A 118,572-nucleotide genomic window follows, 5' to 3' on the forward strand; every position below is an offset into this window, starting at 1 on the left:
AAAAAAAACAGGCCTTAATAAATCTAGTGTTTGTGCAGAAAATAACTTCCCTCTTATTCAAGTTGTACCCTGGCTGATTCCAGAACTGGTCCGTGCTTGTGCTAAATGCACTGAGAGCTAATAAAAACTGCCTTGGATTAGAAATAGGACTCTTTATTCAGCATTCCAAATGGAAACACTGAGATGACTGAACAGTCCATTAAGCATTTCAATTTTATTCAGAAGCATTGCTGCCCTTGCATGCATTTATGAACTGGCAAACCCCTCCATCCCAGGATCCTGTGGTAGTGTTTTCATTGCTGTTTCGCCCTTACCAGCAAAAACGATCTCTTCAATACAAATATGCACAATGTATGGTGGAAATGGAAGTGTCACCACCTGGGGTGTGCTCAGCTGGATCATGGCCTGCTCCCCACCACGCTGGGGTACCTGATGGATTCCACGCTGGTGGTAGAGAGTCAAGGGAGTTTTCTTGAATTTAGTCTAGAACTAGACTTTCATTTTGGATAAATGCAGGGTTTAGCACTATTTTTTCATTTTCTTTTGTTTATTGTAGCATTGCCTCTGCCCGCAGACACTGAACACCCCTCCAGACAATCTCAACACTTCATGGGAAATTTTCCAAGCAACCAAAGTATCCCATTTCTCCTCTCATTTATAGTGGGGTGCATGAGGGAGGCTTCAAAGCAGCATCTGAAGTGATACATGTAGAAACACGGCAGAAGTGACTGGAAAACAATTTCTCACAATTTGTAACTGCTTGTAAACGAAGTTCTGAATGTATACAGTTTAGAGTAGAAATCTTTGTCTCAACCGACAGCTCCGTCTCAAGTGACAGAAGCACTGTTTGTACTTCCCCCACGGCAAAAAGCAACAGAAACGGTGCTTTATCCCCAGGGAATTTTATCAGTCAGAATGGGTTTGTATAAATGCAAATTAAGGCTCTTCTCCCACCCAGCACTGTCAAACAGCTCGGATTTTCAGCTGTACAGCGACTCCTAACTCTGACCCACACCGTGCAGTGACCCAGCTCGCCCTGTTCAAGCAGAAGTCTGAACAAGTTTTCAATAAAGGTCTCCTCCAGCCAGCATCTCTGTCAGTCTCTTAGATAAACACTGCACTGACATCCTGAAGAAAACCCCAAATGTTCATTGTCAATACAAAGAGATATTCATGTGCCAATGTGCCAAGCCCAAATCAGGTGGGCAGTGGGTGTGCAGCCTGATTTCAGTGGAACCTGGACAGTGTAAAACCACTCTCTAAACTCCTGACATCTCCCATCTGTTCTGAGAGGCAGCTGCCTTTTCCCCTCTCTCAAGGATAGCTGTGCTGTAAATACCATTTCTTGCACTTTGCATAGGCAAAACCCCCCATCACTACAATATTCCACAATTACCACAACGATATATGTCGGTGTTTGAACACCGTGAGTTCACTTCGCAGCAAACCCCAAAGCACTCAGCTGCTCCGCTCTGCTCTGCGAACTCCTGCCATGATTTTAAAAATCACTCGGGGCTCGGTCAGATCTTCCCAACACGGCACTCGGCTCATTATCATCCTACTTCTTAAACATTCCCTCCCTCCCAGCCCCGCCCTCCGCTATCTTCCCACACGGGACACACCTTGGAACTCCCGAGCTAGAAAAGCAGAGTAAACAATCATCCCGTGGTGCCCGAGCTCGCAGGGAACCGCGTGTGCAGCGCTGCGGGGCTCACAGCGCTTGTTTGGGACACATCTGCTGAGAAGGATGAATGAGTTGGTGCATTTCCTCAAAAACTCCACGTCCCATTAATCAGCACCTGAGAGGAACGGCCGGTCTGGCGATAATCCTGATACCCACTCCTCTCAGCTCCTCCAGGAACATATTCCAGAGAACCCCGGAGTTATCCCAGCAAGATCACAGGAATGCTCTGCTCGGATACCTTTGGTGCTGATCTGGCTTAACACAGAGTTCAGCTTTTCATTCTGAAGCAGCATCTGCCATCAGAAGGGTTGGGAGGTTGTAACACATTTCAGGCATGTAGTCTAATCTGTGAAGGTCTGATGTACAAAATTAGCTCATGATTTTAACCACTTCAGAGCACCAAAGTCAGAAGACTGTTTTTTTCCATTCATAACTAAAATAATTAGTGCAGTCCTTGGTAAAGCAAATTTGCCTAATAAACAAATTACCTTTCAGTGTTCATTTTTCTCAGGACAAACCTCAATATGCAGAGTTTACCTCTGAGTTCCACAGCAGCAGGAGGAGGTATAAGACAGGAATTGTTCCCTATCTCATTCATCATCTTATTATCAATGACATTTACATTTTTCAGTGGAGGACATGTTAAATGCTTTGGCCTTTTGCAGGACCTGCCCAGCTAATTTTTGCACAGTTTGTTTGAGCACATAGGTATGTGAGGTTCGTGTGGTGATAAGAAATGAATGTTACACTGAATGATCAAGGAAGGAAAGAATTCTACTTTGGGCGAGAAGAGGTGAAGCCAGGACACAGTGACAGAACCCAGGATGGAGAAATTAAATTGTTTCTGCTGGGTCACCCTGGGCTCTGGTCCCTGCAGGACATGGGCACACTGGGACCAAACTCCTTTGGCTGTTCTGCTGGAGAATTCCACGCCCCACAGAGACTCTAGGAAATTATATCTGATACTGATGTGAAGGGATCTAAAGATTCTGGCAGAGGGCACATACAGAGTAATTTACCAATCAGAACAGCCCAAACGGTGTCTCCTGACATCATTTCATTCCTTCCCTTGGGATGGTACGGACTGATTGTTCCTCTTCACACTGCAGTGGCACGAGAAAGGGAATAAGGCAGGACAGCGCTGTTACAGGTAGCTCAGCCCCTCTGAAGGGAGTGCCAGTAAAGCCAGCTGAGGTTTTACATCTGCCCTGCAGGAGGTTTCTCTAGTGCTGATTGCCTGACCTGCTGCACTGCTCAGGATCCAATTTCAGACCCACAGAACATCCACCAAGCAGCCATCAGTGCTGACTGAAAAAAGACACTCACTCTGACCACGGCAGCCTCAACTTCACGGGGATTTTGCTAAAGTTGCAAGAGATGCATGTGGAAAACAAATAATGGTATGAACACTTGTAAGGACTCTGTTCCACTGATAGTGAGCAGCAAAAGGATAAATAATACCATGAGTATGTTTTACAAATACAAATGATGAGACAATGTAGAGTTAACAAAATCTCAGTCAGCTATCTCTCTTAAAACATGTTGCAAACACTTGAATTTCTTCTTTTCCCAGCTCTGCATTCTCTGAAGAATATTATAATTTATTGTCTCAAGCCATATTTGGTATTTAGTGCCTCAAGAAGCTTGTGAAAAAAGATCTGTTTGTTACATGAAAATGAAAACATGTTGTGGTTTCACCTCAATTTCTTTCCTTCTCCCCCACTTCTAAAGAGAAGAGACAATTTTAAGAAGCAAGAAAAGTAAACAACCCAGATATAAAAAATATACAAACACAAATACAAACAAAAACAACTCATAAGTTAGGAAAAAAATGGAACTTGTGCCTGGGGTAAAGCATGTAAAAAGTGATGATTTATTCAAGGGCAGAATTTTGGCATTTTCTTTAGCTTCAAGTAAATAAATAAGACAAAGAAAAGTCTTTTCATCTGATTGTTTTACAGTGCCTGGGGCTATGTACGTTGGACACTGTTTGCAACTGTTTTCATTTAGGGATGAGTGAAGTGGTTCAATTAAAACATGAGCAGCTCTGAACCTTTGCTATGAATAAATCAGAATATTTCTGGGAAGGTTCAAGGAAGTCCAGTTAATTGTCATTATTTACCTCTTTGTAGTCATGTGTTGTGACACTGTCTGGATTCAGAAGTGCCACCATGTAGTCCAGCCCTATTATATTATGCTTAATTCCGCTGATCAAAACAGCAGCACGGGGCCAGCAGCACGGAAATTTGGGGGAATTAACCCAAATAAAAGATGAAGTTTTGAGTGCCACCCATTACTAAATTCCCACAGCCACTACTGCACCCTTTACTTCTTTGGGAAAAAATGAGCCGTGGCAGCCTCCAAGGAGAGGAGCCCTGGAGCACTAAAGCCAGAGGCTGGGTCTGCACCAGGGCCTCTGCAGAGGTGAGAAGAGGTGCACCAGAAGGGTTTGGAGGGAGAAGCAGAGCAGTGAGCAGCCCTGGGCTGGTGAGAGCTGGTTCCTCTGGCAGGAGCTCTGCTGGGCTCCTCTGGCAGGAGCTCTGGAGTTCTACTTCCATGTGTGGGTTCCCTTATCCCTGACAAATTCAAGACCGTGCTCTGTTCTCCTGCCAGACCTAAGCGGTAGCTAACTTCTGAGGATGCTCTAAATGCTCCATTTACTCTTTCTGTGCAAGCAGCTGTTGAAGAGCTCCAGATAATGAAACTGAAGGCAAGCAGGTACAGTACTGTCATGGAAAGATGATCTCTTCCATGCGAGGCTGGGCATTAGAGAGGAAATGGAAACTGATTGCAGCAACTAAAACTTCATACAGACAATGACAGTGAATCCTGATTTGGCTTTTGATAATTTTGATCCCTCAGTTTTGCAAATGTACAGATGACACAAGTGCATTGTCATGCAGAGATAAAGATATTATTTAAAAAAAAAATGCATACATGTTAGCTCACAGGAATGTTTACAATTTGGGATGTGTGGTCTGTTTCAGTTTCTGAGCACTAGACAGTAACTATTTCAGGCTCAGGCTTCTTCCACTTACTATATTTAGAATTTAGCAGCCACTTTTGTACTGAATCACATCTTTCTTCCTTCATGCTTCTCCTGATTATACCCAGTTCTGAACCTGAAGTTTATCACAATATTTTCCCCAAGTTGCTGTCTGTATTGTGAATCCCCACTGAAGTCCCTTGCAGTTCTGTTAAGGATCTCTGATAAATGTTCATTCCCCAGCTGACTGAACATTACACGAGGATTCCTGGCTCTGAGAGGGGCAGCTACAATGTGAGTTGAAACACCCATTCATTCATTCATTCCCTCCTTCCCAGCAGCATTCCTTGGCCTGGAGCCAGATGCCATTTGACGTCACGCCTCTAACCAGGAACATAATGTGCTGGCACCGGGACAAAAGCTCTACTATGGAAAAAAACAGCAACAAGTAGAAACTTATCAGGGTGGCTGGGAAGGGGGAGTTTAGAGAACGAGGCTGAGGGCAAATCAGCAGAAAATTCAATGAACTATGTCAGGTCCAATATTTTGCTTTTGCTTTTCTGCACAGCACCTTCTTAGGTTACTACTCCAAAGCACCAATAATATTAACACAGACACCACGCAGCAAAAAGTTGTCCTAAAATACTTGATACTTTCCATTCTACTCTTTGCAGCCCTTGTTGATGTACTCCAAAAGGTCTGTTCTTTCTTGCTTTTTTACTTCAAATTATTTCAAACACAATAATCCAAAGATTTCTTTTCTGGTCTGCAATAGATTTGTATTTTTACAAAAATCTATGTTCTGTTTATTTGAGTTAAATATTAAACAGGTCTTTAAGTAGAGACTTTGCAGTGTTAGTACACAAAACTCAGAAGGTGCTTTAAGGACAAGAAAAAAATAAAAACTCTTGTAAGTCACTTCATAACCATAATTAAGGTCTGGGTAAAAAACAAAGACCAGCATACTTCCAAACTAACTACTAAGCACAGAAATAAAATAATAATAAATATAAAAAAGACTAGGAAATATTTGAATAGCAACAACTGCAATGGGTGCTGCTGATATGAATTTGGAATGCCAGACTGAAAACCACCAGAGTTCCATCACTGACACCCAGAGGCGTCGCATTGCAGCTATTGACTTGTAGATGTTTATAGGAGAAATTTCCTGAACTGTCCATGAGTCTTAGGATAGTCTACCGTGGAATTAATTTTGGAAACAAATGCATGCGTCAGTAACTTAAAACATGATTCTCAGTAAAATCTTCTGAAGATGTCAATCACCTTCCTGATTGTTGGAGTTCTTGGGCTCTTCACAGAAAACGCTGTGTTTCAATTACTCTGGAATTTAAGGCTGTTCAGCAAACGCCACCAGACAGCTCTCTGAATTTCAGTGCATCTTCAAGGGCTCTGTTCCTGCTCACTTCAGGCAGGAAGGACAGTGTGGGAAATGAGCTACGCACTTCCTTCCTCAGTGAGAGGCTAAACTAGAATCACGAATATCTCATGTCCATTCCAAGCCAGTATCAGCAATTCCTTCTGGCCCAGGTCATCAGACCCACAGCATCAGTAAGTGCAGTGTCCAAATCCCTTTGCAGCTGAATATACCCAGTCATCAGGCACTTACAAAGTGGAAGAAGTTCACAAATATTGTGTTGCATCGAAATCTGGAACTACTTAAGCTGAAATGAGACCAATCTGGACAATAGCATCCCCACTCTGCATGGAAAAAATGCCCTGCCCAAGCGCACATATCTGTTCCATGGAGAGTTTCAACGGGGGTGCCAGTGTCTAATAAACCTCTCATCCCTTGGTTAGCTCATTATCCAAGTACCTGCTAATCAGCAGGAGCAATACAAGCATGGTTAATAACGACAGCTGATAAAACTGAGCACTGCTGAAATACCACGGGACAGTGTCTACAGTGAACGGCAAGCTACACCTACCCACGCTACACATGGATTAATGCAAGTGAATTCTTGTCGAGTCACATTATCACTGAAAGGTTATCCTGGCTTCAGAAACATTAGTTTGAGTTAAAACCCTGAGATGGAGAGAATATTACCTATCAATTTGACATTACTTCATAATGACTAAAGTAAAAATTTTAGTTTTCTAATCTCATAACATTTAAACTATAATTGTAACATTATTTTTTCCATTCCCTTTGTAAGTTGTCCTTATTGACTGCTCTCAGTTTGAGCAATAAAGAATATTTTCAAAGTAGCCACAGATTTATCTCTTAATTTGTAATGGATACTCTGCTAGCTTCACATCTCACTGAGCCTTTTCTCTTTGACCAAAGCTTCACTACTGAGCATTTGCCACTCTTTGGTTAACAGCAACTGCCCTCGGGCTCATATATCCATCCTTCTCCCACGCCTGGCTTTGCATTGATAAAAGCTGCTTCACGAGAGCAAAAGAAAAAAAAAATCATATACATATATAAAAAATTGACAATTATTCAATTCAACATTTTCCATACTTTTAAGCCCTAATGCAAAATTTTGATCTCACCTCAGCTGGATTTTGCTTGCCAACAGCTTGGATTTCCTCTAATCCCTAAAAAACTGCTGTATTGCAAAAACAATTGGTCGGATGCCTCTTGTGAAATCATTAATTCTTCAAGTTCTATGATATTTTGAATAACTTATTTAATGGATTTCCCCTTGTTCATTATTTACTTGGGATCAATGGCTTATGTGCAGAATGTGCACACCTAAACACAAACAAGCCCCAACTGTCTTATTGCCCCAACACACAATTTTGGTTTTGGGTGTGCATAGCCCCACCTACTCCAAGCAAGGACACGGTGCCAGAATTCCAGGCCACGAGGTGGATCACGCATCCCAGGGCTCTGCTCAGCTGGGCAGCACGTGCAGGACGAGCAGGGCAGGAACACTTCCCAGACAGGACAGACACCAAGACACACACTGGGACTGCACAAAGGCTAAAAGCCGCTGGATGGAACCACTGCTCGAACCACTTGAGGCTGGTCAGGAATAAATATCTGAGAAATATCCTGAAATATTAAAATCTGGCTGCGTTCCAAACTGGAACAAACTATAGATCCTCCAGAACTTTTCCAAGAGGAGAACACGAGCACATAACCCTCGTAACTGAGACACAGGAGGGGAGGCACGAGGCAAAGCTGGGACTGCCAGCGCTGACCACTGCACCTCCCCACCTTCACATTCTCTTCCTCTGGCCACAGATTCCATCTAAGGCTCAGATGTTTTTTTGTAAGAAGTACACATCTACAAGTGTTTTCAAAAAACAGCATTTTTAGACAAAGGATGCTTTGCTAAAACATTCCCAACCAATGTTCAATCCCTGCTCCTCCAAGCTCAGCTACATATTTCTATTTCAGATAAGGAAACTAAGCTTGAAGCCCAGACTATTGTGATTCACTCAAGGGTTGCATGGTGGAATGAATTTCAGAGTGCTGCTTCACTGAAAAACTGCAATTTGCTGTGAAGACACCGCCTTTTCCTGCACTCCAAACTACGCTCTGGCAGCAGAGATTTTTCACTTCATAAAACAAGATGTTCTAATTGAAAGCATTGAAAATGCTTTGCTGTAGCAGAAATGAAGTCCCTTGTTCCATCTTAAAAGTTCCTTGTGGGAAAAACGACAACAACAACGACAAAGCTAAAATGACCCTGAAACTAACTGTAAAATAGTATAGAAATTATCCTGCTGGGAACAGATCCTCTGTGGATAAAAGTAGTTTCTGTTTTTTTAAGGACCTTAGTCCTTAAAATACATATTAGTTTTGGTTGCCATGCACACCTGCTCCCTGAGAGGTCACTGTGACCCATTCATATTGATCTACATGCAGATAGGAGTAAAATGTTGATATTTTGTAAGTGTTCCGTGTTTTCACAGACAATATTTTTCCTAGGAACCAGAATAAATTGGTTTAGTTAAATTTTCTCCTATTTTATCAGCTACAAAAGAGAGATTCATTCCTGCTGGGAGGGTTTTCTTTATAAAGAAAAACTTGTGAATCAATTCTTTATCACGAGCACTCAGAGAGGATTCATATGTGGTGTGCCTGATGCCACAGACAAAGTAACTGATTTTTGAAGACACTAAAGAGGCATGATCGTTCTTGGAGCTTCCTTTGGAACAGAGCACCTCCGAAAGGCAGTGGTGACGGGTCACTAAAGAACACAAGCCCTTGCGTTCAATAAACAAGGTGTTAATAGGCTGAAGGAGAAATTACAGGTGAAATACAACCATTTCCACTTCCATTCAGCGATAAGGCAGCTTGATGTCGGGGCTAGAACACCTGATTCAGGTGGGAAGGAGGAGGGACAGAGCAGGTAACTCATCTCAGTCATCAGACAGTGCACACTGCAAACTGGGGGTTGGTTTGGGGTTTTCTCAGTACTTTAAAATATTAACAAAGACCTGAATACTCTGTTTCTGTTTCACACATTTCAGAAGGCATTTTCCAGGCTTTGCAGAATCAGATAACTGTTGTTGAATAATGACACAGTTGTTCTCTAATTTATACTGACCATTGTTTCACCTACCTGGCAGGTCAGAGAGAGCAGCAGCAGCGCTCCACCACCACAATTATGGATTGTGCAATTTTGTTGTCATTTGAGACAACAGCGGATAGATCCAAGGGGATTTCAGAAGAGCCAATGTGGGTTAAAGCATTCCCACCCCAGCCCCACCACCCTGCCCATTCTCCACCCCAACGCCTCCTCCTGCACACGCACAACTTCTCCCTTCTGTTTATTTTTCGTTTTAAACACTCTACACAGAAATTGACTTTGGCTGCTTTTCCTGAACTCTGAAGTGTTTGAGCAGATAAAATTCAGATAACCCATTAGAAGAAAGTTTCCGAGGTCCCTCTTCTCCTGGCAGGTGGTCACAAAGGCCAGCCATGCACTGAGGTTTCTTTGCCCTGCAGTGGGAGTTTTCTGTCTCATTTACTCTTCAAAATGGGCCAGATTTGAAATTTTTACTCTATCTCACTTAGGAAAAATGTTTCAGCTGACAGATGCTTGTTTATATACAGTGCTGGGGAAATACAACGTGTAAATTTCCCTGCTGCCATCCCAAATGTGGTGGTAATTTCCCAAGCAGCTTTATTGAGCTCCCTGGACTCAGCAAAAAGGAGCTGATCTGAGCTCCGCCTCCTTTATGGGAAAGAAATAAAGAGTGATAAAACTCTCACACTGTAAAAGTACTAAGATGTGCCTCCAGAAATAACTGCTCTTTAGAGGACAATATAAAAACAGTCACATTTGTTTCAAGGAAACTTTTATTTTCCTATCACTATTTTTTCCACTTAAAACCTTACCTGAAATGAGAAGGCTTTGTTCTCCTTCTAGACAAAAAGGAATTCAGGCTGTTCTTTCCACACAAGGTATTTGTTGTAACTACAGTCTTACTTATGGCTGGCGTGGATTTTGTCACAAATATAATATAGTACTAGTAGTAGTAGCAGCAGCAGTAGTAGTAGTAGTAGTAATAATAATAATAATAACAACAACAACTATTGTTATTATTGTTACTTCTACTACCACCACCACTACTACAAATAACATTTTAGATCCAAGTTTACCTGGATCACTGAAATTGTAGAATTAGCTGGGGTATGGAATCTTGAGTGGTAGTACTTAAGGTTTATGGTACTGATATTAATCTTCTGTTCTCTTCCTGCCCCAGCATCAATGTGTTCTGCTATTCTAGAAATATTGTTTATGTGCCATGTGCTTCACTGTACTAGAGACCTAATCAGGATTAAAACCAATCCAGAAGAAAAGTCTTTTTTTTTGTGCGTGTGTGGTGTGGTTTTTTGTTGGTGGTGGTGTTGTTTTTTGCAGGGTTTTGTTTTGTTTTTTTTTTTTAAGTAGCTGTGTTCCCAGCTCCATTCCCAAGTGCAGCTGCATAAACACTGGGGCTGGCAGAGCTGCAGGGCTGGGATACCACAGAAACCAGCAGCAGGTGGCAGAGAAGGTGAGGCTCGGTAGGTGTTGCTGCCACACACTTGCCTTAGATGCCCAGCTTCAAGTACAGTCAGCAAATCATAAACAGAACTCACTTTGCTCCCAGCTAAGGGCAGCAAGGAGCTCAGGGCAGACTGCAAAGCCCTGCAGGAATCCCAGGTAAGTCTGCAGCTGGCTTGCTTGCCCTGACTGCACTCACAGTGACACCAAGGACACAACGGCCTCCGTAGGAGACCAGTGCTGGATCAGCCACTTACATTCGAGCTAACGCTCCCTTGCATCTGTAAAACCATCAGCCACAACTTTGAATGAAATGCAGACATTCCCTTGAACATTTGTATCTTCAGTGTGTGGGGAAAAGTATTTCTGTCCGCCAGACTACAGATGTGCAGGCTGGAGCACTCACCGTTCCGCAGCCCTGGGAAGCAGAGGTGAAGGCGATTCCAGACTCAAGGATGCTGCATCTGCTGCAAGGAAAAAGGATCATGTAAGGAAAGGGTTGCTGAAAACACTCTCATTAATCTAAAACACTGCATAAAGCATAAAACAGTGACTGAAAGCCTGGGGATAAATTACCTTACAATCATAAACACACGCACATCTCTCCTGACGCTAGACAGTACATCACACCTTGTCCCTTTTCAACTGCATTTGGTAAACTTTATTTAGAAAACAAAACAATCTGACAAGATTTTAACACAGCCCTCCTAAAGCCTAATGCTGTGAAATGAAAGACAGCCCTGCAAGTGTAATTTTACTCTATTATCACATTAGCCATAAAAAAAGAGTCTTCCTAATCGTTGCTACTTCACTTAAAAATCCTGTGCACGAGTAAAATGCAGGCTGTGATCACCACGAGCAGTAAGGACTGGAGTGCCATCCAACGGTGAGATAGTCATTAACAGCTCTGATTAAAGATTTCTGCCTCCACCAGCCCCTGTCACAGCAGGATGTGAAACACCCTGCAAACCCATGGAGGCCCTAAAACATCTGAACCAGCAGAAGGTGCCCAGGCACATACACACACACAGAGTTATTCTTACTGTCCTTTAACAGAGGCAGTAAGCAGAGGTTTTGATATCTTAGTCTGGTTTACAGCATTCAGGTTATCCCATCCCATCCCATCCCATCCCATCCCATCCCATCCCATCCCATCCCATCCCATCCCAGGACTTCTGTTTCCCAAAAGCTAAAGCCTGACAGAGCAGTGAGCCCTGAGGAGTCACATTTCCTGCCACTATACAGAGCAGTTAGTGTATTTGTGTATCTGCAATTTTGTCCATCAAGTTGCTTTGAGCTGTGGAGGATGAAGAGAGGATATGAAATGTAGGATTGAGTTTGTCTTTTTTATGAAGTAGAAATAAATAACACGATCCAACCCTTTCCCCTGGATTCTCATTGTCACTTTGAGGGCCAGGCTCTAGTGGACAATTTGAAAGCTAAAACCTCTGAACCGGACTATACTGGGATGAAAAAACAACGTGCCATAAATTGCACAGCTTGGAATTATTTGGGGAAGAGATGCTTTCCTCTGGGCAAAATGCAAGAAGGGTTGTGTCCTGAGACCACAGAACATTTTCATTTACCTAATCCTCCATTATTATATGGATCTAAGTCACAAGTAAAACTTTTAATCGCTTCTATGTTTTCTTTTTCCCGCAATGCTTTGCAGATTTTGCAACTTTTAGTATTTTGTAAGGTAGATCATAAATTTCATAAAGGCTGTTAGGAAATTTTTTGCTACTCTGCATTTGTGTGGAGGCACAATTTGAGGATTAAATGTCTGTTAAAGGGTGAACACGTTTATAGGGCAGAGAAGTCTGATCCAAGTGGTCCTTTTCAGCCCATATTGTTGGCTGGAATATATTTCAGACCTTTAACTCTACTGGGACAGGCACCCAAAAGCGTGGAGCCAGTTGAGTCCAATTCAGCACTGGGGTAATCAGCTATTGTCCCCTCTGGCTTGAGCTGAAGTTATAAATCCAGAGATTAATTCACCCTTTTTCCATTGCAAGCCAGGACTGGAAATGCCATGAAAACAGATCTCCCTGTAACAATTACAATCCAGACATTCCTATTACCTTTCCTATTTTATCCAAATCATCACTAAATTGTATTGCAAGGTTCTTTTTTTTTAAAATTTGTACTGCTTCCTACTAAGAAGGAAATCGTTCAGAAGCCACCAAAGAAACCTCACAAAGCAACCCAAACTACACCAGAGCAAATTTTCCCTGCAGAAGTATTTTAGACTGAAATATTCTGCCAGTGGAAGAGTACACCTTCACAATGCTAAATGGAGAGAAATAGTGCAAAAACTCGCACGAAGAGCCCTGCCCTTCCGCACCTGCCCCCGGCGCTGCCGAAGGAGCACGAGGGGCGAGCAGGGTTTGGTCTGGGCGCTCCTTCGCTCCTCGCAGCACTCCCGATGGAGGAGTGACACCAAGCGGCTCCTGCCAAGGCTGCGGCAGCGCCTGCTCGGCGGGGATCTGCTGCTGCTGCAGGGCATCTGCTGCAAGGGATCTGCTGCTGCTGCTGCAAGGGTGCAAGGGATCCGCTGTGCAGGGATCTGCTGCTGTGCAGGGATCTGCTGCTGTGCAGGGATCTGCTGCTGCGGGCACTGCCCACTGCTGCAGGGGATCTGCTGGCCGGAGCTCCTCCGGGGACAGCAAAGCGGCTGCGGTGTGGGGAGAGGGTCCCCGGCCCTCACACACCTGAGGGCCCCCAGCTCTCGGACACCTGAGGGCCCCCAGTCCTCTCCCTTACACACCTGAGGGACTCCAGTCGTCGCACACCTGAGGGACCCCGGCTCTCGGACACCTGAGAGAACCCCCATCCCTCACACACCTGAGGGACCCCAGCTCTCGGACACCTGAGAGAACCCCCATCCCTCACACACCTGAGGGACCCCGGTTGTCGCACACCTGAGGGACTCCCCCAGACCCCACACTCCTGAGGGACCCCCGACCCTCACGCACCTGAGGGATCCCCTCAGCCCTCACACACCTGAAGGACCCCTCAGCCCTCACACACCTGAGGGACCCCCGACCCTCACACACTTGAGGGATCCCCTCAGCCCTCACGCACCTGAGGCACCCCTCAGCCCTCACACACCTGAGGGACCTTCGACCCTCACACACCTGAGGGACCCCCGACCTTCACACACCTGAGGGACCCTCAGCCCTCACGCACCTGAGGGACCCCTCAGCCCTCACACACCTGAGGCACCCCTCAGCCCTCACACACCTGAGGGACCCCTCAGCCCTCACACACCTGAGGGACCCCTCAGCCCTCACGCACCTGAGGCACCCCTCAGCCCTCACACACCTGAGGTACCACGGGTGTGACACGGCTCTCTGACCTGCTGACTCCCTGGCGATGAGTCCCAGTCCGACCACTGATGTCGCATCTTCTTGTCCTCGCTCTCATGTCTGCTCACCTGCCCCTGGCAGGTCTGTCCCAGCCGAATCCCACTGCCCGGCTCCTGTCCCCGCTGCCGTGTGGCACTGCCAGCCTGTCCCCGCTGCCGTGTGGCACTGCCAGGCTGTCCCGGCTGTCCCCGCTGCCGTGTGGCACTGCCAGCCCGTCCCGGCTGTCCCCGCTGCCGTGTGGCACTGCCAGCCCGTCCCGGCTGTCCCCGCTGCCGTGTGGCACTGCCAGCCCGTCCTGGCTGTCCCCGCTGCCGTGTGGCACTGCCAGCCCGTCCCGGCTGTCCCCGCTGCCGTGTGGCACTGCCAGCCTGTCCCGGCTGTCCCCGCTGCCGTGTGGCACTGCCAGCCTGTCCCCGCTGCCGTGTGGCACTGCCAGCCCGTCCTGGCTGTCCCCGCTGCCGTGTGGCACTGCCAGCCTGTCCCCGCTGCCGTGTGGCACTGCCAGGCTGTCCCGGCTGTCCCCGCTGCCGTGTGGCACTGCCAGGCCGTCCCGGCTGTCCCCGCTGCCGTGTGGCACTGCCAGCCTGTCCCGGCTGTCCCCGCTGCCGTGTGGCACTGCCAGCCTGTCCCCGCTGCCGTGTGGCACTGCCAGGCTGTCCCGGCTGTCCCCGCTGCCGTGTGGCACTGCCAGCCTGTCCCCGCTGCCGTGTGGCACTGCCAGCCCGTCCCGGCTGTCCCCGCTGCCGTGTGGCACTGCCAGGCTGTCCCGCTCCCCATGCGGACTCTGAGGAGACACCGGCCCCTCACAGCTGCTGCCGTTCCCACGCTGATCAGGCGACAAAGGCTCCAGCAATCCAGGCCACCCCGTGAACATCCCAGTTTCCTCTCTAGGACTGGGGACCTGAAGGCTGTGGGCACAAGGTGCCAAAGAGATAAAACCTTTATGCGGGAGCACATCCACAAAGCTGGGGAAGGGCCTGGAGTGTCCTGTGAGGGGTGGCTGAGGGAGCTAGGAAGGGGTTGAGCCTGGAGAAATGGAGGCTCAGGGGGAATTCCTGGCTCTGCACAAGTCCCTGACAGGAGGGGACAGCCGGGGGGATCGGGCCCTGCTCCCAGGGAACAGGGACAGGAGCAGAGGGAACGGCCTCAGCCTGGGCCAGGGGAGGCTCAGCTTGGACAGCAGCAGGAATTTCCTCATGGAAAGGGCACTCAGGGATTGGAACTGCCCAGGGAGGGTTGAAGTGCCCATTCCTGGAGTGTCCGAGGAATATCTGGAGGTGGCACTCAGAGCTCTGGGCTTGGACAGGGTGGGCACTGGGCGCAGCTTGGACTCGATGGGCTTGGAGGGATCTTCCAACCCAAATGATTCAGTGATTCTATGATTTGAGATAAATTGGTATCTGCATATTGCAAGTTTTCTAACCCTGAATATTATCACATAAAAGGAAAGCCAGAATTCCGTGGCACATGCATCAGTTTGCTGCGCCTTGCCAAAATGAGAGTTACAATGTGTGTCACTGCTGCAAATTGCTTCTTACTTCTTTTATATCCTTTATATAGAGGTAAAAGCAAATATTTATAAAGCAGTCAAGCCACTCAAAAATTTCCAGTCATTTAGTGAAATCATTTATTGAACCAGATCGACACATTTTAAATGTCACTTCTCACACGTATTGCCACTGTGGTGGATAGAGATTTATGAAGAAATGTAAGATACACTGATTTTCTAGGTTACTCTGTGAAATCTTCAGCTGAGTATCAGTTTGTTTGGGATATCTCTGTCTGTATGGATGGAATATCTGGATTTCAAATCCAGGAGTAAAGACGGGGGCTCTGTGAGATGTGTAAGCTACAACTCCATCTGGAAATGAACAGCCTTATGAAAAAGCTGAGGCAGACTGACAGGTTTACCTCCTGGGGCAGGACTACAGCACCTGGGCAGTAATGGCCATTTCGGAGTAGGAATGCAAGCGCCGAGAACAGATGATCCCACACCACCCGCAGCGTGTCGATTTCCTTAGATCAAAAGCTATGGGGCAACTGACTCAAGTCAATTTCATTCTGCAGAGTGTGCAGGAGCGAAAACCCTCTCCATTTCATTCTGCAGAGCGTGTAGGACCTAAAACCCTCTCCATTTCATTCTGCAGAGCGTGTAGGAGCGAAAACCCTCTCCATTTCATTCTGCAGAGTGTGCAGGAGAGAAAACCCTCTCCATTTCATTCTGCAGAGCGTGTAGGAGCGAAAACCCTCTCCATTTCATTCTGCAGAGCGTGTAGGACCTAAAACCCTCTCCATTTCATTCTGCAGAGCGTGTAGGAGCGAAAACCCTCTCCACTTCTTTCTGCAGAGCGTGTAGGAGCGAAAACCCTCTCCATCTTCTGACTGCAGCAAGAGAGAATGTCTTGCTAAGCGAGCTAAGCGAGCACACGGACTGGCACCCAAGCTGTCCGCACCCCGGGATCTGGCACTGCCATCCCTCCGCCGGTCCCCTCGGTGACCTTTCTCTGCACCCAACGGCCGCGGGAGAACGCAAGGACCGCGGACCCTCCTGCCGCCCACGAACACATGACCCGAGCCGCTCCTGCGGCCCGGAGAGGCACGATGGCTCCGCTCCGCCGTGTCCTCGCTGCCGCCGCCGCCCTGCGGCCCCTCCGCCGGGCCGGGGCCACCGTACCCGGGGCCGGGCCGGGGGCGCGGGGATCGCGGGGACGCTCGGAGCCGGCAGCGGGGCTGCGGGCACGGCACTCCGCCCCCGGCCCGGCCCCGGCAGCCCCCGGCCCGCGGGGCGGGCGCGGCCCCGCTCCCACCGCCCCGGACGTCGCGTCGGCGGGGCGGGTGCGCAGTTCCGGCGGCAGCGGGAGGGCGGGGGCCGGGCACAGCCGCCGCGGCCTCGGCAGCAGCTGCAGCCGGAGCGGCGCGGGGGGCCAGGCCCCCGCCATGGAGATCGAGAAGGAGTTCCAGCGGCTCGACCAGGCCTCCAGCTGGGCCGACATCTACCAGGTGAGGGGCAGTGCCCGGCCGGCTCTGCCCCGGCGCCGGGCGGGGAGCGCTCCCTCCGCTCCCTCCTCTCCCTCCGGCTCCCCGCGATGCCGCCGGTGCTGCCCCGGCCCCGAGGGCCAGCCCTGCCCTGCCCTGCCCTGCCCGGGCACCGCTCCCCGCCTCAGGGGGCACAGGAGCCCCCGGGCTGGCCGGGCTGCGCCCCGGGCACGGCGGAGCGGGGCAGCCCGGCTCGGCGCTGCCCGCCCGGAGCGGCTGCCGGCCGCATCCTCAGCGCTCCGCTGGGGCTGCTCCAGCCGCCCCTCCCGAACCGAGGGCAGCGAATCCGTCGGGTTTGGCTTTGGGTTAGAACAGAAAAGCAGCGGAGGGGGAATCAAACGCATTTATCTTTTCAGTCGCCTTAATCGTAGGACAGAGCCTGGAAGAGCGTGTTAGCAATACCTGTGCAGCTAGCTGGTACTGGGTTTTTATTGTGTCCTTTACTGCGTTTAGATCTTTTTGTGATATTTAAAACAACCCTGTCACAAATGTGAATGCTCGCAATAGTATTTGCCTTCTGGATCCAGCTTCACATACAAGCCGCAGAAGTTAGTGCTTTTATCTTTAGAAGTTCTTTACACCTGTATCTAAAATGAAGTTTAAGAGAAGCTGAAATACATGAATGACTGGGTGGATGTGTTCAGTCGGATCAGGCAGCATTGCTGTAACATCCATTTGAATGTTTAAGCTGGTATATTGCATAAATGAATGACTTGAAGTTCGTGTTTGCAGCATAGACGTTGAGCTTCGCTTCTTTCAGCGTGAATTTCTCTGGCAATAGACCACTGAGAGAAGGAGTTGTATAAAAGTGAAATAAATGGACTTCAGTTTCAGCATCGCAGCAGGCAGGTTTTAACAGTAATGGCTTGTAGGGTGAACATCTTCAGTTGTCTGACATTTAGAGAATAAGCGTGAAATGTTGGCCCTGCTTTTCAGAAGGTCCATTTCCTACATTTCCCTTCCCTGCCGAGTGTCAGTGCTTGCTGACTGTATCAGTTGAAAGTCATGTGGATATATGACGTTATGTTTTTGCTGAACTGTTCTGGATGATTTGGTGTGTTACAGGCTTAGTGCTCAGGAAATGATTTTGAGTAATAGAGCTTTGTGATTCGAGTGGTACATTTCTACAGGTACAATTTAATTACAGGAGTGAAATAGCTAAGTAGAATGAGGGAATGGCCCATTTTCAATGAGGGATCAGATTCAGTGATATTTTTGTCCTGCTCTCTTTGAATGATATGACTCAGTGGCGTGCTCAAACTGTGGCACAGCATGAGCTTTGATTGAGGACTAAAATTCAATTTAAAAAAGGACTAAAGTGATTCTTTGATTTGCATCCAACTATTGACAAGCACAGGGGGTGGGTTTTTTACTTGGGTTTTTTTTTGTTTTTTTTTGTTTTTTTTTTTCCCTGATTGATTAGTAAATATGTGCATCTATGTCGTGAAATTCAGTTTCTCAAGTGCATCCTGCTTTTAAATAAGCTCTTGGAAATGGCATCTTGGCAGGTCATGTACGTCTGGAAGCACAACATACTTCTCCATAATCTGATGTCTGAAATGTGACATTAACAAAGCAGTTTTCCTACAACGCTGGTTTTTGCTTGAAGAATGCAGTAAGTAGAACAATGGCTGTGATTGGTGCAGAAAAACGTCTTGCCCCAGGGTAATTGTACCACAGGCTTCTGGAACCTCAGTGTTAGGTTGTAACTGCTGAAATCCAGAAATGTTCGCCAGTGTTCCAGGTGAAGCAAACTGCAGCTTGCTCCTGTTCCTTGTCTCAGTCTTATCTCGAGATACAGCCCAGCATCTCCAGGAGGAATTAGCAGCAGACAGGGAGGTATGGCTAAGGGAGATTGTCTGGGTGCCGCATGACTTGGAAGGGTTAAAATTGTCCATCCTTTTTTTTTTATGGACAAGCGGAAGCTGTGTTCGGCTATGATAGTACAGTTGTGAAAGAATAGAATTTAGATTACCTTTTTTTTTTTTTTTCTTTTTTTCAGCAGAAGTAATCACAGGATGGGGACAAAAACATTTCAAAATGAAGACCTTGTTTAGGTGATTTTGTGGCAATCATGTCTTGGGCACTGCACAGTAGTGGAACCATTCTCTGTACAGCTGGGCAGAACAGGGTGAGCAGTGATGGAGTGCTTCGTGTTTTGCTAGCCTGGGTTTTTTTAGAATGTTTGTTTGCTTTTTAATACCTATTTCTATCCCTTACTCTCCTCTAGATTTATTTGCTACAAGAACTATGAGACATGAGATCCTGTGGAGGTTGTTCAGGGACCCAAGTGGGAAAAAGAATTGCTCAGATTCTGGCTGTTGCTTGTATTTTAGTGAAACATAAGCATAAGAAAGGCACATTCAATTTAAAATCCTCTTCCATGAAACAGTAAGTTAGAGGAATGTGAGCTTTACCATGTGCTAACTGTGGTAAAGGTGTGCAACAGAAAACAAATGCTTAAGGGTAAGTGAATGATATGCACCCTGCAGAAATATCATTAGAAGGATCTGTTGGAATGAGAAGCATTCACTCTGGAGATGTCACAACAAAAAAAACCATACCCCAAAGCTAAGGAAAGCACGGTTTAGGCTTTTAGAGCAGGGAAGAAAATAGATATTTGTCCAGAATATCAAAGCAACACTGGATTTTCATTTGCTCACAATGAGTGCGATATCAGATTTTCATAGTAATTTTACACGCAGAAGCCTTTCAGAACATCAGGAGATATTTTGGTTTCTAACTTCTTACACAGGGTGATAGAACAAGATATTATCTTAAAAATACAACCCTCAAATACAGGTAGAGTTACTTTTTGTGTTTATATAAACCAGATACGTTGACTTTATGTTGGCCAATGATACTAACTTTGATGAGCTTATCAGGAGCAGTAAAAATATCTCTGAATTATTTACTGATGTACCAATCAACTGAGGATTCCATTCACTATGGATGGAGGCAGAGCTGACGTTTGGGGACAGCTCATGCAGAGTTTTCCATGTGAAGGTAGCAAAATGAAACTAAAATGTGCACTCTTTTCTCGTTTTTATAGTTAGTGGAATATATAATAAGAAAGAACTGGATATAGTTTATATTTTCCAGCATGTTTGTGAGGTGAGTATCCTGAAAACAGAACTACCTGTCTCTGGAAAGCTGAAGTGTAGTTAGAGCTAGGTTTGAGGCCTGTAAATAACTGTTCACAGTTTCGTTATTAATTTTTGAGGGTCTTTTAACCAAATATTAATGTGAATGTTATTTTTCTAAACCTCTCTAAAGTGAACTAATATACTACAAATGATGAAAATTAGTGAAGTTCATTCAGATTATGGGAGGAAGATAGAAAGGTATCGTGGGCATTTCAGATATCCCTCTGTCAAGAAGGAAAAGGCATGAGAAGTTTTTTAGGTACTCACTGTCTCTGGAAAAATATTTGTAGAATATGTAAATGGATTTTGATGCTGAAAGTAAACTGTGAAATGGTTGACCCTGGAGACTTGTAGCAGCGTGGTTGTGTTGTGTATTTAAAGCCAGTGGACAGGAAGCTCTACAAGTGTTGTTGGTTTATAAGCTGCAGCAAGAGTACAGGCTGCAGTCTGAAAGCGTGTGGGCTTACTCCTTTGCTCGGGTGCTAAGCAGCAGATAAATTGTGGCACGAACACGACTTCTCACAAATGCATCTTTGTGCTTTATTCTGCCAGCTCTAGCTGCAGGTCTCTGCATGCAGCGCCTTGCCACTGCTTAATTCGTGCTCTGTTGATTCGTCGAGGCTCAGCTAATTGGCTCTGGCTGTGGAAAGCTGGTTTAGAGCTGCAGGAGTCTCTCTGTTCCTTCAATGAGCTGAGGATGTTCCGTGTTTTCCTGTGCTGTACGCAGAGTTTGCCTGCACGTGTGCAGGGTCAGTGATGGAGAAGCGAAGTGTCTGTGGCTCACACAGTCAGGATCCTCCCTGAAAACCAGAGCTGCTGCTCAGCCGCAGGTCAGGGCCCTTCTGTGCCCTGGCGTGGCTCAGGGCACTCTGCTCCCCGGGTTAGGTTTTACTGCTGGCTTTTTCAGAGCAGCACCACTTGTGTCTGCTGCTGTCACATCTGAGGTTGGGTAAGTCCCGCTATATAAAGCTACTCAGCCACTTACTCTTGCTTTTACTACAGAGTTCAAAATCTAGATGCTTGAACCCAGCGTTCTTGCTGGAAGCAGAGCATGGACAAATGGAGCCTGTCATGGTTATCATTTGCTAAAAATTTAGAAATACAGTGTGCACACAGTGCTCACCTGCTTCTGAGCATTTTTGGCAGGGTTTTATGGTGTTAGTGTGTTCTCCCTCATGGTCCTGTTGCATCCTCTGTGTGCTGGAAGCACGGATGTATGGAAGGAAACTGTTAAGGAGAAAGCAGTGCTGGCCACAGGCCAAATGATGGTAAATTCAAATAGAAATAGCCCTTGTAAGCAGAGAATAAAATGTGGTAGTGGTAGACCAAATATTTTTCAAACTAAAATAACTTTCTAAATATGCTGGCTAGGTTTGAAATAACAGTTCATCCTATAGTTAACTAAACATTAAAATTAAATGTTTTCTGTAATACTTGCTTTGCAAATGGACTTTTTCCGATGGTTCTCTTTAGTTGAGACTTTAAGATGTGGCTTACATTGAAATATCACTGCTACTTTCTTGTAAACAGGAGAATTACCAGGTTTGAGATCAGTGTCGCTTGCATGACCTAAGTATCTGTTTGGGTTGTGAATTTAGCCTCATTAAATACCTGAGGATACTCAGTGGCTCCTTACTTAGTGATTGCTTCTCTGCAGCATTCACAACGAACACAGACTTGATCTAATCTCTGAGCTTGGATGTTTGCAGCTCTTTCCATTGAGGTTTTCTGGGGTTTTTTTAGTCATTGGTCAACTTGTTTCATGTTGATTTGCAGAAGAGGTGTTTTTTTTTCTCTCTGGTGCCAGGAGACATGCCCTTGCTGGTTTGACTGGGAGAGGCACTTTGATAGAGCATCCAAATGCCTTTGTGTGTTCACTTTGTAGATGGTGTAGTACAAATGCCAATTCATTTTCTACCAAACCTTGTGAATTCAGATGTGCTTTTTCTCTCACCCACGCAGAATACAGCTAAGATTCAACAGCTTGCCTGTCATATTATACCAAGAAAAACTGGTAGAAGTGATTCTTGGAAATGCATGTGATTCTGCTAATAGTGATAGCTGATCTACTTTCAAATTGGCTCGTCTTTTCTGCATGTAAGAAAGCAGGTTCATAGAACAGTAGTGAAAAATTTGTATCCTGGTTGGGAAGGAAAATCAGCTAGTATAATAGGAACTTTCAGAAATGTTTTTAATTCTGTTTTTTCTTACTTTTAATTCTGTACACTTTCCTTGTGTACGGTTGTCTCAGCTTTTGGTTCTTGTGGATACTTTAGGAACATGTAGTTTAAGGGGACAAAAGTCACTTTCAGCGCTGAGGGTGAAGAGATCAGTGGTGAAGATTACCTGTTTCACTAATGATGAAGAGATCGTTTAATCAGATTTGCATTGTTCTGTGCGGTCTTTTTCCCCTCCTTAGAAGGTTAAAACAGTTTCTACATCAATCGAGATAGAAAATAAAGCAACAATACAGCAGGTTTTGCATTCTGCCAGTTTAGGCAATTACAGAATGACCTCTGTGGAGAGCAGGGGTGAGTGTGGAGCTGGGCAGAGCTCGCTGCAGGCAGAGAAACCCCTCCCCTCTGGGCTGAAAGCTCTCCTTCATGTACTAAAATAATCACTAAAATAATTGCAGTTCAAAATGCTACTACATAGTATTATTCTGAACTTAAAGCAGCTGTTGTATTTGTGATCTGTCAGGTGCTTTTGCTTGTATCTGAAGTTCCCAGAATGTTATGCTGCTTCTGTCAAGTACTTGATTCGTCGAGTACTTGATGCTGAGAGCCATCCTACAAAAGACACTCTGTTTCTCAGATTCTTCATATTCATATGGAACAAGTGTTCTACACATGAAGAGGAATGTTCTCATAACCTTCTTCCCTTGTGCACAGTTCAATGAGAGTTGCTTGTTTATACCATTCCTGGTCCCACAGTAACAGGTTACAGTAACATAAACAGCGTGACCTTTTAATGCGATGGCAGGAAGTAAAATGTGAAATCTATTTTAAAAATGCATCTTTGACTAAGGAAGAGTATACTTCCTTTTTCTGACAGGAAAAATAACCCATGCTCGTTCAGAAGATCTCAATTCCATTTTACTGAGTGGGGCCTGTGTTTCCCACTGTCTTCTGTACCGTCATTGCAGCTGCTTGAAGTAGGACTAAGCCTCTGCCATCCTCATGCGGGATTGAATCTCCTTTGTTAACATTTGCACAGCCATCAGTGACTAAAGATGGGGCTACAGGAAAAACACAACTCTGACACAAGCAAGAGGTTTTAGTAAGAGGAACTTCTTTTGGAAAGAAGGAAAGGGTGGGTCATTGGAGCAAGAACTGGAAAAACACTACATGGCTTATTAAACAGCTAAAATACATATTGACACATTTGACAGAATTTCCGAATATTTCCAGAAATGGAAGAGCTGTGGGGAATTTTTCCCAGTAAAGGAGTGGGGGTGGACAGCTACCCAACTCTGGAAAATGTTTTTGTTTTCTTCCTTAAGGGTTTAATTAAATTGGAAATCAATACTGTCACTTCTTTCTTAAACTTCTGCCAAAGGAGAATTTTCGCAGTAAATCGCAGCTGCTACCTGGAACTTCACGGGGTCTGTGGGATGTCATGAACAAGAATCATGTTTCAGCCTGTGTGTTTTTTCATTCCCAGTATTGAAGCCTTCTCAGAACTGGCCTCAAGTGTTTCATGAGCAGAGCAGATCTGCCCTCGTGCTGTTCCAAAGCTCCTGCAGGGAATGTGTGCAGGACAGCGTGTTGGGAACCAGCAAACCCCTCCTGGTCCCTGCAGGTTCCAGCGTGAGCCGGGCTGGCATTGGCAGAGCACTAAGGACACAGGGCTGGGTTTGGTGTGAGCTCTGGGACAGTGCTGCTTGGCCCTGAGCAGCCTTACCTGCCTGGCTCGTTAATGATTTCCCTTTGGAAGCAGCTGCCTCCTGTTCTGCAGCGATCCTGATAGCTGGCACACCTCCTGGGAGATAAAGCAGCGGGATGTGGCAGCCTGGCTCGTGCTGGCAGCAGCAGGGCACGGCAGGCGCTGGCTTGGGGCAGCGTTGCCCTGGGGAGAGGGAAGGTACAGAGCCCTTGGTGCTCATCCCTTCCCTGGAGAGGGGTTCAGGAAAAACAGGGGCTGCTTTCAGGGGCCCCCAGCTTCTGGAGCTTCTGTGCCCTGTGTCCATCTGACTGGTGCTCAGTAGAGGCGAAAGATGGGAACAGCAGGTTGCAAAATGTGAAATCTTTAGAGCTGCGAAGTTCCTGGATTTATTAGCCCACGTGAGAGCATTAGTGGAGAGGTCTGATCTTAGCAGTCTTTTTAGAGTCTGTCAGGAAGCAGATAGAGCAGAAAGGTTTCATGAAACTACTGACTTACATCTTATTTGTCATTGATTTCGTGTTTATAATTTGTGTAAAGCTGACCATCAGGAGCCTCCGCTGGGAGCCAAGCCCATCAGACAAGGCTTTGCTTGGTCACCCACACAATCCAGTGTACAGGACACTCCTCTGTGACTGACTGGCTGACAGCAGGAGATTCCTCGTGGTGTGCTGCTCTGCCTGCTGAGTTCTCAACCGCATGGATTTGGGGTGGTAAAACTGTTATGTGCTTATTATCTTCGAAGAGTAGCTAAATAAGTTAATATTGCTACCAACTTAGGAGCAGGCACTCAAATATTTATTGCTTTCATGTAATAACATCTACATCTTTTGGGTTTTCTTGTACCAAAGTCTTTGCTAACAATGTGTTCTGCATATTAAACTCTCTCTCTACAGGCAAAATTGTGTCTTGAAATACCTAGAGAAGAATATTACGATCCAAAAAGGCTTTGCCCTCAGCAGTGTTGATGTTAAAGGAGGCAGCTGTGTGTGATTCTGATAGCTGATAACCTTTATTTGTGGATCAGTGCTTTGGTGTAGCTGTCTTCTGAGGGGTGGGGAAGGGAAAGGGATGTGATAGATGTGAAGGGTTTATTTAAAGATGTTTACTGCATTTTTTAGCATTCTTTTCTTCTGTAAGTGTTCCAGATCTGTTCTGCAGCTGCAAATGAGGATTTGAGGTAGACATCAAGTGATAAAGCGTGTTCAGTCACAACTGATAACTGGCTTTGGCTGGCAGGAAGTGGAACACGATGAGCAAGAGTCTGGTGGAGCCTGGGGTGTGGTGGGTTCAGCGCAGCACTGTCTGGGCTGGCAAGGAGTGCTGGAAGTAATGGGAGTCATGTGTTTCCAGAGAGGATACTGCCACTACCAGAGGTGGGAGTTGTGAGGGTTGCTTGGCTTTGCTAAATCAGCTGGTTAAGTTCGCAGAATTAATTATTTTAAACTAGCAGGATGAGTAGATGCATGAAGTGGCAAAGCTGTTTATCTCATCTGATTCACACAACTGACTCTCACTGCTGTTTCTGTTTCATTAGCGTGGGGAGCATTCACAGTCCTTTGAAGGCCTGGCTTGTCAAGTTTTGCAGTCTTTTTCATGTGCTGGAGTGCAGTGCTAATGTGTCCTGCATTAGGATGTCTGTGAGCACTTACCTTGATTACGTGATGTCCCTGCTTAACACTGACATTTGTTTTTATAAACTCTCAGTTCCTTTCAGATGAGATGTCCTGTACAGCTGGGCATGAAAGCTCTCTGTCCCTGTAGTGACACTTAAAACATCCTCTAAGACCACAGGATTGGTTCTGGCAGTGTCTTGAAGCATTGCTTTGTAGCTTGCAGAACCAAAAATACTGAATACATTTTAGCTTGTGAGGTCTGGCTGGTTTGGGGTTGTGGGAGGGGGCATGTTGTCTTCATGCCAGTTCCCAGGCTTGTTGGCCATAGGTGGATTTTCTTACACGTTTTCATCTCTGCTGTAAGTATTTAAGGGTTAAGTTTCCCTTTCCTAAAAGCACATTGGTTTTTCCTTTCTGACCCTTAGAGCAGCTTACTACTCTGGAAGTAGTTGCATAAACATTGTGCTTTGATGTGCAACTTCTGTTAAGCCTTGGTGCAGACCAGAGGTGTCCAGCATCCTGCCCCAGAGCTGGGGGTGCTGCACAGTCCCTGCTGTCCCCACCACCCTGCCTGTGCAGGACACACCAAAACTTACCCCAAACTGTGTTTGGGCCGTGGACTGGGTGCTGAGCAGCTCAGGTTCAGAGTGCTGTAAGGTTTAATATTAACCTAGCTTAGTTGGATTGCTTTCCTAAACACGAATTAGACAGTCATGTGGAAAACCAGGAGTATCCTAATTCTGCTTTATCTAACATCTGTTTTCAGCAGTACTGTTTGTTCTCAGCAGGTTTTTGTGTGCATTGCAGTAGCTTGGCAACCTGTAGGTTGCACCATTCAGTGAATTCAGTATGCTTTTAATCATCACTACAATTTTTCCTTTCCAAATTTGAATATTCTAAGTGCAGTGTAGTGGGCATCTGTGATTATAACTGCAACCTCCACATTAAACAGATCCCAACTGAAACAAGCTGTTCGTGCAGATTTGGAATCCAGCAAGTTCCTTCAATTGCTATCCAAAAGTCTTTCTTAAGTAAAGATACTTAAAACTTCTTTCTGGAAATGGTAGTGAAGCAGTTACAGCTATGTCGAGTTCCCAGAGAGGGATTTGGGCAGTGTGCTGAGAACCAAAGCTACTGAAAGCAGGGCTGGTTGCTGCTTCTGCTGCAGGAGCAAAGCTCGAGTTTGACCTTTCCCTGCATGCAGAGGCATGAACCTGCATTGTGCAATCCTGCTAATTGTACATTCTCTTTAAACTCTTGGAATCTTGTTAGGTTAGAAATGATAAAAAGCTTTTAGTAGCAGTGTAATGAGCAGCCTTTGGCAGAATGAATCCGTAGTTACATTGCCTGTCTACTTACTAATGGCCAACACAGTGAAACATTCTTTTGCCATAGATTAGAACTTGCTGGAGTTTGGTCTTGTACCCTTAATTGTAGGGAACAAACAGAATGCAGGGGGAGACCCACTTACATTTGGAGCAGGTACCTGTGTAACAGATGGTTCATAATTTTGAATGCGTGGGGTTCCTTGATACTAAATAAATTCAGTTTTCCCCCTCATACATCTGACTTAAAGCCTGCATCTCAAGAAAGGCAGTAAAGCAACACATGGTAGAAGCATCTTCAAGGAAATGAAATTTGACACTGAATAAGATGTAGATGATATTTTTTTTTTAATAGGTAAAGCAGAGTTCACAATTTCCTATATAACAATTCCTCCACTCCCTTCCTCTACTTACAGCCTTACAGCTTGGAGAATTTTGATGGAATTAGTAGAAAGTTGGAAATATGGCTGTTGCTTGTCCCATCGTATTCTACATAGAAGAATAACACTGACATGGTCTGAGCATGTGCCCCACTGTAGTCATGGTGTCTTAGCTTTTAGATTCACTTCGGGGTACCCAGTGTGAGTGAAATTATTTTTGCAGAAGGACACCCCTCAGCCATGAGGGAAGAGAAATTTGCTTTCAATTCTGACTTTGCTTGCTCGGTGTTTCAAAGTAATGAACAGTTTACTTGTGTTAGACCTGGGACCTTTCTTTGTCATCTGAAGCAGCTGAACCTTGTCTTTCAAGGCTCTTCTGAATGCTCCAGGTAGAGGGGAGATGGCCATTACCTTGTCAAATGAGAACGTTTGTCTTTATAAATGAAACATTTCAGAAAGAGCAGTGGGAAGCCTCTAAAGTCTGAATATTCTGTTGCATCTGGTGCGGTAACAGCATCGTGCTGTGAAGGCTAATTTAGTAGGTTTTGGAGAGGGAAAAAATCTTTGGGGCTCTTATAATAGGCAAACTAATTAGAGGTTACAGTGAACACAGCTGTTTCTGGCCAAGCTGACTAAGCTAGGAATTCAGATTACTATTTTTAGCCTTCTTACACGGTCTCTAGTTTTCAATGATACCCATGTTATTCTTTCTAAAAATTATATTGTTGTGTATTTATCACCCTGATAAATTTTTAGTTCATTAGAAAGCATTTTTAGTTCAACCAGTCCACTACTTATTAAATCGAACAAAGTGTTTGCAGTTCTGTGAGATACTGTGAAGATGGCTTCAAAATCACATTCTGAATTAGTTTATTTTTTCTACTAAGCTTTGTTTGGAACTTTCTGCAAAGATTACTGGATGAGAAAAAGTATTCCTCAAAATCTGAGTGTACTGAATAGACCTACTTCATGCATAAATTTGTTGCTTTAAAAGAAATAAAACAGTCTAATTTAAACGTAGCATATGGCAAGCTGGATCTAAAGCCACTTTGACTGTCTGTACTTTTTAAATGCGTATATAACTCGTTTGACTCCAGATAAGTATTAAAGAAAAACCATTGTAATTCGTATTTTCTTCTGTGAACACCATTAGCTTGCTTACTCTCTCCTATAAATTATAGTAGATAAGATCTGAGTTGAGTTTTAGTCAGTGTTGGGGTAGAAAATGAGGCTTGCAAATTTGTTCTGTTTTCACAAAATCCTGTTTCTGTGATGGTAAGAGACTCTCAAACCAACTCAAATCAAGAAAATAAAAATGAGGCAGACTCCAGAAGTTCTGATTCCTAGGTGAGAATCCTTTTGTTTCTGGCTTTGTGTCATCACGGCAAATATGCCATTGAGAGTCAATCTAGAAGTGCTTTTGTATTTGTGAGAAGTTTCTCACCAGAAATGCAAGAGGAGTGCAGGATTCCCAGGCTCTGAACCGTGCTCCCTTCCAGAGCCAGCTCTTCTTTCCACAGTGCTCTTGATGGGCTAGGGGAGCTCATGTAAAGCTTTCTTCCTTTGCCTCCAGGAACCAGGGAAGAAAAAGCGTTCCTACAAGAGCCTGAAAAAGCTGCCCAGGGAACTGGCCTCCCTTCCGAAAGGAGAGCTCCAGAGTTGTCCCAGCACAGCTGCTGGTCGCAGCAAAGGGCTGGATTCCTGAAATGGCAGTGAGAAACTCTGACTCCTAAGTTAGAAACTGAGGAGTTGGAGCATCCCAGCTGAGAGCTAATCCACTTGGAGAGCACAAGCAGCGTCCCTTCCAGCAAGCAAGAGGGTTCTGCTGCCTGTGCTTGCTGGGGCTGTCCTGGGGCACCGCTCCTCAGGGAGAGCACAAGTGGCTGTCTGGAAGAGAGAGTGCAGATCAGAATCCCTGCTCTAGCACAAGGTCTCCTTCTCATTGAAACCCTTTAATGTCTCAGCAGTCCAAGAAGACAGAGATGTTTATTTTGGAATGGAATGACAACAACAAACTTGACATTGGGGTATTCAAAGGACAATAGCAGTGATGTGAAAAAATGTGTGGTATTTTGCTTTGTAAACCCTAGGAGTATATTTTTGTAGCTCTGAGTCTCTGATGAGCAAAGGATTGTATGTGTGTGCACGTTCTCACAACCAGCCTGTGTTTTCCCTTTGCAGCAAATGCTGACGGTGTGTGAACAGCATAACAAAAAGGAATTGATGATAAGTCTTGGAGTGTACAGTCTCCTGCTTCCCCTATTACTCACTGCATTGCCTGTGGTTTTGGGAGGTGTTGTAAGCTGCCGAGTCAAGTTGTTGAATTTGTAAAGAGCTTGATAAGTAAATATGGGAAGTGTGGAGTTCTTTGAGAACTCAGATTTTCTGTTTTCAGGCGCATGAAGTTCTGTAAGGCCTCTCTGACAGTGGTGAAGTTTTCTGCTCTCACATTGTCTCTGTGTAGACAACTCTTGATTCCACCTAGTTCGTAATACGTATTTTGAGCACCCACCAGAATTTCTGAAGTCAGATTATTTCCTGTTTTCAAGGAGTAATGTAAATTTCTTTGGTCTTCATCACTGGTCTTCATAAGTCTGAGAAGCACTGTCCTGTTTGCTAAATCCAGGGTTAAAAATCCTTGTGATCGTATTCAGGGAATCACGTGCCTTCCAGGAAATTGTCCTGGTGCTAAAATGTGTGGTATAAAATCAAACTGAAAAAAACCCAAAATCACCACTAGAAGACCATTTTAAAAACTTCTCTTTTTCTGACCTTTTAGGATTGCCTTGAGAATTAGAACTATAGAATTATAGTTCTGATAGTTCCCGAAGCTTAGCAAACAATTTATCTCTACTGGATAAGCAAAAGTGATGGATTTAGGAGAGATGATGAGTTTGTAGTAGCTGGAAGTTTTCGCCACACCACAGGTGCTGCTCAGGTCTCGTGTATTTGTACCTTGTCCCTGAGGGCGTCACAGCCTTACTCCTGGCTAAACTCCCTGGTGCTTCATGGCTGCTCCCTAATTAGTTCCAATTAGGGACGAAAGGGAAAGCTAATGAGTCGGTGAGGTTGTGTTCCCAGGAAGGTGTGGTTGGTGTTTTGGGAGTGCTTTGGAAACACTTGTCCTTTTCCTTCAGCTCCTTTCCCAGAAGAGGCCCGGGGTGCAGCAGTGCTGGCGACCTGTGCAGGGAACCTGGTGTGTGTGGGGATCAGCTCTGTGCTGTGCTCCCATGGCTGGGGATCAGCTCTGTGCTGTGCTCCCCTTTGCTGGGGATCAGCTCTGGGCTGTGCTCCCATGGCTGGGGATCAGCTCTGTGCTGTGCTCCCATGGCTGGGGATCAGCTCTGGGCTGTGCTCCCCTTTGCTGGGGATCGGCTCTGTGCTGTGCTCCCATGGCTGGGGATCAGCTCTGGGCTGTGCTCCCATGGCTGGGGATCAGCTCTGTGCTGTGCTCCCATGGCTGGGGATCAGCTCTGGGCTGTGCTCCCATGGCTGGGGATCAGCTCTGGGCTGTGCTCCCCTTTGCTGGGGATCAGCTCTGGGCTGTGCTCCCCTTTGCTGGGGATCAGCTCTGGGCTGTGCTCCCATGGCTGGGGATCAGCTCTGTGCTGTGCTCCCCTTTGCTGGGGATCAGCTCTGGGCTGTGCTCCCCTTTGCTGGGGATCAGCTCTGGGCTGTGCTCCCCTTTGCTGGGGATCAGCTCTGGGCTGTGCTCCCCTTTGCTGGGGATCAGCTCTGGGCTGTGCTCCCATGGCTCTTTCCATCTCGCTGCAGGAAGGTGGCTGTGAGCTCCTTGGGCCGTGGTGTGGGAATGCACCGTGTGCTGGAGCACTGCTGCTCTCAGGCTGAATTCCCTTTTCTCTGCACCTGCTGGTCATGGTGTGTGCTGGGCAAGCGGCTTTCACGTCCGGTACCTTGTGTTGGAAATGATCTCGACAAGGTTAAGATCACTTGGGAGTTGCAAACTGCCCTTTTTTCTGTGGCAGTTCTGGTATTTTAGCGAATTCTGCATGTCGCAGATGAGCAGATGTGACTGTAGATGGGCAATACTGGACTTGGCTAGTTATCTGCTATTGTGACCAGTAATTTTAAGATAACCAGCTGGTAACCTAGATGTGTTAAACTCATGTAATCCCCAAAAGGATTAAAAATAATGCTGTGGTAGTTCTGCAACTGTGTGAGTTTAAAGCGCCGATGAGACAACCACACGAATGTCGGCATTTCTTTTTTGACAAATAAATCGAGCATTTGCAATCTTATTTTCTTTCTTCAAAACATTTGTCCTGAGCGAAATGACTGCAGTGTTTGTCTGTTAAGCAGCTAAAGTGCTGTGCTGTTTGTTTGGCTTTTAGTCAACACACTTTCCAGGAAAAGGTGAAAGGACACAAACACCACAGACGAGTTTCGGTCGTAGCTCAGTGCATGTGAAGTGCACATCTTAATGTAAAGTGAAGGCTCTTTTTAAAAATCTTCATTGAGGCTTAGTAGGAAGAGTGGAACTCAGATACTTAGGGCTGGTTGCTTTCAAACTCACTTGTGGTATTACTCATGGAGCCCACAGAGCTTGTTCTGTGTCGGTGTGCTCCTGCTCAGTGCAGTGGTGCTGGCACAGTTCATTAGATGAGCGTGTTCATGATCTTCCCAACTGATTTAGGGGGCCTTCAATTGTGACAGTAGATCCAGTACTAAACAAGGGCCTGGAATCTCTTCAGGCAGAAGGTGATAATGTCCTCTTTGCTGGTACAATCCCTAGTTCTGCAGTGGCCTTTCAGGTTCCTCCTCAGCTGTAGGTAAGGCCAGATACTCTGCAAATTCGTGTTCTTTCAGTGGGCAGTGTGCCAGCATGCCCAGATGAATGGAAGAGCAGGATGTGTTCAGAGCCAAGAGTCCTGGAGCAGATGCATACACTGGGACCAAAAATGGGAGGAAAGGAAAAGGAATCTGTAAAGATCCGTTCAGCTTTTAGCTGGTAAGACCTCGAATGTGTTACCTGGTGAGGAAGCAGGACTTACATTTGATTATCTTATTAATCGAATTTGTTCATTTATTTTAAGATTACATGGTGGTAATGGATTACGAAAGATTTGGGGGAATGGTGATAATGGATTATGCAAGATTTGGGGGGGATAGTACAGTCTTGCCTTCTTAACATTAACTGGGGTTATCTGAAAGAGAGTAGAGGACTCGAAGTGAGTGTAGGTAAAAATTCCATGGTAAACTATTCCATGGTTCCTGTTTCACAAAGCCAGAGATCCCCTTGAGAAACTGTAAACTATCTGCAGTGGGGGGCATTTGTTGTCCTTTTGTTTCCAGCTTGAAACATACCCTTTGCAGCTTGCCTACATTCTAGAAAATGCCTTGGTTATGCAGCACATGGAAAGGTGTGAGAACTGTTTCTCATCCCTCCCTTACGTTCATGTCTGTTTTTTTCTCCTCTGAAGCCTCCAAAACCTTGAGGTTTGTTTGTGGGGCTTTTTTGGTGGTGGTAGCTCTGGAAAAGCTATAATGCTCTTAGACAGCTTCTGAGAGGTCAGATTGAAAGCATTAGGTAACTAGGAAAGCAGGACTGTTTATAACTACAGTTGTCAGTCTGTGAAGCCTGGAATACCCTACAGGCCGGCAATGATACATTTTTAAACTCACACAAAACCCATACTGCAAACAAATTAAGGTCTGGATTTGCTATGCAGACTAAATTCCTTTAGGAGTTATGTGGATATCTGGTCTGTGGGATACACCAGTCTATTTGAGATGAGGTTAAACCAAAACTCTTTATGTAGAGACCCCTAATGTTTGGGCAAATTAAGATCTGGATCTCATCTTGGTGGTTATTTTTTGTACAGGAGAAGAGCAGCTAAGTTAGAACCTCTTGACACTTTAATGAGAGTGTGGTTTATTTCCTGGCACTGGCTTTGTTTGATGATACAGATAGCAAAGCTTTGCTTTTGCACAACAGCTGTCAAGAAAAAGCCATTTTGCATTCTCAGATGTCTCTATCTTTCCAATAATGTCCAAGATGCACTTCTGGAGCAGATTGAGTATCTGGGAGGAAAAATAGAGATGGATGTGAAGAAGAAGAAGGGAACTTGAGTTGTTTTCTTACGCCGACGCTCCATTCAGTTGTTTCCTGTTTTGGCAGTAGTACATGGCTACAAAACAGCAGAAGTAGAGTGTTCCTGCCAGCAGCTCTGAACTTCTCCTGTTATGGGTCATAAATTTCAAGGACAAACTATATTTTGAACTTACTGAAATTTGAGAAGTCTCATGTAATGCTTTAACCTGATAGTAAAGTTTAGCTCTTTGATTTCCCTGTCTCTGCTGCAACATTCAAAAGAGCCAGAACTGAAGAATCAGTTTTGACCCGTTGCAGATGACACCGAAGCAACGCGAGAATCTGAGCAGCTGAAGTGTGCAGCATTGCTGTGGTTTATTGACAGCAGTGCTTCCTTCTGGGAATGCACTGGTAGAGTTTGGAAGGGACACAGTCTGAGGCTTTCTCCCTTCTGGAAGTGCAGCCAGGGCCTGACAGCCGTTCAGGTGCAGGTGTTAAACGGAGCATTTACAGAGTGCAGTTATCTCCCTGATAAAGTGGCTGCAATAAAGGGTTTGCTGTCAGGAGCCTCTCCAGTGAGGCGTGTTGGGGCTGGTCAGTGGTGGGAGACAATCTGTAATACCTGCTAGCTGTGATAAATATGGGCCTGGGAAAAATGAGCCCACTTTGCCGCGTGTTGATATGATTTAATACGGCAGTCATGCCCAGTTTACATTCTCCTGGGGGGTTATTTCCGTGCTCCCAGCAGCTGACTGGTGTCACAAACCCTGTGCTGAGCCACAGCCTGTTCAGAGTGCCTGGCGGTGCTGAATTAGCAGGGGGCTTTCTAGGAAACTGTGTTGCAAGTGTGTGATTTCTTATTTATTTGTTTATTTTAACCTCCTGTAATAGTGGTGTTGAACTTTAAACCAACTTGTCCTTTTCCTCTCCCTGCTGCTCCACCTCAGGAAGAAACAACTGGTTTCTTTTTTTTTTTTTTTTTTTTTTTTGAGGGAGATTACTAAGCAAATCAATACTACCATATCTTAGTTGAAAGCAAAACTAGGAGACCAGATAAAATGTTTTTAAAGGGCATTAAAACCCACATTTATTTCACTTAGCTGGCTGAAATCCTGCAGCTGCTTGTTAAGATTTATGTTGTCTGATGCAACTGTGTGTTCATTTATCTGATCTTTAGATGACCTTCCTCTTACCTATAAGCTACATCCTCATTTCTTGTTCTTGCCCAAATATCCTGATGTAAAGCTTAATGTAAGATAAGAAATCAAATCTTCCTTGTCAGGGTGGGTTACGTGAGCAGTTGTGTGCTTTATGTCTTTATGAAGTTCTTTTACTGGGGAGTGAGTGAGTTCTGGGCCTCAGGTTGCTCTCTCCCACGCTGAATCTGAAGACCTTTTCCCATTTGTGTAAAGCAGGTGTTTGTTGTGGATGTCTTGGTACTTGCTGGTTTTCTTGTGCTCTTCTCTACAGGTCTTTGCAACCTCATGGGATTGTTAGGGGTATTTTCCTTCTGAAACCAGCCCAGAGTGGCATCTTGGGAAAAGAGCACCTTCCACTCGACTTCATTGTAACTTTTAACTCTTCCACCTTTTACAGCAGTATCGTGTGTCATCATTTTTTTCAGTGGCAGCTTTAAGAGGAAACCTGTTTTTTAAGCTAAGATTGCTTTTTTATATAAGTCTTTATATAATTTTTGTGAATTGCTCTCCTTAGTGTGAGTGCCTCGGTTAGACAGATTAGGAGCAATTCTGTAGCCCCTGATAAGATCTTGGCATTTGCTGCTTCCCGTAGGAGCAGAACTGCTGAAATGACAGTAAATTGTTATCTCTGAGCCTGAGCTGCTCCGGGGTTTATGGTGCAATTAAGCAGTGTGATCAAATTGAGCCCTGCTGCAAGGCTTTCCGGGAGTCTGTCTGGTGAGGCTGAGGTATTGAGACTGCACCTTTAGTTCTTGTTCAAAATACTGATACACAAACCTACACGATGAGCTTGGATGGCTGATGGCGTGGCCACTCTTCCCGTGGTCCAACATTATATTTACTTGAAGATTTTGAGGTGCATCTTCTCTTTCTGATCCTCCTGCTGGCGTCTGAGCAGGATGGGGAAAGTGAAGCCCAATGTGCAGTTGTGCTCAGAGCTGCAGGAACTTCCCGTTTGAAGAGCAGGGCTTCAGCAGACTTCCTCTTTCCACCCCCGAAGTGTTAGGGGGACAGGGCTCAAAAGCAGGAGATGAGTGGCATGAAGTGACTCATGCTCCAAACCCAAAGCATTTGACTTTGGAAAACTGACTTCAGTTCTAGCCCTTCCTCTTTAAAGTTTTATGTTGCGCGACCTTTTAGACGAAATGTCGAGCTTCCTTTTTGACAGGCAGGATCTCTGCAGTGTGACGGGGTGTGATTCAAGAAGGTGTTTTGTAACTTCATAAATCTCTGCCTTCGTCCGCTACCTTCAGTTCTCGTGACATCGCCGGCTTCAAGTTCCTCAGGGCACAACAATTCCATGCTGTGAATGAGTCAGATTTCTCCAGCGTGGGGACCTTGTGGTCTGTTCTGGACATGTTCTGAAGCTACCCTAGCAGCTCTAAGTGGTGTCAGTAATGATGGGACTCCAGCAGTGTTTGACCCGGCCCTGACGTGGCCGCACAGCTCCTGTGGGTAACTCCTGTGGGCACTGGGTTGTGTTTCTCCAGACATTTTCTCTGCTGAAGACAATTGCATTTCCGCTAAAGTCAACTTTATATCCTGGAAGTGACCTTGGATGATAAATTTTCTTTGGTCACTTTAGGTGTTCTAGCAACTTCTGCATCCAAAAAGAAAGCCCCAGCCACAACTCCAAACCTCTTTGCTCCCCGTTGCTGAGGAGAGGGTGCCGTGTCCGATGTCCAGGCGTGCCTGCTCTCCAGGATTTTCTGTTTCACCGTGTTCATCACGCTCAGCAGTGCAGTGCTGGGTGCTGGCAGGGTTTTCACACGAGTGCCTGTTGCCATATCTCGATCCCTCTTTTGTTCCCATCCCACCCCCACCCCGTGGTTTTTCCTGTTTCTTGAAACATGCTCCAGAAATACACTGCTGTTTTTAAATAGTCTGCTGAAGGCGCACGAGTGACTTCTTTCTTTCCATTTTCTCTGTGCCTGTGGGAGTTCAGCATCTCCCAGAACTCCATTATTCTCCAAGTACCTTTAGGCTTCTTGAAAAAGATCTGATATTTGCTGGTGAGGTAATAGCCAGCTCTCTATTCCCTGCACAATAAATCGCCCCTTTCAGTTCCTGGAGTACCTGATGTTGGTGTTTGAATGTGTGGAACTCCCGGGGACTGGCAGTGTTTGTGTGCACACACACGCGGATGCTCAGGTGTAATATTATTGTATTAGAGTTCCTTTGCATAATTCCATTTCTGTAAAGAAGCACTTGATCCATTTAGTTTTAAAAGAGGAGACAGTTTTTTTCAAATCTGTTAATGCTGTGAAATGAAACTGTGCGTTAGTGCTGCTGCTAACATAGCCCAGTATTTACAGAAAAATTCCTCAGGGATCTTGGTTTGGTTTGCATTTTGATGCTTTTATAATATGAATCGTAAGTGAGGGGGAGTTGTGGTGGCTTTGGGTGTTAGGGATTTTCAACACACATTTGGGAAATGTGGTTAGTGATCTAGAAAACCATTTTTCCTTGTTCCCTGTTTTTTTTTCTCTTGTTAATCCCATACAATCGATACAGAAGAATAAATCCCTGTAAAGTAGAACGTTACCAACCTAGTGTCAGAGACAAATTTCTGAAAACACCCATTTTAGCTGCCTCATGTTTGAGATATTAGACTGTGGCAGTCCAGATCATATTCTCCAGACTGCATTCTTCATAAGCAGAAATACTGGCAGCCATGTGTTCAGTTATAAAAAGCTGGCAGCTGATGTCAGCCCTTATTTCAGTTTCGGAATACTGTGCTAATTTTGGGCAGGTTTATGTAAATCAGAACTCTTCTCCTGACATGTAGCATTCAGGGTAAATTGGTACATACCTGAATAATGCAGCAGAAGAGACAAACTGGCAATGTGCTGCAGTGGATGGCCCACTTGAGAAAATCTCGAGCGATGTACATGATCCTCTGTATGCAGAACTGTGCTCACACAGTGTTTATTTACAATGTGAAATTCTGTTTCAGCAAATTAGGGCTAATGTCCAAGGGCAGCAGAATCCTTTTCATTTTGGCTTCTGAAATTGTCTCAGCTGAGTTATAATATACATCTGAAAAAACCTAACTGAGAGAAGCTGTGCTCTGTTTGAGATGCTGCATCTGTTTTAGCTGAGCATGTGAATTGGGTACAACTGACTTCTAGCACTGCAGCTTTGTGATAACTCAGGATAATGATGGAAGTGGTCTTAGACAAATCACCTGTGTGTGTGTGTGGTGCCAAGGGGGGTTCAGGAGTTCTTTTCTACCACAGTGGATGTTTTCGCTGCTGCTGAGTCAGAAGCAGGGTTGATATCTTCACTGATGCTGCAAACAAGGGCTTAAAGCAGTTCATGTGGAAGTGCTTTGGGGCAGAGACCCTGCTCCTTCAGGAGCTGAAAGGCATAATGCCTGGTGGATGTTGTGCTGCTTTGTTATGCAAACTAATGGTATTTTAATAAATAATGTTAGTGTTGTATTCTGAGAAATTTAAACTCAATTCTTAATTTGAGGCCCAAAGTGCTTTCTGTCCAGAATTCCCTCACATGAAGATGTGAAGTCAAATGGGTATGTGTCTTAAAATAGCTAATGGTTTGAAATTAGACGGATTCATACCTAACAGGGGTTTTTTTTGTTTGTTTCAGGACATCAGGCATGAAGCCAGTGATTTTCCATGTAAAGTGGCCAAACATCCCAGAAACAAAAATAGAAATAGGTACAGAGATGTCAGCCCCTGTAAGTACACTTTCTTTTCCATTGTTTGTAAGACTGTTGACCTCTAATGACTTCTCACAGCTAAATCTTCTTTGTAAGGACAGGATTCTGCTAAGGGGATAAGCATCCAAGACAACTCTCTTTGTTATTATATTTATTTATTTGTGAGATTGCTGTCACAGGATGCTTTTATATCCATAGGGCTGTACTAGAGCAGCACACAGTAGAGTCTGCATTTGTGGGCAGAAATCTGAAGAGAGAAACTTGCTTCACCTTTGAGTTCCTCTGCTAGAGAAGAACGGTGGCTGCAGCAGCTTTTCTGAAGTTGCAGGGGTGGTTTGTGTGCCGTTCTCCCCTAGCAGAGCCTCCTGCCAGGCAGCACAGGTGGCAGCAGTGCCCGTGCTGGGAGCTGGGAGCAGTCTGGCACACAGCTCTGCCAGGGAGAAAGCTCAGCTCCAAGCTCTTGGAGCAGAGAGGGGGCAGAGCTCCCAGGCCACAGCTGGCTTTTGAAATGCATCCCCTGAGCACAGTCCTGTACAAGCACAGCTCCCAGCCTGGCTCTCCTGTTATCCCAGGGACAGGGACAAGGACAGTCCCACTGCCTCCTGCCCACGCCTGGCATCCAGGGCTTTGGGCTGCAGCAGTGCTGGAAGGGCAGGGCTGCAGTCACGTGCTCAGAAATTATGGATCTGGTCAGAAATAATAGTTAATGGATCTGGTCAGAAATAATAGTTAATGGATCTGGTCAGATATAATATTAAAAGGATCTGGTCAGGTGTAATAGTTAAAGGATCTGGTCAGGTGTAATAGTTAAAGGATCTGGTCAGGTATAATAGTTAGATCTGGTCAGATATAATAGTTAAGGGATCTGATCAGATATAATAGTTAAGGGATCTGATCAGATATAATAGTTAAGGGATCTGATCAGATATAATATTTAGTGGCTCTGGCCCTGCAGGGAGCTCCCAGGAGGTCTCTGAGCTGCCCCCTGTGCACAGGACAGTGCCAGTCTGGGGCCATGTGTCCCCTCAGGGCCAGTGCAGCACTGCCTGAGCTCAGCAGGCCCAGGGCAGATGTCCAGCTGCTGTCCCAGCCCAGAGTGCTGCTCTGGGACAGAACTTCTGCCTTGGTGCTTAAAGGCTGCCGAAGCCTTTGGAGTGTCGAGCAGAACAGAAACGTTGCACGTAGTTTTCTTTAGTAAGCAGTTCTAATATTTGAGGTTGTGAGTAACAAATTCCTTCTTGCCTTTAGATAATCCTGTTCCCAGTGTTTGCTTTCTCGCAAAATGTGGGAACCCTTGTGTGTATTGAGTTTTTTTGGTTGGTGGTTCGGTTTCTTTAGTCCCAAGTCGAGCAAGTGACTAAAAAATAATTTTCATTTGCCATCTTTCTTGAATTTTGATAATTTTTTCTGTACATGTAAGGGTGGTTGGGTTGGGTACAGTAGCTAAACGTCAGTAAGAGTAAAAGGTCTCTGTCCTGTTTGCCCAATATATGTTTAGACAAACCTTTAACAACCTTGAACAAGCTGTATTTGAATGTTTAAGCTGAAAAGATAAGCAGCTGTGTCATTAGATTTATTCAAAACCAACAACTTGATAACTGTATAAATAGGTCAGCGTGATCTGGTTTGGAAATTGCGGTGGGGATTATTTCAGATGCAGACACTTCACCCTTGCAGTTCTTGGGAGGTGGAGTGTGAGCTGTGCTCACTCTGCTGTTCTTGCAGCCCCTCTGCTGTGTTCCACGTTCATTAACCAGTGTTTTCTAATTGTGCTGCAGTTGATCACAGTCGAATTAAGCTAAACCAAGGTGACAATGACTATATCAATGCCAGTTTGATAAAAATGGAAGAGGCCCAAAGGAGCTACATCCTTACCCAGGTAATTGCTGGCAGCGGATAATAAAAAAATCTTCTGGAGTTGTTTTTCATGGGTTTTCTGTTTGTTTTCTTTATTGTAAAGCTACTTAAGTGCATAGAAACATCTGTGTGTGTATAAAAGTCCCTGCTTTTCCCTGAATCTGTCAATTCCACACCTCTCTGTATAACAAATTCGAAAGTACTCACATACCCTGTTGTCTTATTGTGAGAGCCAGCAACTGTGCCAGGCTTCTTGTTTGTCCTAAATGTTCATTTCCCTGGAGACTGTCCTGACCTCTAATCTTGGCTTTTTTTTTTTTTACCCCTTCCTCCCACACTTTAGATAAAGGTAGACTGGGATTAATATTTTCAAGTGACAGCTCTTCCTTCCTGTTTCTAAAGAATAGAGATAAATCTTCTGAGGAAGAAATGGGCAGAGCAGAGTGCAGTTGCCCTTCTCAGGATGGGGGGGTTCATCACAGGGGTGAACTCTGTGCAGTAGTCAGATGTGCAGCTGACTGATCTTGGTTACTGTCCTGGGCCAAATCTAATGGCTGTGAATGGCTTTATTTAAATCCAGTCATTCCTTCTGAGGACCTGCTGTTCTCTTTGAGCACAGGAGTGGGTCAAACCCAAACTTTAGAGCTTTAGAATAGAAAATAGCAAAGGAACTTAGCAGAAATAGGAAGTTACAAGGAAATCTACTTTGGGAATAGATAGTCTTTAAAAGGAGTCACCATTCCATTCAGTCCCAAAGTAAATCTGTGAAGATTCTGGAAAACCATACAGTTTGTTACTGATTTTGCATCCTTTCAGTCTTTTGGATGTTCATCACTTAGGCGAGTAATTTTCAAGTGTCCTGAGTAAGGATGAGGGGTTGCAGGGTGGTTAGACACAGATGTTATTTTTGCTTTTAGTCAGTGGGTTTTATTTCCCCATGACCTTTGTGTACCTTTCCTAAGAAAATGCAGCATTTTTCACTCCCAGTTCTGTTCTCACAAATGGAGACTGTGTCTCTCTTCCTCTAATGTATGGGGAGGGGAAGATTAACCATGCTTTCGTGGGTAAATTCATAACGTGGAACTTAGAGCTGTCTCAATGCATTTTTTTACAGTTTTAAATGAGAAGTTCCTTGTTACTTGTTTAAATCTATTGCCTTGTGCAGGGCCTGTTACTGGGGAAGAATGCACTGACATTTACAGAAAATAATGCTTATTTCTGGGGATTCTGCCTCTGCAGGGACCTTTGCCAAATACTTGTGGTCACTTTTGGGAGATGGTTTGGGAACAGAAAAGCCGTGGTGTTGTCATGTTGAACAGAGTGATGGAAAAGGGATCTGTAAGTACTCACCCAGTTCTAGCTATGTGTTCATCACATTTATGGTTTTCTGTAATAAGAAACCCAAGTAAAACCAACCCAAAGAATGGCATGGGATGACTGTGAGTAGTTTTGTCTAAGAAATTGTGCCTGGAACTGAATACCTGCTGAACTGATCTTACTGCAGTCAGAAAATCACTCGGTTTGTAATCATGGGTCCTAATTTCTCATGAATTTGGCTGAAATAAAACACAGGGATGACTCCACACTAATGGAAGTCTCTGCTGCTAACCAGGGGGTCTGGGGTTGCTGTCAGGGTACACAGAGTGCTCCTCCCAGGGCTCTGCAGTACAGAGGGGAGCTCTGGAGCTCCAGGTTTCCATCACACGCTGAGCTCTGATCATGCAGAGGCCCCCCAGGACACACTGTCCCCTGCAGGGTCACTGCTGTACAGAATAAAGTAAAATAATGTCTGAAGACATTTTGGAGGAGGGCAGTGAGTGTGCTGGGTATCCACCAGTGATAACTGGGTGGTACATGCTTTTGCATCATCAGGAAAACATTCCCAACAATCAGGAAAATTCTTGGGCAATGAGCTGTGTTTTAATAAACTGCGGTCTGGAGTTTGCAGTGTTTTGCTGGGTTTTGTACTACAAGTGAAATTTAATCTTCAAAAGAGGTGCAGTAACCATATTTTTCAATAGTTTCTTCCTTTCCAGCCGTTCCTGCTCCCTCTCTGCACTGCTGTAGTTTTGAACAAAACAAATTTCTGTGATCCCTTAGGGCAGAGCTTGCACTCCTCAGCAAACAGCAGTGGGAGACTCAGAGGGGAGCACAACGAAATATTGTTTGCAGACACATTTGTGGAGAAATTAGGCACAAAGGCAAATGCTATCACTTTAACATTAATACAAATCCAAGCAAAAAGTGCAGAGAATTCTAACTGCATTCTACACCCTGATAAACAAGAGGATTTCAAGATCAACTGGAATTAGTTTGAGCAAAACCACTGTTAGTCTACCTATGAAGAGAATGCTGAAGGGGTTTTTTATTTATTAAAATGCGGTCAGAAGTCATCTTAGTCTTGAGCCTGCTGTCGGTTTAGCATCGTTCTCCCGTTTTTGGTTTGCCCTTTAACAAAAGAGGCTGCTGCTATCCTGATCCCAGGGCAGAGGAGTGGCTCGGGGGCAGCAGGAGGAGCCAATTCTCCCAGGCACAGCGTCCCCACATTTCATTGTCAGAAGCTCGGGTGCAGACTTTCCTTTTCGTGCTGCTGATGAGTATTTTAGTTCCTTCAAAATGTGCTGCTTTCCTATTTGGTTGGCTCATTAAAGTCCCTGGCGTGCAGCAGTCTCTGGGAGACCTTAATAAAAAAATTGCAATTCAGTCAGAAGTGGGTAATGACATTTATGTGTCTCCTGCTTGGTTTTAGGTAAAGTGTGCACAGTACTGGCCACGGAAGGAGGAGAAAGACATGTTTTTTGAAGATACAAATTTGAAACTAACGTTGATATCTGAAGATATAAAATCCTACTACACAGTACGACAGCTGGAGCTGGAAAATCTGACCGTGAGTACCGGATCTCATCCAGTCCCAGTCCTTGTTCTCCTTGGGGTGAAGTTCATCTCCTCACCAGCATGGGCTTGAAATTAGTGGTCATGAATTGTCCTGGATTTGGTGGAAATGAAACTCTTGGATATTTATGAAACATACCTGGGGACCCTCCAGGCACTTTGATGTCTCAGCCGTACCCAGAGTGACACAAGCTTTTGAACTGTACTGAAATAACTAAACTCTAAATAAGTAAATTTACTTATCCAATTCCCTTTGCTCCCAGTGGAGGCCTTCACAACAAGAGACCGCTACTTGTGATTAGTTTCTTATAAAAGCTCCCTCAGACCTTGTCCTTGGAATTTAAGTCAGCTGTTCCCAGTCCTTCTGAGTGGTGTACCCCAACTTAGAGTTCCCAACGCTGTTTTTGCAGAGCCAGGAAACTCGAGAGATTCTGCACTTTCACTACACCACCTGGCCCGACTTCGGGGTGCCGGAGTCGCCGGCGTCGTTCCTGAATTTCCTGTTCAAGGTGCGCGAGTCGGGCTCGCTGAGCCCCGGGCACGGCCCGGTGGTGGTGCACTGCAGCGCTGGCATCGGGAGGTCGGGCACCTTCTGCCTGGTGGACACCTGTCTGCTGCTGGTAAGGGCGGCTGCTGCGCGGGGCAGCTCCGGGGGGCCGGGCCAGGGGCTGGGGAGGGTTCCCTGCGCTGGGCCATTGTTCCACTCCGCTCTGTCGGGAGTGTATCCCAAGGCAGGTCTCGTTCCTCAGGAGCCATTCTGAGTCTGGGGAGGAGAAGTCTCCGGTTTTCAGAATGATTCACAAGGACAGGCTTTGCCTTCGGGAAAAGCAGCACTTTTGAGGCTCGGTGTTTTCCTCTCTGTGTTTTCGGAGAGCCGGTAACGAGCTGCTGATAGCAGTTGTGTGTGAGTTGGTTCATTCTGTGATGTGGAGCATGGTACGAGGGCTCTGCCACAAAATGAGTCGCTGTAGTGAACCTCGTGAGAGCAGAAATCATGTTTCGCCTTTTTATCTGCAGATGGACAAACGGAAAGATCCTTCTTCTGTGGACGTCAAGCAGGTTCTCCTGGAAATGAGGAAGTACAGGATGGGGCTCATCCAGACTGCAGATCAGCTCCGGTTCTCCTACTTGGCTGTTATTGAAGGGGCAAAATTCATCATGGGAGATGCTTCGGTGCAAGTGAGTGCTCCTGGCAGCTCCCGGGGAGCTGCAGCAAGTGGGTGGGAGGAACAGGATGGAAAGAAGCTTCAGATTTGGCGCTTGCTTCAGCTTCAGTGCGTGTTTATGTTATGGGGGTTTTAGGTACAGTGCTTTACAATCTGTCATGACCTAAAGTGCTGTATTTTATTTATTTCCAAAAGCACCTGTTACGCAGCAGGTGCCTCCTGTGCTTCCTGCACAGTGACTGGGGTGAAGCTGCTGCAGCAGCCTCCCCTGGCATTTCAGACAGCACAGGTTTTCTAACATGCCTGAAATTTAAGTGTCGTGATTAAATTCATCAGGGTTTTTTATGGTAAGCGGAACTCCAGCAAAATAGATTTGATTTTGTACTGCTTAAGCTTTTTAGAAGCAGATTGGAATTTCTTGCTTTTATGGCCACTATGTTTTTTGTGTAGTGGACAGAGCTTGGGCTTGGAGTTCTTGTGTCTGGTTTTTCTTTCTTTTTTCCCAGTACAAATGAAGAGCCACTTTAAGAGTTAATTAAAAGGCAGAGTGTAGAGATTCTGCCATGGTGAAGTTTGAAGCTAGAGCAGCTTCCATAAAAGAGAAAAGCTTAACAGGGCTTGTCCTTCCGTGAAGGAGCAGTGGAAGGAGCTCTCCAATGAGGACCTGGAGCCTCCCCCTGAGCACACGCCCCCACCTCCCAGGCCCCCCAAGAGAACCTCAGAGATGCACAACGGGAGGATGCACGAGCACCCGGAGTTCCCCAAGCCGCAGGCAGCGGAGGAGGAGGTCAGGGGCTCGCTCAGCAGCGTGGAGGAGGCGGCTCCGGACGGCAGAGCTGCGGCCCCGAGCACAGACAGGTACAGCGCACCTTAGAGCTGAGCTCTGGAGACAGAGCCACGGGCAGGGCGTGACCTGGCGGGGGAGAGGCTCAGTTCTGCCCTGAGATGCTCTTTGGGGGTTAGGGCCGAAAGAGCAGCCGCCTTCCATCCCTTTCTGGGCAGGTGCTTGAGTTTAGAGCTCTGGCGTTGCCCTGAGCCGCCCGTGGGTGTGAGCGGGGTTCATTCACTGCCTGTCCTGGTGCAGATTTGTGATGAGCAGTGAAAGCAGGTGGTGGTTAAAGCTAATTCTTTAAAGAGTACAGAATCCTCCCAAGCTCTTCCTAAACCTCTGTTGAACAGCCGGCTGTGTCCTAACTGGGGACGGGCTGTGCTTAGGTGGCTGCTGCAGCTCCGGGAGATTTCCAGCTCTGTGGTGTTCTTGCATGGCTTCTCTCCCCCACGGCCAGTCCAGCACGGAATATCCCTTCCTGCCCAGCCCTGAATGTCCCTCCCTCTGTCCTCAGCACTAGTCACGACACTGAACCGCGGAGGAGAACTGTTGGGGAGAACGCGCGGCTCTCGCCCCGCAAGGAGGAGTCCCCGAAGGAGCGCTCCGAGGAGGAGGATGACAACGTGGTGGCGACTTGGAAGCCCTTCCTAGTGAACATCTGCATGTTCACCTTCCTCACGGCAGGAGCTTATCTCTGCTACAGGGTGTGTTTCCACTGACGGGTGCCCCGGAGCCGCCGCGGGAGCGCCGCTCCCGGCTCGTGCTCAGCTCCTCGGAGCCCTCGAGGCAGGGCAGCCTTGGCTCAGAGCAGGTAGATTTAGGGGGAAAGGCCAGAACTTTGGGTAGGGCTTAATGAGAGAATTGATGCACTAGGGTTTTATCCAGCCCTGTGGTCCCAAGAACATAGTATTGTAATCTCAGGGCCTTGAAATATTCAGGAGTAAGCAGAGAAAATGCCAAATAGTCTGTTTTCCTTTTTTTGTTTTGTTCTTTTTTTTTTTTTTTTTAACTGAATAATGGAATTACAACACATTGTTGTTTTTAGCCTTTTTTAAAAAGCCAGTTCGTTTTCTTTTGTTTCAGAAAAACTAGGCACAAGTGAAACTTGCTTGTACTCTCCAAGTGTTGTAACCAAATACATGACTTACATTGACAAGTTCCCAAAAAAAAAGAAAAAGAAACCCACATACCTGAAGAATGTAAACTTTTGGAAGGGGAGGTGTGTTTGTGGTTGGTTTTTGGTTTGTTTTTTGTCTTTTTTTTAAAGCTTACTTCATCTTTAAAGACTGAGTTGTGGGCAGTGCCTGTGGTATTGATATATTTAATCTTGGCATAACTGTTCTTAAAGAGCTGATTGTTTTACTTGTGTTGATAGAACCAGGCTTCTGCATTTGCTCAGGGTATCCCAACATGTCCAGCTCTTGGATTTTTTTCTTTTTTTTTTTTTTTTTTCTTTACTAAGTGTATCTCCTCATTGACTTTTGTTGCACTCTACTTGCACATATGCCTCTTTACATTGCACCATCCTTTCTAAAGCTGTTTTTACTTTTATATTCTGGGTCGGGAGAGGTCGAGGGGAGGGAGAGAAACAGGAAGGGAAATTCAACCAAACCACGTCCACCAGCAGTGGGGCCGTGCCCGTGGAAGGACCAGTCCTTAAAGCTCAGCATTTGGAATGTAAAACGCAGTTTCACTCTGCAGCCGCTCCCTCGTGCCCAGCGTGGCCCCAGCGAGGGGCTCCCGAGCAATCCCTGCTGGGGCTTCCCTGAGCCAGGAGCAGCCCGGCAGGATGCTGCAGGGCTCTGGGCAGCTCCCTTGGCCGGGGCTGGGCTGGCGTGTCCTGCTTCGTTCCGGCAGGGATCCCAGCCCCGGGCTCGGGGGCTGAGGTGCCGCTAGGGACTGGCGCTGGCGGGCAGCGTCGCACCGAGCGCCCGGTGCTGTTCCTCGGGGCGATACCAAATGATTAATAGCTTAAACAATAGTAGCAGAGATGGCTTTGCTCGTGCCGTGGTGCAGAGGGCAGGAGCAAACTCACTCCTGGGAGCTGCGGTGATTGAACTGCCCCGTGACAGCTGATCTGCAGCAGCGTCACTGAGCTGTGTTGTTTCTAAAGTCTTTCTAGATTTTATAGCACTTAACCGCCCTCAGTGCAGCCCTCGCTGTGGAGGAGCCCAGGGGAGCCCCTCCACTCCGTATTTATTTTTGCCAAGCTGGCTGTAGGTGTAGCTCTTCCTTCAGGGGCTGAGTAGGTGAAGGGGTGGGTGGGGGTGGGAGTTACTTCTGTTTTGTGTTTTGTTAAGCTTGCATCAAGGGCTTTTCAAGAGTACAATAATAAATCCTCAGGTAGTACTGGGAATCAATCCTTTACCTGTGAGACTGTTGGTCAGACCAGTACTTGAAAAGGAGGAATGTTGTAATCAGTCAATATTTAGTTATATTATTGGAAACGGGAAAAATGAGTATAGAAAAATGGTAATATATAATGGCTCATCTGTGTATTTAAGATACATTCTGTGATTGCTTTGTCCCCACTGTTCTCTGCAGCGTGGGCAGGCCCCTGCCCTGAGGCACCATTTGTACCCCTTTGTATTAAAGTGCATGTGAAGTCTGCGGCGTCCCGATGAAACACCACGTGCTTGAAAGGTGACAGAACTTATATTCCCGCTTCCTGATGTGCCCAAATGGTGTTTGCATGACCTGATCCTTAGTGGCTGTGGTTCAGAGGGTGTTGCTGAATCTCTCTGTTCAGCACTGGACCGATTGGTGTTTATCAGAGCCCGTGTACTCGCCTAATCCTTGGCATGATTTCCCGTGGGATCCCGTGTGCTCCGTGTGCCCGGTGGTAGCATGTTCCTTTCAGCTGAGTGAGTGTAGTACAGACATTCCAGAGAGTTCAGGCAGCCCTCCCACACCTCCCCTGGCACTGGGACACCCGGGGAAAGAAACAAACCCAACCCACCTCTGGCCCCCTTCCCAAGAGGCAATATTTTAAATCTTAGCTATGGCAGGAAAACAAAGGATCCTTCCTTTGAACACAGAGTTATTCAGGTGCAAATGATTCTAACCCGGACAAAGTTCCTGCAGATGACAGAAGAGCTCGGAGCATCCTCTTGGTGCCTGTTCCTTTGCTGTGTTCCTGGCTGTGAGCCTGTGTGGGACGCAGTGGCAGTGCCCAGGGCCCAGGGAGGTGTGGCAGGGCTGGCAACCCTGAGCTGTGCCCATTTTGTTTGCTGTCCCGTACTGTCTGTGGTAGTTGGGGGGTGTATATACCGTAGCACAGTGGGGTGTTGGGTAACCTGTTCTTGGAAATGGACAAACATCCATGTTAGACTCGTTAGAAAGTTAGTGAGCTGCTCTGCTATCTGCCTTAAGCAAATATTTACTCATCAGGTCTTTCTTTTTTACAGATTGCCATAGAATAAACTTTTATAAAAAAAAAAAAGTGTAAAAAACTCAACAAAAAAGCTGAATGTTTTGGTATAATACAGTTTCAGGTATCTTGTCTTTTGTGTAAGCCGCTGCTGGGCCTCCCAGGTTAGAGTACAACTGTACAGTTTTTCAATCTCCCATACAAGTTTTCAGTTCTCATTTTAGTTGTAACAATAAAACTCTTTTTTTAAAGAACTCACTTGAAAGTGTTGTTGCTTCTGGGCTGGATCCACGGGCTCCTGCTTGACCCACGTGCACATGAAGGCTGGGGGTGCGTTTGTAGAGTAAAGGAGTCTAAATGTTGCTGTCAGAACTTCCTGCAGGCAGAGCTCCAGTAAAAGAGTGAGGGATCCCCATCACTCCCTGCCCCTCCTTTTGCCTCCTCTGGTTTTCCACCTTGAACAGTTACACTTTAAGGTAAGAAGTGCAGGAACTCAAGCACCCTGGCTGGTTTCTGCAGGAGCTGATGCTGACCCTGTTTGCAGCTGCAGCCTGCACAGCCTGGTGTTTGAATTCCAGTGCTTACCTTGGGTTTATATTTTTAAGGAAACCTACAGCTGGAGGAGAGAGTTCACCACAGTGGAACAGGGCAGATCGGGGCCCTGTCCTTGGGGGATTTAGTGCCTCTTACCTGTCCCCAGGGCTGCCAGCACAGCAGTAGGAAACACTCCCAGCAGCTTGTCTCAAATGGTTTATTAGAACTTTAGAAAACAGTATGAAATCCAACAAATAAATACCAAATAGAAAAGTTTTATGTGTATATATATATATATATATAAAAATATGTACACACAAGCCCAACCCTTTCAAGTATTGCACCTGAAGCCAGGCTGCTCCCCAGGGACACCCTGCCAGCCAGGGCTGCGTGAGGAGGAGGAGTCTTGGTCTGAGACTAAATTTAGAACTTTAAAAACACAACCTGTCCCTCCCTCAGTCAGGCCTGCAGGTGGCAAATCCCCTGCTGCTGAGCACACACCTCTTACAGAGCCCCTGGACCCAGCCTGAGCTGCAGCAGTTGGAAAGAAAGTGACTTGGGGAGCACCAGGTTCTCCTGCAGCTGAATTGCCTGAGCAAAGAAAGCACCAAGCAGTGGTGCTGGATTTGTTCTACCAGCAGGGCAGTGATGGGCTGGGACAGTGATCACGTCTCTCCTTGGGGAATGCCAAATTAGTAAATCACTTCCTGGGAAAATAGATCCTACTGGGCAGAGTTGGAGCAGGGGCAGCTAATTCCACCAAGGTGGAGATGTCAACTCCAGTTAAGACCTGGATCCGCCTTCTGAGGGATCCCAGTTTTCATTGTCCAGCACTCGGTACTTCATTGTGTGCTGAGACACTGAGGAAATAATTCCAGGCTGCATCCTGGGGATCACAGAGCGTCCCCTCTGGAAATAAACCTGTCCTGGGGCAGGAGGCAGCAGGGACAGAACAGAGCAGAAGGAAACCACACAACACCAAACCCTGAGGTACCCGTGTGGCTGTGAGGAGAGCGGGATCCAGCTCCTCACATTCCACTGCTAAAACACGGTGATCTCGATCTCAGCCTCCTGAGCCGTTTCTCTCAGCTCACAGCAGATCCTGTCCATCTTCTCAAAGGCTTGTCGGCCCCGTTCCCCTGCGGAGAGAGAGCACAGCCCCTGCTGAGGGACAGGCAGGAGCGCCCTGAGGAACCCTCCGGTCCGCTCCTGCCGCAGCCTTGCTTGGAAGGAAGGGCTCAAGAGTGACAAACACATCCCCCAGGGAACAGTTTTCCAAAAGCAGCCAGAAGCCACCGTGGAAAAACAGGACTCCTGCAACGACTTCCACGAGGAACAGTTTGGAGCTGGAAAACCTGTCATCTCTGTGAGCCTGGGTGTGCTGTGGGGCAAGGCGGGACAGCCCCGGAGCTGAGCCTGGCACAGAGCAGAACAGAACAGGGAAGCGGTTTTCTCCTGCATGACCTGGCCATGCTCTGCCTGCATTCCAGCTCCCAGGAAAAGCACAAACGCTGGGCAGCAGGAGGTGGGGAGCACTGAGGTTTTATCAGGCCACCTCCAATCCACTTGGATTCCAGTGAAGTAACAAGTAGTGAACCAGCACAAACCCGTCAGTCCTTATCTGTGAGCTTTTCAAAAGGTTCAGTGCTTCCTAAAGCACTTAATCCTTCAGGATCTCCTTGGTCTGGTTCTATAAACTTCACCAGGGGCCCTTGGCTGTTACGTGTGATGTAAAGTTTATCTCCATGGTATGAAACAGCTGTTCGTGAAATGTTTCTGTTGTCCTGGGTCTGTTCAGGCTGAGCTTGAGGCCCCTCCTGGTCCTGCACTATTTCACACGATCCTTTCAGACCATTCTAAAGCTGCACAAAAGCCTTACCAAAGGACAGTGTGGTTTCTCTGGCTGCGTTCCTGACTTCCTCTGTTTCAGACTGGCAGAGGTGGGCAACCTGCTCAATGCTCTCCACGGCCTGTTGGAGAAAAGAAGAACTTTGCTCAGCAGCTTTTCAGCAGCTGGGTGGGGATTTTCACAGAGCAGACGCAGACACACGGCTCCACACATCCATCCTGGGGCAGGCAAGGCCCTGCAGCAGCCGCGCTGGGAACTCACCCTGAGGTTCTTCAGAGCCAGACATGCAGCCTGCTGCAGCCTTGCATCGCGGTCAGATAAAACATCAGTGTAGAACAAGACAGCCTGAATGAAAAAAGGAAAATAAAAAGGAAAGTCCGAAGTGTGATCAAGCAACCAAACCCGAGTGGCAGGAGAGGTTTTGTCCCTGTGAAATGGAACAAGGCAATCACAAATCACCCGAGCACTGCTGTGTTTAGGGGCTCGTTCCCCGCTAGAACAAGGTGAGGAAAGTGCTGCAGTGTTGCCATATGCTTTCAGCCTCCTGCTTGCTTGCATTTCTGTAGCGGAGACTCCTCGTGGATTTTAACATAAACAAAGTGATTGTTTTCGCATTCCTCCTTGGAGGAGGGACAATTGATGGACTTCTAGTGTGACCAGTGGGGTGGAGAGGTGACAACCTCACTCTCCAATCCCTGGTCATTGACCAGAATCTATATAAGCGAGGTCAAGAAAATAAACTTCCCTTCTTTTTGCCCTGACGGCTTACTGTGTGAGTATCATTCTTTTCGTGTCCTCTAGCGACAGTGCAGCTCTGGGGGAAGCTCCCCGGTGTTCCCTGCTCCCTGAGCTCCCCAGTGTCCCCCCGCTGTCCCGGCTCTCACCCGTGCCCGGAGGCTGCCGCAGCCGCCGGCCCGTGCCAGGCACGCCGTGGCCGCTTTGCTCACTCGGTGGTTCTCGTCCAGCTGCAGCAGCCCGAGCAGCCGCAGCGTCCGCGGCAGCGGCTGCAGCCGGTTCAGCCTCTTCCCCTTCAGCCTCTTCAGCGTCTTCAGCCTCCCGGGGCACTGCAGCTCCTCGATCAGCATCACTGCGGGGCAAGGACCGGCCTCAGCGGGGGACGCAAAGCCCCCAGCCCGGGGCAGGAGCAGAGCAGGACAAGCCCTGTGCCCGCCCTGCCTTGTCCCCTGTCTCTGTCACTGTCCCCGTGCCGGGGCAGCAGAGCAATGCTCGAGCTCTCAGCCCTCTCCACGAGTCCTCTGCATCAGCACAAGCCTGGAGATGCAGCCAGTAGCAGCACTACTTTAAAATAACTTTTCTAATCTAGAGCAAGTTTTGAAGTACTTTCACATGTTGGACAAGACCCCAGTGAGGCGCTGGCTACCGCAGGCCATGCACCTCGGTAACCTCTGCAATTTTCCTGCTCTTTTTTGTGCCTGAGTCCAGCTACAAGAGTGACCCCAAGGCACAGACTGCACTCAGTCCTCAAATCAGCTGGAGGCTGCTCCTTGTGTCTGCTTCAGCTTTGGAATATCCAAAGCCCCCCCCACTTTTCAGGACACGCAATATAAGCGCATCCTTCACGGGGGTTTGTTTGCACATGCTCAGATACGGGACTCGAGCAAGCTTTTCCTGTTCTGATTAAAGCTGCACGGTCATAAGGGGGATAAAAATGGAAACAAGCTGTCAGAGCAAGGGCCGGGCTGTTTCCTGGCTGCTGTGCCTTGGGCAGGAACCTGGAGGGCCCATCCCTGCGGGAGGAGCTCGCTGCCATCACCTTCTTTAGCCAGCTTTGCCAGGTGTTTCTCCAGGCTGCCGATGTGGTGCCTCTCCAGGTACCGATAGAACTGGAATAAAGTGACCGGCTCCATTTGCAAGTGTGAGGAGGGGAGCAACCCGTCACAGGTGAGGATCTGCTCCAGCAGCCTCTGCAGCACTGCAGGGAACAGAAGGGAGGGGGACAAACAGAGAGCAGCAGGTCGGTGACATGGGAGCTGCTGACAGCGAGGGAGGGGTTGGGTTTTGGGTTTTTTAAATGCAGGAGGACAGTTTTCAGCCCTGCACTGAAATGAAGCCAGCGTGGCCTGGTGCTCCCGTGGTACCTGTCTCCAGGTGGCTGGGGTACTTCTCCTTCACTTTGAGCATCATTGTGTATTTCAGGGCGTGACGGAACCTTTCTGCTGAGGTCACCAAGATGCTGCTGCCAGGCTCTGCAAGGTCACTCCAGATTTTCAGATATTGCTTCTTCTTTTTAGTCTTCTGAATAACTGAAACCCAATGTTTTAAAAAGTCAGCGAGCTCTGGTGGATTTGGGATTTCACATGAGACACGAGGCAGCAGATGGCCTGTGTGGACATGGGGCAGCATTGGATTGAATTCGAGATGGTTTTGTTAAAAACAGGACGTTTTCTGCCCCAGTGTTCACACCTGCAAGCAATGATCTCCCCACGCCATCAGCAGCTCTTCTGCCTCTTATTGTTCCCTTCATCCCAGCACCCCAGTCAGCCCCAGAACCTTCTGGGGGTTTAAGTGGCTGCCCTTCTGTCAGCCAAGGAGCTGCCACTGCCAAGGGCTTTAGGGGTCGTGCCTCGTGTTCCTTGCCCGGGGCAGAGCTCGGGGCACTCTCAAACTCTTCACAGGAGCAGGTGCAGGTCCCTGTGGACACTTCATCCCTCATTTTACCTCCAGACACCGAGCTCCTGCATTTCTGACTCCCACCCTGTGCCAGCCCCTTTGCAGCCCTGCTCCAGGGAACCGTTTACTCTCACATCCTCCAGGATAAAACCCAGCAGCAGATGCTTCCAACTAAAATTTGCATTCTTGCTGCTGTATTTACCAAGATGAGAACAAAGCCTCCTAAGCCTCTAGTTGTGCTCTATCATTTTGTCATGTCCAACAGCCAATGGAAGAATTCAGTAGTGGGAAGACCTGAGGTAGAATTCTGTGCCCAGCAAACTGTCCTGGTGAGCAGGAGCAGAATTTGGGCTGTTGCTTACCAAGGAAAAGCACGGATATAAAAGAGGATTTTATTAAGGCTGCTCTGCTGCTCTTTGCAAACTCCACCATCCACAACGTCCCTGCTGAACACATACCCCAGTTCAGCTACTCTTTCTCTGAGACCAGCTTCCCCAATTTTATTCCTTCTGTGCAGAATTAAAAATGGACCAAAGAATGAGCCCTGTTTTTCCTAAGAATCCGGCTAAAAGAGCTGGATTAATGATGTCAGTGTTTGCAAGGAGTTTAGAGCGAAGCCCCAGGGTCTGGGGAGGCTCCAGCAGACAGCAGGGGTGCACCTCTCCCATCTCTGTGTGCCTTGCCCTGAGGCAGGTACTCACTCTTCTCTACAGACAGATCCAGGACATCCCCCAGGACTCGTGTCTGCTCTGACACTTCCTCCAAAATGCTCTCCTGGACCACCGGGGCTACATTCGGTGTCCTCAGCTTCTGAAATGCAACAGACATAACTCAGGGGCTGAAAAAAGGGCAGGATGAAGCTCCAGGTAAATGAGGATTTGTTTCTTAGAATCCAGCTTTTAAGACAAGTGAGAAAAGCCCGCTGCTCTCAGAAGCCCCTTGTCCATCTGCTCCCTGCTGTAGCAGTTTTTCATTCATTAAACATCACCCAAGCCAAGCCTGTGCATTTGCAGCCTGCTTTGGGCACAGAGGTATTTCCTAGAGCTTCAGCAAAAGCCAGAGGCTGAAAAGGGGCAGCAGAGTTATGTGTGCCACATTCTGTGCGGACACACGAGTACGCTGCATTCGTGCAGCCGATTTCCATGCTGAGTCTCTCTGCTGTTATAAAGCAAACAAAACCTATCAAATTCTCCTGTAATCAGGATCAACAATGACAGCCAGCGCTCTGGAAACCCCCAGGCTGCTCTGTACCTGCAGGAGACCTTTGCACAGCCTCAGGTGCGTTATCAACAGCGTGTCCAGGTTGTCATCCCCCGTGGTGACATCTTGTGCTTCTGGTCTCGTGTCACAGCTCAGGGACTGGAGCACGGTGCCGTTGCATGTGCTGGTGACATGAGGGGAAAAGAGAGTTAGAAGTCTCATCAGTAAACAGAATTGAATAGTCTCAACAGGGAGCTGTGAAAGAAACCGGGTGGCATTGAACAGAAAGAAGAATTTTCTTTAATTGCATTTATAACACCCTCTAAAGCCACGGGGAGACATTTCTGTGCTGGCTTTGACCCCAGAGCTGTGTCCCAGCCCAGAGTGGCTGCTGTGGGCCCCCTTCGGTGTCCCCTCGAGGTGCTGCAGCACACACCTGACACTGCCCGTCCTGATGCTCCCAAACAAGGACAGCTCGTCAGCACTGCAGTCAGCGTTCAGGAAATCAAAACTCTCCAGCACTGTCTCCACCATTAAACTCTCCATGGAGGAATGGTTGTGAAGTGGCTTTAGCTGTTGAAATGGAAGTAGAAATACTGTTATTTGTAGCTGGCCAGCCGTTTTGCGGTTGTTCCTTGCTTTAATAATAAATCACTTTGCTTTTCTGATTTAATTCTTAACACCTCAGGGGTGTCTGCTTTGGGTGCAGCACTCTGACCTCAAAATAGTGCTGCTAATTAAATTCATAGCCTGTTTCAATATTGTAATCTGTGTGGGTTCCCCTTTGTCTCCATGCCTGCTGAGGCTGGTGAGAGTGATGTTCTCTGCATCCTCTGTCACTCACAGAGTTTTCACTCACTCCCTGTCTCAGGGCTCCAAGCACCCAGGAGCTCCACCTCAGCGGAGGATTCCGTGGTGCCACTACACCCTTATCCCCCTGGGAAAGGCTGCTCTCAGGGCACTTGGTTTGGGTTTTAAGCTCCGCTTTTCCGGGGGTTTCACTGCAGCAGGAGCGGGGGCAGTTGTGTTATCGCCAGTCCCTAACCCGGGCTGGCTCCCTTCCCCTCCCAGCCCTGCTGCTCCTGTTCCAGACCCGCAGCCCGGCCGTGCGAGGGGAGGAGAGGAGAGGAGAGCAGCAGCCTGCAGCTCCGGGGCGCACAGGGGCTCTGCTGGGCTGCTGCGGCCACCACCGGGCTGGGAGAACAGCCATCATTCGGGGCCAGGCCAGAGGCTGAGGGGCAGACACAGAGCCGGGTTCTGCTCAGCCCGGAGCTCCTTCGCTGCCTCCATCCCTGTTCCTGGCTTCCTCCTCATCCCCGGCTCCTTCCCCATCCCCGGCTCCTTCCCCATCCCCGGCTCCTTCCCCATCCCCGCCTGACCTCTGCTGGCCAAAATCCCCAGCTGGGGACGAGCCTCGGCTCCGGGACGGACCGCCAGAGCCTCCCCAGCCCCCGGGAGGAGAGGGCAGCCCTACCTTCAGTTTATCCCTCAGAGAGGAGAGCTGGCACTCCAGTTTCTGCAGCTGGGCTCGCCCCTCGTGGCGGCCCTTCAGCAGGTTTAACACCTCCTGCAGGCTCCTGTCCATCGGCTTTGCGCGCCCCTCCGCAGCATTCCAGCTTTTCTGGCTGATGTTTTCCTGCTCTGCCAGGCGGCGATTCCGCGCCTGGCTCACGGAGTCTCTCCTGCCTTTGTGGCGGCTGGGAAAGCCCGAGGGGCTCGGGAGCCCATCCACGCACGGGGTCTTCTTCAGGATGTCCAGAGTGCTGTGAGCTGGGAGAGGACGCTGCGGCTCCTCGGCCCCGGACTCCTGGATAATCACCAGGGGCAGCATCCTGTGCTCCGGGGCCGGCGTTGCGCTCCGGGATTCCGCCCCTTTCTGATCCTCGGAGCTGAACGAGTCCCCCTCGCTGGTCTCCGCAGGGTTGTGGGGCTTGTTCCTCCCAGGGACATCGAAATCGCAGGCGGCCAAGTAGCTCAGGATGCTGGGGGGCCGGGCTTCCTCCGCCGCGTCCCCCGGGCTCTGCCTGTGCTGCAGGACAGACTGCGGAGGGACCCGGGCTGAGCCTGGGCACAGCTCCAGCCGCCCCCCGGGACAGGGACACCGCTTCCCGGCTCCCGGTTTGATCCCCACCACGCACCCGCACCCCGACCCTCCCAGCTGCCGAGCAGAGTCTCATCCAGAGTTTTTAAAGACGCTTTACAAAATCTAAACCGGGACTCAAAAGAATAGGGGCTAAAAGAAAAAAATTAGCAACCCCCCCAAATAAACTGCAAAGGCGCCAGAGCGATGTTTTCGCGTTCCTGAGTGCGCTCCTGCCCAGCCTGATCCAGCCCAAAAGCCGAGCCCCAAGCTGTGCCTGGCCTTTTGCCCTCCTGCACTCACCAGGTAATATCTCTCTCTGAAGCTGGGCGTGTTTGGGGGGGTCCAGTTGTACAACGAGCTCTTCCTGCTGCCCACAGAAAACTTGGCAGTGCTTCCAGGAGACAGAAACAGGTTCTCTGTGTCAAAGGGGCTGCAGCGGGAAACAAAAGCCCGAGCGTCAGTGAGAGCAGAGAGCACAGAGGTGTTCAGCTGCCGGTTGGATGTGAACAGGGATGTTCAGTCAGCAAAACACAGAACAAAACGAAATAGAAACGGCCCCTCCAGCCAGTGTCTGATTGCCCCCGCTGAGAGAGGCACAGGCAAGAGGGCTGTGGGTTTGACAGAGAATTCTCAACCCCTTTAGACAGAACCCTGTGCCAGAGCCCCTGGAAGAGGAGCCCCGAGGTCCCAAAGGCTGAAGCACTCTGTTCTGGCACCAGTGCTGGCCCAGGCCCTGGGCAGTGACACAGAGGAAGGAAATACAACACATGTAATGAAGGAGAGCTGCCAATTCCCCTCCTGCAGAGCACACACTACCTGGAAAAACCAATGGAAGCCCTCATTATCCTTCAGCTGTTAATAGACAGTTCCTTTGGCTGGCAGGGGAGGCCTGTGCAGCGCTGCTTGGCAGGTTCTGTGATCACACAGGCAGGGACGAGGCAGGGACGGCCCCAGAGGAGCTGGCTGTGCTCTGCACGGGCTCCTCAAGTGCTGCTCCAAAGACTTCCTAATTACCTGCCTCATCTCAGCCATTAGCTTCCCAACTTCTTTGCAAGGCACTCTAAGGAAAGTCTCCTGCACCATCCCCTGGGATGCAGCCCAGCTGACCAGCAGATGGAAAACACTTTTCAAGTTTAGCAAAGCAAGTTTGGTTTCTGTATGTGTTACTTTGCCTGCTGAGATGCCTTGTGGCACCAAAAGAAAGTTTGTTTTTCCACTTGAGTACTGGCATTTTGAAAAGAGTGGATTGTTTGCAACAAACCTGCAGCCTCAGTGATGGAACAGAATGACCAAAGAGCAGGATAAAATCAGCTGAATTCAGCTGCACATTGCAGGAGAGCCGAGTGCTAATGAGGACTGATCAACGGCAGGGAAATGGATTTCTGCTCTCTAGCAAAAGCTGAAAAGCAGAGTCCCAGCCCTCCCCGGCTTGCCCAGGGCCAGCTCCACAGAGCATCCTGCAGCAAGCGCTGTTCTTCCTGAGCACAGAAAAGGCTCTGGGAGCTGCCCCAGCCCAGGTTAATCTGCTGAAGGAGGCAGTGGCACCCAGCTGGGCTCCATCACAGCCCCACAGCAACCATCTGCACTGACTCGAGCAGAAAGAAATCCGGATTCTGACAGCAAGAGCCTTTTAGCCAAAGCCTGCTGCGTTTACTCATGAAAGCTACTCCTACCCATGGCATTCACAACAAAAATCACAGGGATCCATTCCTCAGATTTTTCATTTTTAGCTTTTGATACCGTGATGCAGAAATGCAAAATGACATTTGTCGGAAATGAACAAGAACAAATGAAGTCTGCTTTGCCCCTTTGACCATTCCTGAAAGCCTCCAGCGGAATGCAGCTCCTCAGCTGGCTGCAGACAGGCACGAGCTCCTGGTCCTGCAAGGAACGACAGAGAGCAGAGGGGGACAGCGAGAGCAGACTCTGCTCTGGAGCTTCTATCGCCTGTGGCTCTGAGCTCCTTGGCACCAGCCATCATCTCCCCCACATTTCTCCAGCAGACAAACGCCCACGCTGCGCCAGCTGCACGAATCCACCTCTCCTGGCACAGACAGGAGCCAGCAGGGGATATTCCAGGGAAAGGCAGAGGAACCAGGCCCATGGAATGGGCTTTCCCCAGACACAGGCTGCACTTGAGGCAATCCAGGGCCGGGATCTGTCACGCTGCAGACTTTGCAAGCAGACTATTGTCTTTAACTGTCACTGGCTTTTCCTCGGTTTGTTCGGTCACTTCCTGAAATCACTGCCATAAAACCTCTGCATAGGTAAAAACCGTGCAGGAACGTCATTGTTTAACCTTCAGCTGTGGAGCAAGAGCTTTGATGGGGTGGCTGTGGCTGAACCGGGTGGAATAGTGGCTCCACATTTCCTGTCCACATTTCCCAGCCAACATCCACATGCCTGCACAGGATTAGCCAGCAACAGCTTTTCAGGACTGAAAAACTCCATTAAAAAAAAAAAAAAAAAAAAAAAAAAAAAAAAAATCTAAAGTGACCCACAAGCCTGATCATCTGTGCTGTCCCCATTCTGTGCCCCAATCACTCCCCTCCTGTCCAGCCCCTCCATGGATTCAGTACCCCCAGAGAAGAAGTGTGGATAGAATTCCCTGCCTGAACCCCTCTGCTCAGCCTGTGAAGCCAGGCTTACATCAATACCCCCCAAAAAAGCCAATTCCCGTCAAGTGGACTGGACTCGCTGTTAATAATGAGATTTTCCTTTCCCCCCCTGAGCCCAGGGGGAAATGCCCATGGAATTTGGCAGGGGGTGGGTGTTGGTCCCACCCACCCTTTGCAGCCCCAGCAGTGTCCAGGCTGGCTGAGCAGCAGCTGAGAGCACAGGGCTGCCCCAGGGATCACTGCCTGCAGGAGGAACTGCCTCTGCCCCCGAGCCCGTGCCTGGAAGAGCAGGAATGGCACTGGGTGCATCCCAAAATAAAAGGCAGCCTTTCCTTTTCCCCTCTCCCTGCAGGTTCTGTCCTGGTGAGCCAGGCCAGCCCTGCTCACGGCAGTCACCGGAGTGGCTCTGGCTGGGGGCTGCCCTGGAAAGAGAATACAGCTCCCTCTTTATCCTGCCTGTGAGACACAGAACCCAGACTGCTGTTTAGGTTGGCAAAGAACCCAAAGCCTTTTGCCAAACTGGCCAACAAAGCCTCTCTGCAACGGCCCCAAGCTCATTCACACTCCTCATGGCACAATCTATAAAGGAGCTGAAGGCACTTTTGTTTGAGCCCAGAAGACCAGAGGCCCATTTAAAGAAAATATACATTTAGAAGCAGAGGAGAGAGAGCTACGCTTGGATTTCTCACAAAGCAGGTCTAGACTGAAAGCTTGCCTCTGAGGGAACTTCGGGTAAATCAGATGGATTTGTTTAGTTATTCTCAAATCAGAGGGAAAAGCAGCTGTTATTATGAGTGCTCTATCTCTGAAAGCAGAAAGACCCTGAGCTATCAGCACACAGCTCCTCTTTTCTGTAAACAGCCCCAGCAAACACTGCCAGCGAGCAGAGGCCAGCTCTGCACAAGAGCTCTGCAGGATCCACTTGGTGGGACCCCAGCACATCTCAGGAAACTTAAACACAGCAGAGACACGGAGCCGCAGCTCTCAGAGCCCAGGAATTCCAAAGGGGGATTAACTCCCAAAGAAAATGAGTCACCAGCAGCCCTGCTCCCAGCCCAGCTGCTGCCAGCTCCGAGGGCTGTGTCCCAAATCCCAAATCCCAGGGACGTGCTCCTCCTGCCAGCCCAAAGCTGCACTCCGGGCTGGAGAGCAGCAGCACCGGGATGGGGTTGGCTGGAAAGTTTTGCCCCAAATACAATTTGCTGTGGAGATTCAGGTTCTGAGGAGCTGTGCAAGAGCCCAGCAGTGGAGGGGGTTTCCTCAGTCCTTTTGTAAGAGCAGCTCACGCGCAGGATTTAATTGTGAAGTTGCTGACAGTGAGGACAGGAAGGGAGGAGAGCCAACAGCGTGAAAGGAGGACTCTGACTCTGTCAGTGCCACTGCTGCAGACAGAGGAGAGGGCAGAGGTGATTTCTGCCACACAGCAAAGCCCACATACTGTGGCCACTGTCAGATCTCGGGAGGAAAAGCACCGTAAGCAGGGGCAGGCAAAGCTCTGCCGGGGTGAGTTTATTTCTGACTGACTCCAAGCAACCTGGGGCTGGGACACATTTTTCAGCCCAGCTGCAGGTACGAGTGTCCAGAACCACAGCACACCCAGGGGACACTCAGAACACGGCATCAGTAACGCTTTTCCTTCCCCAGCCCAGCAATGGAACCAGAGCTGCTTCTGATTTTCCTGGTGAGAGCCTGCACGGGTCACTGGGGCCCTTCAGGGAGCTCCTGGCACCCAGGGGAGCTCGGAGGGCTGGGGAGAGCCCAGGCAGGGGGACCTGTGCTGTGTCCCCTGCTCCACTGGGCACCTCACTGAGGGGCTTGAAAAGAGCTTGAGAAGCCTTGATTTACTGCAGGTGGATCTGTGTGCGTGAGACAAGGGTGCCATAAAGCAGAAACACCAGAACTACCCCAAAAGCCTGTGCTGGTGAGTCTGGAAGGAGGGAGAAGTGCCAGGGCACCATCCACAAGAGAGAGAATTTCCTTTTAATAACAGCAGTAGAGTCCACTACAAAAATCAAATCACAGGTTTAAAATATGAAGCAATTGAACAGATCACAGGCACCACGGGTGACAACACTCAGCTGTTTAAAAGCACATCTGTGAGCTGGAGTGCACAAACAGCCCTGCACCCATCTCTGCTCGCAGTGCACAAGGGTGCCAAGCTTTGGGAAAGCTGCTTTTTAACAGAGCATCTCCCGGTGACAATGACTGCCCTAAAACTTCCGCTAGTGTCGTTTTTCCCTTGTGTCCAGAAGCTGCTACTTTCAGTTTCACTTCACCACCTTTAAGACATTTTTCGTGCTCTGTAGACGCACAGACATTGCTCAGAGGTGCACTGAACGCTCACTGGGAGGAGCAGAGCTCCTCAGGCCACTGCTGAGGTGCCGTGGCCGTGGTGACACCAAAGGAGGAGCTGAAAGGTCACAGGAGCAGCTTCTGTCCCATCCCCTGCCTGCTCCCAGCCCCGGGCGCTGCCCAGGGAGGGAGCGTGGGGCTGTGCTCTGCCCTGCACCTGCTCTCGGACACAAAGAGGACCACGATGTTGGGAGCAGCCCAGGGACACCCTTGGGAGCCCTGAGTTGTTCCCAGGGTTTCCTGGCTGCTGTTTGAGGCTGTACTCACTTCCAGAGGACCTCCAGGCGCAGCTTGATGGTGCCCAGCTCCGTTATGTCCACGAGGATGGCCTGGGGCTTGGTGGTGAAGAAGCTGATGCTGTCACACGTCACCACCCCCACCAGGATGGTGGCCAGGCCTCGCAGCTCTGTCACCTGCAGAGACACAAACACCCCCAGACCCCTCAGCAGCGGATCCCAAAGCACCTGCACGGGGAGGAGAAAAGATCTGCTCTCAGCAAACCCAACCCGACACAGCTCTGCTCCCCCAGGAGCACCTGGCACGAGGCTGTCACACAGCTCCAGGGGCTGGGGACACACACGGCCCTGCATTTCCTTCTTTTAACCCGTGCCTGGGCTGGCAAAGGTTATTGAGCACTGAGCAGGGAGGGCTCAGGTGGGGAGGAATTCCTCAGGGGCTCCCATCAGCTGACAAAAAGAGTGAAGCTCTCCTCACACGGAGTGACACGAGGTTCTACAACAGCTAGGGTAAATCAGGGATCTGAATTAGCTTCTCACCTGCCCCTCATCGTGCAGTGAAAGTGAAAAACCATCCCACAAAAACCCATTGCAAAGGAGAGGTGCCAGAGAGTGCCTCCTGAGTCAGGCAGCTCCTGCTGCCAGCGCAGGGCAGGGCAGGGATCTCCTACAGGGATCCCTGTGCTCCAGCAGAGAGCAGTCCTGCAGGTGCACCCACAGGGGGACAAGAATAACATCCACACGCACACCTGTGTCTCCACACCCAGGCTGTGCCCTAGAAATTCCCAGATATTGATCTAGGACTTCTTAAAAAACACCCTAAACGCAGCCACATACCCCAGCACATGGGAAAGCCGATGCCCTAATGCAGTTACCAGTGCCAGGAGCACAGGAAAATGAGGAGCAATGTCCCTTCCCCAGGCACAACACAGATTAACTGCCATTTTTTACATAGTTAGATAAAGAAAACTATTTCAGAATTTTGAGGAGCCCGTGTAGCTTCTCAAAAGTAGCAGAAGACCTGTTAGCCCACTGCTTCCAATCCAACCACTGGACACCACACCTTGATTTCAAACTTCTCGTGCAGGTTGGGGATGAAAATCTTCTCTTCCTCATCCCACGTTTGGCTGTCATCAGTCTCAATTTTGCCTTTCAGCCTCCACTTCTGGCGGCCCAGTCGCACGAACACCTGGAGACCAGGAGGAAAAGAGGATGTGGGGCCAGCACGTCCCAGATTCTCCTCTTCAGTCCCACGGAAATTCCTCAGAACTTCTCTTCCCAGTTGCACAGGAGCAAAGCCATTCCCTTGGACACTGGGGGCCTGGGTCAGCAGGTTTTAACCCTGAGGTCAGCACCCAAGGGCGCTGGAGAGGAGCCCAGAGCACACTGCTGTGCAGCTGGGGCGGTGCTGGGGCACCCTGGAGCTCAGTGGGGAGGTGAGGACAGGGGGGCACCGAGTGCACTCACACCCTGCCAGGGGCAGCCTCCAGGAACCACCCACTGCTGCTTGAGTCCAGGGCAGCTCTGAAGGCAAACCCTGGAGGATGGGCAACCACTGGCACCCTCCCAGAACCCCCCAATGCCACCCACCCGGCTCTCCTCCCACCCCGCCCTCTCACTGCAGGGAAAGGAAGCACAAAAGGCACAAATCAGTGGCGTACTGCACCTCATACTGGTCCCCTGGGCAGAGACGAGCAAAGCCCACCAGCCCTGAAAAGAGAAGGAAAAGTTCCAATGTTTGTAGAGCTTCACAGAGCCCCCAGCACCTCAGCCTGCAATAAACCCAGTGACTCTGGGGAACACTCCCCCTCGTCCTCAGTCTGTGCAGGAGCTGCACCACCAGCCCAGAGCACCCTTAAAAGCCGACATTTAACTGAGCTGAAAAAAAAGGAAGCTTGTCAGCTTTGTATTCAAATCTAAAATACCACGGCAGGTCTGTTTTACAGCGCTGGGGCAAAAACCAGAATTCTGTCCAAGGTCCCACTGGTAACTGGATCAGATTGTTACCCAGAAACCCCAAATCCATGAATCAGTGAAACCCCAAATCCATGAGTCTTGGAGGAAAGGAGAAAGGGACCCACCTTTCATCTTCACATGAAACTCTCCCAAGTGCACCTCCAGAGCCCCCTCTATAAAGCACATGTCCTGGAAGAAAGGCTGCACGGTCACCAGCACTGCAGAGGAGCTGCTTCCCCACTCATGCTACTTTTAAAGGACTTCATTTCTTTTACTTTATTTTTAAAGGACACACAAACATTTTCACCAGTAAAGGCAGGTAAATAATATGAATGGATTCTGTAAAACAGAAAATCTTCCACAGAAGAGTGGAACTCCTTGAGCTCCTCACTGTCAGTCACCTTCCATTACAGGTTTTGTACAGACAGCACAGCTCATTCCTTCAGTTCCCATCCCACACTTCCAGTGGAAGTCATAAGAGACCCCAGCCCTAAGGATTTTCAATGTACCTGTATTATATCCACGCACGTTAAGTTTTTAACCCACACATTAAAAAACAGGCAGCAGCAGAACATTTTTGTGAAGGGACAGGCAGGTCCTGGTGAGGGGTGTGAAGGATTTCCTACCTCAGTGCACTCCTGGACGTTCTTGTAGAGCTCCACCAGGCTCTCCCTGGAGGCTTTGGTGGAAGGGGACAGGGAGAAGGCTTGTTTCATGTTGGTGGCCCCATCCCGCAGCCTGCACTGGATGCAGTAAGCTTCATAGAGCTCTTCTACCTTTGGAACACGGGAAAGGAGGAACTGGAATTGCCCTGGCATAGGTCAGGAGTTTGGGAAAGGAACAGCAGCAGAGTTTCCTGGCCAAAACCCCAACAACCAACCCCAAATCCCTCTGTCAGAGCGCTGCACTTCGCATCCCCTGCTTTTTTCAGGAACACAACCAGCTCTGCTTCCAGAGCAGAGCACAAGGAGCAGAGTCCCACTGTGCTCACAAGAACTGCGGGGCAGGAAAGCAATTCCCCAGGCCAGACTGAAATCCCTGCAGGCTGGCTGTGCCCTTGGGAGCCCTGGCAGGCAGCAGACACACATCTGCCCCTGTGGCCCCTCCTGGGAGCTGGAGAGAACGCCTCAGGCTCCCCAGGGCAGCATTTTCTGAATAAACTGGCAGAAAATGCAAACTGAACTCACAGGAAAGCTCAGGTTGGGTCGTGCCCAACATTTGGCCTGAATAGAACCATTCAGGAAAAGAAATAAATAAAAATCCCCTCCTGCAAAAAGCTTTCAGCAAGTCCCCAGCATTCTGCCCTTCAGATGAATTACAATCAGTGTTCTCCACGTGGGCAGATCACTTACAGCAGTGTGAGCTTCCAGGTACCAGGCAGGAACCCCTCACCTTGCTAATGTGAAACTCCAATTTCCTGATGTATCTCTCCACAGAGCGGATTTGCTTTTCAGGAGGGCGGAGACAGAGAGAGGGATGTAAGAAATTATTTCCCAAATGTGCCATTAGGTAACACAGCAGCCAGAAAATCTCCCATTTTCCTCTCCTTGCAGCACCCCATCCCCAAGAGCCTTACCTTGTCCAGGTCATAGTAGAAAGCCTGAAAGAGAAATGGCACAGGCTGAGGAGGAGAGCACCTGGGTTTGTACCATTGATCCTTTCACAGGTACTGCTAGACTCACTGGGAACATCCTCATTTACACTAATTGATGTTACAGACACAGGGAGATCCAGCCCAGTAAAGAAACAACCCGAAGAGCACTGCTGGGTTTTGAAAATGAGAAATTTCAAGTTAAATTCTCACATCTGGGGCTTCCTTGCTTGGGAAATCCCTGATTGTGCAGCTTTGCTGGATCCCACCCCAATGTTTTTACTGGAGAGCCCCTGGGAGTCCCAGGTGGGAGAAAGGACGTCATTTTGTGATTTTTATTGAAGTATTTAACACAGAAAACACCTTACCAATCTAGAGTTCCTTTTTGTATCCTTGTGCCGACCAGAGAGATAATCCAGCTCAGCCTGATGTGCTTCCAGGTACTCACTGGAGAGAAGGAAAGGCCACGTTAGATCCTCCTGCTGCACTCAGCAGGGATTCTTTGGGGGAGGTTTTAGATCCTGCACTCAGCAGAGATTCTTTGGGGAGGTTTTAGATCCTGCACTCAGCAGAGATTCTTTGGGGAGGTTTTAGATCCTGCACTCAGCAGAGATTCTTTGGGGAGGTTTTAGATCCTGCACTCAGCAGGGATTCTTTGGGGAGGTGTCTTCTGCAGAATGTTACAAGCAGTGGAGGAGAATCTCGAGTTCTAACACACATACATCACAGATGTCCCTCTCAGATTTCTCTAACTGGTCCTAGCTGAGCCTTTCCTGGAAGGCAGCAGAATGCTTCCTTTGCTGGGGAAGTCTCTGCTTGCAGGGGTGAGGAGGAAGAACTCCACACCCAGCTCCACCTCAGAGCCAGAGACTTGGCCATGCAACACCTGCCCCGGAGCAGCTCCCCGAGCCTGCACAGCCGAGGTGGGGCAGAAGCTGCTCGGGCTCTGAGCAAACAGAGCTGAAAACCGTGTCAAGGCCATTCCCTAATGCAACTGTTCCTTGTTCCAGGATGAGAGCTGTTTTGCAAGGTGTGAAGCTCTTGGTGCCAGCTGGCTTCTCCAGGGCTGCTTGCACGCATGGGCTGTGCCTTGGGACTTTCCACAGGGCCTAAAACCTTCTCAGCTGAGACTCTTCCAGCTTTGCTTTTCATACCGAGCAGACTTAGGTCACTTTTTCCTCTCGTGTTTAAAAGGGAGCCCGAATCACCTGGTAAACACTACATTGTGAGACACAGTCTCCCAGCAGTCAAAACCCCTTCATTTCAGACAGCTACACCTCCTCACATTTGCTTTGATGCACTTCATTTTCTCGCTGTTCCAAAACCTGGTCCCCCCAGGTCTGCAGCACTCTGCTCCCCACACCTGCCCCGTCACAGCTCGGTGCAGGGGCAGCCAAGGCTGGAGGCAGAAGAGCGTTCACTCACCCACCAGAAAAGCTGCACCACTTTTAGCTATAAGTATGTCAGAGTTACCATCTTGAAGGAATGGCAGCCAGATGGTTAACAGAATAAAGAGTTATTTTCTACAGCTATAAAGAAGCAAGCACGTAAAATATGTTCTGTACCAGAAACTCAAGTCACTCCAGCACCAAGTGGATTTGGTCTGCATTTACTTAAAATTTGGCCTTTGCATTGCTATTTGATGCCGTTGTTTTCTGTAGGTTACCTCAGTCAATTAGTCAGCCCCTCACTCTTGGCAGGAGGTTCCTCATGTGGCACCCGCTGCAAGACCGGGAACAAACTCTGAGCCGCTTTATGGCTTCTCCTCCCTGAGCTCAGATAAAGTCTCAGCTCTGCAAAAACATTTGGTTTCCCTGTTCTTTTTTAAACCTAAATCCTCTAATAAGACATTGGTGGATATTCTTAGGGCTAAGGCTTCATGGTCTTTTATTGGATGAAAAACATGACACATCTGACTTTATAAAGTGCTACTACAGTGCATTGGATGTCCTTTGCTAAAGGAAACAAACTGACCAAAATGAATGCAGTAGCAAAACGTGGGGGACAGCAGTAACTCACTGCAGGGGCTGTTAGGAGGGGGGCAGCAGGAGCTGCAGGGTTTGCAAATCCAGGGAAAGGTATTTTATCTTCTGATAGCAGCTGCGGGGTGTAAATGAAGTTCCCTTGATAACAGCCCCAGAACGTTCTGGGAAATCAAAAAGCTGAAGTTTTCAGGTGAACCTGCTTAGACCTCTGCCTTACAAGACACCCAGAGGTCACAGAGGAATTTTGAACTTGAGAGTTTAATTCTATTAAGAGAGGCTGCCCCATCCCCACGCTGAGCACCCAGGGGATGGACACTGCTCACTGCCCCTTCTCCACTGGAACAAAGCAGGGACAAACAGAGGCAGCAGAGCCCCTCTCAAGCAGGCTGAGCGTGAGTGAAAGTCCTTTTACAAGGTGCCAGGTCTGGGGTCACCACACACATCCAGAGGTGCCCGACGGACACAGAGCACAGCAACACACAGACCTCAGCAGCACGACCAGGTAAGGCAAGGAATATTGAAAAAGTCCTTACTTAAGTCCTTTCTTCAAAGCTTCAAATATTTTCTTCACCTGCAGCGGCTTTGGATCCCAGATGAGTGCCCCCTTCTGCAGGGAACTGTAGGCCTTGGGGGGCTTCAGCGACATCCTTGACCTCACTGAGCTCCGGCTGAGGGACTTGCTGTAGGGAGGAAAGAGAGCTTCAGGAAAGGTGCAAAGCCTTGGGAGAGCAGGATGCCAGAGGCACAGCCCTTGAGGGCACAGCCCCAGCCAGTCCCATGGACAGTGACTCAAAACCACCCAGGTTTTGGGCAGTAGCTGAAGCTCCTCAGCGCTGGCTCCCAGCGGGGCAGGGCAGCTGCCTGAGCCTGGGCACAGCCCCCAAAGGGAGCCCTGCAGGGCCAGGGCAGTGCCCCTGACCCCCCTGCAACCCAGGCAGCAAACCTCTGCCTGCCCCAGGTCGCAGTGGCAAAGCTCACCCCAAGAGCCTTTGGAAACTGCTCTTCCCCTGCCTGCACTCGCCTTCCACTCAAACCCTGGCTCAGAGTTCAAAACTGCCAGACTGGACACAAGATGTAATTACCAAGGGGGGTTTTTCAGCATCTAACACCTCAGTTAATTACTTTTAAAAGCAACTGCAAAATCGAATGTCCCCCACACAAAATGTTTTGTGCCAACCTACAGAGTTAGAGCACCCTGAACCACGGGTTAGAGACACCTTCAATGCAGAAAATGGGCTCTCTGCAAGGAATTCCTGCCTGGCTTACGTCTCTCCATATCCTCCCCTCAGTCTTGGCTATTTTTGTATAGGTTTGTTCATTACCCCATAAGTAAAACTCCAAAATAACTTTACCTAGAGCAGTTTCCCATCTCCCAAAGCGAGCCAAAGCAGCCAGTTGCTGTCTGAAAAGCTTTCTACCTTCCCCACAATTTCCACCCTAAATTCTGCTCACCTGGGGAAGTGATGAGCTCCACCAGGCTCAGCAGTCACCCCTGGCTGCTTTCAGTTCCAGCCTTGTGACTGAGGCCTAAGGAGATTATTGTGCTGGGTGATTAAAGCCAGGCCCAACACACCTGAGAGCTGTCCCTACTTTTATTAGGGAAGCCTTATTTTAATTATTCTTGTCCTAAATTTCCACTTAACTCCAGTTTTTAACATCTGTTCTGCAAAGAAATCTGATAAACTAGGTGCTCCCAAACATTGCTGGACACTTAATTTCTTCACATCACTGATTATCTTGGTTTTTTATGATGTTTTAATGGAAGGTGTTAATTAACCAAACCATTTGGAGCTCAGGTTACCTACAACAAGGAACATGCCTGTTAAATTAGAACCTTGTATTAGTATTACTTTTCTTTATTACGATAGTGCATCTTTGGGCATTCCATGCAAAGGGAGAGAATTCCAACAGGAATGACACTGGAAGGGACAGTCTGAGCAATCAGCGCAGTGGAAAGAGCCTCCCAAAGCGCTCATTGCTTAAAATTCTTTCATGCTAAGGAGAAATAGCATCTAATTCCAAGCTCTAGAGTACTCTAATTAGCAAGATACCAAATAGAAGAGGCAAGATAATTCTGTTTTGAAATTAAAAGCCCAAATTACTCCTGGGCTCCGTTTCATTTTGGAATTTACCTTTTCAGGTTTTTGGAGTGCAGATCCTAAATTCTGGAGATGCCTCTCCTCGTGCAGCATCTCGGTGCTGCACACAGAGGGGCTGGGATTTCCCACTCCCCCTTCTCCTCAGCATCTCCCACGGGCTGCTGCAGCCCAGCTGAGCACATTGGATGTTACAAATCCCATTTCCACACAGAAGTGAAGTAGCTGACTCGGTCTGGAGGGCCAGTAGCTAAAAGCTGGATGTTCTCATGCTGCTTTCCCTTGTGAACCCGGCAATTTAAGGATCAGATTTCCCACTTTACAGATAACAGCAATAACATTTACTTCCTGTGGAGACCATGGTGGGGCAATACGAAATCGTGTCCCACTGGGAGACCCAGGGGGAAGCTGCTAAAGAAAAGCAAAAGCACATTTAGCGAGTGCTGAGGAATGTCCATGTGGGCCTGATTTGTGTGTCGTCCTTGGACAGACCTCGCACAGGGCCCTGCCAGCTCCTGCTGAGTTTTGCAACAGCGCCTGAGGGAGAGAGAACTTAGGAAAGGATGATTAAAAGGATTCTTGTCCACGCCAGGGCAGGCTCTCATGTTCACTGGGCTGTGACTGTGTGTCTAGGACAGAAATCCTCCTTGCTGCGGCGATGCCTGAACGAAACCGTCCAAACACTCAAATAATGGAACGCAACATCACAGAAGTGCGTGAAGAGAAGCACTTGGTCAGGAAAGCTAGCAGTAGGAGGATAACCCTGAGGGATATGGGAATTATTGTGCCTGGAGCACGGGGACCCTGCTGGACTGCGCCTGTTGGAGGAGCAGCTGCTCCCCACTGCTCCTGGTGATCCTTTTCCTGCTGGAACTCCCACTCTGGACTGCAGCTCCAGCTCTGTGCAGTCTGACAGAGCTTTTCTCCAGACCTGAGCAGTTGCTGTGATTTTAGATATCTGATCTTTGCCAGGGGTAACACTGATTTCCACCTTCACCAACAAATTCATTGATTCAAGTTGAAGGCTCCTCAGGTGCATCACAATCATACATTTCATTTTTGGCTCATACTTCCGTGTTTAACCAAAAGTTTAATTCAGTCATCTGGTTCTTTGAAAAGATTTTTCCTTACATGAGTCAGGTATTTTGCTGATACACAACAGGATATTTTTGAGTACAATATTCCTGGGCTACACTTCCCATACTCCTGCATAGTGCTGCTGAATGATTCACTTCGTTATTGCTCCTGCATGCGCCGGCAGCCAGAGGCTGTTTTAATTCTCCATTTTTAGGTCATGTCTTCTAAAAGCGCTCGAGATTCACGGGGATTTGCAGGGATTGCTGAATTCAGGAAAAGCACAGGATGTTTAGTGGGAAAGCTGCAGTTACTCCCCGGAGCAGTGCTGCCCAGTGAGATCTGGGAAGCAAACTGGGAGCACCAGTGTGGGATGGTCCAGCAGCTGCTGTGGCCGAATGCTGGGAGCAGGGAACTGGCGGGGATTGATCCCTCCCTGCCCCTGCTGGGGCACTGCCAGGGCACTGCCAGGGCACTGCCAGGACACTGCCAGGACACTGCCAGGACACTGCCAGGGCACTGCCCTTCCTCCACGTGCTGCTGCTCTGCCCCAGCAGCTCCGGGAGGATTTGACTCGGGCTCGGTCCCAGATTTTGCCGGGATTCTCTGAGAACGTCCCCAGGAGATCTGGGGCTCCCGTGGCTGTTCCAAAGGCTCAGTCAGACCTCAGCAGGAACCCTTTGGCTTGGCAGCAGGAAGGGCTGCAGCCTGCTGGAATTCTGGAAACTGAGAATTCCAGAGTTTCTGTGCTGCCAGGCTCTGACCCCAGGCAAACACTGCACTGACCTGAGTCCGTGGAACAGCTCCCAAAATTGAGTGACAGCACTGGGATTGTGGGTGTGGGGTTTGGATAGAAGTGTGTGACAGCACAGGGTGCAGAACTCAGAGTTTAAGGGTTCAGTATATGCTAATATATATAAGGCAAGATGGAGGCTTTAGGGTGTTGGATGAGTTCTTCATCTTCACCTTCTTCTTCATGGATTTGGGTGGTGTTTTGTAATCGGGTAAAGAAATCTGCATTGAGGGCCACAGGTGGTTGGTTATTGGGTTAAAAGTATAAGCAGTATAGGTGTCATCTCATAATTGGACAGTTTGTGCTTAAAAGACCTTGGAAAGAGCTCGAGACAGCTCCGTTTTCCACCTTGTTAGCAGAACTCACAACTCGTGAGACTGTGCTACAGAGAAGAATTAATAAACACCGAGTCTGAACACAAGAACTCTGTCTGCCGTGCTTTAACCCCGGCTCTAACACGAAGAAAAGAAGATAAACCCGCGCCCATTCTGGTGTCACTTACGCCAGTTTCCTGCTCTGCACAGTGCTGAAGCCCGTGAAGGAGCAGCTCCTGCTGATGCCACCCCCGTCCCCAGGGGACACGAAGGTGAGCTTCACAGACATGGCTCCCAGGCAGAGCCCGCTGGCTCCTGCAACAAAACACAGCGACAGTGAGCCCAAACCTCCCTGGCAGCTCTGGCGCTGCTGCAAGCGGGGAGCTGCGGGGAAGTGGAAAGTCAAAACAACACACAGCAGAATAAATTGGGAAAAAAGGCTTGTCTGCAATTCGTGTTTCCTGTGTTGTCATCCCCGGTACCATTAATAAGGGACTGCACAGCCTGAAATGAAATCTCTCATGCCCTCTTCGATTTCTGATTGATTTTACAAACTCACTATGCAAAAGCCAGAATAGCCTCAGTTCAGAGGCTCTCTACGTTTCTGACTTTTAAAAAACCCTGTAATTGTCCCAGCGCTCCAGCAGTGCAGGCCAGCCCGTGCATTTCCAAGCCAGTGTGGATGCCAGAACAAGGCTGGAGCTCCAGACTCAGTCGGGTCCAAGGAGCAGCTCCTTGCATCTGTGCAGAGCCACGCTGCACTCAGGGGTAGAATTGGCTGTGTGGTGCTTAAGCCCAAGGCAGAAGTCTGGTTTCAACAGTAAATTTCAGGTTCATGCTCCTCTTCTGGCAGGGTTTCTCTTGGATTGCTCTCTTGTTTTCCATCAGTCAAACTCTTTTGCTTTTTTGGAGAACTGTGTTCTCTGCCATATGTCTATAGAATCCAAGCCCCAATATAAGTAACAGACATATCCCTCAAAGCAGCTGTAGAAAATCACTCAGACAGTTCATATACAGAAAAATTCCCTTCCCTTCTCTCTCAAGCTGGTGTAATGTAAACACCACAAGTGAGTAAATCTGGGTATAACCAAAAGCCGGAGGATGTGTTTGGAGGGAGAAGTACAAACTGCAACGCAGAAGTTTGTCCCACATTATGGAATGTGCTCTGAAGAACACCCTGAATCCATCAGAGGGGATGCTGGAGAGGAACTCTGCGCTCAGCCCTGTGCCTGACACGATCCCTTCAGCACGGCCACCATCAGTCAGAGCACGAGCCCAGAACTGTCAGCGTGAGGCTCCTTCCTGGCTCTGCCGCTCACTTGGAGAGCAGCTCCTCCCTGCCGTAAGGGCTGCCTGCACAGGACTGAGCGCTGCAATCCCTCCCAGGGGGAAGGGGATTTCAGAGTGTTTTGCTGATTCTGAGCTGATCTGTGAGTACAGGGGATTACTGCCAGGCACCACGCTCTGGGTGCCATCACCCACCAAAGCAGGAGCAGAAGCTGTCCTGGATCTCCAGGAGCAGAGATCCTGCCTGCTCAGGAGCCTCTCAGTATTCCCTGGGCTGAGGTTTAAACTCCCATCTCCTTGCCTGTCCTACGGGCTGTGCCAAGCTCATGGATACACCTGGAAAAACAGGCTGTGGAACACGAGGGGACAGCGATCAATCCGAGCCCACAGACCCCTCTTTGCGAGGTCTCCAGGGTGCAAAGAGGTGCTGGCCATGGCCAGGTATTCCAGTGCTCGGAGGAGCAGAGTCCACGGCACTCCACAGCCTCAGGAGATCCACAGAAATCCATTGCACAGAAAATTCAGGGGCCCCTTCCCCACCCCTTAATCCAACCATGCAGCACTCACGCTGTCTTGCTTTGAGAAGATCCTCAGCACCCTAAATCAGAGCTCGGACTTGCATCATATCGCAGCTGAAGTTTCAAAATATTTTCCATTCTGCCCTCTAGTTTTCAGATGTTTGTAAGTCTGTGAACTGTCACCCCATCAAAAGGATCATTAGCCTGAAGAAAGCATGCAACTTACTGAAAAATGTAATTGCATAACAAGCTGTTAAAGGAAGAAATAAAAGGAATAGCCTTGTGGTTATTGACCACATCCCTCATCAAGGCTAAGCCAGATTCCCAGGATCTATTTCTCAGCTCTTTAACCTGGGAAACTCGGTTCATGGGTATGAGGAAGGAGGAAAGTGCAAGAGCAGCTGCTCTAGAGCCTGCCTAACATGACACCGAAAGCCTTTGGAGCACAAAGACATGGAAGCAGCACAACCAGGCAGACCCTTGGCAGGGAACAAAAGTGGAAAACTGTGAGAAGATTCCTGAAGTAAAACCTGTGGGACTGAACTCTAGATGTGAAGGACTATGTGGGAAATGTACAGACCCCCAAATCTCCTAAATTGCCCGAATTGCCAGGCCCTGACCATGTGTGTTTATAAATCCAATATAATTCTGGATTCCCAGGAGCTGCACTGTTGCAATTCAGTAGAAGCCAGAGATGCCTTGGCCTCACATGGGCATGGCCAAAATCATTTCATCCCCTCTGGGGTCAATTGCTTTCTGTAACTGCCCAAAGCTCCGTCCCCAAGGCCACTGACCCTGCCCTGCTCTACTGCACTGCTCCTCTCAAAAGCAACTCACAGGCACATCTTCCCAACTCCCTCAGAACGGAGAGAATTTAAATAAAGCACCATCCAAGGGGTTACTGCTTCAAAACAATGCCAACAAAGTCAGTGCCTCTTGATTCACCCTTGCATATGGATTTTTTTGTTGTGACCCGGAAGTCTACGGCTCATTTCACACTCCTGAGCAGAAAACCATAAGTTGGATGTCTATATATATTTTATTTGTAAGAAAGGCTTATAAAAGCAGTTGTTTAAACAGAGGGTTTGCTAGCTGGAGTGTCTGTGTAAAAGAGCTGAGCTACACAAGCGCCCCTGACAAAAAGTGTCTGGACACATCTCAGATTCTTCCTCCCTTTGGGGTAGGAATAAATCAGAGAAGGACCCCCGACAAAGCTCACTTCAAATCTGCCTTCCAACCTGGAACCTCTGCTGTGTCCAAATCTCATAAAGCCAGGGATTATGGCCTGGGGAGCAGAGGAACTTCCTCCCTTTCACTCTTGCCCAAAAGCAGGAACGTGAATACAGCGGCGAGCCAGGGGCTGCAAATGCAGAGCACAGAAATAGCAGGACAAAATAAAGGAGTCTATTGCCAGGGGCGACTGGAGCACCAAACTGCTGGAAAAACCTCATAAAGCTTGTGAGTCTTGGGCACAGCTCCCAGCTGCCAGGGGCTCGCTGGCTGCAAGGGTTTAATACCTGGGATTTGTACAGCTGAGACTTCAGGGCTCAGAAATGCATCTTGAAGGAAAAGCAGATTTTTAATTTTATTTTTTTTTTCAGGTTTGTTTGGCCCTGTTCCCATGGCCCGTTTGCCGTGACAGATTGTGGTGTCTCAGCTCTGGTGTGACCAAGTGTCCAGGCAGGCTGGGGCTCCTCTGGGCAGCCAGGACACACGAGCTGCACCCTCTGCTCCTCTCTCTGAGGCTCAGGGTGTTCCTCCAGCCAAGTGACCTTCACCTTCTACAAACAAAATAATGGTGTCTGTCTGTGTTTATGGCTAAACTTTTCCAGCCCTACTCACATCTTTAATTGTTTCTGGGCACAATGGTTGCAGCAGTTCCATGAGGAAAACATGACTCCACCCCCTTGCAGAAGGTTTCTGCTCGTGTTTCGTGCTTTAGCCACGTTTTTGTGTTGGCACCTCTGAGGGCTCCACTCGGTGAACCCCTGCCAGAGGAAGGAATTCCCGTTGCCCTAAAGTCTGTGATGTTCCAGCTGGGAACGGGCAGCGGGGAGGAGACACTTTCCCCTGGCTGTGCTTCTGCACAAACTGCACCAGCTCCTGCTTCCCCAGGTGTCTGTGGGCTCCAGACCTCGCCGGTGGGGCACTGCCTGCTCCTCACTGGCACAGCAAAGCCAGGCTGAAACCCAGCAGGTCGCTGTCCCTGTAGGAAGCAAACACCGTTACTGCCCAGTGATCAGCTGGTAATAACTTCAGCGGCTGAGGCTCAGGTCGGTGGTGGTGGATATGTTATGTGATCATGACAATTTGCCTTCCACTGCCTGGTTCCAAACCTTCTCCTCACGCTTTTAGACCCTGGTTGTTCTTCTACATCATTTCATTTGTAAATATTGCGCTCGCTTCACTTGGAAAGACAAGAGAGACATTTTATCTCCCAGTTGTGGGAACGGAGCAGAGCTGATCTCATTTTGTATTATCAGAGTGCAATCCTTAATTCAGGATCTGGGGAGCCCAACAGTTTACTGGAGGGTTGGAGCCTTCCTGCTAAAACCTGGGGCTCAGATTTGTGCCTGTCAAGAGACTCCTCTGCTGGGTTTGTGCTCAGCAGGGCACATCAGTTTATTGCAGAGTTGCCACCCGGATTCTACCTCTTTTCTAGCACGGTTTTATAAAATCCATCTCAGGACAGCCAAACAGAAGTGTCACTGGGCTGTGCTGGCTCTGCACCGTCTCTGCTGAAACTCACCTTCCACTGCACAGAGCCCACATCAGCAGTGATTCAGCACATGAACATTCAGGGCCCTCAGAGACCTTCTCTGGACTTCAGGAATGAGCTCTGATTCCAGCTAATCATCAGCTGTTTAAAAAATTCAGTCAAAGCTGCTAGGTCTTCATTCTGCCTCCCTGAATTCACTATAAATTCCACCAGAATAACTGTTTTGCTGCTACAGTTGCATCAGGATCAGGGTTTTAGCTGAAAGAAATGTATACTGCAAGCACTTCATGGGTGCAAAGACAACCCTAGCTTAATTACACCAAAAATCTTCAGCATAAGTTAAATTTAAGACGGATTTTGCAAACTGGGCCGTGCTTGCCTACCATCGCTTTGATGGAATCACAATTATTTTTCTTCTTGCTTATCCCAGAACTTAGGGACAATGGATTTAACTGCCCCTTGGGTGGCGTGCAGGAACACTCAGCAGACGTGGCACTTTACTCTGCACAAATTTACATCTGCCAGGTCATCTTTTGAAAATGTCAAACGGTTCGGGAATATAATCCCACTCCCAGAGCTACTTTAGGCTCTTTGTTTTTTGTGACACTGATGAAGAGATCCGATCACCAGCCTGGACTGCAATAATCCTGCCAAAGCCTCAGGGCTGCTCTGGGCCTGACCCAGCGAAGCTTTTGTGATTTCAGTGCTCTGTGGAAGAGGTGGAAGTGCCTGGGCCTTGGCACCTGGCAGTGCTGGACACGTGAAGACCCCAGAGCCTGGGAGGTGGTGAGGTCCTGACCCAGCTCCTCAGCCTGGAGCTGTGCCGAGGGCTGGGGAAGCAGGGGTGAAGTGACTCCGGGCACATGAATCCCCTGGGAAAACGCACTGAGTGTGATCTCTGCTCCCCAGCATTCCTCAGGAGAACCACTGACCTCAGGAGCAATGTCTGCTGTGCTGCACAAACATTCCAAAGGTATCATTCAGACCCCTCGCGTTTTAAGTGGTTTTGTTCGGCTGCTTGACAAACATTCTATTTATGCAGTCATGGGCAGAGCTAAGGAAAAATTATCTTTCAAAAGAAGAAAAATAATTGGAATTAGGGAGACACACGGTGCCCTTGATCTCAGAATATGTCTCAAAATGAGTATTTTAACACAACCAAGCAGGGAGCTTTTCCTCAGACAAAACCAGTTCGTGGCCAGAACTCCCAGCACAAGGATTCCCAGCGGAATCTGAGCAGGTTTGGTGAAATTCCCTCCAGGAGGGATTCTGCCCCGTGGCTGCCACTGCTGTGAGCTGGACCTGCCCACCACGCACGGGGGAGAGCCCCTGCAGGCACCGGCACGGAAATGTGCGCTCGATATCCAGCTTTTATCTGGTGAAACATTTGTGAAAAGGGAGAGAAGGGTCACAAACAGCTTCCACCCATTCATCAGGCATTTCTGCTGCCCTAAGATTGAGCAATATGAGCAATTACATCACAGTTTTGCTGTAGAAGGGAGCTTTTGCTCCCCTGTGTAGCTGCACGTGTTCCACAGAGCTTCTTGACCTGAGCCTGTTTGACCCAGATTATGAGATGGGCCCTTTACTCTGCAGCAAGCTCACATCTGCCAGGTCATCTTTTGAAAATGTCAAACGATTCAGGAATAAAATCCCACTCCCAGAGCTACTTTAGGCTCCTAAGAGCTACCTCAATTGATTTTTTAATACGAATTACACTCAGAGCTTGCATTATTTAGAAAGACAGGACATCAGTTGCAGCTAGTTTTGGTACTTTTGCAAATTTTACCTATGCAGATTCAGCTCTTGAATATATATTTAAATCCTGCACATCTGACATACTTTCCTCCTAGCCATACTTAAGCCATTAAAAGAAAAATCAGATAAACAGCTTTGATCCAAGTTATTGCCTGACTCATTCGACCCTCCCACCGCTTCGTGCCAGCTCCTGAAATGGCATTCTGGAGTCCAGGCTTCCTGGGCAGAAATGAACTGGAATATCCCAGGCAGCGCTGTCAGACAGCTCGTCCCGTGCTGGAGGTCAGGTCTGACGGCCCCATTTCTGGGGATTCCTTCAACACAGCACTCAGATTTCAAGTCCAGGGCGAGCTGCTTTCCAAGCCTGCACCCCAAATGTCGCTGTGTTTCCAATCTCCACCTCAGCACGCAGCTCCAAGTCCTGCTCTCAGTGGCAGTTGCACATCCAGAGGAAATTAATCAGCCATCTATTCCAGATTCCTGGCAGAATGCGGCAGCAGGAGCTGGCCTGACCTAGTTAATGACCTGGAAATGATTTTCCAAGACACGATGCGGTGGCCACTGGGTGCTCCCAGCAGCAGCAGCAGCTGCCAGTGAGCAGGGATTCCCCCTTTCCCCCATGGAGACGTGGTTCTGGGAATCACAGCTGGCTGCATGCCCCTGTGGCCTTTTGGCACCAAGAGAAGCTGCAGTGACTGCCCACAGCCCCGTCCTGTTTTCCATCCTGTGCCAGCCCATGGCACTGCCCTTGGCCCATTCCCGAGGTGCTGGGAGCCCTCTGCACCCTGGCCCAGGGCACTTCACCCATTCCCTGGTGATTCAGGAGCACAGACCTTCTCTCTGCCCCCTGGCACAGGACACTTCAGCTGATTTAGGAGCACAGACCTTCTCTCTGCCCCCTGGCACAGGACACTTCACCCATTCCCCGGTGATTCAGGAGCACAGACCTTCTCTCTGCCCCCTGGCACAGGACACTTCACCCATTCCCCGGTGATTTAGGAGCACAGACCTTCTCTCTGCCCCCTGGCCCAGGACTCTTCACCCATTCCCCGGTGATTCAGGAGCACAGACCTTCTCTCTGCACCCTGGCACAGGACACTTCACCCATTCCCCGGTGATTCAGGAGCACAGACCTCTCCGTGCCCCTCTGGTTCGGTTCCCAGCCCGCTGGCGCCTGGCAAGGCTGGGTCAGGGCTCCAGGAACGCGGCAGCTCCGCGGGCTGGCCGGACCCAGCTCCCCCAGAGCCGGCAGAACTGCGGCCACAGCTCAGCCCCAGAGCCACACTCCTGCCCCCAAATCCCCATCCAGGAGGAGCAGAAGGAGCTGAGGCAGCGCAGTTTACAGGTGATGCACAGGCTCCTCCATTTGGGACAGAGGAAAAGTTGCCTGGCAGCAAGGCACTGAGCCCCTCCAGCCCTGGCCTCCAGAGGTTCCTCCTGGCTCGTGATGAGCCCCGAGCAGCATTCCTGTGTAACACAGGCCTCATTCTCCCTGCTTGCCCCAGCCAGTGCCCGAATGTGTGTCACAAGCAGGCGTGACCATGGCTCCAGCCAGCCTTCTCAGGCAGGAGCCCTTCTCCAGGTTAATTATGGCATAAGGAAAGTCCTTCATCTCAGCCTTAGGGCTGTGGGAAGTCCCAGGGCTAAGTTTCGATAGCAGCACCATGCTGGACAGATAAATGCTCTGATTATTATGCTGAGAAGGGTGTTTAACCAAATCAGATGACAAACCTCCAGCAAGAGTGAAATCTGATGTCCAAGAGCACAGGGGATGTAATTTGTTATCTTCAAAAAGTGAATTCTGTGAATCACGATACCCTGGTGCTTCTGAAGTGGGACAGACCGTGTGTCATTTACCTGTCTGACCAGGAAAATTGTCCTTTACTAAGGATTGAACCGTCCAGCCCACTTCCTATGGCAACCGTGGTTTATTCCCATAAATGTGACTGAGATAATCTTGTGCCACAGAAATTAAGAAGTTGCTAAGTTAGGATCAGTGTCCCAAAGAGCACTGGAAAAAGAGGAAAAGTACATAAAATTTCATAGAAGAGAGAAATAGAAGGGCAAAAGGTTTATGTTTTAAAGCCAAATATTTACTTGTGGAAAAAACCAAGAGCTCTGAATGTATGCGGGTATAACCCTGCTTTTCCCTCCGCTTCTTACCAGTTCCTGACACACATGCTCTGACATTCACGGCCCACATTTTTTACACTGTTATTCTCTGCTTTTATTTGGTTTGGGCTTGTTTTTAATGAGGTGAACTTTGCACGGCCCAGCTCCAGCTCCTATAAAATCTGTGTCTTAAATGGCCAGGTTCAGTGTGGGGAGAAAAATCCCCTCCATCCCAACCACACAGCTCTACTTGGAACCAGATGTCTCACCCATCTAAACTGAGCTAATGAGGACAGGAATGTGGTCAGGAAAACTCCTGTCTAGAATTCCAACAGGTCTTGCCTCTGGAATTATGGAAAGAGCGCTGCAAAGCCTGATGCTTCCAGAGAAAGGAGAGGAGGAGGATGGTGATTCCTCCTGGAGGAGAATCTGCAGTGCTGCACTTGCCTGGAGGCACTTGCAGCCCCCAGCTCTGCTCATCCCATGAAATACTCACACCCCACAGCCCTGCTCATCCATAAATACTCACACCCCCCAGCCCTGCTCATCCCATGAAATACTCACACCCCACAGCCCTGCTCATCCATAAATACTCACACCCCACAGCCCTGCTCATCCATACTCACACCCCACAGCCCTGCTCATCCATAAATACTCACACCCCACAGCCCTGCTCATCCATACTCACACCCCACAGCCCTGCTCATCCCATAAAATACTCACACCCCACAGCTCTGCTCATCCATAAAATACTTACACCCCCCAGCCCTGCTCATCCATAAATACTCACACCCCCCAGCCCTGCTCATCCATAAATACTCACACCCCCCAGCCCTGCTCATCCCATAAATACTCACACCCCACAGCTCTGCTCATCCATAAATACTCACACCCCCCAGCCCTGCTCATCCATAAATACTCACACCCCACAGCCCTGCTCATCCATAAATACTCACACCCTCACCCCACACAGGGATCCCCCAGGTGATGGGAACTGCTCTAACTCCTCAGACCAAGCCATTCACAGACACCCAGGGGCTGCCTCTACCTTTGCATCCAGCAGCTCTGAAGGGACTCTAAATTCCTCTCTCTAAACGCTTCCCAAGGCTTCTGTAAAACATAGAGCAGAGCAGTTCCTGGGGATCAGATGCTATGAAAACAATAACTTCTGATAGAAATCCAACTAAACAAGAGCATTTTTTAAACCAGCTTTGCCCATCAGTGTGTGTTAAAATGTAAAGAGTCCTCTGGTGCTAGTTCAGAAAGAGATAAGGTTTTTGGGACCATCACTTCTCTGCCCAGGCTCGCTCCCATCAGAGTCACTGGGAGCATTGCCATCACTTCAGAGATCATCAACAAGACCTTGGAGGCCATGATTTGGCCACTCAAACTGGAAAAATACAGAAGTGTGGGGTTTTTTTCTTTGTTTTTTAGGAAAGATGCATCAGATTCTCCCTCTGGTGCCTAGCTTAAGCTCTTTAAAACAACGATCCTTGCTTTGTTTCTGTGTGCTCTTCATCAGTCCTTTCCCTGCAGAGTGGAGCAGGTCTCTTGCACCGAGCCACAGCAGCAAAAAGGAATCTTCTGCTGAATAAATCTTGTGAGACACCGTCATTACATGGAGAGGAAACTGGGTTCAGTGGGGCCCCGGTTCCCCTGGGGACGCCCACGATATAAATTATTAATAATAAAAATAAACATTGGCTAGCTTGAACTTCTCTTCTTTCCCTAAGAGCTTATTTTTGTGATGGAATTAGCTAAATAAAGCCCACTTGAAAGAATGTTTAATTGCAAACTATCCAAAGAAAACAAAATGGAACTAATTGGTTCTTAGATATTAAACATGCAAAAGGAGCTGGCTTTGGAAACAGCTGAAAGAGTGATGTGCATCAGGGTACAAATGGTGCAGTGAGCAGCTGAGGGGAATGCAGTCTAAACTGGACTACATTTACTTTTAAACCAGATATTCAAGTTTAGTCAGTCTGGCCCTGCCTAGAAGACAGCTCTGGACTGTTTCAAGCCTAAACAGGATTACGGCAACACTCTCAGAAAGTTATAAAACCAGAGGAGGCAAATTGTGTCCTGACTTCTGGGCACCGTTTGCCCAGGAAACACGACAAAACCTACAGCCATTGCTGCTTCCTGGAGCGCCCCTTAAACCTCCTCCAGCCTGAAGAGGACGTCCTAGCCAGGGCTGCTTGGAGTGGTTTTGCTAAAGCAGTTGTTTTCCTGCAAGTCTGGCGGGGAGCGCTCACGGAACCAGTTCTGACAGCACATCCCCAGAGGAGAGCGGCTGCTGCCACCAGGGACTGAGGGAGCTCTGCCTCTGCACGCTCCCTTCCCTCAGCCCTGCGCTTCTCCTATTGCTGCTTCATTCAAGTGTTGCACGGGCAGAAAGAAGGAATCTGTTTGGCCATGTGAAAACTCCCTTTTCGTATTCATCGGAAGCTAAACAGTCGCCACACTTATTTCAGAAGTGCTTCCAGCAAGACTAGGGAGCGATGGCTCTAATGTGACTGAAATTCGTAAACAAGAAAAACCCTCTACATTAAAAGGGAGCAAGAAGTAGATAAGTTATAACAAAAATCGCTCAGTAAAGACAGTTTTAAAAAATAATGAGGGGTAGAGGAATTTTTCTCTGGGGGAGCACAGTGTGCAATGAAATCAGACTGGTGCTCAGCCACTGAAGGAGCACTCTCATCAGCATCGTGTTTACTTTCCCACTTATCAATAAGTGACAGTGACGAGGCCTCTGCCAGAGATAACAAATTCCTGGAAATGTCAGGGCCCCCAGAACACCCAGCCCAAGCACACGAGAGCTGCTCACTGGAAAAAAAAAGTCAGACACTACTGGGAGTGCTAAGCAGAAGTTGCTCAGCAGGATCAGTCAAGATCAAACCACTTCAACATTTAGGCCAAAAGCAAATGTAATTTAAGGTCCCTTGAAATGTTATGAATACCATCAGCAAACACGGCAAGAGTCACTCATGAAAATGCATTTCAGCTTTGTGCACAAAAAAAAATCACTCAGCTCTCTGTCTCAGATCTCTTCAAAGACCGTGAACCCAATTGTTTGTTCCCTGAGGACCCGAAGCTTTTACTGCAATGAACACATCTGCTTAGTGTTTCCTATTTTTCAGCGTCACACGGAGATTTTCTGAGGCCTTGGACTGGTTTACTCAGCATCTCTGGGGCAGTGATCTGCTGAAGTCCCACCGGCGATGCCCTGCAGAGCTGCCGTGGGCAATGCACAGAGCAGAGCCCTTCCTGGCAGAAAGGCAGGCTCAGAAATGGCCATTCAGACACAAAAGGTATTGACAGGTGATTTCACACGAATGCAGAGCCAGGATTAAACCCAGACCCCGGCACGGTCACAGCAGCAAGGGCAGGCAGTGAATTTATGTCCTGACGGGAATGTTCTGCTCCACATGACTTGGCTTCCTCAGGAGAGATATTTTACCAGAAGATACAGTTTTATTGTATTGTAAACATAATCTGACAATTACAGGTCAAAGTATCCTCACTTGTTGCTTTAGAGGAAGCTAAAAGTAGTCAAATTCGTACACACACACAAGGAAAGGATTCATCGTGTGTCACCAGAGCTCTGGGGAGCACAGCACAGGAATTGTGTCTGAGCTGGAGCCCTCACCACGAGATGCAGCGTGTGTCCTCATCCAAAGCTTCTCCTGCAGAGCTCGTTCTCCTTACAGTCGTGGGTCTGCTCTTGAAGAACCCAAGCTGAAGCAATTTTGAGATGCTTTGCATTGCTGCCTCAATGTTTTGCACTTGTGCTGCTAGTTTGCAGGCAGCTGGGATGCCCGCACTGATTTTCTAAGGTTATTTACATTCTGCTTTATTTGTGAACAAATGACGTTGTTGCACAACGCACTGGCATGTGAACCCTTCAGAAACAGGGAGAGGCACAGCTGGGCCTCAGTGGGATTAGGAGGGAGCTCCAGCGACCTCAGCAGAGTTACACAGAGGGCAGCTCTATTGCCTTGGTGCCCCCTGTGCCTAACTGCAGGAATATTTCTGCGTGTCAGGGCTCTGAGAGGGGCTCTCACCTCCCAGATCCGCGTCTGGGGCTCCGTTTCGGACCACACCGACACCTCTCCATCCACTCTGGGCATTTGGCGCTGCGCTAGCAGCACTAAGAAATGTGCAGTCACATTTACAGCAGACTTCCACAGCACCGTGCTGCTGGAGGACACAAAGCCAGGCGTTTGCACAGGATCCATGCAGGGTAAATGCTCCTCCCTCGTCTGGCACTGCACAAACCCAGGCACTGACCTGCTACGAACCACTTCCCTTCCAAACTCCGCAAAAGCCAGTGGACTCTCTGCAGAGATCCGCTCTCAGCCGTATCCATGCACTGGGCTGCAATGATTGCTCAAACAGCTGCATTTGGAATAGCCCTTCGGAAAACCCTGGCCCACTGTTCTAGCTTTACAGATCTCATCAAACAGAACCCTTCCTTATAATCTGGAGAAATCCTCTAAAAGCTCTTTTTGTAAAATTTCAGTTGCGTAATGGAAACATTTCAGAAGTTCAGCGCAGAGGGAAGCTGGAGGTTATTGAGGTGGTGCTCCTCCTGCACTAGGAGAAGTACAAACCTATTCACACCAACTTTAAAGCACCAAACATTCAGATTTTAAAGCACACCCAGGCCTTGGAATTGCCTTCCTGTTTATCTGTTCAGGCCCAGTATTGGAAAATGATATTTCCCTCTTCAAGTCTCTAGCAATTTCAATAATAAAACAGAGGTTATGTGAGTGCAGAGAATTATGGAAAAAATATAATTGGAAAGCACATAGTTTTAAAATTCATTTGAATAACTCAAATGCAGCTGAACTGACATTATTCACACTTTCCAGTCTTAGTCAATACTGGACTGAAACCAAGCACAAGACATTTCAGGCCCAAAGGAGGCTTTTAAGAAAATTACAAGTACCTATATTTCCAGTTTACAATGGCTGTCTGGGAAAGCTCCACCGCCTAAGGAAACACGGAGCTGCCTTCTCATGGGATCAAACAGCAGAGATGGGAACTAATTAAGGGCACCTTAGGATCAGCCTGTAAACTCTGGGGCTGGCTGCACCCCAGAGAGCTCCCAGGGCAGAAAGCTGGATGCAAATAGCTGCAGAGAGGGATGCACATGCAGAGCCACATTTCACACCGCAAGGTCATTGCTAACCTGCGCAGACACAGGCTCCAGGCCCAGCTCTGCATTCCTTCCACACCCAGGGCTGGAGCTGTGCCTGCAGAAGGAATGCAGGAGAGAAACGAGGTTCTTATCGGCCTGGCAGATCTTGTTGGGTGATGGAGATGCCTGTGCAGCTGCCAGAACTCCAGTGTGGGACATGGCACGCAGCCTAGCTCCAGAGCGCCAGGATTCCAACCCAGTGCTCTGGCAGGATGCTGGAAATAAGGTTAAACTGTTTTCTGAAGCATGAGGAACTGCTCCTAACTTGGGATACCTGGATATATTTCTGTTATAAACAATTGTCATCAAAGGAAAAGGGAAGGTCCCAGATCTGAGTAAGAATGAGTAAAAAGGGGAATAAATTGTGTATCTCCAGACTCAGGGGCATTTGAAAATCTGGCTGTAAGAAAATAGATTTAATAATCATAAATCTCACAGAGGGGAATACGAAACACACAAATAAGGACAGGAGGTTCCCCAGGACAACCCCGTGTGTCCACTCCCTCCCAAGTCATGGGCAGCATCAAGCAGACAACTTCATATTGCAAAATCTTGCCATCACTCCAAAGAGACCCAAACTTCACCTTGGCTTTTGGAAAGACAAACTGAGTTATGGCTCTTTCAGTTCCACAGCCAGCAGTATTTCAAAATGTGCAGGGACAAAGACCTCCCACATGCATGAAGCACAAAGAACTGTGACAACAAGGCTCTTTATGTGTGGATTGTGTGGATTGTGGCCTTTTTCAAATTTTAAAATTTTGACGGGGCTGGGACCTTCCTGGATGCTCCTCTCATTACTCTCCCCAAACAGGACACAAACCTGTAGGATAAAGATGCTGTGCTGTGGTCAAAAATGTCAAAATTAAGGTAATTCACATTGCATTTTGTTCAGACAAATATTTTCATTAGAGTTCAGAAAGAGTGTGTTGAATAGAGCATCCACCGCTTTGAGAAAAAGAAATGCTAGCTAAACTCGAGGGCTTTGGCTACTTTAAGGCTTCCTAGGCAAGATTAAATCAAAATATTTCCTGTAAACATTCCCTCTTTTCATCAGCATGTCAGTTGTAATAAAGAGAATGTGATCCTAATTCTCAGCATCAAAATCTGGGATCACTATAAAGTCAAATGTTTTCTTACTTTCACAGAAACAACTGTGACAGGAAATACTTTCTGAAGCATGTTGCAAGTGGAGGTAAGTAAATCAACTAGCACACAGCACATTTTTAAAGGAAAAAAGTTTCTAAAAATGAATCAGGATTTAATAAAAAATGTCTCTGAGGTACATAAGTCATGCCCAAAATAGAATATTTTTCAATTTTCAGCCCTGTATAGAGAATTTTAAACCACTAGCAGATGTAGGAAACAAAAGCAAAACTGTCCCTTATTCTCTGCTGTGCACACACATAGATAGAGACAGGGAAACCAAGGAGAGGCTCTCAAACATTTTCCACAATAAAGACAATTTGCTCACAATTCCTTCTCCTTTAAGTTGTTTCTGTGGCAACACATCTGGTGCTGTAATTCTGGGCCAGAGCATTAACTATCCTGAAAGAGGAAAGTTATGTTGTTGTTCTGTCTGCAGGAACGTGGAGCAGGGAGAGATGTGAACACACGTAATCAGGTCACCCTCCTGCCCTCCCAGGCACACAGAACATCAGCTGGGGATAGCTGTGCTGAGCTGCAAACTGCCACTTGTAAAACACCTCAAGAACTGGTAGAGAAAACCCTCAAGGTAAACAAAGTCTAAAAGCCAGGGGGTTTTCAAAAATAAAATGATGAGAGCTTTGCTACTGCTGTTCTTACCCTGTGAAATAAATAAATTATCCAGCTAAGAGGAACAAGGTTCATTCCCTAATCATGGACATAATTCTCCCTGTGCAATGGAGCAAGACTGATGCTGATTTCTTATCTGCCAGCGCTGCACAGGCGTTGCTGAGTTATCACCCCTCCACCGGTGAGATGTGTCAGGAGCACCTGAGGCCAAGGCGCCTCAAACATCTGTAAAACAGCTGGCCCGGGGTGAGTTACCTCTCCCAGAGTCACAGGGTCACTAAAGTTGGAAAAACCCACCCAGAACATCAAATCCAAGGGGTGACTGATCCCCACCCTGTCCCCAGCCCAGAGCTCCGAGTGCCACCTCCAGGGATGGGGATCCCAATCCTCCCTGGGCAGTTCCAAGGCCTGAGCTCCCTTTCAGTGAAAAAATTCTTCCCAAAACATGCAGGGCTCTTCAACCAATAGATTTTACATTATGGAAATAATGGAAGTAGATATTTGCTACTTCATCAAGCAGATCAGGGATGGATTCGTGGCAAGAACGTATCTGATGAGCAATAAAATGTCACTGACAAAGTTACTGTCCCAATAATAATTGCATATGTTCTCCATAAAATAGTTTTTATGATTCAGTTTGAAACAGCTAAATTCATATCTAGAGCAGTTACATATCAATCTGTTTGCTAACAACACTTAGGGTATTAATGACAAGATCATCTCAGTGTTCTGATCTAAATTACTGGTGATTAAATGCCTTGTCTGTCTGAAAACCAAGTTTTTGCTCTAAAAAGTTGAATTGGATAAAAATGATAGTTTTCAGGCATTCTATCTTTGAAGACATACTGGTTTAAAGCAGTCTGTCCTCAGGGAGAATAAACTGGCAGCAGAAATGGAAAAGCTGAAAAAAAAAGCGGATAAAACCTGGTATTTCATAAATATGGATGTGCCTTTTGTGCTTCTGGAGGCAGCATCCGAGGATGGGGATGAAAGCCAGGGCCCTGAGCACCTGTAGCCATTAAGGGCTGGCTGATGTCCCCTGCACGACTCGCTGTCTGTAATTTTGGATGGTCACCAGCCAATCACCTTCCAAACTCCAGCGCTGGCCAACAGCAGTCTGGATAATTCAACTCTGTCTGTTCCCTCTTTCTCAGCCTTTTGGCTAAGATCAAGCGTGCAGATTTAAATAATATTAAACCTACTATTTTATACAAATTATCTCCTTCATTCCCAGTCTTTCTATTTATTTCATCCAACTGGAACAGATTAATAACCCTTCTGAGACGGTTCCCCCTCCCTCGCTCTATCTGGGATAACTTCCCACACCCAGAAGCTCTGCTTTGTCCCGGTGCTGTGTAACCCCACATTGTCACCCCTCAGACCCTGAGAGACGCGTGGGGATCACAGCTTTCCCCTCCCCACAGGCTGAGCCTGGTTTCCCGTTGGGAAAACTCTGTTCCACTCCTCAGCCTCTCCACGAGGATAAGGCGAAGGAGGATTTGCGAAGGAACGAGCTGTGGAAGGGAATAAAGTGACACTGCTGGATGCGCTGCTACAGGAGCCCATCTCCCTGCCTGGATTGCTCCTCAGGCACCCGGGGCTGGGGAGAACATTGCAGAGCAACGTGCAGCTGCTCCTCGTCCCGACAGAAGGAAACCATCCCATCCTTAGCCTGTCCCCGGGGAATCCATTCCACAACTCCCTGCTTGGCCTCTCTGCAGGGCCCTGGCTCCGTGCTGCTGCCAGAACTCCCCTGCTGCCCTGCAGCCTGCAGCACGGAGCCCTGGCTCAGGACACAGGGCCTGTCGCCTCAGGGGAGCCCTTGCACCCCTCCAAAGGGTGCCCAGGCTCTGACCGAGGCACAGCGATGCCAGGGTGATGTTCACTGCCCGCTCGTGCCTGTTGCACCTCGCGCCTTTCTCTCCAGGCCTGGGGCGCGGAGAGCCTGTGCCTGCCATCCTCCACAGCCCCAGCCCGTTTCGGCAGGGCTGGTGCAGCTTTCCCTGCGCTGCTGCACGTGGTGCTGGTGTCACTCACCATGCGGGAGTCAGAGCAGCAGGGAAGGGACGGACTGCACGACACAGAAACGCAACAGAGAGGGAATTTCTCGCTGCACGCTCCTTCATCTACAACATCTCTCTCAGGTGCGCCTCTCCATTCAACAGGCAACGTTCCCTCAGACGCATTTTGCACTGTTTACTCCCCTTGCAAATGATCTTACTCTGCTTTTCTTGTTTTTAATTAAGGGCAAAATGTAAAGCACCTCATCAATAGGTGTAGCTCCCATTTTGCAGCTGTGAAAACACAGGTACGGACAGATTAATTCTTGATCCCAACAAAGGAAATGACTGAATCAGGAGCTTGAATACTGGTGCTGGTTCAATATTCAAGAAACGGCTCCAGAAATATATAACCTTATTTTTCAAATTCCATCAAGCTTCTTTGGTTGATGAACAACTCCACTTCCATATGGCCCAACTTATTTAAAAAACTTTTTAAAGGGGGAAATTAAACTCTGTCTGAATCAAAATGTAACTGGGCTGTGACCCAAAACCTCAACTTGCATTTACACGAATAAGCAATAAAAATTAAAAAAAAAGAGGCAAATAAAATGTAATATTTGCACAGACAAAAAGAGTTAACTAAAATGTAACCAGCTCATGCAACAACACCTCCAAAAGGCAAACTCTACGGGATGGCATAAAGCTCATCCTGCTCTTCTCTCTGTTCCACCTGCTCCAGCCAGGCGCTCTCCTGCCGGGGGGTTCCGGGGTGTTTCCTGCCGGGGATGCCTTTACCCCGGACAAAAAGTACCGAGCCTCTCTGCGCGGCTGCAGCCTCTGCAGGAATGCCAGCATCCTCGGAGGCTTCCCCGCTTAGAGATGCTCGCCTGCCCCGCAGGTGTCCGTGTCCCCCCAGAGGTGTCCGTATCACCCCCAGTGGTGACCACATCCCCCCAGAAGTGTCTGTGCCCCCCCGCAGGTGTCCGTGTCCCCCCACAGGTGACCAAGTCCCGGCTCAGGTGTCCGTGTCCCCCCTCAGGTGACCGAGTCCCGGCTCAGGTGTCCGTGTCCCCCCGCAGGTGTCCGTGTCCCCCCACAGGTGACCAAGTCCCGGCTCAGGTGTCCGTGTCCCCCCTCAGGTGTCCCCGTGTCCCCCCTGGTGACTGTCCCCTGCCGGTACCGCAGCTCTCTGCGGGTCTCCGCGCCCCCGAGCCCCGCTCCGTGCCCAGCTGTGCCCAGGTGTGTCCAGGTGTACCCTCCCCGTGCCCTCTCCGTGCCCTACCTGTGCCCCACCTGCGCTCAGGCCGGCGGGCGCAGAGCTCGGCTCGGCTCCGCTGCCGTGGCTGCTGTCGCTGCTGTCGCTGCTGTCGCTGCTGTCGCGGCTGTCGCTGCTGTCGCGGCTGTCGCTGCTGTCGCGGCGGGTCCGGGCGGCCGGGAGGGCCCCGACAGCCGCCGCTTATCGCCGCTTATCGCCGCTTATCGCCGCCCAGCCGCGCTCCGCTTCCAGGAAGCCGCGGCTCCGGAGCGCTCCTTCGCCGCTGGATGCCGAGGGCTCCGTCCCGCTCGCTGCTTCCCTTCCCTTCTCCCTCCCTCCCTCCCTCCCTCCTTCCCTCCCTCTCCGCTCCCCCTCCGACCCCCCTGGTGCTGGCAGGGGGGCTGGGAACGCGCCGCGGCTCCAGCACATGCCGAGCCGGCGGTCACGGCCCGGACCCTCTGCTATTAATCAGCAGCATCGCAGGCGCCTCTCGCTCGCTCCAGCTGCTCCAGCGCGGGTCCCGGAGCGCCGCAGGCAGCGACAGGCCGGCAGCGCTGGCAGGACAGCGGTCCCTGCAGCCGTTCTCCTGCCCCAGCTCTCAGCCCTTCTGCTCGGAGCTCTTCTGCCCTGCCCAGATCCCGCCTTTCCCCCTTTCCCATCCACTGCTCCCTCCTCCTCTGCCCTCGCCCCGCACGGCCTCTTCGCCATCCCTTTAAAGGTTCCCTCCTCTTGCAGCCCTCGGTCACACAGCGCTAATCATCACCATCATCATCATCATCAATCATCATCTTTCTTTCTTTCGCTGCCTCCTGCCTTTCCCCATCCCGCCCTTCCACAGCTTTGCCGGCGCTGAGGAGATGTCATTGACTCTCTTTGATTTTCTGTTGACAAAATCCTGCTCCGAGTCCTTCCTGCTGCACCAACTACTGACCTCCTTCGCGCTTCTGCGGGCAGGGAATGCTCCTGGGGAACGAGCTCCCTCCTGCCAGCTTCCGAGACACCTTCCGGGCAATCCCGGCAGGAGGAGGTGAAGCGGAAAGCAGGCTGGGATCTCCCTGCTCCCTGCCTCACCCCGCGCACCCCCGCACTCACACCTCTCTCCCGAGCAACGCCTGGCCGAGCCTTCTGCAAACACCGCGCACAAAACCTGTCCCTGCCTGGGCACAGCACCTCGGCTTCTGCTGGGGCTCATCCATCTTCCATTTCCCGCTGGGTTTTAGCAGCCCTTCCCCGTGCTGAGCGACGGACAGCGCAGGAAGGCAGACACTCCCCACGGGGAAAACGAGCTGACTGCACGGAATTCGGCCATGCCCTTACCAGAACTTTATTAGTCATGGTGTTGGCTTCCCTTTGGACCATGCTCTGCAGCACCCAGCACACACATCCTGAAACCCACCCCGGTGCAGGAGGCTGAAACACAAAGTGAAGTTCTCAAAGATCCAGCTGACCAGAGATCCCACACAAGAACCTCTCAGGGCAGAGTTACTCTTTTCTTTCGCAGCTCTTCATGAAGTCGGACAGGATTTGTGTTTCCCCGTGCAAATGTTTAAAGGAAAGTCTTGAAGGAGGCAGAGGAAGATCTCCTGCACAACTGAGCACGTTTGTAAGGAGAGGCATGAGGGAACTGACACATGAAAGTGAGAGCAGTAAGACATAAAACCAGATGGGCAGATGGAGTTGCCCGAGCCAACAATTCAAGCGTTCTGGGTTTTATTTGTATTAGAAAGAGCAGTGCTGAGATGCAAGCAGAAGTGGGTTTCACGCCAGGTCTTCAAAATGGTTGGGGCTTGGAGCACTGCAAAGGCAACGATGGTGCACTGTGGCAACATGGATGTCACAGCTGGGGTGCCTGGGAAACAAAGCAAGGAGATGCAAACACATGGGTTCCTACAGGTAAGTACGGGACATTCCAATTATCATAACTCTACTAACTCTTAGCTCGATTTTCCTGGAATTTTGGGGGTTTATGATCACACCCACTGAGGGCTTGAAGAATCCCCCCGAGCAAACACAACTGCAGCTGTCCTGCTGCTCTGTGGGTTCTCCAGGCTCACAAGGCAGGCTGTCCTGCTGCTCTCAGGGTTCTCCAGGCTCACAAGGCAGGCTGTCCTGCTGCTCTCGGGGTTCTCCAGGCTCACAAGGCAGGCTGTCCTGCTGCTCTCGGGGTTCTCCAGGCTCACAAGGCAGGCTGTCCTGCTGCTCTCGGGGTTCTCCAGGCTCACAAGGCAGGCTGTCCTGCTGCTCTCGGGGTTCTCCAGGCTCACAAGGCAGGCTGTCCTGCTGCTCTGTGGGTTCTCCAGGCTCACAAGGCAGGCTGTCCTGCTGCTCTCAGGGTTCTCCAGGCTCACAAGGCAGGCTGTCCTGCTGCTCTCAGGGTTCTCCAGGCTCACAAGACAGGCTGTCCTGCTGCTCTCGGGGTTCTCCAGGCTCACAAGGCAGGCTGTCCTGCTGTTCTCGGGGTTCTCCAGGCTCACAAGGCAGGCTGTCCTGCCGCTCTCTGGGTTCTCCAGGCTCACAAGGCAGGCTGTCCTGCCGCTCTCTGGGTTCTCCAGGCTCACAAGGCAGGCTGTCCTGCTGCTCTCGGGGTTCTCCAGGCTCACAAGGCAGGCAGCAGCGGCTGTGTGCCCCAGCCTCGGGCAGAGGACGGTGCCACAGCAGCTCTTGCAGCTCAGGGCAGTGCTGGAACACTGCCGTCACTGCAGCAGGTCCCTGTCCCCAGTGCTGGCCCCACAGCAGGGTAGAGCACACTGGGACAAGCTGAAATCAGCTGGATTTGTAGGAGGACATTTGTCACAACACCAAATCTCAGCAGGAGCCCTGTGCAAGCTCTTGCCCAAAAAGCCATCGCCGTTAATGTCATTTCCTCCTAACCGTGAGCCCTTTACCAAAGTTCACAGAGCAGCCCCTCAGCAAACACCAACCACTACGGCTCCCTCACTCCTGGTGCAGATGTCCCCATTTACTTCAGCCGAGGAATGGCTTTGTGTTTTTATTCCAGTTTACTTTTTATGATCTTCATTTGCTGTGTCTTCATCTGGTGTGTTTATGTGGCTGGTGCTTGGTTTTCATTATTTTTAACTGCATTTCAGATCATTTGCTCTACGGTTTTGTTCACATTCTCCTTTTCCATGAAATTCTAATAAAACACTTGGCTACAGATTTCCCAAATTGAATACTGATGTTTAGTGCAGCTAATTATGCAGCAGGGTTCAAAGTGAGTTCTATAATGTAACAATTTACATATTCCTGAAAACAATGGACACAAACCTACAACTTATTGCTACAAGCTAGTTTCACATTCTTCTGGAATTTCCTTTAGAAATACATATGTTTAGTGTTCTCACGCATATGAAAAGCAGTAAATACTGCATTGCTGGCACCATTATAATATTTACAGTGAAAAAAAAAAAAACCCCACGCTCTGATGCATCTCAGACCTAAAGGGACATGAAAAAAATGCCAGTTTGTTTCCTCCAGGATCTCAGAGCTCTTCACAAAAACCCTTCCCAAATTCAGCCACTCAACATCCATCAATATAAGCCAATGAAACACAAAAGATCATTTTACAACAAAGCATTCACCGTGGTTGCAACAACATTACACACTGAGTGTTTCAGCATCACCAGTGTTCTGGCATAATCAGATTAATCATAACTTTATTGTTTAAGTCCTGGATAAAACAGTTTCTGTTTGTTTTCTAAATGGACCGGATTACAGGCAGCCAACCCTGTGAGCAGCCCAGCCCAGCCTTCTCAGGAAGATCCAGACTAAACTGACTTTTAGAAAGGCTGCTGTAAACCATGACTGTTTATAAAAGCAAGAGCTAATAACTCAGTAGCTGGGCCTGTTGCTGCGATCCTTTGCACCAGGCTGACTTGGAGAGACAATAATTCTTGCAGCTCTTAATACAAGCAATATGTATGCCGACATTTGCCTGTGGCTCCACCCCACCCTTTTCTAATTTGTATTTTTTTTTTTTCATTTTAGGATGCTAGTCACATCTTCATAATGTGGAGTAATCTGCATAGAAGTGGATTATCTCTCAGTCTATCCAGATACTGACCAGACATTTTCATTTCTGTAACACAACAAACTGCAGAGCATGTTTCTGCAAAACATCCCTGCACAGAGCGTTTGCTCTGAGCCCCTGAGGGGGGGTTATAGTGAGATTGAACTGTAAAATCACATCCACAGTTCCAAGCACGTGATTATTTTTCCCTCTTTGTGCATCTATCTGTGCTGGAGTTTTAGTTCCTGGTATAATAACTCAGGAGGGAAACTAAGAGACCTGCCAACAGAAGCAAAGAGTATCTTTGAAAACCTCAACACAACTGGGACAGTGGCTGAACTCACAGGATTCAGTATTTCCAAATGTGACATGCATGGAAAATTTGAATTACTTTTCAAGTCTCCTTGGCTTGTACTTTTGTAGTTTTACTTACAACCATTGCAGCAGTCCTATCCGGTTAATAAACAGGGGCAGTTCTGCTGCATTAATGTGCACACACCTGTCTGGTTATAGGGGTCTCACAGAGGGTTGGCTTGTTTGTGTATGGACACATAAAACATCAAAACAAACAAACAAACAAACCTAAATTAATCTGGTCCTCTAATGACAATAAAAGTTTCATATTTCCCCCCCATAATAAATAATTTTTTTAAAAAGGTCCTTATAATGGTTTTATATTTTCCTAAAATGTTGTTAACTTCATCTTATGATTACAACAAGAAGTCTGTGACAAATCAAAGAAACCAAACAAGTGTGTGCCACCCCTGGGAATGCTGCCCCATCCCTGGGAATGCTGTCCCATCCCTGGGAATGCTGTCCCATCCCTGGAAGTGCTGCTCCATCCCTGGGAATGCTGTTCCATCCCTGGGAACACTGCCCCATCCCTGGGAATGCTGTCCCATCCCTGGGAACACTGCCCCATCCCTGGGAGTGCTGTCCCATCCCTGGGAATGCTGTCCCATCCCTGGGAACACTGCCCCATCCCTGGGAATGCTGTCCCATCCCTGGGAACACTGCCCCATCCCTGGGAATGCTGTCCCATCCCTGGGAACACTGCCCCATCCCTGGGAACACTGCCCCATCCCTGGGAATGCTGTCCCATCCCTGGGAACACTGCCCCATCCCTGGGAATGCTGTCCCATCCCTGGGAACACTGCCCCATCCCTGGGAATGCTGTCCCATCCCTGGGAATGCTGTCCCATCCCTGGGAACACTGCCCCATCCCTGGGAATGCTGTCCCATCCCTGGGAACACTGCCCCATCCCTGGGAATGCTGTCCCATCCCTGGAAGTGCTGCATCCCTGGAAGGGTTGCATCCCTGGAAGTGTCCAAGGCCAGCTAGGATGGGGCTTGGAGCACCCTGACATAGTGGAAGTTGTCCATGGCAGGGGGTGGAATGGGATGAGCTTCAAGGTCCCTTCCAACCCGAGCCATTTGTGATTTTATGAATGACATTTTAAAGCACGGGAAGAGCAATTTGATACAGCCATTGCAGATACAGGTAAGGCTATGTGAGCAGTCGGTGTCCTGGGCAGTCTGGTGCAGCCAAGGCCGCCGTTGTAGTTAATTAATGGTGTAATTAACGGTGTAATTAAGGGACGCCGCTCCGGTCACAGCAGCCCGGGGTGACCGGGACAGCGCGGGCACAGCGCCCTCTGGCGGCCACGGCTCCCGATGCACCCGCCAGGACCGCGGCGACAATCGCGACAGCGGCGACAGCGGCGACAGCGGCGACAGCGGCGACAGCGGCTCCCCCGCGCCATGGAAACGGCCAGCCGCCGGGGATTCCCTTCCCGAGTGTCCCAGCCCCTCTGCGCCGCACAAGCTCCTGCTCTGAGCCTCTGTGACATCCAATAATAATTCAATTATTCAATCTCAACAAGCAATAGTTTGCCATTTTATAAAAGCTATCATTGTTTTTGCAACAGGATGCAGGAATCGCTTGGGAAATGAATTCGTCGTCTCAGTCAGACGCGGGAGCGGTCCCTGCCATGAGCTCCCCTCTTGACGCGTTTCTGTGCAGCATTTGTGAACGCACACATTCTGCCTCAGGATCAGCACCATCAGCAGAAAGCTATGGAATGTATTTCCCTGGATTCACGGGGACCTTTAAGTAGTGCTCTACAATATTATTTACATTTAATGTGAATATCGCATCTGTGAGCATCAGATACCTCCGTGACAGCACTGGTTTGTCTGCACCACTCACTTATCAAGGGGAGGGCAAAAGCAATCTGAGATCATGCCGGTCCCTAATATTCTGAAAAAGGAGTACCCAAGTGCATACACTGCTTTGAAAACGCCTCTTTGCAGGGAAATGTAACTGGCACACAAGATTAATGTATCAAAATTGCAGAAAGTATCAAAAAGAAAGCCTGTAAGTACAGAATTTATTTTTTAAAAAGAAGCAGGACCTTCCTGTTATCATTTTGAAAAGAAAGCTTCTCTTTTTCCTTTCAGTTTTCTCTACCCATCAAAAAAACTCTCCAGTCTCTCATCGATCTGACAATCACTCCTCTGAGCTGGCATTGACAGTGTAAATAAAGACTACTTTATGTTAAATATGAAATCAGCATAAGCCCTGAACTATGCAATAAAAGATTAAGTGGATCATCAATAACAGTCTGCCTAAGCTGACAGAAATTTTCTATGCTTTATTCTTGGAAGAACTCTGTGAACTCCCAGGAGGGCTGTGTGGAATACCATTCCACTTAAAATGAGGGAAATCTGGGATAGGAAAGCAACATCACGGCAGAATCTCACTATACTGCACGGTGGACCTAAGTGATGGAATTTCTACATCAAAACAAACAAAGGGGGGGAGAAAAAAAAAATCCTCCCAGAAAAACTTCCCCAGGTGCTCAGAGATCAGGAAACACAACCTGTCTTTCAGCTTCACAGAAACTGAACGTGCCATGAATAGCTTGATCAGGTCTGAATCACAGGTTGTACAGAACTTGTGACTAAAATAGCTCTGTAAGCTTGCCTTACAACAGGCACAGAGCCTGCCTCTCTCCCCACCTTTATCTGAGATCAAATTGTTTATCACATTCCTTCCTCATACGTCAGCTCCTTGTGATGAAAGCCAGCCAGTGATTAATACATTTTATTAGGTTGGTTCCAGTGACTTGAAATGAATCTGCCCTGACTCCTCAGGCTCGCTCCCACACCCACAGCCTGGCACTCCAGCCATGCCAGGAATGCACAAGAGAAAACAAATTATCTTAGGCGATACCTCATAAATTTATAGCAATAAAATTAACTGCACAGTGGCTCCAAGCAGAAATCAGCTTCAGGAGGTTTTTCCTCCCTTTATCCAAGAGAAAAGAGCCAACACAACAGCTCTAAAGCCCCAGAGAAATCACTGTTCCCTTGTCTCTTGCACTCTTCTCCATTCTACAGAATTCTCATTAAACAGAGCTGTAGAAGACAGATATGGAAAGCTGTCCAAACTCTTTTCAGTGTTATCATTACAAAGTGACAGAATAAGAGGCTTTGTCCCGGTCTTGCTCACACAGCTGTGATCTGCCTTCTAGTGCACCAGGATCACAGATTCTATCTGAATTTACAGGCTGACTTCTCTATGTATCCTTCTGTAGTGTAAAACCAGAACATGCTGGGTAAAGGAAGAGAAGACTTGAATCAGCCTAGACACCGTCTGGCAGCAAACTATACTTAACTATTAACAATATCCTCTGTGCTAATTACAGCTTGTCTTGGCTCGAGTGAGAGCTGCAATTCCTTTGCCTTTGGCGTGATGCGAGGAAGATCAACTGTACAAAAATCAGCACCGGCTTAGAAGTGATTCAGCACTGGATGCTTTTTATTTAATTACTGATTAACAGCTGAGACTTGAGAACTGACTAGACACCCATGGCTTTCCTCAGTTGCAAGGCATTGTTTGAGCTCCCATCCCAGCCATCCACACAAGATCTACATGATGAAGACTCACACCGGGTTCACTTCTAGCAGGTTTGTGGATTACAGAGAGGTCTGTAATTCAAAGGTCTGTTGACATAATGAGATTAATGTACATGCTTTCTTCTTGTCCATACACACGTGAGAAGCGATTTTCTTTCAGACAGTTTATAGTCTCTCCACTTATGGATTTTGTACTTTTGTCAGGGTAGCTTAACCGGCCTTTAATTGGAAATAATTGATCTGTCTCAAAATTAATACAATAAGGAAGGTTAGGTCTAATATACCAGATCCTGCAATCTTGTTCGTAACTAAAATGAAAACAAGTTCCATGAACACCTTTACACGTTCAGGACTGACACAGGGCCACATCCTGAGAGAGAGACTTTAAACTTTTGACCTGACCAAGGCTTGTTTATTTAATGCGTAGACATCAACACCGGCGCGTTTTGTGTGTTACACCCGTGGCACCCCAGAATCGCTGGGGCTGGGAGGGATCTTCCTCTGGAGATCGTTCAGTCCGAGCTCGATGTGTGAGGGGACCGAGCCCTCAGGGCAGCCTGAGCCGGGGGCTCCCGGGGCTGGGAGGGCGCAGGGCTGCGGGATGGCGGCTCCTGAGGGCCGCGGAGGAGCGGGAGCGCGGCACGGAGGCTCCGGGGCCGTGGGAGGGTTAGAGTAGGGTCAGCGATCGCCCCTCAGCACTGTGGAGAAGCGGGAGCGCGGCACGGAGGCTCCGGGGCTGTGGGAGGGTTAGGTTAGGCTTAGAGTTGGCTCCTCGGGGCTCTGGAGGAGCGGGAGCTCGGCACGCAGGCTCCTGAGGGCCGCGGGAGGATGCGGAGGTGCGCGCTGGCGGCTCCCCGGTGCGGAAGGTGCCTGAGGAGGCAGCGGGAGCGGAGCCGCGCTCCGGCCCCGAGCGCGTTGCGGGAGAACGGCAGCGGAGGGACAGCCCGCACGTGCTGCGGGAACGGGAGCAGACAGCCCCGCACCGAGCCCCGCACCGCTCCCGCCCCGCCGCCTCCATCTTGCGCCGCTGCGGCGGCAGGTGCGCGCCCCGCCCGTGCGCGGCCCCGCGGAGGCGGCGCAGGCGCGGCGGCCGCCCCGCCCCGCTCCCCGGCAGGTGCCGGAGCCGCGCCGCCCCGCCCCGGCCCGGCCGCGCTGAAGGCGGAGGCGGCGGAGCGGCCGCGGCTCCCGGGGGCTCTTGGCTGGGCCGCGCCGCTGCCCGTCCCGCAGCGCTCCGGCGGAGAGAGCGGCGAGAGCGGCGGACGCAGCCACCGCGCGCGGCATGAACCGGGCTCAGCGCGGGGCCGCGGGCAGCCGCGGCCTGGGCACCATGGAGGTGAAGAGCAAGGTGGGAGCTGCCGCCGCCTGAGGGCCGCGGGCGCGGGGGAAGCGGCGGGCCGGCCCTGCGGGGCCGTCGGGCCGCGGTGTCGCTGCGGGGACGGGGGACGGGGATGGCTGCTGACTCACCTGCCCCCGGGGCAGCCGGGGCACGGCCCCGCCGGGGCCTGAGCGCTCCGCAGGCAGGCGGGCTCGGGCGGGCCCCGGCGCTCCCTCCACACCTGTCCCCTCTGCCCACCCGGGCCGCGGCTGCCCGAGGTGATGGGGCCGCTTGCTGGGCGCGCTGTCTGCGGGCAGAAAATATAAGTGGTTTTGAATTGGTTAAAAAAACCCAAAAAAGCAGGTAAGTGGAGTCGGCCCCTGAGTTTCTGGACAGACTAAAAGACGTATAGGGAAATATGTGTTATGGGAAAAGTGTGAGATCGCTGGGCGGAAAGAGGTGTTTGGAGACATACTTGAGGGGTGGACTACATGATCTCCAGAGGTTCCTTCCAACCTTAACAGTTCTGTGATAATTTGCAAGCATCGAAACCCGCTCTTTGTCCGAATTACAATGAGTGCGTTTGTTAGTGGCTGTTTCTGTAGTTACCTTTTTTTCCTTAATGATTATGTCTTGCTGTAGCTTTTTGTGGGGTACATCGTAGGCTTAGAGTAGTTGAAGAGGTGAACCCTGGCTAGCTTATGCGAAAGTGGAATTTGCCTTCTCTTAGAGGCCCCAAGAGACTTTTACCCTGGCAGTGTTTCAGAAGTGTGTACCTGTGTGTTCCCGCAATGATCACCGGTGTCAGGTGCTCACGTGGATCTCTTGGGGTTTTTTTTTAAAGTGGGGAGCAGCCTGTGTTGTGTCCCCTCCTTTCCTGCTAGTGAAGTGTTAGAGCAGCAGTGCAGGTGAAGCAGTCAGGACTTGAAGGATAACGCATCATGGTGCTGGAACTTCTGGAGAGTGTGTGGTTGCTCTCTACAGCTTGAATGAGGATGATTTCTTTAAAGAGTTCATTTTTCATGTGGCCTAAACCAGTAAGCACAGGAATATCTGGTAGCTGTTATTTCAAATACCAGTTAAGTTAGTATTGTTATGGTGAAGTCTTTGATTTATGCTCTTATAAGGTTGAAAATAATCAGTTTGATGTGCTTACAAACCCAAATCACGTTTCCTTAGCCCCAAACTCTAGGTTCACTGTTTCCCTGTTGTGTGTTTTCCTTGATTTAGAATGTATCTAGGGAATCAGCCATGTGATGTGTTCCTGGTGTTTGTACAGAGAAGTGTAGCCCTAACGAATAGGGATTGTCCCTCAAGTGCATATTGTAGAGCAGGATTCAAGGCATTCTTAGAACTACTTGTTGCTAATGCATTATTTAACAGCACCTCAATTTAATATTGCCGAGGAGTCATCTTCCTTCTACGAAAACGAGCAATTCTGAAGAGAAGGAAGAAAGGCCTTTGTGGGAGGTGGAGGGAGGCATTCCTGCAGAGTGGCCTGGCCTTTGAAGGCTGCTCAGCGATGTACAGCCCTTTATTTAGATATTCCAAATCAATAACTGTGCCTCAGCTGACAAAGCTGGGCCAGCACAGCCCAACTGTGGTTGCAGTTACATGAGCACAATCCTTTTGTTAGTTTAGTTTATTCAGTTTGGGTAACTGCTCTGAGCTTGCCCTGGCGATTCCCCGTAGTACTTGAATTCCAGTCAGCCCATTTTCTTGTCATGGAACATAAAACTTTATACCCCAGACTAGAGTTCCTAGTGATGATATGGAAACCCAAAACAAGCCTCTAGTTCTCTATATATTAAAATTCAGGTTTTCCCCCTTTCTCATGACTTGGAATAATATTTTTTTTTTCTGAGTAAAATCTTAATAGCTGGTAAGCCAGAGAAGGTGACTGCTGCTTACGTTCTGTCAGGAACAGAGACTTGCATGGAGCAGCTCTGTGCTGTGTTTTAGAGGACTTTTAAACGTGACCCATAAATGAGTGTGAAGTGAGTGTCCCGGGTGTGCTGCCGTGGCTCCCCTGCCTTCTCCCTGGGGAGTTACGGGGGAACAGCATGGGCTTGTAAAGAGCTCATGTGGCAAGGAGCCCTCCGTGCTTAAGTTACTCTTCCAGTGTCTCATCTCCTCTAGAACATCAAGTGCAGGCCTGTTTCATGGGAAGCAGTGCAGCCTCTGATAGAACATTTCAGAGATTCAGATAATGGAATTGCACAGTTGGACTTTTACCTGCTTTCTAATAGTACTGAGTGAACTGTGTTAGGAAATACGCCTGGGTTATGAGTCTCTTGGTATTCGCACCAAATATGTATAAAATAACATGGAAAAAGTAAAAATCACATTTTTGAAAATCTGGCCCTTTGCTTGCTGTGGTAATATTCAACATTTATTTCAACCTGAGGGTGAGGTTGTTGGCTTTTTAGACTGTGTAATCCTTGAAAGCCAAACAATTTCGGTTGCTGCCATGCAGGGACAGTTCTTGTGGGGAAGGATCTGAGGCAGGATGAAGTCCTGCACTGATGTCATGATTAAACTGTGCTGCCTCTGACGTGATGGGAATTCCTCCTGTGGGCTGGGCTTTTGTTTGTAAGCAGCTATGAATCATCCCTTCTGCCTTATTAGTTCATCTTACGGTAATTGCAGTTTTTTAGAGCAGGAATGTTCCCAGATAATTCCTTTATTTGAAGCTTTTGGAGGAAGGTGGGGTGTTGAAGGTGTAGCCCGTGTGGTGTTAAAGTGCTAACAACGGGGTCCTTGTCTCCTGATTTTCAGTCCTTTGTTTGTATGTGAGGGCTCCATGGCTTTTATTGTCCAAAAGATTGTAATCAGGTGTGAGATAAAGTGCACCTCCACATCTCCTGTGTGTAACATGCAACAAAGTATGTGATACTGAGGCTCAAACTCGCACTCAGAGCCTCTTGTTCCACGTGTCCTTCTGCTCTGCTTAAAACTAAACTTGCTAAAGAAATTAAAGTCTTTATTTTCACTGTAGGTCTGCAATATAATTCACACACACAAAAAAAGCAGCCAACTGAGTTTGAATTATTAGCTTATTATCCTTTTAACTCATACACAATCTGTTCTGGTTTTTGTAACCTGGCTGCTGCTATCTCTGAATTCCTCTTGACATCTCTGGTATGTTGTGTATGTTCCTGATATGGAGGATTTGGAGTAATTTTTATCCAATATTCTGTTTGCTTTGGGTCCTGCCCTTGTTAGGCAGAACACCACATTTCACAAGCTATATGTGGTAAAAATCACAGTTTGTCTAGTCTACATCAAATGCTCATCCTCTTCTTGGCACTCACTGGAGTCTCCTGCCTGCCCCCACTGTATCATTGCCTTAATAAGCAACATGTTTTATTAAGTGTTTGCTTTAGAGATGATTTAGGAGACTGAGCTTGAGTGGATCTGTGAGCTGGGTTTTTGTTGAATGATTATGTTGGCTACAAGCAAGTCCTACCGCTGAAAGTAGTGTCAGTGACTGATTTTTATATTTTCTGAACCTTGCCAGATTTGGAAAATCCATACCCTGGCTAGAACCCTGATTTAAAAGACTGTTGCAGTCAAGATTTGAGCCTTGCTCCTGCAAGGAATCTTGTGAATGCTCTTAGAGGTAGTGGCTGGTTGCCTCTGTTATCTCTCTTTAGGCAGGAGCAGGGTGGACCTGAGATCAGCTCCCCAGAGCTGGGCTGCACGTGGGTTGTACTGAAAAGCAGAAACATTTCTCTGTGGTCTTCACATCCAAGTGGCATTTTCACTTCCTGCCCAGACAGCTGGGGGTGTGAAGGCTGCTCAGCCTTGCGTGGGTGAACCAGAGTTGTGTAACAATCTCTGCATACTGTTCTCAAGGGCACTGGTAGTGCTTGGAAACAAATTCCAGGTGGGCACATACCACAGGATGTTAATCACAGTCCTGGCTTGAGCCACCACAGCAGTGCTGCCTCTGTTCTGTTCCTGGCCCAGCCTGGATGATCTGCAGGAATCCCTGCACCGGTTTGTCACCTTAGTGCTGCTGAGCTCCCGTTAAATGGAACAAGGAAACAGCCTTGGCATGCTCAAAGGTACACCTTCTACCAGGTAAAAAACTAGTTATAACTTTGAGGAAAACCCCAACTGTTTGATACCACGTCACAATTGTTTGTTGTAGTTTTTAGTGCGCTTTTAGTTCCATACCATTTCTGGTTTAACATAAAATAATTCTGTTGCTTCCATATTGATGATGTCTGAAATCTTTTGTTGTAGTTTGGGGCAGAATTTCGACGATTTTCTCTGGAGAGATCCAAACCTGGAAAGTTTGAGGAGTTCTATGGATTACTGCAGCACGTGCACAAGATCCCAAACGTTGATGTTCTGGTGGGATACACGGACATTCACGGAGACCTGCTGCCTATCAATAATGATGACAATTATCACAAAGCAGTTTCTACAGCCAACCCTCTACTCAGGATTTTCATTCAGAGAAAAGGTAAGAGCACTTGAAGAATGTGAATCATCTGTTTATCCAGTTGCAGTGTGATGTATGGAGGAAAAAACCCTTCAGTCCTATTTCATCATGTCAAATTCCATAATAATTATGGGTCATGAAAGGTATTCACAACTTGTCTCTCTTGCAAGGGCTTCCTCAGGCAACCTATTTATACTTTGTAATTTTTTGCTTGTATTTAGTTGATTTAAAGTCAAGTTAAATCTCTAGCAAATGCTTCTTTCTGGTTTTATGTAAGCAAATGAAAATAAACTTTTGACCTCAGGTTTTCTGCTCTGTGTGTTGGATGCTTTTCACTTAAAATTCCAATCTTGATCAGACAAGAAGAGAGACCATTAAAGGATGGAAAGTAATATTTAAAATATTATTACATGAAGTATTGAATGTAATATTAAAGTATAAATTCAAGACTAACTTTGTAATATGGTACTCTTACCACACTTTTCTAAAAAAACATTTTGAAGTTTTCAGTTGACAAGCTTCTATCAGTTAGGAAACCTCAGGAGAGAGGGCTGCTTGCTTTGTTGGTTTGACTTTAAAGTGTGTCTGCTCTGGTTGGTTGTTCCTACTCTCTGCTTTTGTTCATGAAGGGAAAAAATCCAATTACAAGTTTGTATTTGTTCTTGTGGTGTTGTTCCTGGTTGTTGCAGGCATTTTTTCCTTATAAAATGCTTGGGCATCAGAACCATTTATCAACTCCAACTCCAAAAAGTGAACAGCTCCACAAGAGCCTGACACAAACCCAGTATCCTTAACCAGTGTGGCTGCTCGGCAGCTGCTGAGTGCTGGCAAAATGTTTTGTTTGTGGTGCTCGTATAGACTGGTGAGGCCTGTGTTCTCAGTGCTGAAATGCCAAAGGCATGAGCCATTTGCATGAGCAGAACCTGGAGGGAGACAAGGCCTGGGAGTCCATCTAATCCCCTACAGTAGCCATATGACAGGAAGGGATAAGCCACTTTGTCAGACTGGGATTATTGAGTTTATATTAACACCATATGTTTTTAGATTGTTCCTAGTGTGACAAGTCTAATGTTGCCTGTTCCTAGTGTTACATTCATAATGCTTTCTTAGTTTCCTAACATTGTTTACCTTGATTTGATCCAGGTGGATTATTTGTTGCTACCCTGGTGCTAGGAGTTGATACAATGCCCAAAAGCAGAAGATGAATCCATTTTCGTTTGTCAGAGCTTGAGCTAATGAGCAGGAAAAGCTGTGTAGAAAGTACCAGGTGTCAGTGCCTTTCCTTGGACACAAGAGCCCTCTGCCCATGGAGCTTCAGGGAACAAAGAACCCAGGCTGGCAGCACAGTCCCCACTGCACCTTGTTGGGAATTAGTTGTGATCACACTGGTCACATCTCTTGATGAAATTGAGGCTTTGCCTTCACTGGCATCTTTGCCATATAGAGTAGATGTTTGTTTGGAAAATACAGAAATAACTTTGTTCTGTATTTTATTTGTGATGATTTGCCTGTAACCAAGGCTGGCTTGGTGGAGTTCGGGATGGTTCATATTTTGTGCAGGGTGGTTTGTTTAAGTGTGCTTAATCCATAGATTGCAGCAGCTTCACTGGCTCTGCCTCTGGAATGGAAAAGAAAAGCCTGAGCAAACACCTGCTATTGATGGGGCTGCTTTGGAACTATAGTAAGTGACACAAGTTACTTTTCCACCTGCAAGGCTCCTTGTGGCTTTCATGCATTCTCTTATATCAGCTGAAAAAATTTTGTGGGTTTTGTAATGGAACTTTGACTTCTTTTATATTTCCAGCAGCAGTAGTTGGGAATTAAGAATCTTTGACAAAAAGTCACTGTGGGGAAGAGGGAAAGTGTTTTGATGCCTTATAATATATGAATTTTTTATCATACTGACTTAACTATTTGGAAACTACATGTCATTTGTGCAAAGCTAGCTTGGGGTATGAGCAGACTGCAGTGAAGTCTAATGTAAATAGTATTAACTTCTTAGTACATTGCATCCAAGGAACACCTTGAGCGGTCGAAATGGGAGCTGCAGGATGGTTTTGCTTTTATTAATAAGCGATGGTTGTGATAATGGGACTCCAGAATTTGGGAAATGTCATGCCAGAGTAAGAACTCCTCTCTGTTTGATTTTGACTCCTCATTTCTGACAGCTCTGTTTGTCCTGAACATTTATGTGGCTTGGTTGATGTGGTAGAAAACCAGAGATCCTGTAATGAAATCACATTATTCCCCTTAGACTCCTCTAACTGTATTTCACAAAATTCCTTTAAAATACTTTATAAACTGCTCCAGTGCTAAATCTAAACTGGACCTTGATGGTGCACAAGTCAGGATTGGCTGTCAGCTTGCAGAAAACATTCCTCGCTGGAATTTCATTCTGCAGTTTAACAGATTAACAGGTACTGTTGACATCTGGTATTTAAAGGTTAAACTGATGTATTGTGATTAAATCCAGATGTATGGGAGTCACTCTGTCTGTGAGAAAAACTCTTCTGAAGAGAAAATGGAGGGGAACAGTCTGCACAGGCTGAAGGGCAGCTTGATGTGGGGAACTTTGCATTGTAAATAGGAGAAGAATAGAGATAACAGAAGATACATTTCATTATAATATCCTTAACAGTCCCTCGCAGGATTCTAAATTACAATATCCAGCTCCTGCAAGTTCTGCATGTATGTGGCTGTACTTAGTGAGAAGTGGATTCTTTGGTTAATCCACTTGTGCCTCTTGAGAGAGACTTTGTCACTGAGAAGCTTTATTTTGATGAGAAGTAAGAGCAGTTGGCTTTTTGAACAGCTCTTTGGGGACTAGCCTAGCTATTCTGAGGCCTCTTTCTGAAAATACAGGTTGGTTTCCTAAAACCATATTTTGTTATACTTTCTGACTAAATAAGAGGAGATTTGTTGGGTCGTATGTAAAAAAATGCTAAATTGTATCTCTGTTCACATATACTTACTACTTGGGGGCTTCGAAGATTTAATTCTCAAGGAGTAACTCTACGTTGATTTGTAAATGAGTCAGGAAAATATTTCAAAAATCTGTCTTCAATAGTATTAAATTGGAACCAGATTTGGCATTTGTGGGCTTTTGTTTTCAATTTCATGTAATAAGTCTGTACAGATTGGTGCCACCTTGAGCTTGAAACTGCTGGGGGGAGAAATCCTTCCTGCACCGTGTGGACGATCTCCTTCACACTATCTGTAGTTAACACCTTGTCCTCTGGCTTTAGGCCAAAATATTTTTCACTGGGGCTTTAAAGTGATTAGTGAGGTGCCAGAACAAAGATGCCTTTGTACTTGAGGGTATTGCTTTAGAAAACTTGTTTAGCAGTGGAAGAGAGGTTACCCAGAGCGTGCTGTTCTGCTTGGATTTGGGGAGGTGAGTTTATCAACCTTTCACTAATTTTTCCTCACAAGTTCTCTAACCTTAACTGTCTACCTTATGGTTCATGCTAGTTCTGAATTATTAAACTATTTAGAGCAGTTATAATGAAAAAAACCTTTCCCTCTGGTGTGTCTGAATTTCTTAAATGTTTTTACATCTGGCTTGCAATTTTGGGATGCTTTTATTTCAGCCATGTGTTCTGTAACTTAAGAAAGTTACTAAAAAGAAGAAGACTAGCTAAATTTAAGATTTCTGATTTTATATTTGTTTTCTGAAAGAGACTTTTAAAATTGCTCTCTTTTCCAAGAGATGTTTTTCTGCTCTTAGTTTTTGTTGAAAAAATCCTTTTGAATCTGTTATTTCACATACAGACATTTACATAATATTTCTTTCAAAGCCAGTCCTGTTGGAACTCGATTTTCATGTTTCTCTGCTAACTGGAAAAATTTGTTTTGGGCAGAAGTTACCAGTGAGAAAATCAGTCCTGACCAAGCTTTGCCTATCCTGTTTTCTCATGTTTTTTTTCTAAACAGAAAAAAATGAGTTTTCTGTTGCACTAAAATAGCAGCAGGAACTGAGTGCTTGACTGGCACCAGTCTGTTGGGACCTGTGTCCTGGAGCTGTCATCAGCAGCTTGCACTTTAGCAGCAATGAGTGCAAGTGTTACCTTGTATTTAAAGCAAGACCTGTCTAGGATCTGATTTCACGACTGTCCTTTCCAGGTTGTTTTGTAAACAATTGTAGTTCTAAATAAAGAGAAGTTACTGCACCTCATTGAATTGCAAAATTCCTTTCAATGAAACCCCAGATGTCTAGCTGGAAACTGGTTGGATGGGTTGTCAGGAGAGATAAGGGCAAAACTTCTATCTCTCTTTTTCTTTGATCATGCATTTTTAGCAAACATGAGAAGAATTGCTCCGTGTTGTCTGAGAAGTCAGCGTGTCAGTTGTCAGCAGAGGAGTACAGGGCTTTAACCAGCTGCTCTTAGCCAGACATCCCAAAGGCCTTCTGCAGAGAAAAGGCTGAGTTTGTGTTGTTGTGAGTGTTTTACTTCAGACACAGTTCACCTGTTAAAAGGCTTTGGCTGGGGAGGTTGAATTGTTTTTTAATGCACCAGCTCTTCAACACAACTGACATAACACTCTTAGGCATGTGAAGATCAGATTTTAGGCTATTTCTAAAACCTTTGTGCTTGATGTTAAGATCTAATGTTGCATTAATTAAACCTTAAATTACAAAGTAACTGATATTGCTACAGAAGTAGCTTCAGGCTACAGTAGGGCTGTGTCAATCAGCTCTCTTCAGAAATAACTCCTGATAGTGTGAATGAAATTGTTGAACAACTTTAGCTGTAAACATCAGTGCAAAAGATGCACTGTGTTTAGCAAACAGCTGAGCAAGAGCTTTGCCTTCCTTATGGTGTAATTATTTCTTTTAAACAAAGGAAATAAAAAAGAAATGTAAATGAGGCCATCATCAGGACACGTTTTCCTAAAGCGTGTTGATGAACTATTGTGTACCCACAAGCCAGGAGCTGACAATAATTCCCTTTGAGGTTTTTTTTGTGAGCTAATTTAAATTTGTTTCTTTTCCTCTTGTCCTTTATCTTTTAGTGTACCAGGTCCAAGGCTGCTGCCTTCCTAGAGCAGCCAAAGGAGTGTTCTTGTTTTCAGCAGCCCTAAAGGCTGGGAAGGGAGGAGTTGCTGTTACATGCTGCAGCAGTGTTAGCCTGTTGCTCCAGGGATACTTTCTCTGCTCTATTTTGCTTAAAGCATCTGAGGAGTCCAAATCTACTGGTTCATGTCTGTACATCTCAGCCTCAGAAACAAGTGCACTCATTGATTTCCTCAGCAGCTGGCAGCTGTCCTGAAATGCCACCAGGGCAGCATTGCCACAGTCAGCCCAGTCCACAGTTTGAAATGTATAGCCATTCTTCCACTTGCTTGGCTCTACCAATGGCATCTGAATGGGATAATACAAAGAAATCCCAACTTCTCTGGGTCCTAGGGTTAGTGCAGTCCAGTTCTGCATGATTATTGGGGGATTTCTCCTGTGGAACAAAGATGTGTGCAGTAAGTATGAGTGCAAATCTGGGGAAGCTCAAATCTGAGTGTATTTAGGCTCATTCCTTTTGGTGAGTTATTGCATATTAAAAAGAAAAATGGAACCTTTGGTAAATAAGCATTTCAGAAATCAGTATTGCTTCCACAGAACATGTTTTCTCGTCCCTTACAAGCAGTTGTAGGACTGATATGTTTTCTTTTGTTTTTTTTTTTTAAGCTCTAAGCCATTTGCCTGGTCCTGTATCAAGTTGTGGCAGTTACAGCATTGCTTGCATGAACAGTTTTGCTTGAGGTATTTGTGTGCGAGGTCTCTTTGTTTCTGCTCCACAGCCATTTTACCTACATGGCGTGGGGGCAGGGAGGAGTGCAGAATGGAATAAGCTTTCTGGAGTTTGAATCCAGGTCACTTGGCTGGCTCCCAGTAACCAGGCAATAATAGGCACACTGGCTGCTTTCCCTTTTTCATTCTTTCTTTTCCAATGATCTGAAACCTGAGGAGAGAAAACTAGCAAGTGGAATTACTCTGAATAAAATTAAAATGTTTCTAGGAATGTACTCACTCTTTCCATTCTACTCTTTCTCAGGCAGCTGTAGCTCTTTTTGTCTGCTGCTGCTAACTTGCTTTTAGTTCCTTTTGTGCGCACTCTTCCCTTTGGTAGAAGGAAAACCAAAAGTATTCCAAACTTTGAATCTCGTAACATTAAAGCTTTTGTTTCATGAGTAGAGAGAAAGGTTTCTATGATAGCGAGGCTGGCACCTTCTAGATGAGCTGTTTTCTGTGCTGAGCTAAGCCCTGCAGCAGTGTGGCCTGGCTGTGTCTGCGGCCTCTAACCCCCGTGTGCTCTGTCTTGCAGAAGATGCAGACTACAGTGCCTTCGGGACGGATACCATGACGAGGAAGAAGAACGTCTTGTCCAACGTGCTACGTCCGGATAACCACAAGAAGAAGCCCCACATTGTCATCAGCATGCCCCAGGACTTCAGGCCTGTGTCGTCCATCATAGACGTGGATATCCTGCCCGAGACCCACCGCAGGGTGCGGCTCTACAAGTACGGCACCGACAAACCGCTGGGCTTCTACATCCGCGACGGCTCCAGCGTCAGGGTCACCCCGCACGGCCTGGAGAAGGTGCCGGGCATTTTCATATCCAGGCTGGTCCCCGGGGGGCTGGCGCAGAGCACGGGCCTGCTGGCCGTCAATGACGAGGTGCTGGAGGTGAACGGGATAGAGGTGTCAGGAAAAAGCCTCGATCAAGTTACGGACATGATGATTGCCAACAGCCGCAACCTGATCATCACGGTCAGACCCGCCAACCAGAGGAACAACGTCGTGAGGAACAGTCGGACTTCGGGCAGCTCCGGCCAGTCCACAGAGTCCAGCCTTCCCAGCAGCACTCCAAACATTCTGGGCAGTCTGCTGCAAGGAGAAGAGGAGAGCGACGAAGAGGACATTATCATTGAAGACAGTGGCGAGCCGCAGCAGATCCCAAAAGCTGCGCCTACCAGCGAAAGCATAGAATCCTTATCACAAATCGAACTCCTCCACGAGTCCACACAAAATGGATTCCTTCCTTCCAGTGAGATGAACTTGAATCACTCAGCAGGCAGCATTAGCATGGAATATGAAGCACCAGAGCCAGGGCCTAAGTCCTTGGAAGAAGATGGAACAATAATAACTCTATGAGATGATGTTGGTGTACTTTGTATAAGTAAGGATGCCATACATGTTTTAATTGGGCTTAATATGTAACACATTTTATACCTCTCCATCTACCAAGCACTGCAGTTAGGTTAAAAGGAGGCAGACAAATATATACAAGAAATTCAAAATTACATACGTTGACTAACTTCATTAATTCTGCACTTCAATGTAAATAATTCACAAAGCTGGATGATAATTGATAAATAGCTGAAATCAAATGAGCTGAAATTACAAATGAAGGATAGCTAAGAGATGGCTGTGAGCTTTCTTTTAAAGGTACTTGATTTTTATTATTTTTTTAATGCCATATACTACTGGTTCTATAGAAGTAAACTTCCGTACGTGCGAGGCTGGCTGTCTCATGGACCGTGGTTTCATGTTCCTCTGAAGTGCTGCTTATGTGTGGTGAAGCTGCTCCAGCTCCCTCACTCCCGTGCTGGCTGCTGCTCCGCTGGCAGAGCTGTGTGTAGGCTCTGGGCAAGAGGAAACTGGGAGGAAGCCAGAGGTGGGCTGGCTGCTCTGGTCCTGGCTGACACAGGGACAACAGCAGGGCTCTGTGGGCAGCACCTGCAGTGGGGCTTTGGAGGTCACTGTTCCTTTGTGAGTGAATGTGCAACCACAGGCTCGTTAGTCAGGCACTGTTACTGGTTTTAATGACTCTGATTTTGAAATTCAAATGTGAAAGTCTTAACACTAATGCATCAAAGACCTCTTCTCATTCTAGTTTGCAATATTTAAGAATGTCATTGGGCTTAGTTACTAATCCCAGTAAATTACAAACAAGTCAAACGTAAACTTAATGCTATGGAAATAGCATAGCATTATTTCTGTTAAAATTGCAGTCCTAGTAGAAACTGTAAAGATTTCTACTAGAAGAGGTTTTTTGGAATGGTCTGGATATAAAAGTGACTTTCTTCAAACCTGAACAAGTTAGAACAGTCTAAATTAAACCCTTGGGTTAAAAACAGTTTTAAATCAGAATCAGGCTTTACTACACCTTGTTTGAGCCATGTGATATTAACTTATTCATTGTTGGGAAGTGCTGTGTAAATGCAGATGGCTGTGTGCCCCTGGCTGGGTGTTGTGGATATTACAGTGTTGCTCTGTGTGAAAACTCTGACAAGTTCTGATGCTGCAAGAGCAGGTGTGTGTGTGTGTGTAACCACTGCGCTCGCTGGGACAGCTGCAGGGGAGGCTTCTAGCATTGTTTTTGTCCTTCCCCTTTTTGTATCTCCTGCTTTACCCCTTTGGCCCTTGGTTCCCAACCTGACTCTCCTCTGGGAGCAGAAGCTGTGGCTGGAAGATGAGCTGGGGACTGCCAGGGCTGGGGAGAAGGATCTCCCCAGGGATCCCATGGCCTCGGGCAGCCTGTCAGGAGCAGTAGGGTGCTACCAGTTCTGTCCTGTGGTCCTGTGCTCCCCAGAGCAGCACTCAGGTGCCTGGGAGCATGTTCCACCCTCTGGGAAGATGTGATGAGTGGGAAGGGAGACTGACCCCTTTCTTTTTTTCTCCTCAGTCTATTTGAGGAAAATCTACCTCTGATAACTTTACTAACGAGAGACCAACTGTAAGTTTAATGATAGAGCATCTGTAAAAGTTGTCACAGACTGTCAGGCTAAACCTGTGTTTGTTTCAGGTTTTTGTGACGATGCAAGCACTGCTGCAGAAACAAATCCCTGCTGTTTGATGTTACAAAGTGCACATTTGAAATTAGTATGTGATGAGCAGTAGTTTTCTCAAACCTCCTATGCCACTGGAGTCCAAGATGCCGGGAGAGGCATTCATCCCCCTTAGGATTTATGGAGAATAGGCACAGCAGGCAGTGATACTCTGCAAATACAGGTGAGGGGCTCTTTTGTCACACTTATTTATGGTTTCTTAGTGTGTGTGTGTGGAGAGCTCTGGAATCTTTTACAAGAGCAAGATCTTTCAAGTGTTTCACTTGTTTTACTAATAATTATTAAGAGTGAAGTAACTACATCCACTTAGTGTGAATGAGAAAAAGAAATGTTCATTCTGCAACATGGAGACTTTACCTGTACATGTTTCTCTCAGCGCTGCTCTACGCTTCCTTTCTTTATGGAAGATTGTTTACTTTGAAAATATCTTTTTTTATTTTCCTTTGTCAAAAGACTTTCCTTCCTGTATGAAATCACCAGTGGAGGGTGAGACTCATTATTCTGCTAGTTTGCACTTCTGTGCCTTTGGTTTACTTGAATGTATTGTGAATAATCAAAGGAATAAAGGCACTTGGATGGGAAGAGAAGAGAGGTCCACAGGTACAGAGAATGAGCTGGTAGTGCACTTAATGCAGGTGTAACGTTTTCATTCCGTGCAAATCCACTCTGGGGCTGGTGTGGTCCGTGGGGATGGACTTGCCTGGGAGGGCTGGGTCTGGCAGGAACCTGGGCAGTTCCAGCCCCGAGGCTGCTCTGCTGCCAGGCACGGGCCGGGGTAGTTTGGATAATATTTATGCCAGTATTAAGGACTTGTAGAAATTTAACTGGGGTCCTACTCTAAACTGCATGAGACTTCATCTCTTAGGACCTTTCCTGCAAACTGAGTTATCTAAACGTGAGATAATGTTCTTTTTGATATAGATTGTGTTCTGTTTCACAGAAATTTGGTGGCATGTAGTAAAACTAAGCATTTGGGACTTGGTAAGAATTTTAAAGAATAAATCTAAAAAATGTGTATTTACATTTACAACGACAGACTGCACAGCATGTAATTGCTTAATGCTGCAGTTACCGTAAAGTTTCTGAAGTTCTTCCATATCTTACTAATATGTACACTGTTAATTACAAAAGATTTTTAAATTGCTACTTCAGGATGATCAATGGTTGATTATGAGTGGCGAAATTTAATTTTATATATAAATGATACTGGGGTTCAGTATAAGGTTTTTTAAAATATGCTGATATTGTTAGCCTTTCATTCACTACCTCCTAAATTTTTAACATCTATACTGTTTTCTCCCTGGAAGACGATACTTAAAGGCTTGACTGTTTTATATAGATTTTATCTATAGCTAAAAAAAAGGAGAAAAAAAAATCCAGAAGTGATAGTGAGGATGCTGCGCATGATTGACAATATTACGCTGCTATTGATGTAATCTGTGTATTAAGTATCTTGTGTGTGTAAATTGTATTTTCAATCCAGATTTTATAAATTAATTTATGAAATACCCGAATAATTTGAGAATGGAATGAAAAACCAAAATTCCTTTGACTAGTGTTATGTGTTGTATACATGCACAGAGGAGCATAAATGATTCCTCCCTGGTGACCGAGAGATCTAAGTGCACCTTAATAGGAAGAACAAATTCTTAATAGAATTAAGATGCATTTACTTTAAAGTTCTGCTATGGTACTGGAGAAGTCAAGCCTAACTGTGAATCATATGGGTTTTTTTCCACACCTGAATTAAATTTAGGACTATGTTCTCACAAGCTGTCTTTAACATGTGTATTTTTGTGAATATTATGTATTTTCTAATTAAATTTTACTTGCAATGTGATTTTTACATGAATGAACTTGTTTAAAATGTCAAATATCAGTATTTTTCTTACAACTTTAATGTATAATGTACATTGGTATCTCACCGAATGAAGATTGATTTTACAAAAATCAAGCTAGATGTAGTTGTATATTAGTCTTATATTTTTACAGACCAAAATAATAAATGGATATAGAAATAAAGTGGGGGTATTTTTCTCAATTACTTTGTCAGATAAATCAAACTGAGGAAGAATGTATCCTTTTTCTCGAGTGTGACAGCAGATGGGGTTAATTTTTCTCTCCTGGCCAGCGCGGGGCTGTGTGTTCCTGGCAGTGTTGTCCATGTGCCCTGTCCCTGCCCTGGAGCAGCTCTGCGCCCAGGGCAGTCCCAGCCCCTCAGTGCAGCTACAGCAGTCACCCCTGCATTGCCTGCCTTGCCCGGGGCTGCTCCCGGGACAGCTTCAGGTCACCTGCTCTCACCTGTGCCAGGTGCTGCAGCCGCAGGGGACGCTGTCACTGCCGTGAGTATCTCTGGAGGTGTCCATGGGACAGCTTGAACTCAAACACATTTCACTTGCAAATGTTTCCTCCCACCTCTTTCGCCCTGGCAGCCCTTGTAAACATTTACCCAGGGAGGAGAGACTCGGGCTGTGCTCAGCCCTTTGCGTGTGGCTTTGGTTTCTGCTGCTTTGGGGCTGAGCACGGTTCTGCTCTGCACCTCCCTTGGTTTATTTGTGTGCTCAGTGCTTTCCATCCCTGCAGACAGAGCCTTGGGGAGGGGACAGCGAGGCTGGGATCAGCACTGACTCAGAGTGCAGCAAAAGGAGCCCATGCTGCTGCCCTGGGCACTGGAGCATGAGTGCCTTGGGGCTGGGGGAGTTCTCTCTTTGCACAGGACACTTGGAAGGAATGCTGGAATCAGAGTGGCATTCCTGGGAGGGTGTGAGCTCTGCAGCGTTCCGGGGCTTGGGCAGGGCCCTGGGGTCACCTCTGAGGCAGCAGGAGCAAAGACTGAGGAACTGTCCTTGAGAATGCCTCTGTGAGCATAGAGCGAGCCCGATGGGGCCGGCTCTGCAGAGGAGGCGCTGCCAGGGAATGAGGCTCGAGTGCTCTCACACAGGTCAGCAATGCTGCTTCTACAAAGCACTCACTCCTGCTGTAGTTTTCTTAAAACTGAGAAACTTACTTAAGGGAAGAGACTAACTTTCCCTACTGCTGCCTCCTTGAGGAAGGAATGCAGCTCCTAACTGCATCTGTCCTTTAAACCCAGCAGCATTCATCTTTTCTCAAGGTGATGAGCTCTTAAACCCAAGTCCTAACACCTTGTTTTTTATGAAATTGAAAATTCATGTATGCTTATACAGATACAGGATTTTCATAAGTAATCAAGTGAAAATCCTACTCTCCCTAGTATACCATCAGGAGAAAGATTTAGACTAGTGCTAAATACCCCTCTGAAGTTTTTATGATATCATCAAATTATCTGTGGCATTCTAGTTACAGACTTTCCAGAAGTCTTCTGAGGACATGTTCCTTGCAGTACAAGAGTCGCACTCAGATACTGGGATGTAGTTACATGTGGTAATGCTAGAGAGGAAAAATCAGCTTTAAGGTAGCTTCATAAGTGGCTTGCAATGCTAACAGGAGGGAAGATGTGTTGGATGGTAACAGCATTCTTGGATGCTGTGGAAGTATGCAATAAATGGCACAGCTGGTCCTTGGGGAGGCAAGACTGCAGCCAAGATGTAGGAATTCAGACTCCTTGTGCCACTCTGACAGATCACTTGTGTACTTTTCCTCTCACACAAGAGATAAATTTGTCTCTGGGGACTTAATGTCGTGTGCTTGATTTAAAAGTGCTTTAGAGGCATGAAGCACAAAGCGATTAAAGAAGTGCTGTGCTATTAAACCAGCAGTTCTCATACCGAGTTCAGAAGTGTTGCTAATAAGATATGATTTCCTGTCTTTCCAATTAACATTCCTTTCTACTGGACTACTGTTTTATTACCTGATAGCATGAGGAAATACCTCGCATTTCATGAGTGAGTGCCTTGTTTCGGGCTCTGTGGTGTTACGTTTAAGAAGGTGTATAAGAGTGTCTTTGTTGTCCCCACATCAGAACGTGGTTCTTGTCCTGGGTGGTGCAGTGACTTCCCCGGAGTGCTCTCGTGAGCACCTGGCCATGGCCAGGTACTGATAATGGCTTTTTTGTCATCACAAATGGAATGGCAGCGCTGGGAACGGGGGAACAGGGAGCTGCAACTGGTGTGAAAGGAGCCAGTGAAGGTAGGGACACTGCCCAGTGCTTTTATAAATGACCTTTGATTGCTGTGCTTCCAACACACAAAGCTGGTGTGCACCTCAGTCTGTCCTGTCTAAATCAGTGCCCAACTATCCACAGCTGCACGAGAAAATGGAGATAAAAGTAAAGAGCAGGAAGCAAATAGGAGATTGACTGATGAAGGAGGTGAGAGTCCCAGCACACTGCAGACAGGAATACGTAATTCTGCAATGGCCACAAGTTTGTCTATTCCATAAAGCTGTGTAAACTGATGAAAAAAATCCTTTCTCTAACTGCGAGCCTGGTCCCTTTAGACCCCCATAGATGTAGCAGTAAATTCTAGGCATGAGATGAGTATTCTTCTTGTGAGACACTGGAATTTCTTAAGATTTTTCCTTTTTTTTTTTTTTTTCCTTTTTTTCTTGTTGGCTGTTGTTCTGGATATTGTATACAAAAACAACAACAACAAAAAGAATTCTCTTGTCTGTTGGAAGGCACAAATGATTTGAAATTCTTAAAATGCTGAGGGGAATGGGTTGAATGTAGAAACATAGATTCCTCTGACTTTCTGAGTGCTGCATGAGGTTACATTAAAGCGCTTGGTCCTGTTATTCTGAATTTTACTAAAAGCTTTAATCTTGTAAAAACATTCTTACTAAGTTGCCATTCATACTCTTTCTGTCCTGTGCAGCAAAATGAGAAAAGTTGATATATTTTTGCAAACTCATGAGTTTATAATGAGCTAGAACTTAAAGAAAAAAAAAAAACCTACTTGCAGAAGACCATTTGGCTTTTATTAAACATCGAAATGCTATTAACTGTCCTTCAAATATGCTTCGGGTGGTTAATAACTGGATCTCTATAGTGTAGGAGGGAATGCAGAAAGAAAGGAAAAGGGGGTAAGGACAAGGTCTGTAAGTGAGCTAGGCACGTCTCTAACCCCAAATCCTTTCAACACCAGCGCACGGGGACAAGGGAAATTCCGAGCGCCTTAGAGCTGCGTTTTCTTCTGCAGCCCTTTAATTTCCCGGTGACTAAAACCAGAGCCGAGCCCGCCCCGCACCGCCGGGTGCCGCTGGGCGCGCCGAGCTCGGCCGGGCCCGGAGCGCTCGGGATGCACCGGGAACGCCCCGGGAGCGCTCGGGATGCACCGGGAACGCCCCGGGAGCGATCGGGAACGCCCCGGGAGCGCTCGGGATGCACCGGGAACGCCCCGGGAGCGATCGGGATGCACCGGGAGTGGCCCGGGAGCGCTCGGGATGCACCGGGAACGCCCCGGGAGCGCTCGGGATGCACCGGGAGCGGCCCGGGAGCGCTCGGGATGCACCGGGAACGCCCCGGGAGCGCTCGGGATGCACCGGGAACGCCCCGGGAGCGCTCGGGATGCACCGGGAACGCCCCGGGAGCGCTCGGGATGCACCGGGAGGGCTCGAAATGCACCCGGAGCGCTCGGGATGCCGCGGCCGGAGTCGCCCCTCCCGCAGCGCACCGAGAGCTCTCGGGATGCACCGGGAACCCCCCGGGAGCGCTCGGGATGCGGCGGCCGTGA

General features: G+C 47.9%; 3 protein-coding genes across 9 annotated transcripts; 2 read left to right on the plus strand and 1 right to left on the minus strand.

Annotated features, from left to right (window-relative positions):
• The first annotated feature begins 16,875 nt into the window (after nucleotides 1-16,875).
• PTPN1 (protein tyrosine phosphatase non-receptor type 1) lies at nucleotides 16,876-48,693 on the plus strand. Of its 3 annotated transcripts, none has more exons than XM_058422736.1 (10): nucleotides 16,876-17,007; nucleotides 38,253-38,343; nucleotides 40,104-40,204; nucleotides 41,422-41,520; nucleotides 42,932-43,069; nucleotides 43,485-43,694; nucleotides 44,092-44,253; nucleotides 44,875-45,098; nucleotides 45,584-45,773; nucleotides 47,614-48,693. In XM_058422736.1, exons 1-10 carry the CDS (start codon nucleotides 16,945-16,947, stop codon nucleotides 47,671-47,673), a joined length of 1,338 nt encoding a protein of 445 aa, XP_058278719.1. In that variant the 5' UTR covers nucleotides 16,876-16,944; the 3' UTR covers nucleotides 47,674-48,693. The 3 variants fall into 3 exon arrangements, with proteins under 3 accessions (XP_058278719.1, XP_039936117.1, XP_039936119.2); XM_040080185.2 differs by lacking the exon at nucleotides 16,876-17,007 and adding an exon at nucleotides 24,163-24,272; XM_040080183.2 differs by having other exon boundaries at nucleotides 45,584-48,693.
• Nucleotides 48,694-49,445: 752 nt separating this feature from the next.
• Nucleotides 49,446-90,494, minus strand: RIPOR3 (RIPOR family member 3). 5 transcript variants are annotated; one of them, XM_040080124.1, is made up of 22 exons: nucleotides 90,407-90,494; nucleotides 71,940-72,066; nucleotides 68,008-68,154; nucleotides 65,858-65,936; nucleotides 65,475-65,498; nucleotides 65,291-65,344; nucleotides 64,525-64,674; nucleotides 64,024-64,087; nucleotides 63,609-63,652; nucleotides 63,006-63,131; nucleotides 61,974-62,119; nucleotides 57,037-57,166; nucleotides 56,128-56,694; nucleotides 55,090-55,226; nucleotides 54,705-54,837; nucleotides 54,155-54,263; nucleotides 52,922-53,086; nucleotides 52,597-52,755; nucleotides 51,707-51,909; nucleotides 51,084-51,167; nucleotides 50,853-50,943; nucleotides 49,446-50,112 (listed from the first exon to the last, which is right to left on the minus strand). In XM_040080124.1, the coding sequence occupies exons 2-22, from the start codon at nucleotides 72,038-72,040 to the stop codon at nucleotides 50,015-50,017; spliced, it is 2,811 nt and encodes a 936-aa protein (XP_039936058.1). In that variant the 5' UTR covers nucleotides 72,041-72,066; nucleotides 90,407-90,494; the 3' UTR covers nucleotides 49,446-50,014. The 5 variants fall into 5 exon arrangements, with proteins under 5 accessions (XP_039936058.1, XP_039936061.1, XP_039936059.1 ...); XM_040080127.2 differs by lacking the exons at nucleotides 71,940-72,066; nucleotides 90,407-90,494 and adding an exon at nucleotides 68,927-69,032; XM_040080125.1 differs by lacking the exons at nucleotides 71,940-72,066; nucleotides 90,407-90,494 and adding an exon at nucleotides 68,827-68,965.
• Nucleotides 90,495-99,544: 9,050 nt separating this feature from the next.
• Nucleotides 99,545-114,801, plus strand: PARD6B (par-6 family cell polarity regulator beta). Its single transcript, XM_040080355.2, has 3 exons — nucleotides 99,545-99,654; nucleotides 103,876-104,098; nucleotides 110,395-114,801. Exons 1-3 carry the CDS (start codon nucleotides 99,589-99,591, stop codon nucleotides 111,222-111,224), a joined length of 1,119 nt encoding a protein of 372 aa, XP_039936289.1. The 5' UTR covers nucleotides 99,545-99,588; the 3' UTR covers nucleotides 111,225-114,801.
• The last annotated feature ends 3,771 nt before the right edge of the window (nucleotides 114,802-118,572 follow it).

Source organism: Hirundo rustica, chromosome 16 (assembly GCF_015227805.2).
Source record: "Hirundo rustica isolate bHirRus1 chromosome 16, bHirRus1.pri.v3, whole genome shotgun sequence".
Classification (NCBI taxonomy): domain Eukaryota; kingdom Metazoa; phylum Chordata; class Aves; order Passeriformes; family Hirundinidae; genus Hirundo; species Hirundo rustica.

What these genes read in the sequence shown, in the direction of transcription:
- PTPN1 (XM_058422736.1), top strand. Translation starts at nt 16,945, where the DNA reads ATGGAGATCGAGAAGGAGTTCCAGCGGCTCGACCAGGCCTCCAGCTGG. An exon ending in TGGAGCTGGAAAATCTGACC is followed by an intron (nt 43,070 to 43,484) that starts GTGAGTACCGGA and finishes CTGTTTTTGCAG; the next exon opens with AGCCAGGAAACTCGAGAGAT. An exon ending in GCGGCCCCGAGCACAGACAG is followed by an intron (nt 45,099 to 45,583) that starts GTACAGCGCACC and finishes CTCTGTCCTCAG; the next exon opens with CACTAGTCACGACACTGAAC.
- RIPOR3 (XM_040080124.1), bottom strand. Translation starts at nt 72,040, where the DNA reads ATGTCTGTGAAGCTCACCTTCGTGTCCCCTGGGGACGGGGGTGGCATC. An exon ending in TCTACTATGACCTGGACAAG is followed by an intron (nt 65,345 to 65,474) that starts GTAAGGCTCTTG and finishes CCTCCTGAAAAG; the next exon opens with CAAATCCGCTCTGTGGAGAG. An exon ending in ACGTCCAGGAGTGCACTGAG is followed by an intron (nt 64,088 to 64,524) that starts GTAGGAAATCCT and finishes CCTTTCTTCCAG; the next exon opens with GACATGTGCTTTATAGAGGG.
- PARD6B (XM_040080355.2), top strand. Translation starts at nt 99,589, where the DNA reads ATGAACCGGGCTCAGCGCGGGGCCGCGGGCAGCCGCGGCCTGGGCACC. An exon ending in CCATGGAGGTGAAGAGCAAG is followed by an intron (nt 99,655 to 103,875) that starts GTGGGAGCTGCC and finishes CTTTTGTTGTAG; the next exon opens with TTTGGGGCAGAATTTCGACG. An exon ending in GATTTTCATTCAGAGAAAAG is followed by an intron (nt 104,099 to 110,394) that starts GTAAGAGCACTT and finishes TCTGTCTTGCAG; the next exon opens with AAGATGCAGACTACAGTGCC.